This window comes from Tympanuchus pallidicinctus, unplaced genomic scaffold (assembly GCF_026119805.1).
Source record: "Tympanuchus pallidicinctus isolate F22 unplaced genomic scaffold, pur_lepc_1.0 scaffold16, whole genome shotgun sequence".
NCBI classification, from domain to species: domain Eukaryota; kingdom Metazoa; phylum Chordata; class Aves; order Galliformes; family Phasianidae; genus Tympanuchus; species Tympanuchus pallidicinctus.
This window is the reverse complement of record NW_026294679.1, coordinates 819935-959523: the sequence shown is the minus strand read 5'-3', so window position 1 is coordinate 959523 and position 139589 is coordinate 819935. Positions and strand designations below refer to the sequence as shown.

At 46.2% G+C, this 139589-nt stretch overlaps 1 protein-coding gene and 3 long non-coding RNA genes across 4 annotated transcripts; 2 read left to right on the top strand and 2 right to left on the bottom strand.

Annotated features, from left to right (window-relative positions):
- The first annotated feature begins 5468 nt into the window (after nt 1–5468).
- LOC128077609 (uncharacterized) lies at nt 5469–12144 on the top strand. Its single transcript, XR_008205090.1, has 5 exons — nt 5469–7598; nt 7903–8088; nt 10845–10968; nt 11058–11128; nt 11850–12144. It is a non-coding gene; the product is annotated as an uncharacterized LOC128077609 (long non-coding RNA).
- Nucleotides 12145–12360: 216 nt separating this feature from the next.
- LOC128077607 (uncharacterized) lies at nt 12361–30477 on the top strand. The gene is made up of 4 exons (XR_008205088.1): nt 12361–13019; nt 15482–15546; nt 19925–20103; nt 26891–30477. It is a non-coding gene; the product is annotated as an uncharacterized LOC128077607 (long non-coding RNA).
- Nucleotides 30478–37658: 7181 nt separating this feature from the next.
- LOC128077616 (uncharacterized) lies at nt 37659–39404 on the bottom strand. The gene is made up of 3 exons (XR_008205099.1): nt 39362–39404; nt 38264–38481; nt 37659–38174 (listed from the first exon to the last, which is right to left on the bottom strand). It is a non-coding gene; the product is annotated as an uncharacterized LOC128077616 (long non-coding RNA).
- Nucleotides 39405–70463: 31059 nt separating this feature from the next.
- TCERG1L (transcription elongation regulator 1 like) lies at nt 70464–134164 on the bottom strand. The gene is made up of 13 exons (XM_052677032.1): nt 133556–134164; nt 132510–132656; nt 131803–131983; nt 121732–121896; nt 101535–101660; nt 93421–93515; nt 92390–92478; nt 88257–88411; nt 83594–83663; nt 79990–80125; nt 75670–75759; nt 72334–72452; nt 70464–71412 (listed from the first exon to the last, which is right to left on the bottom strand). The coding sequence occupies exons 1-13, from the start codon at nt 134045–134047 to the stop codon at nt 71256–71258; spliced, it is 2022 nt and encodes a 673-aa protein (XP_052532992.1). The 5' UTR covers nt 134048–134164; the 3' UTR covers nt 70464–71255.
- Between the last annotated feature and the right edge of the window lie 5425 nt (nt 134165–139589).

The window sequence follows — 139589 nt, the reverse complement described above, 5'->3', positions numbered from 1 at the left end:
TCTACTCACCAAACAAGGCAGTCACTGTTGGCATCCCAACGTAGAGGAGCGTAATGGCTGAATGAAGACACGTTTATGAACTCTAATGCAACTTTTGTGTTACATTTTATGTAATTGAAAAATTATCAACCTGACATTAAAGCAAGCCTTGCTTTAAGGAAGTGTAATTTTTGCTAATGGATTGCTACATTTCATTTCCATATCCTTTTTCCAGCAATTTTATGTTTAAATATCATTGCCCCTTTGAATTATGTAAGGCTTTTTTCACTGTGATGTTCCAGCAGTTTGCCAGCCTCATGTGTGTAATTAGTTTGATTAGCATTACAGCTTTAATGGGAGCATTGGCACTTGCTACATACGCACTCTGTTCTTCACTGGACAAAGTCAAAAGTTGTGTTTCTCAATCAGCTACAGCTGAAGAGCTGAGTCCTTTCCAGGCTCCATTTCCTCACATTTTGCCCTTTCAGGGAGCATCACCTTCTTAATTTTGGCTGTAATCCCTGCCTGTGTCCTCTCTCCACTCCGAACACAGGTCTGCACACTGGGCATGCTCACTGAAGTGGTTTGCACAGCTGTCAAATTATGTTCCCTTGGCCTTTCCAATAATCACTAATTATTAATAGCACACAAAATGAATAGTATTCTTACTGTCTTGGGCCATGCCTGCATAATGGATGGGGAGAAACAGAAGCGATGCATCTTCTTAACACAGAACATTTCACCAAGCCCAGCAAAAGTTTGACATTGAAAACAACTCCTGGGGAACTGTCAAGATGACAATGGGAAAAGCATTAACGATTCATCCATGTGCCATTAGCCCTGTGTGTTAGACCTGACACGAAGTCAATAGATCATTTTTATGTTCTACAATAGAAAAACATCGAGTGGGAATGGAAGCGTATGACCTCTAGGCTACATTAAACCACTATTAAGAAAAAGATCATTATCTAAAAAGTGCAAAACCATATTAATTCGGTCCGCTTGTCTGTCAAACTCTGAGCATTTCCAATCTGTTTCCTCTGGTGTCACCTGGCAATCGATGCATTAACGCTCGGCAGAAGCTCAGCAGCTCAAACGCAGTGTTAAGAGAGCGCATTCACCAGTATGATCATTATCATTTGTTAAGAAAATGGGGCTTGTTTTGTATCTCAACTGTCTATTTCAAAGGTGGTTGTGGCCAACCAGCAGTTCAGGTCTCTCTTTATAAAAAAGAAACAATATACTTCTTTATGTCCTCTGTATGTTTCAAGAGAAACAGCTTTTAGCCAAGCACAAAAGAATCAACTATTTTCTCCAGAAAACCACAGTGCTTTTCAAAGGAGACTTTTGGAAAGAGAGCTCAGTTCAGAGCAGCTGGGTTTTGTTCATCATGTCAGTGCTGTGAGCACATCCATCTCCATGTTGGGATGGCACACGTCAACCTGGCCCAGGCTGAGGTCAGCAGCTCCGAAAGCAAAAGTCCATGGTGGGCTCTTCTATTCTCAGAAAGAAACCGTCACCACCAAAGCACCACGGTGACTCTTCTCCATTTTGGTACCCGAAGGCCAAACCATTTCAGAAGATTACATTCTATCTGCAGGTATTTGTAGTGAGCAGTATGTGAGTTCTTTTCTTGGTTGTGTGTTGGTCGCAGTGAAACTCATAGCTTGCTTAATGTTGTGCTCCTGCTCGCTGCAGAGATGGTGCCATCAATTTTGGAGCATCACGAAGGAGAGATTTCATTTCCAGGCTCGCTGCTGCCCCGCACAAAGGCTGTGCTGGCAGCACTGGTGGCTCTGTGATAAAATTGGACAGGACTTTGCTCAAGGAAGGACCTGCTCCCCACCCTGTACCATTTTTAATGCTCACGCTTGGCAGCGATCTCAATTAGTTTTATTTTAATTTCAGCTGACTATATTACTCCATTCCACATTGATTTCTAAACAACCGTTTTTATTGATTTAAGACACTAAAGCTGCCATAACAATACAGTAATAATGCAATAAATGCAATAAAACAACAATAGATTTTTATTTTGCTTTTTTTTTTTCTTTAATTAGGCTGCAAAGCAACCTCATGTGGGAACATGCAGCAAATCCATGACCAAAATGCTGCTGCGGTGCTGAAGTTCAGCACATCTGGCCAGCTGCCTCATGCCTGGATCATTGCAGGAATGGGAGAGATTCTACGTGAGTGCCAGTGGAAAGCATTCCCCCAAACACAACAGGAAGGGCTGGAAGGGCAGTCTGAAGGTCAGTGCACACCGGGTAACATGATATCTAGGGTTGTTCTCCAATGCAATACTTGGAAGCTTGGAAAGCTTTGTGGATGCTATGGGATCCAGCTGGTATAAAGCTGGTGTGAACTCCAGCCCCCAGCAGTGCTGATGGAGTGATGATGAGCAGAGCCAACAGCAGTGGCACTGTCTGCCACCTGGCCCCTTCCCATCCAACTGCTGCTTACACCACCACAGTTACAGGGAGCTGGCCACATATCTATCATATGCTGTGGAAAAGCAGAAGTGGGGAGAAGGCCCTCCAAACTGGCTTAACAAAAGAAATCCTCACTTGGGAGTGGATGGATGAAGATCAGAGCCAGACCAAAGACATTTGTAACAACTTTTAATTGGCATGCAGCAAACAAAATCCAAAGGCTGGGGAACTTACTTACACACAACTCGTGTGCTGTTAGTGCTTGGTGCTTTCTGTCAATGAATCCTGCTATGACTCATGAAATGGAGCACTGTGGGCACAGCAACCATTTTCCCCTGCCCCTCCAAGGAGCATATTCAGGAGGTGTCTTTATCATTTTACTTAGTGATGCATAATAGAGGTCAGGAAGACAGCACTATTTTTTATCTGGTGCAGTAATTAGGTGAAAACTTAGTACTAGAAATGGGCAAACAGAATTAACCAGCTTATTTAATGGAAAACGAGTGACTTACATAGCAGGGTAAATATAGTTCAGCGTGTATTTGAAAGTTAAATGAGATGTGCATTAGAACACGTTTTAGTTTTAAAATAGTTCCACACTTAAAATCACTTGTACAGTCACTGTGGTTAAATGCATTCAGCAGGATGGGGAAAATGGGCAGCTTTGGGGCTTTGGTGGTTGCACTTTTTGATTGATGCCTGCCAGTGGGTTCACAGCCTGAATGTGGCTGCAGGAGCAGGGCAGGGACAGGAGGATGCTCAGGTTTTGGACGTTGATACCACTCTTTGGCACTGCAAGGGTAAATGTGCCACAGTGCTGGAACCACAAGACAAGCTGGGGGGTGGAGTGTTCTCTGGGGCCTCACAAGCAGATGCATTAATCTGATTTCTTACCTACAAGTCCCTGCTTGTTTCTCTAAAATAAGCATTTAATTATTATGCAAGAAATCAGTCATTCATGAACATCCTTATGGAATAAAACCAAAGGATTTCCCCCTCTCCTCCCCTCTCTTTACAGGATTAGTTTATTTGTTGGACCAGAATTAACTTAATCCGGTAGATGTCCTTCAACAAGTTATAAACAAGAGCAACATCTTTCTGCCAATGGATTTCATTTAACTGGCTCTGATAATTTACGAGATGTTTGCAGTTCTGAGTCCCTTACAGTAATGACTTGTCCAAATAAATTAACATGAAAAAATCCCTTGTTAGCACCCAAATAATCAAATTCTTTTGTCAACAACATCCCCAAATAACTTGCATTGACTTTAGTCAAAGTTTGTTAGAATGAGAGACTTACTGTGAAGCACAGCTACTCCACCATGAACCCAAGACTGCTAATTTCCAAGTTAAGTAACTGTTCTCATTTTCAAAGACCTGTCACCGAGTTCTTTCTCAGCAAAAATAGGCCAGAAGGAAGGAGGACGAAGCACAGGAGATGCATCAAATTCAGATTGGGTATCACAGCTTGCTCCAGAGAGCGGCGCTGGCACAGCTGCCCAGGGGTGGGCAGTCCCCATCCATGGAGGCGTTCAGAGCTGCAGGGATGTGGCACTGAGGGACGTGGGCTGTGGGACTGTAGGCTGGGTGGTTTTGGGGCTTTCAGGGTCTTTTCCAGCCTGAATGGTTCTGTGATTCTACGATCCTGTGAAGAGAAGTGCATCCTGCTGAGCCCCGCAGCCTCCTGTCTTCAGGGACTCGTGCCAGTTGCAAATCTCACAGCAATGCTGACTGACAGTAGGTGCTGGGAATCCTGCGAAGCCCAGAGGTGCTGTGTAAGTGTTCCTCAGCCCAAGGATGCAGCAGCTTGGAGCTGTGCAGGACCCATCACCAAGAGGATGTTTCCAGGTGCTTTTTCACCCTGTCTTCCTCCAGAGCTACTGAGGCAGCTCAGTCCACCCAGCAATACCAGGTACTTCATGCACACGAAAACAGAACAAACCAATTTCAGTAAACTATGTGAAACTCCTGGAGGATCTTTTTGTTAGGAGTTGAGCAGGCTGTAAATAACAGAGGCATTAGCAGTAATTCACACCCCTGGGACAAGCCATAGAGGATTACAGCCGTGTGGAACCATTTGCCTTGAGAAAAATGACAAAATTTCCAAGGACTAGATGGCTTCTTGAGAGAAGATTTGAAGCTCAGACTGCACTTGTCTTGAGCCTATCCGCTATCAATTCCAGTTGGTACAAAGACATTTACTCCTATTATTATTATATCCCTGCCCTTTCTCGCCCTTGAAGTATTGGCATTGTGGCTCTGAAGACAGATTCAATTAACAAACCGGATAGATGCTGACCTTTCCGGGGTTGTTATTCTATCCTTGATTTGCTTTAGGGGAGAAATATTTCTTTCTTGTATAAATATGAAATAACAAATAAATAACCAACAATTGATTTGTAGTTTCAAAAAAAGAGAGAGAGAGAGAGGAAGAGAGAGGAAAGAAATGAACTAGTCAGGCATGGACACTGGCATTAGCTGAAGGGCTTCAGCACCTTGTGCAGGGATTACTCACTGAGCTCGCCGCCATCCATCACGATTACAGAGCTGCTGGGGGATTTCTAGAGCAGCTTTTTTTTCTAGAGAATTGGGTAACTGAGGCAGCATAGTGCTTTGCACCTTTTTGTTACCACCATGATTGATTTTGTGCAGCCCAGGAAGGAAATCAGGAAATTTTCTTTTTTTGCTACTTTTTTTCACGTTACAAACCACTGTCCTGCGGCATCACATGGTTTTGCTGGGGTGGGGATCAGGGACAGGGTCAGGGTCAGCAGCACTGATAGGTATAGGGATAGAAATAGGGATAGAAACAGAGACAGGGATATGGACAGAGATAAGGATAGGGGTAAGGATAGTGATAGTGATAGGGCTACAGATAGGGACAGGGACAGGGACAGGGATAGGGATGGGGACAGGGATAGGGATAGGGATAGGGATGGGGATAGGGATAGGGATAGGGATAGGGATAGGGATAGGGATAGGGATAGGGATAGGGATAGGGATAGGGATAGGGATAGGGATAGGGATGGGGACAGGGACAGGGATGGGGACAGGGACGGGGATAGGGATAGGGATAGGGATAGGGATAGGGATAGAGATAGGGATAGGGATAGGGATAGGGATAGGGATAGGGATAGGGATAGGGATAGGGATAGGGATAGGGATAGGGATAGGGATAGGGATAGGGACATGGACATGACTAGGATGTGGTGCTTTGGGACATCCCACTTCTGATCTCCTCTGGATGTGGCTCTACTCTTCCCAGGGAAAGGTGAGCTTGGTTTTAGGGTGCTTACTGAGCACGGTGATGTTGGAAATCCTCTTTTCTTGCATTCATGCATGGCCAGGTCCAATGTCCTGCTGAAAGGGCTTTGTGCTCACTTGTTTACCTTGGACAAGGCCAATAAACCCACAGTTAGCTTGGCAATGATTGAATGGTGTTCGATATTGACTCAGATTTTCCTGGTGAAGATTAAATGGAGGTGGGCGATGGGAACACAGCCTTCATGGTGGGGAAGGAAGCACATGTTTTCCTGTTTAATGCTTCCATCTATAGCCATGAGCAAATAAAAATTTTGTATCTTACATGAAAATTACCTCCTGCTCAACAAACAGATCAAGGCACAAATTTGCCTCATTTATATTCACATTCCAAAAAAATGATAGTTTTATACTTCAAAACAGCTTTCTTTCCCTCTCTCCTTCTCTCCCCACATGCACACACTTGGGACAAGATCAAACAGCTCTTTATTTTTCTCTAACAATAATGTAATTATTATACAGTGTTAATTGTAGAGAAAACTGAGGACAACTCAGCATGTAAAAATTCTAATTAATATTTTTATAATACTAATTATTTTATAATTATAATTACGTATAATTATCATCCTTATTTTAATAATTCCATGCTCTCATGCTACAAGTATTACACTTAACCTTTTCAATACTGGTCCTAGCTGTTGCTTTTTCTCAGGGTAATCTCCTATTCCATGGGTTGTGCCACTGTGGCACATCCTTGTTGCTGGTTTGTACTATTGCTGCTGAACTCACTTGAATTCTTGAGTTCGGGTTCATTTCCATTTTTGTTGGCCCAGCAGGGTGCTGCCTGCCCTGCCTCACCCACAAGGGGACAGCTGACACCTGCAGGCAGGTTATCTTGATGGGAACTAAGGCCAAAAGTGCACAGCAAACCACAGCAAGGAATTTGTATGGGTAGCCCCATGTATTTTCTGTACTTGTCTATGCAGTGGTACTTGTTCATTTAAGGTCATCTACATTCAGCAGGATGCTGGACAAGAAGTGCTGACATCCTCTGCCACCCCTTAGTGTTCTTACAGTATGGTGCATGGTGAGCAAGACTCATTCATCACCCTTCTTTGCCTTGAATTCTTTCCAATTCTGTCTTTCCTTCCCTGTTCATTTTTCTATCTATCTGATCTATCAAGTAACAAAATCCCACCCCCATTTACACGGAGCCTGGCAGTTCCTCTACTCAGAACCTTATGAACCCACTGCTCTGTTTCTGCTCCTGCCCAGCCCTCCTGGTGCCTGCATCATTGCTTGGAATTAACAGGCAACATTCTTCTGACAGTTGAACACAGAAAAAATTGTTTTCAATTATGAATGCTCAGAATTCTACAAAAAAAGAGAAAGAGATCAAACGTTTTCTTAACTCCTTGACGTCTTTGAATACGTGTTAGACAAGGGAAAAGATCGGTGCTCCTGGTAACTCATAAAAACCTTTCCTTTCTGGTGGCAGAATTTGTAAAATTTGAGTATCTCCTCTAACCTTAACCTTAGGTCATCCACTAAACTCAGAGGAGTCTTTGTTGGAACAATAGAAGGCATTGGGTGTTTCAGGTGCTGTCTTCTGTGTACCACTACATTATTTGCTTGCATAAAGGCACTCCTCTCCAAAGTGAGATAAATTGTTTTGTTGCTTCCATGTGAAGCACGTGAACTGGTCTCGCACCTTCTGACTGACATTGGAAAGGCAATGATCTCCTCTGAACAGCACTATCTTGCCTGCTGGATCCTTCTGCCCCCGTGCAGAGCTGGGCTGGAGCAGACACTGGGGCCAACTGCAGTCCACTGAATGCAACTGAGATGGATCCACCAAAGGAAGAGTTCCTGCAGCACTGATGGACACCCACCTTGCCCACCACCACAAAAAGCCATGAGGCAGAGGTACAGTTATACCACTCCTATAGGTTGTATCAGCTAAGACGATGTCTGTTTGGTGCACTGCTGAAAGCCTGTTGATCACCTAGTTTCTAACTTGATGCAAACAGCCTTACAAATTTGATTTATTTTCTGTTTTGACAGAACTGCAGACTTTTCTGCATAACTTATTAACGTGCAGTTTAAGCGTGACGTGCTGATTTGTTACCGACCTTGAGGATTTCTTTCTATGCTGTTTGCCTCCAGCGATGAGCAGTCCGTGGGACACGAAGCTCATATCCGAATCTGTCTTTTTATTCCTATTTTTCAGTCTTGAGCCTCATTCTAATATCATGCATGCTGCAGTCAACGAACAAAAAGGCAAACAAAGACTGAATTTACGCCAGCAAGTCACAATAAGCCGTGCACTGGCAAAATATTTAATCGTGCTGAAGTTGGAGGCCGGATCCTCCCACGTGGCTTTATTTTGGCATTGCAAACTGCACATCTTCTAAAGGTCAGAGCTTCTAATTTCCATATTCTTCTGTTTCTTTTCTTCTTTCCCTTGATAATTCAGTTCATTTTCATAGTCTTATCTAATGTTTCACTACCAAGACTTCTGACCTTTTCTGCATTTCTTTGCCTCGGTAAACGAGCTGTCTTTACGGTGTGTTGATTCCTCTGCACAGCCCATAATGCAGCCATCTGACTGCAGGAGGGGCAGCTGGGGGCTGCTGGTGGGGCAGGGCACGAAGGGCCCAGCTCAGCTCCTGACCTGAAGAGCTCACACCAAGCTATGCACCTTAATATTATGTAAATTACAAGTCAGTCTGTGTAAGGCGTAATATTAGTGCTCTGCTACGTGACCAGATAGCCACAACCCACCAGGGCAGCAAAAAAATCTGATTTAAAAGCAGCTTCATTATTATTTATTGAGTATTGAAGTTGTAAGCACATTAGGAATATAAATGGATGCACAAATGATCTAATTTGCAATCACTGTACACCGCCTTCTGTAATGGTTCTCGTTGGAGAAAGGCAGACAGTATCATTACTTTTGTTGTTTATCTTTTAGCTTGTCATCTTTTAGTCAGTGCTCATGTGCTCAGTGAGTGTGGTACTAAGCAGAGATTGGCAGAAATGCTTTGCTTTTTGGCTGGAGCTTGCCTTGTCTTTCCTGTTGCCAGAGAACTCCAGCACTGCCTCTCCTGTCTCAGCCCCACTCATCGCTTTCCTTTTGTTCCCATCTTCCCTCAATGCAGGGAACTGCTCACGTCTGTCTCCACAGGTTTTCCTGGGTCTCTAAAGCAGTGAAAGAAGCATTAACAGAAATTAGAGATAGAAACAACCATTGGAACAGGTTGCCCAAGGAGGCTGTGGATGCCCCATCCCTGCAGGCATTCAAGACCAGGCTGGAAGTGGCTCTGGGCAGCCTAGGCTGCTGGTTGGTGACCCTGCACATAGTAGGGGATTGGAACCAGGTGGTCATTGAGGTCCTTTTCAATCCAGGCCATTCTATGAGTCTGTGGTTCCCAGCATTTGGGAAACAGAGAATAAATTGCATGTAGAAGTGTTCCATTTCTCTGATGGGAAAGGAAGGCTGTACCCCACAGATACCATGCTGACCCTTTGCAGACAGAAGGGGCTGACACTGCAGTCCTTTCACAAATGTGTGCTTCCTGATGAATGAATATGAGCAGAAAAGAGAATAAGGAAGTGACAACCTGGCACCAGAAGCATTCATTTGCTACAGTTTTATCATTTACTTGTGAAAAACTTAATATATCTTTATCGCTCCTTCTCCGATCAAAGCTCTATAGCCTCTGATATTCTACTCAGTGAACTGAAATATCTCTCAATATACAAGCATCCTCTTCTAGCAGCACTGGGAACCATTATGGTATATTGTTATGTACACTGGTATTACCTAAGGAAATATTCAGAGGTTGGAAAAACAGGCATTTTAAGAGAGAGTGGAAACACAACTTCTAAATTAAATTAACAGTTTTCCTTGGTTTAATTCAACCTGGTATTTTATCTTCTAACTGAACCCCTGTACATGGATGGAAGAATCATAGAATGATAGAATGGCCTGGGTTGAAAAGGACCACAGTCCAGTGGCTCATCTAGTTTCAACCCCCCTGCTATGTGCAGGGTCACCAAACACCAGACCAGGCTGCCTAGAGTCACATCCAGCCTGGCCTCAGACCCTATATTGAGAAACAAGGGAAAGAAAGCACTGTGGAGTCACCCACATCCCTTCTGCTGCTGATGCTCGGCACTGCATGCAACGCCATCCCCATGGCCAGACCCACCTGGGAGCTGCACGGCCATCGGGGCCACGATGCCATTCATTGGGGTAGAAACAGTGTTTGCAATTTGGATCCTGCTGCCTGTGATAACATGGCATGCACTCCTTTCATCCTTTTGTTCCGGCTCATGCCTTTCCCAGTTTTTTGGGTCATTGAGTTGGTTTGTGAGTTTAACAACTGCCAGTGCTGCGTGTGCTGTAAATAACAGAGCTTCACAGAGCAGAGAGCTGTGGTGTGTGGCTGCTGATACAGTGCATGTATGCTTATTGCTGCTGGAGCCTCAGCCTGGGAAAGCCCAGAAATTACCATTTTGAGCAAAGCTTCTTTCCCCCCATCTTATTTACAGTGCACGGTTCACTGGTTAAAACTGTTAGAGCTGAAATTGCTAGAGGAACTCAACCTCAAATATGTTCCAAGTCATTCCCTGAATGAAGAGGAGAACGCTCGCAGTAACCACGAGCAGTTCATCTCAAGGCATCTTCTGGAAAGCACGTTGTTATCTGGCAGTACTGCAAAGTGTGTGCAGAAAATGCCATCATTCACGCTCCTAGCTGATTTAGTATCAGCATTTTCTGTTTTCTGCCCTATTCCCGTGAGGGACAGAAAGTCATAGAATGGCCTGGGTTGAAAAGGACCATGATGATCATCTAGTTTCACACAAGTGTGTGTGTATCTGTCTGCCCAGCATGGCCATGGGGGAATCCCTGCTGGTGAGTGCTGCCATGGGGCCACAGCCATTGCCCAGAGGACAAACTGAGCACTGCTGCCACTTCTCCCATCTGTTAGACAGACATAATTGCACCCCTAGGTCACAGCCAGCATGGGGGATGTGCTGAGAATCACCTGGGAAGTGTTCTGCTTGGGAAGCTCTGCAAATACTCATTGGATTGTAGAGCTGCAATTATTCTAGATCTATGGTCTTTTAAAGATAAAATTTAATTTAATATTTAATGTTCTGCAGATTAATATTATTATATATGATGCTGTAGCAATATATATGATTGCTTGCAGCAACACATTATGGAGCATTAAAGCAGAAGAAGATTTAAGCAGACATTTAAATGGAGGTGACTCTAACTGCTCGGGTGGGTGACCTGAACTTTTCGGTTTTAACATATCTTAAACCACTGCAGTACACTTGAAATGAGCAATTTAACACATTTGCTCTTTCCAGCTTCTCCAGGAGCACTGGCAAAACCTCACACTGAGGACTAGTTCTAATTTGTGGAGGATGTGGAAGAGAAGGTAAGCATGTCCAAGCCTGTCCTTTTTTTTAACCAACATCACCGTAGAGTCATGCAATCACAGAGCCACAGTCTCACCTAAGTCAGCCTGTTTCTCCAATATGAGCAGCCTATTCTGTATGAGAAGCTGCTGGAGTCACCAGTGCACAGGAAGCAGCAGCAGCCCTCATACGAAGCTGCTGCTGGGGTTTGGGTTTTGTGTTTTGGACAGGGCTGCCAGCTGTTCTCTTTGTCATTGGAAATAAAGGTAAATAATCCAAGGTGCAAGACATTAAACTCCCTAAAGCCCATCTGCATATGTGCACCCATGTGGAGAACTCAAGAATGAGCAGACAGGATAGACGTCTCCAGACCCATCTTCCAGACCTTTGCTAGGACAGCAGTGCTGCTATGCACCCCCATGGGAGCCTCTAGATGTGTGGCACTGAGCATCTACATGTGTGGCATTGTGACCACCGTGTCCCAGCACTGGGATGTAAATGCTCTGCCTGCTGCAGGCACGGCACATGCAGTGGGGACAAAGGAACAGCTACGTCCTGCCCTGCTGCCAAGGCACACAGCCCTGTGTTGTACTGAGCTGCAAGGACCTGCTTCCACCGGTGCTGCTTGATCTCTATTGAATGCACACTATGGAATTTAATCAGTGAATTTGCTAACGAACTTGTTAATGAGCTTGCCATATCTCATATTGTTCGTTTCTTCTGTTCTTTTTCTTTTTTTAGTGGGAAGAAAGAAAGCTGTTGCTGCTGTTTGGCAGCTTGATGTTTTGGGTTTTTTTTCGTGATGTTTTCTTCTTTGCTTTAGGCAAATGAAAGGAATAAGTTCACTTATAATTGCTTTCATGTAAAGAAAAGTTAATAGAAATTTTAATAACGGTAGCAGCTTAAAAGAGTTTGAGGCCATGGCACATGCAATGCAATGGAGGCAGCTCTTGCAACAGGCTGCAGCTGCCCATTGCTATGGCTCTGCTTGTGGCACGGGGTGGGGGGAGCTTTGGGAGAATTCAGAAGGGTTCATTCTGCCCTGGTTTTGTGCAGCCCTGTGTACCCATCACTTGCACAGACCACCAGGTAGCAGCGGTGTGACCATTAGTCACAATATCAGTGTACATAAAAAGGAACAGGCTCAATAATATATATATGTTGAGCTATTAGTGGCTGTTGTATTCACCCTTCTGAGCTCTTCCCCTCTGGGATCCACAGCCTCAGCACCTCCTTCCCTTTCTCCTGGGCAGTAGCAGCATTTCTGTCCTACTGGTACCACGGGCAGCATGGCTGTTTGCTTCTCCATGGACGGGGACTGCCCACCCCTGGGCAGCTGTGCCAGTGCCTGGCTGCTCAATGGAGCAGACATTGCTCTGATGTCCAACCTGACCCTCCCTGGCACAAGGCGAGGCCAGCACCTCCTATGAAGATGAAGGGGAAGAAGAGTGGGGTGCAGAACCACCTGGGGGTCTTCATGGACCAGCACTGTGAAGGATGCAGTTATTGTGCACTGTCCTTGTGGACTCACCTCAGCAGTAACCTCGCACCGCTGTGCATTTTCCTGGCACACTGACAGTCCCAGCGAGCAGCTGCAGTTCCATGGTGGCTACATTAGGAATGTGGCTTCTGCAGCCATCACTGTGGCCATCAGCAGCGGATGTCTGCTGTGCAGAGGGACATGGGTGCCAACAGCAAGCACCTGGGCATGGAAAGCTGGTTTCTGTTACTGTAAATGAGCACCTTTAGTTCATAAATGCAAGAAAACTGATAGCCAACCTGACCCAACCCTGGAGAAGTTTATGAAAGAAGATAAAGGATGGGGTACCGGGAGACAAAAGACTCATCGCCTTGCAGGAAAGAGATGAATGCAGAAAAAGAAGAAGAGATGGATTGAAGCTCGTTTTGAAGGTTAGGATGCTTTTCCCTTTTCTTTTGTTTCTCCCCTATTCATTTCAAAGAGAACTACATGGAATAATAATCTACTTGTTTTGTCTGTGTGATAATTGCACTGATAATTTACTGTGATTTAAATAATCAAATTCGGAGCTCTGCATGTCATAGTCTGAAAAAGGCTTTCTTTAATCTCCAAAGATGCATATTCATGATGCCACTATATATAGCGAAAGAAATTACGCTGCCATTGTCTACTTCAAACAAGTCATTCATTTCCTGCTGTTGGAGAAAAGATGAAGGAGTTGAAACACATGATGATTGATTTGTACTTTCAAGGCTCACCTCCTCTCCCTTTGGTAATGGATTTCTTTATCTATCAACAGCTATCGTTGGCATTTAGCGTCTGCCCCGTGCAGCCTGTGCTCAGCCTTAAGTGCTATGTCAAGCACATCCCTGCCTTGGCATTTTGCTGCCAGCCCAAATCGTTTTTTGCTCTTGCAGCAAACAGGTTTCTCATTTTCCAGCATCAGATACCCCATGCCTTTACTTTCTACATCACAATGTGCCTTGCCATGGCTGGGAGTGGATGAAGGGTCTCATGAGGTCCCCCCTGTGGTGCACATGGTATTGAAACCATGAGGAGCACATCCATTTTTTTACTGGATTTGAACATTTATAGCATCAAATTTAACCAATTTACTGTGCCAGGTAACGAAAATCCCATCAGAAGCCTCTCTATGGAACTCAATTTGCATTTGAAGGCTAAAAGAAATCCATTCTAGAAATAAAAACACCAATGTAACACAGGTCAAACTTCTGCACTTTTGTTGACTTTAAAATTTAATCTGTTCTATATGACTGTGCATTAATATCAAAATACATTTGTTAGGAGTAACAGCCAGAGGATGGCAAAGGGGATTGATGGGAGGGATGGAGAATTTCCGTCCTGGGCTGTGTGGTTTTGCTGGGGCAGAACCGTCCTGAAAGCCACAGCGTAATGTGGGGAGAGTTTCAAGGTGGAGAAATACAAATCTAACATTGAAAGATGTTGGGCCAGCTACAGCTTGAGGTGTCATGTTTAAGGAGGGATTAAATAATCCAGCTGAGAAAATAAGGTGGTATGAGTCGTTCAATGTCAGTTCGATAGCTGGTTATTTTTCATTCCTCTGTTCTCAACATACCTTGAAAGAATGCAGTTTTCCTCCATTCTGTGTGCCACTTCCACCTGTGTGGGTGCAGCATGGCATGGAGTGGCTGTAATTCTTCTCTCCAGTCATTGGAAGGGCATGAAATTTAGGATTTCTGCATGAGCAGTTTTGCATACGCTTCCAAAATGTGGTCACTGTTATTTAATGTTTTCATATAGAAATGGTAGATGAGAATTGGATTAAAATCCAAATGAAATAAACAGAATTAAAAGATACTTTCGCCAGAATTGATGTATTGATAGAAACCTTTGCAGAATAACTGAAATAACAGCAGGAGGGGAGCGGATAAATAATTTATTCTCTGTGCACGTATCAATATTTTCTAAATATGTATTATTGAGCTGAGCATGGAAAAGCTCTGCAAGGTTCTTTCTTTTGTACATCGTTCCTCTTGAAGCAAGAACCAAAGCTTTTCCACTTTGGTGAGCTCAGTGCAGCCTCACTTGAGCCTTTCCTCCTCTTTTAGCCTGAGTAGAAGAGGAGGACATGAGATTTATTGCATAGAGCAAAGCCTCTTTTGTACCTCTGGCCAAGGAGCCTGTTGTCGTCATGCTGGATTTATAGTTAAGCTGATGTTTAATCCCTGAAGAATTCAGTCTGTTTGCTGTGAAGTCTGAGCTAATAGAGAGCAAGTCCTGTGTGTAATGCATTTTTTAAACTTACTTTTTTTATTCTTTATGGAGAAATATTTCTGGAAAATGTTGGTGGTAGAAATGAAAAGAATTAGATTTTTTTCTTCTCCTTTATCAGAGGCAATTAGCTACTTAATTACTGAACATGGTTTTTAGCAGTGGCTGTGATGAGCTACAAGTTTTCATCTTCTCGGACTCAGCCATCAAAGACTCACAAGATGCTTTTTATTGGGAAAAGATTCCTCCAGTGGGCAAATACTTTGCAGTCTGCAGATTCAAGGGTCATGTATATCTGAAAGTATTGAGGGCACGCTAAAAACCTGAGTGTTTAAAAGGCACAGTGAGGCAAGCTCTGGCATCCACTCGCACCTAGAACTGCACAGATGAGCTCACCCTGGTTCATTAACAGACCCTTTAAGTGCTGTTGGACCTGGTTTGGAAGTTGGTCCCATCTGCCCTCCAGCTCAGCTGAGCCCTCCCTTCCCTGAAGGACCCCTAATGAGGTAAAATACCTGAGCACCACAAGGCAACTGAGGGAACAGCAATAATGCACAAGCAATTTGTATCTCACACTTTGACTATTTACCCTTGGAAGCAAGCTATGGCTGTTTCTCATTTATTCATTCTCTCCCTACAGGCAGAAGGAGCCATCCCCAGGTCAGCTTCCAGTACTTCCTATGACATTTATTGAAGTCAACAGAGGTATGTGCTGCCCAGGAACCTCGCTTATGAGCACCAGTCTGCTTAGCCCAGGGAGAAAGGGGAGCACTGGGGGGGCTTGGCACTGAGCAAAGGGGAGACTTGTCCAACAGGGCAGGCAATGCCCTAGTAGGAGGGATGAGTACTTTTGAAAAAAGGAGCATCAGCATTAGATTCACATATGTATTTTGCATTCCGTTCTTGTATATACAGTCATGTGAGAAATAGTGTTTGCTTTGAAAAGATAAATATTGAGTGTGAGTTCTGAGCACTCGTACTGTGTTTTTTAAGGTTATGGCATTGGCTAGAAACATAGAATCACAAAATGGTTGGGTTGGAAGTGTCCTTAAAGTGAGACAGAAAGATCCGTGGCATCAGCCAAAAGCAGATGCTCAGCCTTGCCCTCATGTTCCAGACACAAACTTCTGAGTGGCAGGGAATGAAGTCCCTCTGGTGGGAGCTGGGCAGCACCATGCAGGGCTAAGCACACATTGCCTGCAGAGCAGAGTCCCAGAAGTGCAGGAGATCAGAACACAGGCCACCCACTGCAGCCTGGTATCCTAAGGGGGTTCACTCCAAATCTCCGTGCAGAGTGGGTTAATCATAGAGTTGTAGAACCATGGAATGGCCTGGATTGAAAAGGAGCACAGTGCTCATCCAGTTCCAAGCCCTGCTGTGTGCAGGTCACCAACCAGCAGCCCAGGCTGCCCAGAGCCACATCCAGCCTGGCCTTGAATGCCTGCAGGGATGGGGCATCCACAGCCTCTTTGGGCAACCCGTGCCAGTGCCTCACCACCCTCTGGGGAAAAAACTTCCTCTTAATATCCAACCTCAACCTCCCCTGTGTTAGTTAGCTGCAAGTTGGGATTTCGGTTCCTTAAGTACCAAAATTAATGATTCCTTTGTTTAGCTGATGAGAGTTCCAAGCCTAATTAATTTCCTGTCACACTGGGCTGTGCTTGTAGAGGAGGAAATAGTGGGGAAAAGTAGATGAAGCTCAGGTAAAAAATGCATTAATTAAAAGCCCGATTTGCAGTGGCCACATTTCTCTCCTCTCTTCAGATTTCCTGTTTACCTCATTTATAAGAAGTAAAGCCTCAGCCTGCCAGAGTATTAGCTTAGAATAGAAAACTCCATAAAATCAGATGGCTTTGGTTATATAGCTGTTTTTGAGGTAGCACTGGGACAGCACACATTTTTATCCCATTAGAACTGCTTGTCTGAGTGGCCGGGTTGGATGGGGCCCTGGGCAAAGTGACCTGCTGGGGTCAGCCAGCCCATGGCAGGGGGTGCAACTGGGGGATGTTTGAGACCACTTTCAACACCAGTCATTCTAGGAGCCTATGATTCTAATCAACCAGTTACACAAAGCAAGTTAATGCCTTAAGGAACTGAAAACGGGTTCTATTATTCTGTGATTTGAAGGGAAATGGTGGTGATGCTTGGCTGAGATTCAGAATTGCATGTGGAGGTCACCTGCATTTGCACAATGTGAAAAACTCCAGTGATGGCCAAATTTCTCATGTTGAAATGTGTGCTGTTCCCTGGAAGAGCACCTTGCCCCAAATAGCCTGGAAGGTTCAAAACCTGATACATCTTCTTAACTTATTGCAGGAGGAAATCTCTCCCTGGGAATATTAGGGACTTTACAAGTGGACAGAATAAATTCTGCTCTCCCTAACTAACGCTGCTTGTAGTGGGAGTCTAATTTTAGATTCCCTCTGCTGCCTGTAAATCTGGGCTTTGTGTCTTTCCCAGCTTGATGGAAGGGCATATTTAGTTATCAGGAGTTGCAGTAGTATGGACAGAGCTTTCATCAACATAGCATATGTCTTTTAGTTTTGTAATTGTAGGAATCCCATTATTTCTAATCTCTGAGTAACCAAACACATAAACTATACCTGCAGGATGCACTTGAAGCTTCTGATCTAAAGCAGTGCATGAAAGGATCTGCCATGCAAAGAGGTGTGTGTGCAGCCAGCCATTCTAACTTTTGTTTTCAGCTCCTAAAACATGAGATAAAACTTCATCCCAGACAGGCTGCTGAGCTTTGCTTCTGTCTTCTCTGGGGAAACACTTTCTTGAAACTCTCTTTCCCCCCAGAAAACGCAGCTGCCTGATGCCCTGGGCCCTGCCAGCCTCCAGATGTGGGCACCATCAGAATGATGCCCAGGACCACCCCAGGGCTGCAGCACACCCAGCGCATGGCTCAGTGCAGCTCCTGTTGGGTTCTGATTGGGTCTGTGCAAGGCAAATGAGAGGGGGAATTGGAACAACTTTTTTCAGCAATCAGACTTTGGATGGGAACAGCTCCCTTTCTTTCCATTTGTAATCCATGAGAGGAAACACTGAGGAAATCCATGTGTTCTGTTCTAGCCTTGAAGTGAGACAACTCACAAGTACCAGGAGGATGGTGAGGAACTGAATAGCTCTGGGCAGCAGGTGTGGTGCTTTATCTGTGTGTACAAAGCTGACACAGAGCAAGCAGCAGCCTGGCAGCTCAGCAGAGCCTGCTAGGGTGCGAGCCCAGATCTGTGATGCTTAATGAATTCTTCATGCTTAACGAATCACAGCGTGCCCATGGTGTGCTACTCGGGTGGTTGGAGTGAGGGGAAGGCTGAAGGAAACTTCCCATAGGGGTGGGAGGAATGGCAGCAGTGCAGCAGATGGAGTGCTCTGCTGACATGCAAAGCGGTGCACATTAAAAGGAGTAATGTGAAGTGTAACTCACTGGTGAGCTCTAAATTAGCTTTACTCATGACAAAGACATGGGCATCACTGTGGAGAGTTAATAAAAGTATCTGCTGAGTAGGCAGCGGCTTGCAAAGAAAGACAAGCTGAATGTCCTGGTGTTTAAAGGCTTGGAACAGAAATTGTAACTGAAATACGATGGTGCTGCCATGTACATGAAGGATATTGCCTTGCTGCAAACACTGTGGGTGTTTGTGGTCCTGCTCTGGTACACAAAGCAGTGGGGCAGGGAAAATTACTGATAGCAGCTGAAGCCACACCAAGAAATTTGCATGGCCCCTTGGAGTTGAAGATGGAGTCACTCCTGATGGCACCAAACCACCCAGCCATCAGATGTAATGCTTACACAGCAGGCTTTTACACCTCGGTTCCTATTATATGCTGCTGAAGTTTGCTTTGAAAATTCTTTAAATGCTGCTATAAAAACCAACAAAAAGAGCTGTGAGGTCACCAGGAGCTGGCTGGCTTCTGGGACCAGCGTCCTGCTGGCAATGTGACCAATGCAGGGTCAGGTTGCTGGGTGAGGTTTTGCCTATAGTGCCCATATGCAGGACAGTCATTTCTATCTCAGGCTCATTATTGTTCTCATAAGAGCCAATTGACTTTCCTTAACTTTATTTGACTCAATCTGTGCATAAAAACCCACAGAGAAATTTATGGCCTTTACAATGCTCCTTTTACTGCCTCTGACACCAGAACTGCCTTTGCCCACATCCTGTCATGCTACGTGTTGGATCTGGTCCTGGGCAACACATCACCAGATGACGTTTCTGCCATCTGCTCAGGGCCAGCACAGTGCCCATGTCAGGGTGAGCTCCTGCAGTGTTCTGGCTCCCTTCTAATGACGGCTGCCTCGTTAGGAGCTGCCATCTCTGGGCAGTGAGGGCACAACTCAGCATCTCGTTCCATGCCACAAACTGACGTCTTGTTCAACACCTGATAAAGCACTGCGTGCTTCTGGAGGAGCAGAAGGCAAACAAGGGCCTGGATACAGAACTCCTGATTATAGCACCCTTCTGATCTCTGCCCTGGGTCACCGTCCCATCCTGCTTTCCCCCTCCCTGACCTTCTCTCCTCCATGAGCACCCTCCCTCCAGCATGCTGACTAATTTCAGCCCCTGCCCATTGCAGGGCTTTGCCCTCAGGTCATTAAGATTTCATTCTGTTTCTGCTCTTTTGGCCCTTCCCAGCCTCTCCGTGCAGAGATTCTCAGAAAGCTCAGGCAGGGTCACCACCCCTGAGCTCTGTATGGTAATTCCAATGACCTGCTCAGTAGTAGTGTAGAGGTCTGGGCAGTGCTCAGTGCTTCCCATCACACCTGAGGTCCTCTTCTGCATATCTTTGCTTCATTTCCGTTGTCAAACTAAATAAGATTTCAAATGACAAGCAAGAAAAACTGAGAAACAGATTTTTGGAGACCATTTACCAATTGAAGACAAAGAGGAATTTGAAAACTGCTCAGCAAATGGCAAATCTTCAGTGTTCCCATGGGTCCCACAGCTGCCCGGGTGCTGCCACAGGGTCCTGACCGTGGCCTCTGGGTTCTGGACTCATGGGAGAGGAGCCTGTAAGTCTTAACAGTCCTGATTTGTGTGCACAGCTCAGCTAAGGAGCGCTTCTGTCTTCACAGATGTCACTTTTGACCATCAGCCTGAATGTGTCCTCCCAACTGGAAGGGCTTTTTTCACCTTGATGATCCTTGAGGTTCCTTCCAACCCAAGCCAGTCCATGATTCTATGATTCACCGACTGCATCACATCCCACAAAGTATCTCAATGCAGAGCTGAAGCAACTCCCCTTCATCTTAATGTAAGTAAAAGAAGGTGTTACACTATTTGGACATCAATTTCTTATCATTGTTGCTGTGAAAACTGGTGAAAAATGGGTGTAACTAGCATAACTCACGCTGTAATTTTCTGCCTACGGTGTTTATCTCCTGCTGCTCGTTGCATCTACCTAATTCCTCTTTATTGCCACCAGCAAAGCAAAGCTTTGAGATTCTTAGCAGCGAATTCGGGAGGCAAAATATAAACGCTTTCTTGTGACTCATAAATCGGCCTTTTTATGGTCAGAGCAACAAAGAGCTGGGCACTCTTATCGGGAACATGCACATTGTACGCTGCCAGCAGCGCTGCCAACTATCAGTAACGACACTGCGGCGCACGGACCTGAGAAATATGCTGAAAAAATCCCACAAATGATTTGCTGTAAATTGCTCACAACCCACGGTTCAGTGCTGCAGGGCACAGGAGTGCTCTGTGCAGTTACATCACATCCCATCCTGGGGAGTAACAGTGGGGTTTGGGAGGTGCTTCAGCACTTGGTTCTCTGTGATTTCAGCTTCAGCTCAAGCTTCTTCACCTCTAAGCCTACTTTTCTATCTATTATTATTATCAAACTTGATAATTTGTGAAAAAAACATGAAATACCATCAACTTCTAGTGGCTTTTGGAGGACTGTTTCTTCTTCAGAGCACATTTTCTGAGAATCACTGTAAATTTTACTGTTGTGTATGGAACACTTTGTGGCACATAACTTCTGTTCCTGTGCTTTACACTGATCATAGAATCATAGAATGGCCTGGGTTGGAAGGGACCTCAAGGATCATGAAGTTCCAACCCCCTGCCGCATGCAGGGCCACCAGCCTCCACATTTCATAGCAGCCCAGGCTGCCCAGGGCCCCATCCAACCTGGCCTTGAACACCTCCAGGGATGGATGGGGCATCACAGCCTCTCTGGGCAGCTGTTCCAGCACCTCACCACTCTCATAGGAAAGAGCTTCCCCCTGACATCCAACCTCAATCTTCCCTCCTTTGACAGATTTTGCTTCAGGAGCCCAAATCACTGCTGGGTCACCAGACTAGATGGCTCTCTGCAAACATTGATGCAACAGAGCAAGGCCACGTGCAGAGCTAGATCCTGCACCTGGGATGCAGTGCCTATGGGCTCTCTCCTAGCATTAAGGTCTGCAACTTGTGAGATGTGACAGCTCTAGAACAGCAAGCTGAGTGTGGTGGGGGTACAAAAAGAAATGTCCTCACAGGTCCTGTTCTGCTCATCCAGAGTCTGCAAAGGATCAGAGCAGTGCTGCTCCACACTGCTTCCAACTTTATTTCTCCCACAGCATAGCACCAAGACAGCAAAACGCACTACTCCTCTGCTGCTCAGGCTAATCATGGCATGTCACCAGAGGAAGGTATTTTCATAGAATCGCAGAATGGCCTGGGTTGCAAAGGACCACAATGCTCATCCAGTTCCAACCCCCTGCTGTGTGCAGGGTTGCCAGCCACCAGACCAGGCTGCCCAGAGCCACATCCAGCCTGGCCTTGGATGCCTGCAGGGATGGGGCATCCACAGCCTCTGTTTTAAGGACGGAGGATGTTGTCTGACTTCACCATACTCAGCACCTGCTCCTGCCCCCTGGAAGCCCATAGGCTGTGCTCCTGCCTGGGACAGGAGTTTGCCCATGTCATTGCATGCTGTGTGTCACACTCGGACAGCAGTACATGCTCACTGCAACAAATGCTTTCCTCCTGGTGAGATGTCTAAAAGGAAGAAGTCTATTTGCACTATATACAAAATCTCTAAAACTGACAGTTTATTCATTTCCCTTTCACTTTTCTGTTATTACACCTTAAAGGAGACATCTGTTGCACAGTTTCTGTATTTTAATCATCCATAAAAAATTCGATTAATTTACAGTTAACGTCTTGTCACTTTCACTAATACTAGGCAATGGGATTGAAGGGATGTAAAGCATGCACAGCTCACAGAGATAGTTTGTAGGTTTATAAAGTATACGCTTGAAATTTGTTCTTGAAAGTATGCTTTGGGGTGGCCAGGTCCTGTGGTGGGCTCAGTCCACAGCAATGCCCCCATTCCCACTGCTGTACCTTCTGCTGCAGAAGCACACGAGCTAAAAGGCGGTGGATTGTCACTCTCTTAATTCTTTCTATATTCTTTACATAAACTATTTTAAGCTCCATTTAAAGCCTATGTTGTTAATGGACTCTGATGGAATGAAAGTGCTTCAGCTGCACCAGTTTGGTTACTCTGTCTGATTAAACCATTCTTCATACTTCGGATCAAATACCTTCCGTTGCACAGTGGTAGTGTTAAGAAAGGGCTTCTTGAGCTCTACTGGGGAGCTGTGATTCTGCCCCTATGTCTCCCTAACTGTAGTTAGGGAGGAACTGTAGTGTGTTCTTTATACCTTACTTCTGTGCGGGTCGCACTGCTTGAGGAACATCTGAAACATCAAATATGCCATTCCTTTTCTTCCCAGATTGAAAGTTACACTGGGCCCAAAAGAGCAGCTCCTTCCACCCAACGGCCACTCTCCATCAGACAGCACCAGGAACCAGTCTGTGTCTGGCTGCTCCAGCAGGACTGATGCTGGGCTCAGGAGCAATCTCCTGCTCGCTCTGCAAGGAGCTGTACATAAATCTTAAGAGAGAGCTGTCAGGCAAACCTTGCAATCCACTTTGCCCCTTCACCTCCTTTGTAAAATGGGAACGATGAGTGTACCACCACCACACATGGAGTGGGTTTATGAGAGCTAAAAGTGGGGATGCTCGCTGTCTATTTAGAAGGAGGGCTCTGATTTGAGGCAGGTTAAGTTTTTATTATTATTGAATTCTTATGTTTCAGAAAGCTCAGCTCGGAGAGTTTTTTATTAAACTCATCTGTCAGAATAGAAATACTTCCTGGAGAAGGCTGGATTGTAAGGGACGTATTCGATGAATGCGCACATATTATGTCCATAAATGTTTGTTAGAAAAATTATTCTCAACAGATCTGACAGAGATATGAAAAATTAGATCACAAATCTCATTAACGACAGAAACACTGAAAGAGGGATGAAACCAATTACTGTCGATATTACTTGTCAGAAGAATGTCATGGCTCTCGTCTCGATGCTGGTCACATATCCCTCAGTTGAAATAACTCCACAAATGACTCCTTTTCTCCCATCAGCAATGAATGAAAGAAGTTTCTGCTTTTCTTATGCACATCCTGTTACCTCAGTTATCCGAGAGATGGACTGATAATGCTGTGAAAGGTCGTGTGACTGCAGGACTGCACCCATTGACCCCATGTGCCCCTCTGCTCCCACCTCCTGCTGGCACTTCCCTGTAGTGAGGTATCAGGCTGCTCTGTCACCATGACAACTTTGCTTTTCATGACAAAAGTAGTCTGTGGGTAGGGATTTGAGCACTCTGTAAATGTGGCTATTGAGCTTCACTCACTTTGTCACCAGGAAAAGCAAAAATCCTAAACAAGTACTTTTAACTGGGAAGTAAAAGGAATGTTCCATATGGGGGCCTGTAGTGGCAATGCTAAGTCATGGCACAAAGCAGTGATTGAGCACCTGGTGGGAAGGCAGGACCAGCCCAGGGGATCTCAGGTGCATGCAATGCAATGCAATGCAATGCAATGCAGCTGAGTGATCAGAAGGGTGGAGCCATGATCCTTCCCTTCCCAGACCTCATTTAAGGGCTGGCAGTAGAGGTGATGGTACCTTGTTTGAGATCTCTGCTTTCTGGAGGCCTTCTAAAGGTAAGCAGTTGTTCTTTCTTTCTTTGTTTCAGCATCTCTGGCTGGTGTATTTGGGCTTGTTCTCATTTGCTGCAGCCTAGGATTGTGCTGCTCTCCATTACTGTACTTTCTGTCGCATTATAGTATTACAGCATTGCACTTGATGAGCCAGACAGATACTTACTTACATGGATTACCTTAAAAAAAATCATGCTGTGGGACCTCAAAGTGGAAGTTTCAAAATATCCCCCAAAAAGCAGGGGTGAGACTTACTGAGAAAAACAAACAAACAAGAACGTGGAACCTGGGAAACTTCCTAGTTCCTAGTAAGAGTAAGAAGCTTCCTTAAGTGACCCAGGCCACTGTGCCAGAGTCACCAGAGGAAAAGGAATTGGCAATTCTCAGCTATTTGCTTGGCAGGGGACGCCAGCCCCCTGTACATAGGGCCTCCAGTCCTGTCTGGGGGCCCTTGTGTTAGAACTGATTATTTTTTGGTCCCAAGAGAATATACAGTGAGTTATGGTAGTGGTTGATGCAGGCAAAGAAATGTCAGTTATTTATTGTGATCCAACCAAATTCCAGGGAGGTAAGGTGGTGACTGGTGGGTTTGGGGGACAGACCATCCTTGTAACCTATGGTGATGTTGTACATGGTTAATTCTGAGGGTTGTATGTCTCCCACCCTGGGAGTGTAAGGTGTCTATTGCCCCAGTCCTGGAGTGTATAATGGGCACAGACATATTATGGAGTCTGACTCTCCAGATGACCATAGGAGAGTTCAGACTGAGAGAGAGATGTATTAGTATGCAGGTGGTGCAGGCAATATTAAGAGGCCATGTGAAACATGAGCCTATTCACTTGCCCAGTCTGTGCTGGATTACTAATACTAAACACTGTAGATTCCCAGGGGGGCAAGAGGAAATATTTAGAATGGTTCAGGAACTGGAAAAGACTTGCACATAGCCCCTCTAATTCCCCCATGTGGCCAGTACCAAAGTGAGACAGCATGTGGAGGAGGACAGTGGATTGCATAGAACTGAATAAGATCACACTGCCCATTCATGCAGCTGTACCCAATATTGCCTCCTTTGTGGATACATTGAGTAGGGGGCTAGAAACCTAACAATGTGTCCTAGACTTGGCAAATGCGTTCTTCAATACTCTCATCCATGGAGAGTTACAAGATCAATTTGCACTTATGTGGGGAGGCAGGCAGTGGACCTTTAGGATCCTGCCACAAGAGTATGCACTTGCCTACATATTGTCCTAACTCAATGGCACGTGACCTAGCAGAATAAAATAATCCTAAAAACATCAAACACTACCACTATATTGATGATCTCATGCTGACAGCAGACTTACTGAAGGCATGAGGAAAGGCAGCAGATTGATTGACTATCTACCTACAAAAGAAAGGGTGGCCTATAAACCCACTGAAGGTGCAAGGACCAGGCTTACAGGAGATCTCTGAAGATGCCTCATATATGGATGGGTCCAGCAAGGGTAACTCAAGCAAGTGGAGAGCAGTGGTGTACCATCTCTCCCCTGAAATAATCTGGTTTGAAGAAGGAGGTGGTCAGAATAGCCAATGGGCAGAGCTACGAGCTGTGTGGATGTTTATAATGAGGAACCTGGTGACAGTATGCTGAATATCTGTACAGATAGCTGGGCTGTGTATCAGGAGCTTACTAGTACAGTGGGCCACCCAGAAATGAACTATTTGTGTCTGAGCAGAGATGCAGGGGTTGGTGCTGGGTCCGGTCTTGTTCAACATCTTCATCAATGACCTTGATGAGGGGATAGTGGCCACCCTCAGCAAGTTTGCTGATGGTACGAAGTTGGGAGGATTGGCTGACACGCCTGAAGGCTGTGCTGCCATTCAGCAAGACCTGGATAGGCTGGAGAGCTGGGCAGAAAAAAACCAGATGAGGTTTAACAAAAGCAAGTGTAGAGTCTTGCATCTGGGGAGGAATAATTGCATGCACCAGTACAGGGTGGGGATGAGCTGCTGGAGGGGAGCTCTGGGGAGAGGGACCTGGGTGTCCTGGTGGATGACAGGTTGCCATGAGCCAGCAGTGTGCCCTTGTGGCCAAGAGGGCCAATGGCATCCTGGGGTGCATTAAAAAGAGCGTGGCCAGCAGGTCGAGGGAGGTGATCCTTCCCCTCTGCTCTGCCGTGGTGAGGCCTCATCTGGAGCACTGCATCCAGTTCTGGGCTCCCCAGTACAAAAAAGACAAGGATCTCTTGGAAAGAGTCCAGCGGAGGGCCACCAAGATGGTGAGGGGCCTGGAGCATCTCTGCTATGAGGAAAGACTGAGTGAACTGGGTCTGTTCAGCCTTGAGAAAAGAAGGCTGAGAGGGGACCTGACCCAAGTCTATAAATATCTGAGGTGTGGGGGGCAGAATGGCGAGGCCGGACTGTTTTCAGCAGTAGGTGGAGACAGGACAAGGGGAAACGGCTGGAAACTGCAGCATAGGAAGTTCCACACAAATGTGCACAAGAACTTCTTTACAGTGAGGTGACGGAGCACTGGAACAGGCTGCCCAGGGAGGTGGTGGAGTCTCCTCTGGAGATGTTCAAGACCTGCCTGGATGCAGACCTGTGCGACCTGCTGTTGGGAACCTGCTTTGGCAGGGGGTTGGACTCGATGATCTCTGGAGGTCCCTTCCAGCCCCTACAATTCTGTGATTCTGTGATCTCCATATAAAGAGATTCCACCACCTCTCTGGGCAGCGTGTTCCAGCACTGTCACCCTCACCATAAAGCACAGAGGTAGCTGTGCATGATTATTTTGTAAGTGATGAGCACATCCTTCTATCAGATGAATTCAAGACCACTTCCAAGGGTGGAGAGCAAGCATGGCATGGGGCAATTCAGGCTTCATGATGGTTTTAGCAAACCGTGGTTGCAAGGCACTGAAGAAACATCTCCCCTGTACACACAACCCAAGTTTACAAAGCCAGACTCACAGACTCAAATCCATCTACAAAGCTTTGTTGGCTCTGACCACTGAGAACTTTACATGTCAGTAACTGCCTCTGGTTTATCCACTGAACAGGGCACAGCAGAAGATATTCACAAGGATGCCAGGACATATTCTTCTGGTTTAAGTGGAGAAACATTGGCACTGGATGTCACTGGAGCAAGATCCTGAAGCCTGGGGAGACTTCTGGAAAGGAGGTTGTGAGCATCACTGTCATGGCAAGGGGTTGGTATAAATAAAATAGAGGATGCAGGGAGAACATTGAATGCATGTGTTCTTTAACTAGCAGTGCATCATCAGTGCATCAACTTCATCCATTTTTGAATGGGATGTCTGCCTCGTACAATGAAGTGAATGTATCTTATGTTCTTATTGTGACTCTCAATTCTTGGGATCCAGAGGCCTGTGGCTACTGAACTCTCATTTGTATATCACCTCACTGTTACTGTCTGGGTTTTAGCTGTTACCCTCAGTCTTTTATTCCCATGATCCCAGAAGCTCTCTCTCTTCAAACAGATCTTTATTTTCTGAAGTGTATTTATTATTCAGCTTAACTTCTAGGAGCAGATCACAGTGAGAAAGAGAACTGCACGAGGCTGTTTCTGCTGCTTGCTGCTTTGAGACTCAACTTGCACTGAAATGGTTAAATTCAGCACTTCATTTTTGCAAATGCTCTCTTGAGTTACTTTGGCTTTTGTGAAATTTTCTTCCCCCTGGTTTCAGTTGCTGGAATATCTAAAAAACACTTAAACAAGCATAAAAGAAATCCAACACATCCATGGGTATTAACCTGTTGGATGTTACCTAATGAGCCCATATGCTGTACTGTCATTCATTCACTGTGACAGAAGGATGACATGGAAATGCTGACATATATCTGTGTTGTTTAATGCAGGCACAGTGTAACTCATTATTTTATGCAGCAAACCAAAGTCTCTAATGCCTACAAGGATGCTATAGAAGCTGCTTTTCAGAAACAGAACAAAATCTACCTTTCCTGTGTGCCTATGAAAAAAGGGAGGACTGCATGAGGAGCCCAAATTGTATGAAGCTGAGTGACAGAATTCTCTGCGGCTGCTAACAGCAATCCCACCATGTCTGTGAGAGCTGAAAGAACTGCATATTTTTCCAACTGTGACCCCAAGAATAGGTATTAATGCAGCTGCTACATTCTAAATACTTCTGTAACAGTTTTTTCAGATTGTTCTTCCCATTCATTTACAACAGGCTGAATGGAAATGGAGAGGAAAACAAGTGCTAACCTCATAGAGCAGTTGTGGATGGGTGGGTAGCAGCCCAAGGGCTGCATTTGCTTTAGGTCCTCCTCATGGAATTAGGGTTATTATTGTGATTTACTAAGAAACATATGTGCAAGTATACACCAAAACTGCAGAAAATAGAATTTTAGAAGCTTATTCAGCAGTGGATTTCAGGATACAGATGTTGGATATAATATACTCGCACTAAATCGGATTCTGGGTGAATAAAGGAGCTGATGTTAAATTCAGCTTGGAGCCCTGCTCAGCACTCAGTTTGAAATACACAGCCTTTTTGTTTCGCTTTTGCAACTTATTCAATAAATATTTTGGCATGCCTGTCTGTTACGCTGCCTTAATCTTCTCTTCAACTGAGCAGAAATTAGCATTTGTAATTTATTCACCAAGGGAAACTCAAAAGGCTCTGCACCAGGGTGAAATGTAATGCCCAACAGATAGCTGGAGAGCTGAGTCAGCACAATGGGCGTTTGACAAATTTGCTCATTGCCTGCACCTCATTGAATGGGAGACGTGGCAGAAAGGGGGGGCAAGCTTTTATCTGTGTCTCAGTGGAGCCATGCAGGGCTGTGAAGGCTGGCTGCGCTGTGCCATCATCCCCTCTTCAAGTCCCATAACACAAATGGCTGTGCCATTCAACTCAGGTCATTACAAGAAAATCACAAGATGCCCATTCTGTATTGTAAACAGCAGATAGACAGTTGTCAGTTATCTTACTGAGAAACAAAGTCTCTCATCAGCTTGATTCTTTTCCCCTCGATCCAACCCCATGCAGGTTTAAATAAATTAACTCTAAACAAGTAAAGCAACCAAAATACCCACTCACCAGATTTCAATGACTAAACAGCAGGTTCACACTCAGGATGACTCATTTATCTCATTATTAGAATTCTTGTCTATCTTGTTATTAGAATTCAGGTGGGAAAAGGCTCCTGAGAGACGACCCACCCCACTGTGCCCACGTCCCTCAGTGCCACATCCCTGCAGCTCTGAACACCTCCATGGATGGGGACTGCCCACCCCAGGGCAGCTGTGCCAGCACCTGGCTGCTCTCTGGAGCAGCCATTGCTGTGATACCATCCTGACCCACTCATCTCATTGCCAGGGCAGAGGCTGACCCCCACCTCACTACATGCTTCTTTCAGGGAGTTGGAGAACTCACATCCTGCAGTGAAAAAGGAGCAGTTTCAGCCATGACCTTCACCCCTCTCTCGCCTTCTGTAAGAGATGAGTTTTTGGCACTGGGTACTGTTTTGGTGGGGGCCTTTTGCACCTATTTCTTCCTTTGAATCTCCTTGAATCATTTTGGACATTGCTATGATGCAAGCCAAGTTGACAGACATAGTATGACAATTAGGGCTGTGCTGAGAAGCAGGCACAAGGAATGTGGTTTATGAGTGGTAACGTCATTGATTTTTGCTTTCTCAATGAGCTAGCCACCACTCCACATAGAGAATTTATAATCAGAAGCATCCCTCTGTATTGGCAGGTGGACAGAGCCTGACTTTCAGTGCAGCAGCATTTGATCGATATGGCGATATGCCGTACGCGTTGGTGAGCAATGGGTCTCATGCTGCCATCCCTGGAACAGGAAGCATTCCCACCACAAAAGCAGATATCAGAGTTCTTCACTGCACCGTTACCTGCTTGCTGGAGAAAGGAGGCATGAAGCTGTTCTCCCTCCTGTTCCACCTGCACTCATGTTTGCAGCACAATGCTTGCTGAGAAACAAAGTAAGAAAAAAAAAGACTCCAGAATGTGCAACTATTACTCTGTATAAGAAAATTAAGGAAAGAAAAACTACCATAAGTTGACAGTGAGCCAGGGGACGGGGGGCAGACAAGTACTTACTCTTTCCAGCGTGAATTGCTTCGTTTTTTCTTCCTTTTCAGTTCATTATAGCCATAACTTTATTTAAATGTAGCTTTTCTTTCCAGTGTGGCTGTGGTAATTTCTTAGAGAACATATTTTAATGGCCTGGCTGTACGCTCAGGATTTCTGTTTGCTTCTGTAATTGCTTCTTAATTATTTTCCAATTGCTGAAACAACAGTTTCCACAGTTTATTAAAAAGCGTTTTTGAAAGCTTTACCCTAAGGCATTGTCAACATTTTATTACTATCACTAACAGTCAGCACAAATGAATAATCACCAGCGCTGGTAGCTCATGTCAAGCAGACAAGAATGGCAGAGTCCTATGTAGAAATAAGATGACATAGGAATTAGGATGAGCTTACTGTGTTTCCAGGTTGGAGTGGAGCAGCCACTTTAAACCCAATGGCATCTCTTTCAGGTATAAGGTCACCAATGGAGATAACATCACTGCATTTGGAAGGAGAAATAGTCTCAGAAATTAAAAACAAAAAAAATACAGCTACTGTTTAAGCCACTTTTTTTATTGTAAGGAAAAACTGACCTGATCCACGTGGTTATAACAACCTGGAATACCAACTCCTGCATCAATAAAAACCAGGAATGTACACGATGTACAAATTTAGTATTTCCACACCTCATCCCAATTGTATTCAGTGAAAGAGCAATCAGGGGCTGGAATGGGCTGCCGTGGGAGCAGTGGAGTCCCCATCTATGGGAAGAGTTTAATGTGGTACTACAGGATGTGGCTTAGGGGAGAATATTGGCGGTACGTGGATGGTTGGACTGGATGATGTTGGAGGTATTTTCCAGCCTTGATGATTCTTTCAAGAACAAAGGTTTAGAGACAGTAGTAGAGCTAGCATGACCTTACTCTCAGCTACATGATGTTTCAGTCAAGCCTTGCATAATTCAGGCTCCCCCATCAGCACTGTAACAACAGCCTAGCAGCCTGCTTCCATCACCATGTGCAGGTGTTTTCCTGCCAGGAATGGAACCAAGATTTGCTGCCAGAGCAGTGAGCTGCTGCCCAACACAGTGCAGCATCTCCCCACCCTCATCACTGCCCCTGTGCCACCCCTTCCTACCACTAATTCACGCCATCTCCTTGAAGGACAGAAATCCTCAGTTCTCACTCCTTCTCAAACCTAAATATACAAAATAGCTAGGAATTAGGAGGAAATTTTAGGACAGAGGATTCAGGATGGAAACTTGCAGGATAAAGGATAAGTTAACCCGATCTCCCACAAAAATAGAAAGTGGAAAATTTCAAGATTTGTGTCTACCACAAAATATTACTTATATATCCAAACAAAAATAAAGAGAGTGAGGTATCAGAGTTGATAATTCGCATCCTTTTCATTTCGGTTTGCTGGTATTTTCAAGCCCCTAATTTCTCCTCTGCTGTTGAATTTGGCTTTCCACCCCCCTACCCCCAGCAACACCAATCACAGCACAGCCCTCCTTCTGCCTTCAGGCTGCTGCAGCTACATCTCACTTCGGAGCATCCTTCCCATTTCAGCCAGAACCCACAGTTTCTGCCTGCTGATTCAAGGGTTGGAGGAGGGAAATCCCACCTGAGCTACCATGGGCTGGAGCAGCAGGAAGATAAAGCCCTGGGAATCTATCCCTCATCTTTCATAACAGTGCCAGTTTTTTAAAGTAAGATTTATTAGAAACAGCAGCTGCATATTTATACAGGTGGGAAATAATATAAGGAAAGCATTTCTCTTCCTATACTCCTCTCATAACCTAAATCATATAAATGATCCCTCATTTGCCTTTATCAGCTTGAGAAGAGTACTGGCTGGATATAAAACTCTCATTTTAGTACTTTGATTGGGAAATGCTACCAGAGGAATCCAATGCCTCAAAGGCATTATGAGCTTTGGTGAAGCAGAAGTTTTTCCTATTTGTGCAGCAGCAGAGGGGTGCTCTCTGAGCAGGATGCGATCACAGAAACACCAAGGTTGGAAAAGACCTACAAGATCATCCAGTCCAACCACCTACCTATCACCAATAGCTCTCACTAAACAACATCTCTCAACACAACATCCAAACATTCCTTGAACGCCTCCAGGGTCAGTGATTCCACTGATAGTTCAGTATAAATACCAATGTATGGAATTTGGACGCATGGAATACAGCACTGTGATAACAGGGAGACGTGATGAAGTTGGCACTTAGTTTACTGAAGAACACACACACACACACCAGCTGACCTGCAGATACAAGAAGGATGAACGAGTGGTTCACCACAGCCATGCCTAGAGATGATGCTTTGCTGCCCTCCTGTATCCCATGTGCTGAGAAAGGAAACCCATTTGAACACGTCCTCGTACAGCCAGGCAGTGTTGATAGCCCCATCACAATACAGAGATGTGTTGTTGCTTTCTCCTGTGCAATTTGAATCAGCATATCACTCTTCAAAGAAACAAATCAGAAAGCGTGCCAGGCTGCCCAGCACTGAGCAGGTGCTGAAGCCAGGTCCTGGAAGGGATATGGGCTCAGTCCTGGGCTTCCGGGGGGAGATGGAGCCTTCCACCCACGTTAGGAGTGCAGGGACTATGCAAGAGAAAGTTTTAAACTGTTAAAACAGTTCCCAAGAAAACTGTTTTCATAAAAACCTACTTTATCTATTTTTGCACATTATACAGATGTAGACATGCATTTCTATCACAGAATCACTGGAGGTACAAAATTTACTATCTGAATGCTTGTCACACATTTGCGATTTTAACTTGAACACAGCTTGCTCCACGAAGAGCATAATCCTCCTATTTATGCAAAGCACTCCTAAACCCTCTGCATTCTTCGTCCAGGTCATTTTGCAGCACTTGGCACCTGCCTGATCTTTTCCTATGATGAATTTATTAGAATGCATGCAAGCTACATGATTATAGTCAATGCAACTGTAGAGTAATAATATTTTATATGCATCTATGATATATGTTTATACAGAATCACAGAATGGCCTGCATTGAAAAGGACTACAATGATCATCCAGTTCCAACCCCCTGCTGTGTGCAGGTCACCAACCAGCAGCCCAGGCTGCCCAGAGCCACATCCAGCCTGGCCTTGAATGCCTGCAGGGATGGGGCATCCACAGCCTCCTTGGGCAACCTGTTCCAGTGCATATATGTAATATATGCATAAGTTACATATATTGTCTGAATCTGAAATTGCATATATGCACATTTTCTAGTTTCTGTGCAAAGTGTACAGAATTCCAAGTTCACAGTTTCAGTCTAAGACTCTTCTTGCCCTGAACTTCATTGCTCTGCCATACTTCACCACCAGCCAGGTATTCCTTGACAGCATTATTTATGGGAATAGTCCCACCAAACTGCCCCGCAGAACTGCAATTCATTATTGATTTAAGAGAAGCATGTGTATAATTAAAGCATTCTTTTCTGAGGTCAATTGGTAGTCCAAAGATTACTCGCAAGTGTTGGGATGCTCAGAGCAGCCCAATATTTCTGAAATTAAAACAAACAAACAACAACTGGGTGGTGATGTATGTGCTGCCCAAACCATAGCAGCCCCAGGCACAACTCCAGGCACCTCCATCCCAAGCCAGGGACAAGCAGACCATTGTACCACACTCCAACACCCCAGAGGAAGTTCTGGGCTGTGAATTGTCGATGGAGATGTGCCCACCATTATCCTGATATGTTCATGGAGACACTGTCTGAGCTTATACCATAACCTTTCACACGCTGAAAGGCTCTCTACTGAGAAAGCAGAGAGTACCTGTTTCTGCTCTGAGCACTACTAACAGCTTACAGGTATACCTGCAAGAAGCAGACGTGTTTTGGCTTCAGTTGATCACGTAGAAGTGTTGGAAACAGGTGAATGATACCTCCTAGATAAACCCAAGGTGTTCACAACTGAGCAGAAGCATTATTATTTAGCATTGAACCCCCTGTGAAGAACCACGCTTTACAAGGTCACTCTAAAACATGAGCAATGATCCCAATGTAAAGACATCCTTCTCTTTTTGTAATGGGATAATCACAACCTTTCCTTCCACTGTCCTGTAGTGCAGCTTCCTGCGTGGATGAGATCTTGGCTTGTTTGTGCACCAGCAGATCTGCAAACAGCTGATGTACCATATCAGAACTGAAGGCATCCTCAGCGCATCATAGTCTGCACTAAAGCAACAAATACCTTCCTTACCCAGACAGCTCACTGTGGAAAGGCAGGGAGTGCACATCACAACTCACTTTTGACACCAGCATGAGGTAAAGGTTACCTCATGGAGCACTGCACTACCTGCTAAGGCTGTGGGACTGCAGCAAGATAACAGAGAATTCTGAATAATAATTGAAAACTCCGTGCTGAAATCAATGCTATTAGACTGTATCGATGTAGATGTTTCTTTTATCTATAAGGCACAATTAAAAAACTGACCTTTACACAGATCTCAAGTGTCATTCTCATTGCGAAGTTCACAGCCATCCATGCCTGAACTGAAAATTGCAAACATGCAAGAAAAGCACCCCCCCTAAGGTGCTCAGGAGCTCATTTGCAAAGCGTGTTTTCTATCAGACAAAACAACACACAGTCTCCAAAAAGGTTCTCAATGAATTGCCAGCTCAGGGTGGGCTCACAGAGCACAGTGATGCCAGCTTCCTACCAGCTGTCCCTCCACAACATGTCAGCCTTCACCATTGACTCTACCATCTCCCCCCCATGTCACAAACCTCAGCCACCACCTCTGTGCTCTGCAGAAACAGAGCTGAGCAGATGGATACGTGAGGCAGAAAGCAGGGTAGCAAAGCAACAAACTTGTGCTGGTATCTATTCTGGCCCCCTGTATGGATGTCTCAGCATGACCTGGTGCCCAGAGTGGCAGAGAAGGGCTCTTTGCTTGACTTATCCACCCGTTACATGCATATAAATGACCTTGAGAGTACTCTGAAATGAAGTTTCACAGCACACTTTTGATACCAAATAACACACACACAGCTTACATTAGTCTCAAAGCAATATTCATCCATGAAAACAAAGCTGCAAATGTGACACTGCCTGCTTTTAAGGAGCTTCCCTATTCCACCCCAAAATACGGTGACTCAAAATGACAGCATGCCCCATCCATGGCTGTGTGGGCCTCTGTGTTCTCCAGGAAAAACATGCTTGAAGAACATAAACAGAAACCACTGCTGTAGAGGTGTGCCAACCCTCAGATCATTCCCAAGCTCAGCGCTTCATTAAAGCCCCTGTACCTCGTTCAGCTGCCAGTTCTGCTTACCCACGACTGATAATCACAGAAACACGGGTTGGAAGGGACCTCCAAAGGTCACTACAGCCAGTCCCCAAATTATAACTCATTTTTCAGATATGATGCAAGCTGCTTGACAAAGTAATTGAGATACTGAAGCATTACCTGGTTATTTAAAGTACAGTCAGGCTGTGGTCTTTCTTGTTTCCTCAGCAAGAGTGTGGCAGTCCTGGTGTTAAAACCACCATGGAGAAGGAGTGAGCAGAGCCATGAGGGGTTCTGCCAATGAGGCAGGGCAGAAGCAGCATCTGCAGCTGGAATGGGGAAATAGAGGAAAATGGTGAAAAATAAGGGAATAATTCCCCAAAATGCCAGCACTGACCTGTGTGTGCCGATGGGAGCACTGCAGTGCATGCTGTTAACATGAAAGAAATGCCTCCTCCCAATCAGTAGATCCAAAGGCTGAGGACCTCCCCAGCCCATCAAACTGCTGGAAGCATTGGTGTTAATTAAATAACGAGGAATAGAGGGAAGCAGTTGCTTGTCAGAAGCTCAGCACCAGGAGGGCAGATGCAGTGTCCTTGGATTCAGTTCCCTCACCCACTGCAGGGCTGCCTCCAACCTGGGATTAATTCTCATGCTCTGAACTGCAGATAATGAATTGACTTCAGGCCCAGGTGCAAAATGCAGCCCAGAGAAACACAATTTCTGCTCAGATTCAGACCTAACGGAGACCAGAAAACAGTACATAAATGAATACCTGTTACTTTGAAAGAGCATTATTTGATTTGCCTAAAGGTGACAGAAAAGGAGGGTGATGGGGTATGGCAACGTGCCACAAGATGCATGATAGATTATAGCCCTACACTGTGTTCATTTGAACGAATGTTGTGACAACCCCCAGAAATTTGATTAGATCTGTATTTTCTGCTTGTTGTGCAACACAGTATCATTTCATGTCATCTTGGAGGACACAGACAATCATTTATCAGAATTAAGCGTGCACACTAATAAAATCATTTTCTATTACTCCGCATTATGAAAACATTTGTTTTAATTTGATGAACTGACTGCTGTATTATCTCCACAAAGCAGAAAGAGCTGGTGCATTCTGCTCTCAGCTCTCCCATCTTTGGGTGCTCAGTTGTATGTTCAATATATACATACATATATTCCCATTTTGTGGATGCTGGCGCACTGTGCTGAGCTGTACCAGCTGATCAACCCTTGTAGCAGTTCTGTAAGAGGACATAGCCCACATAACTACTACTTTGAATGATTTTTCACCCCTCTACGAGAGGGATTTAAGCCAGAAAGAACCTGCGCAGCCCCACATGTAGATGCACAAACCTACATGTGGCTAAAGGCAATTAAATCAAAGAGGAATCTCCCAACTGCTCAGTTCTTTACGTCTGATGTTTTAACTAAAACATCACTGGGCAAAACTGCAAAGGTTTGCAGAAGTGAAAGGTCAGCTGCATTTTAAGAATAATTACATTGCTAAAGAAAAGGCTGTCTCAAAGAAAAGAGTGAAAGCATATTAAAAAACATTCCCCTCCTCTCTAGTTCACTTTTTTCTTTTTTAAGTAATGGACACATCCAGAATTTTCTTTTGATGCCTTCTTTGGAGAAGCACCACAAGCACCCAGCATCACGGGCGTAGCAAATCACATCACCAGCTGATGAGCCACAGCCACCCCCATCTGCTGCTGTCACTGCATCCTCCCCACTCTCAACCTTCCTGCAGGAGAACATAAACACATGCCACCACATCTCAGCCTTCCCAGGCAGCTCTGGGTGACTCCACCAGCCCTTAGGAAGGACCTAAGGAAGGCTAGTAGAGTTGTTCCATGCAACAAGATGGCAAGGAAGGACTGCACCCAATAGCTGCAGCAAGATCTCACAGTGGATATGTGACAGCCGGCATTATGGGCTGGCTCATTAAAAGGCATAATTAAAGACAGCCACCTCCCCTGTTAATTACTGCCAGCAATGAAGCCTAGGTACTGAATGCAATACACCTCAAAAAATACTGAGCCAAGAAGGACCCTCACCTGGGTAATGATTCCTGCCTCATCAGACTGGGTGTTCATCCCAAGCCCTTTGGAGGTCTCCTTCCTCCTCCAGGACATCTCATCTTCACATCCATCTTCCCAGGCTGGATGTGGCTCTGGGCAGCCTGCTCTGGTGGTTGGTGACCCTGCACGTAGCAAAGAAGGGGAAACTAGAAGCACATTGTGGTCCTTTTCAACCCAGTCCATTCTATGATCCCATGATCCATCTTGTGCAGGAAAAGCATTGAGAGCATCCCATGCCTGGACTCAGTGCCTGCAGTCCCAGGGCCACCTGCCCACATCCCATACCTCAGACCCCAGGCAGGGGATCCAACCACCCCCAGCAAACAGCCTGCAGGGATGAGGGAAATCAGGCAGCTGCAAAGAAACCTTTGTGCAGATGGCGGCAAGACAGAAGATCACAGAGCTGGGAGATGAAATACATCAATCACACAGCTGAAGTGTTTGAATTTACATGTGTTTTCCTCTGTGCATGAAGAGAAGTGAGGAAACAAAACAATTCTAGTACTTCCAGTACTAATTTTAATTGTTGCCCATAATAGTTTGCAAAATAGAGAGATCTCAGCTGGGCTTGAGTGAACTGACTTATGAATCTGCACGTGGAGTGTAGTTTATGGAAAGTTAAAGTTACATTGCTACAATTTTCCTATTAAAAACCCAGAATTTAATGACTATCAGCATCCGACCAATGTTCCCAGATGACTTTTTATTTTTAAGCAGTTTTGGATCAGATTTTCTCAAGTCACTTCACCACCCACGAGGTTCCATTGAGAAAGTCAGAACAGCAGCACATGTCAAGGCAGCTCCAGGTCAGGGGAAGAACTCCAGCATACATCCCAGCTCCTAAAGCAGAGCCCAGCTCAACTTCTTGTAACAATTCCCCCACCTATGCCTACAGGCCAGACTCCATCAGCCTCTGTAAGTGAAATATTGAATTAACAAACAGTGTTTGCAGTAGTTTGCCTAATTTAATATTTCCATTAAAAATTACAAGCCCATACTTACTTGCACCCATCAAATTAAGGCAAAAAGAGGTGAAATGCATGCACAGCACCTAGCAGAAGCTGCATGCTCAGTCTTCAGGCTCTCCCCCAGGTACAAGGTACCACTCAGCACAAGCCAGCTCACCATCCATCCAGCACAGGTACTAACTGTATCTGCACAGCTGATGAGGCAAGGGCAGCAAACTGCTTTTCAGCACTTGCAGAAGACTTGTGGTTAACCTAGGATATAAAAAAATTTTAAAAAAAGAAAGCCTTCATATTATTGCTCTGGAATTTATAGTCCTTCTGGCACTGCATGTTGGCATCTACTAACGGCTCTTGATGGCACAAGGAAATAGTCTGAATTTTTTCCAGCACTCTTAATATACACAAAAATTTGTACCTATTTGCTACAACTGAGTTCAAACGGTTCCAGTTTTCAGGTCATTACTCCTCGCTCAATAAATCCAATGGAACACATCACATCATAACAGCCTACCTGCTTGTTTGCCAGCTGCTACCCATGGAAAGGGGATGTGAGGGTGCCATTAAGCGAGGGCTTCTCACCTTAACATCCACAGTGGTTTGGCACACATCAGCCAGGCTCAGAAGCAAAGCCTTTAAGGTTTAAATGTGAGGCTATTTCTAATTAAATACTTCAGTGAGATTTAGATTTAGCTCCTCAAAAAAACCTTTGCCATAAGGTAATGCAGCAGAACAAGTGGAAATTGAGAAAAAGAACATTGAAACCAAAACGTAACATAATTTGTGTAAGAGTACTGTACAAAATGCCTTGCAGGACTGTGAACAGGAGCCTCCGTGCTTGTTGGCCCTGCAGCATACTCTCAGAACTCCTAGGATCTGCCTGAATGTGCTCCCCTGGGTTTGTCCTTCAGGATTATGAAGCAGGAACCACTGCAAATGAAAGTCACGATCTGGTCTGCTCTTCAAATCTTTATCAGAGTATCTTGTCCCACATCAGCATCCCTGAGCTGGAAGAATAGCAGGAAGCACCTCCCTGCAGGAGGTTCTACTGAGGATGGTTGTAGGGAAAGGTGATGCCAGAGAAGCATCACAACAGTCACAATCTGGTTAAAAGAAGAAAGAAAGATCTCCTTACCCATCCCGATGAACAGAGCTCACCAAAAACTCCAAAAGGAGGGATCTCCAGGTAGGCATCCTTTCCTCGTGGCTGCCAGCCCTTAAATGTGGTCAGGGAGGGGTGGAGACAGGGTCCATCCCTTCCAGTCACAAGGTTGAATTGCTTCCACCTGTGCTCCCAGGGAGGTTCATCCCTTCGCCAGGTGCTCAATCACTGCTTCAGGCTGTGGCTAAGCAACTCCCATACAGTGGTCTTTAATCTCAGAGATATGGCCAACACTTGTTCTGCTCTCTTCCTTGGTCTGCTACACAGACATTGGGAGCAGAAGGCTGCAAATGCTGTGTCTCTCAAGAATTTAAAAAAAAAATCTACTACCAGCAATCCTTAATTTCCCTATAGAAAATAAAGGATGTAAATGGGATTTTATTTGAAGGAATCTTCATGAGTTTATTATGAATTATTATTTTATATGCATTTCCTGATACTGTGTTATCATCCCCAAACTACTCTCACAGTCATATTCATCAGAATAGACCCTGCTGTTCATTCAGAAGCCCACTGAGACCCCAGAAGGCCAGCTGCATGGATTTGAGCACGTGCAGCCTGTGTGCTTGCTTTAGAGCATGCTTTCAAATGGAGGATTTCCATTTTGTGGTAGAGCTTCGATTATTTTTTTAGTTTTGTGTATGTTTTTAGTTTGGATTCTACCTTAATGAAAACAAGCATTTTTCAGTTTAAAAAATACCAAAAAAAAAAAAAAAAAAGAGGAGAGAAGGGTAAAAAGTTGCAACAATGTGAATTTCAAATGCATATAAGGAAAAATCACTCCTGGCAATGACAGCAGTTAATTTCTGGAGGTGGTCACCCATAAAGAGTGAGCAAAGTCAGCATTTAGGAGGATTATTGTAGAGTGGTTGGACAGGGGCCCAAAAAGCCTGATCCCAACAAGTCAACCCTGTGCTGAGCAGAGGATTACAACGGATGATCACAGCACCAGAGGCTGCCCCAGGCGGGCCAGGCTGCCAAACTGGGCTGGGATGGTTGAGGGGGACCAGCGGATTTCACGGCTTGTTGTAGGGGAACCCAGCCAAACGGGAAGAGCTGCCCCAAAACATGTTGGTTTTGTCACGCTGTCAGGACGCGATAAAAAGGTGCTGCTTCAGAAAACTTGGTTTTGCTCATTGGTTAGAATTAGGTTTTATTAACGTGGTGGCTGGATGAGTTTCCAGGTTATTCAGGGAGTTGGATACGGGAGCTAAAAAAATTATTTTACTTGTTTAGAGATTGCACAAGACAGACTTATAAGAAGAGGTGATATATTGCTGTGGCGCTGAGAAGTCCCACAACGGCAGTGACTGCAGATACTGGAGCCCCAAATCCCTCATCTCCTCCATTGCTCTGGAAACAAGACTTAGCCCAGCACGCTGCTCACGCCATCAGCCTCATGCTGAAGATGGAGCTTTTAAAATGTCAAAAACCAATAAGAAACAATTACTTACCCGGATTCTCACTGTGTTATATCTGGATTTAACACAGTAGTAATCCATGTTTTGGGTGCAATGAATATTATTTGACAAGTTGAAGTTGTTCCATTTCTGGGTGTTTTTATGGAAATACTTCTCCCCACTAGAGCTGGGATTGAAGTATTCTACTATTAAATGTTAATTTAATTAAATATCTACGTATTAAAGTATTCTAGTATTAAGTGTGGAGGTTGGTGGCCCTGCCTGTGGTGGGGGGGTTGGAGATTGATGATCCTCGAGGTCCCTTCCAACCCAAGCCAATCTATGGTTCTGTGATGCTATAGAAGAGCATCTTTTGGTCTGGTGTGTACTTCTGGGTCCTCCAGGAAGCTGCTTCCTTCTTAACTCCGGAGATTGACTTTTATTAGAGAGGCACTGAAACACAGAATATTTCCTCTCAATATCTTGCCATTGTCCTTAATATGCAACAACAGAATGGCACCTGAAGACAAATAAAAATATATTGCTTCAGATCAGTAACTTTTGCCTGGAGAAGAGAAGGCTGCAGGGTGACCTCATTGCAGCTTTCCAGTACCTAAAGTGCCTACCAACAGGAGAGGAGTCAACTCTTTTCCAGGGTAGATAACAGCAGAACGAGGGGAAATGGTTTTAAGATGAAGGAGGGAAGATTGATGTTGGATGTCAAGGGGAAGTTCTTTGCTATGAGAGTGGTGAGGTGCTGGAACAGCTGCCCAGAGAGGCTGTGATGCCCCCATGATGCCCCTGGAGGTGTTCAAGGCCAGGTTGGATGGGGCTCTGGCCAGCCTGGGCTGCTGTGAAATGTGGAGGTTGGTGGCCCTGCATGCAGCAGAGGGTTGGAACTTCATGATCCTTGAGGTCCCTTCCAACCCGAGCCATTCTATGATCCTATGGTCCTTTAGGAATCTCACCCTGCTGCACTCTGGCTCTTGTGAGTGATGGCACTGTTGTTTCCATTAATCCTTCAGAGGATTAACAGCCAAGGAGGTGCTCACATTCACACACCATTGCCATGTCAAGTAAATTATCATATTTATCACGTGTGATATTATTGTCTTTAGGAGATTGCCTCATCTGTCTAAAAAACACTTTAAGCATATGACACCAACAGAGAGCGAGCTTTGGTTCCCTTCAAGCTGTGTTATTGATAATTGCAGTGTTTATATTCCAGCTCGGACCTTTCTGACCGAGGATGAATTTGTTATGAAAGAAGCAATAGCAATAACTTCCCATTGCACAGTGCTGGCAGAACAGTACCCAAAATGCCATCTCTTGGGTGGAATGTGTTTGGAATTACAACAGCAAGAGTGAGGCACACAACCCTGTGTAAGGAGCAGCTGCAGTTAAACGAATTATCTTGCAGACTGAAAGACGAGAGTACCAGCTAGGATGAGGTTGCAGTTATAATAAGAGAAAATGAAAATAATGTAATTTGCTGAGAGGAGAATCAAATGGGTGATATGCAGACTGTACTGCAGCCTCCTCCACCCTGTCTGCAGGCATTTCGCTTACACCTCCCGCAACTTAATTTCCTCTGTGCTCTTTATGGACAAAGAGGCAACATCAGAGCCACTTAGGGAAATTGGAAAGCTGAAAACCTAAACAATGCTGCTGCAGATAGAATCACGGAATTGCTCAGGTTGGAAAAGACCTTAAAGACCATCAAGTTCAACCACAACCTAACCATCCTACCCTAACTCTAACAGCCCTCCACTAAATCACGTCCCTGAGCACCACATCCGAATGGTTTTTAATGCATCCAGGGATGGTGACTCAACCACCTCCCTGGGAAACCTACTCCAGTGCTGAACAACCCTTTCCCTGGTACTGGGAACTTCAGCACAGCAGCTGCTCAGGTCCTGAAGTGCATCACCTCAGTGATGTCAAAAACTATTGCGAGTTCTCCATCACTGCCTCAGATCTTACGTCCTCCCATCGTGAAAGGCTCAAGGAAATGCTCACCCAAATGGACAAGAGTTTGTCTGGCTCTCAGTTCAGACATGGGCACACAGGTTGGAAGTGCATTTTATTGCTTTCCCGTTGGTAAACTTCTCTTTGCACACGCACTCCTGGAAGAGAACCACAGAATCATAGAATCATTAAGACCCTCTGAGACCCACCAGCCACCCCTACTGTGCCCACTGCCCACCTCCCTCAGTGCTACATCCCCATGGATGTGAACACCTCTAGGGATGGAGACTCCCCCTCTCTCCAGGGAAGCCCCCCAGGGTGCATGCAGGCACCATGGATCACCACCAGCTGCCCTAACGGCACAGCCAGCCCTCCAACCTGTCAGATCACTTAGAAATCAATAACAAATGGAGATGAATCTAGTTACAGAACAGGATGCTTTTCCCTGACTAATATGCTCTGCCTTCAAAGCAAACAGTTTTTATTGCACCTCTAACTATAAACAAATTTTCAGTCCATAAACAAATTTGCTGTGCTGAGCACAGTCAACAGAGACAAACTGAAGCACAAGCAAACAGTTTATATTTGCCTTTTTCTTAAGCAGAGCCCTTCCCTCTGCCCACCAGTTGCACTGACAGCAAGCTTTCTACCCATCACCATGCAGCCCTACACATAACACCTCCTGAGCACAACCCCCCCCTCAGCACAAATTGACCATTAACCCAACCAAATGCCCACCTTCCTTTCTTTTCTTACTCTATTTATATAAATGAGACTAATTAAAACACCTTCAGCGTTAGCACTCACTTGTGACAAGGTTGGTTCAGCTGGTGGGGAAATGATGGTACCACCATCAATGCTAATTAGATGATGAACTGGTGATGGCAGAATGCAGAACATTGCTCTGCTCCCTCCTCACCACACACCCAGCACAGTCAAGCAGAGAGGCCCTGGGGGGCAGAGACCAGAGACACAGGGCTGATGTCAGATGGATGGCTGGAGATACAGCATCTATCAGGAACAAAAGGGATTCATTAGGCTAAATGGCATCACTCATGCCAAGGAATTTAAATTGCACAGCTAATTGAGGTAATTGCTTGAACAACTTTAGTAATTTATGTTCTACAGCAAACCTGCTAAGCCTCCACCCCTGTGAATTTACTATTATCCTTTGTTAAATGATAGCAAACATTCTCATAAAAAATGCTGCAAAACACTTTCTTTATGAATTTTACTAATCTTCACATGAAAAACTGAGCAGGCATTGTAAGCAATGGGCTGGTATTCTACTGCACTGTCATTTTTGGAGATGGGATTTATGGGACCAGCCACAGCAGACTCTGGCTTCTAGATACAAGTGCATCCACTGTGGGACAAATCCTTCTTTTCTGCAATGCACTCAGCTTCCTGATGACATCCTTTCTGCTAAGGCTGGCTGCTCAGAAGCATGGAGCTTGGCCAAGGGTGCAGTGCCAGGCTGCTGTGCTGACTAGCAATAGGTACCTCTCCCCATCCCCACTACCTCTTCTTCTCCCTCTCCCCATCCCCACTACCTCTTCTTCTCCCTCTCTCCATCCCCATAACCTCTTCTTCTACCTCTTCCCATCCTCACAACCTCTTCTGAGTGACTCTAGCACAATGCAGTGGGTGAGATAACTGATGTTTTCCTCCAGGTGCTCCTGTTGATGTGGTGATAGGAGATCTTCGGGGTCTGGGAACTGAGAAATCATCCCCTAAAAGCTGCTGGCAACAGAGTGCTACCACACAGGTAGAGCCCATCAACAGCAGTCAAAAGTGTTGCATTTCCTTGAATGGTGCTTGTGTGCAGACTTCATGAAATGGAAGGCCTCTGGCTACCATGCTATCTCCATCTCATAGCTCTGTGAACAACCATTGGGAATGCAGGCACCATCCCCCAGCTGTGAGACTTCCCCTGTGTCACTGGCAGAGCTGCAGCACTGTGCTCATCCCTGCACCCAGCCGCCATCGCTCACCGCACTGCTCAGAGATGGAGCACTGCTGGAGGAAGCATGCAGGGCCACTGCTAGGGGTGTAACCATGGAATCATAGGATTGAAAGGGACATCCAAGATCCCCCAGTTCCAGCCTGCTGTGGGCACAGTTGCAAACCCAGGCTGTGTAGAGCCCCATCCAGCCTGGCCTCGGTGCAGAACAACACGAAAACACCGTTACTTGGCTGACAGCAGCACACAGACCTTAGCAGGTACGTTTGGCAGCCCAGCCCTGCACAGAAGCCCAAGAACAGCAAGGAGGGCATGCACGGAGCCCTCTGCCAGCAGCAAGCACTGTCTGTAGGCACATCCAGCAATGAGCACTGATGGGTTGTTTGTTGGCATTTGCAGCTTTGCTGAAGGAGATCTGTCATAACTATTTCCCCATTAACGCTTCTGATTTCTGCAGCAGTTGAAATGTTTGGGTGCCTCTCAAACCGTCCCCGCCTGACAAAATAAAAGCCAAAAAAAGCCTCCCTGGCCCTGCTCAACAGGTTCGAAAAGATCCCCAAAACAGATGGGAAGGAGCTAAAGCCAACATGTAAATAGATTCTGCTCGCTCTGAAGCCATTCCTTCCCAGCCTCTGAGTGCAGGGCATTTAGTGCAACATGCCATTCTACCCCCAGACAAGGAACAGTGTACAAACACTATTGCTGTCCATCAGCCCCGCTGCTGCTGAGGAGGTATGGCTGCAGCTAAATCTGCAAGTTCTATACCCAAAAAATGAAGTAAAAAAGAAATCTGTAAGTTCCAACACATCGCCAGCTTGTGTTTGTGATGGATGCTGAAGAATTGAGCCGTATGCCTGACAGCTTCCAAATTAAACTTCAGGCTGCTTAGGAGGCTGTCAGTCAATAAATCCAAGTGTTTAAAAGGTCTGGGGCTGTCTCTTCTGCCTGTGACACAGGATATATGGTTTGGATGCTGGGAATCCGGAAGCGACAACCTTTCCCTTTCACCACCTCCTGGATCACATTTGTACTGTGATTAAGGGAGATTTTGTCCCTTCGAAAGGACACAAAAATTAGTATTCCATCGGGTTGAAGCAATTTGATTTTCTCCCCACATCCATTGCCCAGAGGGCGAGCTCCCTGGTTGCATAAATGTGAGAAGTACTACAAAGACTGAAACAGAACAACCGCAGAAGTGCCTGAATGCCCTGTACAGCAGGACTCACTTAATATTTTTAGGAGAAAACGCTCTAGCAATTTTGAAGATAAATGCCTTATTTTTAACCTATCACTCTATTGAAAAATCACTCTCTCCTCAGAAAACTGCATTTTATACTGAAACGCCCCAGAATCCCACTGGGAGTCAGTGGTTGATCAGCATGGAGGAGCTCTGTGCCCCCAGCCCATGAGCACAGGGCTCCTGCCAAGACCCTGCCTCACAGCAGCATGTCATAAAATCATAGAATAGAATCATAGAATGGTTTGGGTTGGAACGGATCCCAAGGATCATGAAGCTCCAACCCCCCGCCACATGCAAGTCTGCCATCCTCCATGTTTAATACCAGCCCAGGCTGCCCAGGGCTCCATCCAACCTGGCCTTGAACACCTCCAAGGATGGAGCATCCACAGCCTCTCTGGGCAGCTGTTCCAGCACCTCACCACTCTCATAGTAAAGAATTTAAGCCCCTAAACATTGGTGCTTTGGGGGCATCCTGGGTGGAGAGGTGGTCTCATTGCAGACCTCCGTCCTTCTTAGGAAGAGCTTCTGTCACCATCGATAACACTCCTCCAAAAGAACCATGGAGTTGAACATTGAGGTCAGGAGGGCTCTATACCCCTTCCAGCCCCATACTCACAGAGGGCTGGGTGTCCCCCCACCTCAGGCTCTCAGGGCCCAGCCGTGTCCATGGGCACCTCCAGGATGGGGCAGCACAGCTCTGGGTGATGCCAGGGCTGCACTGCCTCTGGGTGAATGATTTCCTCCTGACACCCAACCTGCATCTCCCTTCTGTTACTTCAAAGCCATTCCCACGGGTCCTATCACCATCTGCCCATGGGAAAAAGAATGAAGAAAGCATTCTGCACAGCTAACCTCCAAGACAGCCCCACTTGGCAACTCAGGCAGCAGCACACAGCACAGTGGGTGTACAAGGAGCTCCTCAGCACGGACGCTGGCACTGCTCATCTGTCTGCTGCACACCCACATGCCAGGGCAGTATCCTGAAACCAGAACTGCTTCCACAGATGCAGAACTCCTTCAGTCACTGGGCAGGAAATCCTCTCAGATAAAACTAAGCATCCTAAATGATGTTTGAAAATAATGTATGCTCCAAAATCAACACTGGCTTCAGTGCAAGATGGATGGAGACACTGAGATTTAGACAAAAGTTAAGCACTCCTGCAGAGTACTTCCTAGATATCATTGGCAATGCCAGCCTTAAGTGCTTTTGAAAGTCTAGGTTTTTGTTTCCATCCGATTTAAAAGCACAGAATTATCTGTGTTTGGTTCTGCCACCTGGGATAGATGTAACTCCAGCACACAGCACTGAGCTCACAGTGTGCTGAGCAGCAGCACTCAGTGCTGGGTCCTCCTACTATTGGGAAATTTGGGAAAAATCCCATAAGGCAAAGAGGAACATCTTCCTGTAGGTACGTAGAACAGCAGCTGGTCTGCCTTGTGCATGGCTGAATATCACTGTTCTCTATCCTATTAGTAACACACATGCTTTAGTGGATTTATTCCATCTGAAGCTATGCTTGTTGTCCAGAAACGAAGATCCCAGTCTCAGCAATGCTCTTTCATGACACAGGAGCAAAAGGTTAGTGAAGTCAGCATACAAAAAAGTCTTGGGACACACAGCTGATAAGAAAGTCACAATCAACATATTTAGGGATTTGGGGATTACGTGAACCAATCTTACTGCTGTTTAAAAAAAAAAATCCCAAAAAACAAAAACAAAAAGACCAAAAGCATTTTATCACTTCCATTGAGTAGCTGAGGCTCCTTCTCACACAAGCTAACACACTCTTAATTGGAAATGACATGCGGTCACAATCTGAATAAGGCAGTTTAATGAAGAGTCTTTAGCACAGCCTCAGTCAAATTTGGAGCAATAAATTGGAAATTCTTTGTAAGCACAAAGTGGCAACAGAAAGTGACATCAAGGAGCACAGAAGTTCCATACGAAGTAATAGAAGTCTGACCAAGAGCATTCTTGGCAGTTCTGATGACGTTACCAAAACACCCATATATATATATATACACACACCCAGAATGCCTATAACTGTGTATGTATTCATCTCAGCACTGCAGCCAACTTCTGAAGCTCTGAAATAAAGTAACGATGTGATATTTTTATGGAAAACAGTGAAAAACTCAAGGCAATAAAATAATGGCATATTTAACAGGACTAATTGAAGTTTAAAACGCGTGCCTAATTAACGCCAGGGTTAAAGCTCTAGGAAATTTTAGTAAATATTAGAAAGCAGCTTAAATATTAAGAAAAGAGCTTAAATATTAAGGAAGGAGCTTATAAAGATCAGAATATGCATATCAAGACATTAATTTGAAAAGAACCTGGTCATAAACTAGTGAGGATATCAGTTCTACTCCACCAGCTTCCCAGCGCAGAGCGTTGGTTGGAGCTGCTGTTACTCATGGTGCACACAGGAATTTCTCCAACAGTAAGAAACAACAAGAGCTTTTTCTCACCAACAACAATCTGTGTGTTGCTATGTTTTCCCTCTGCACACTGTTCTCCCAAGCTTCTGCCTGCTGAGCAGCCCAGTCCTACCCTCCTCCTCCCAACCCAAAGTCTGCTGGGTCAACCAACACCACTGCATGAATGCTGAGGTGCAGAAAAGCAGATCTGGGATTTGCATGGCAATTCCCAGCCTGAAACATATTTCAGAATATACTGTATCACCTCTTCCTGGTGACAAAATATTTTTCAGAAGTTTTCATTCAACATAAATCAGATCAACAATAAGGAAAGTCCAAGTGCAAAGTCAACAAACAGCCCCAGCAGCTCTTTCTCGTCTGCAAATAAACAGTGTTTTTTAAAGAGCCTTACAAGAGAGGAAAGAGACACTTGAGTTTTTAAATACTTTGGTTACCAGTGCCTTTTGCAAACAAAGCATGTCTTCCAGAAAGCAAAATTTCTTTCTCTTTCAAGAGCCTGATGTCTGCAGAAGACTTGTGGAGCACCACATCAAAAGGAAACCCAGAGAGATGGGGATGAGCAGAAAAGCACAGCTGAATGGGAGCTCTGTCATCAGGCAACATGAAAATAGAGGAGGAGGTCTGAAACAAGAAAGGAGTTCATTAAGGTTTTATTCTCGGACTTGAGGCATGTAATATTTCATCAGTTTCTCCTTATGCTGAATGATTTCTTCAGCAACAGAAGTGCATGTCGGATAAACAGAGAATTGTTTTCCTTTTGTTTTGTTCAGACCTCATTATTACTCCATGGCTTCAGAATCTTTGCATAAAATATTTTATATAAATTTGAATATCAGCTGTAGTTTTCATGCACTAAGACATGCCTAGACTTCGTTCAATACATTTGGTTTCTGAGTTGGTGGTGAAACAACCTTTGACTTGGCCAATTTTGAAGCAGTGACCTGCTGGATCTGCCACTCAGCATCGCAGCGCTTTGCATCAAACACCCCACACCATGTGTCTCAGTGTCACAGTGATCAGTGCTTAAGAAGTGAAGCTTTCACTCCAGCACTACGCACCCCATTCCCACCAGTTCTTCACCTCTGCTTCCTGTTGCCACTGCTAACACCTTCATTTTTAAGGGTTTTATTCATAAAAGCAGAATCACATTATGGGTTGCTACAACCATCACTGCCTTTTTTGTAGTAGTAGTAGTGGTAGTAGTAGTAGAAATTTTCTAGTCCTCCTCCAAATGACTGTTGAATAACTGCTGTGCAGATGAGCCAGACATAGAAACAGTGCATTATAAGTGCTGTAGCAGAATATCAAAATGTTAACTTGTGTCAGCTGAAGAATATAATGCAGTTCTAATAGTGTTTGGCATAATGCAAGTTGCATACAGAGCTGTTTAGGGGTAGAAATGGTATAGGAAAGCCAACTTTCCAGGGGATCAGCCCTGCTTTGCCCAGTGATGTGACCAGCTCTGCAGTGAAACTCAGGACCCACCGTTAGCCTTCACAGCTGCCCCATTGCAGCTGAGCATCTGGCACACTTCTCGTTGAAGTTTATCATCCAAATGAAAACCAATGGCAGTTCCCAGACTGCCAGACAAAGCTGTGCTGGGAACTGCTCTGATGTTGGGGCCAAGCCACAGGTAGCACGCTGTCCTCTGAGGGACTCCAGATGTCACTGCCAGCAAGCCAAGCTGATATTTCACATCAAGCACATTTCTGGGTTTCTGTCCCTGACCATTTTTCAAATAACTATTCCATACTTGAGATGTTTGAGCATTTTGAAAGAACTGAGAATATCAGAATCTTTTATCTCTGCACACAGACATTTTATGGCTTACCTGTTTTAAACAAAGCACAGGCAACTTAGAAATGGTAATAAAGTTTTGTTGGGAAAGGTTTAGTGTTTTGGACATCTCTATTAAAGATGTCTGCAGCTGTTTCCTGCTGTTCTTATTCTGCAGTTTGTTACACCAGAACGTGTGCCATACTAAAAGCACTGCTGTCATGCATGGGAAATAACCCATGCAGAATCTAATTGCAGCACTCCTCCATTTTCACTTGCCCCTGGGGACTCTTTAAAACAGTGTGCCAAGAGAGCTCAGTGGTCTTGGATCAGCTGCAAGCTCTCAACTGTTTGTTTGGCTCAGGAAATAAAAATAGGACATGGTAGCTCTGTTTTGTACTAAGCCTGATTTCAAAGGCAGTATGGAATTCTATAGGTTAAAAAAGACCCTTAAGATCACCAAGTCCCACCACCAACCTAAAGCTGCCAAGCCCACTTGTAGCCACGTCCCTAAGCACCACATCCACACGTCCCTTAAACACTCCCAAGCCACACACCATGCCTCCCTGGGCAGCCTGTTCCAGTGCCCAAATTCTTTCCCCAGGAAGAAATTATCCCTGCCCACTGCTGTGGGACCAAAGCCCCACTTCAAAGCTCAGTCAGCCAGGGCAAAGCAAAACATGGGTTATTTGCAATTTCTGCACAGTGGGATAGCCATTATTGCCTCTACTGCTACAAATGGAGGAGCAGCACATACCCATCCTTGGTTCCCCTCCAAGTGCAGCGCACCAGGAACAAGCTGTGTTGTATCCAGTTAATAAGGGACAGTTTAGCAGGGGGTTCGCCTCCTAAGGGCAGCAAAACAGCATCAGAAAGCCTTTTTCTGGTGAAAACAAACATGAATTGAAAGTCCTCTTGTAAAGTTTGGATTGAGTTCTCCTGAATAGCAAGGAAAAGGCAAATTGTCTTCAGTTGCCTAGTAACCAGCCAGAGCCCATTTCTCTTCACAGGAAACCAATTAGGCCTTTTAATCCATGTTAATGGGAGTGGACAATCTATAAACTTTCAACTTTCCAGAGGGCCCTCTGGTCTCCAGGTGCCCCTTTCCACGGGAGCCCTGCAGACCATTCCAGGTACTGCTGAAAGGAAGGGGCTCCACGGCTCTTCCCAAGCTGACCTCTCCAAAATACTTAGGAGATGGAGATCCAGACATGGCAGTTAAGAAGCCACATTTTGAGTTGTGGGCAATAAAACAGAGATGGGACGAGAGGGGATGGCCTCACATTGTGCCAGGGGAGGTTCTCATGGAGTATTAGGAGGTATTTCTTCTCTAAAAGAGCAGCCAGGTGCTGGCACAGCTGCCCAGGGTGGGCAGTCCCCATCTGTGGAGGTGTTCAGACCCACAGGGATGTGGCACTGAGGGATGTGGTGGTGGGCTGCCTTCCTATGCCAGCAGTGCCAGCACCGAACACAGGGAGGAAAAATTACTCCCCATGTAATTAATTGCATTCGTGAGCAGAGCAACGCGTACCGCTCCCCTTGTCTGAAGGCAAAGCCACAGGCTTGTGGCAATTAGTAGCTCTTATTATTCAACCCACTGTTACAAGTCTGATCGGTATTGCTGAGAGGTGGCTGAGAGATGATTTATGATTCACATCTCTGACAATTCTTGGTTTGGCTGGGCTTCAGGACCAGCTCCAGGATGATAACAGGTGATGGCACAGCCAGCTGAAGCCCAACAAAAGAATTATTCGAACTTGTGTCCTTAATGAACACTGGCCCTGATTTCGAACTGAAACCCCAACCCTGGGAGCCTGTTGAAACACGCAGGAGATGTCTGGGAAGAGCAGATGATTCCTGTGGGCAAGAAGAAGCAGCCAAAGGAGAGTCCTCCCCCACAGGCATCTCCCCTCCCCAGGGCCAGCTGACCTCAGCAGTAACTGAACTGATTGCAGTGCTCAGGATCCACTATCACTGTCAATGGACACAGAAGAGTATTTTTCAGGAACAAGCTGTAAATCAAGAGTGAATACCTTCCTAACAGGCAACTAAAAGCATTAAGTACAAAATGCACTAACCAGAAATCATTCACACAATGCAAGAATGAAACTTTGCTGCTATTTTTTCAGTATGACACTAGCCTGGATTATTACTGGGACCCATTCTTACCTTAAATACATACCAGTAAATTGGACGGAGGCAAAAACTGTTCTAAATAATTTTCAATCCTTTCTCCCTCCTCTGTCACATGCAGAGTCCATTTCCACACTTGTTTTACATACTTACATTCTCTATACTGCTGTTTCAAATCAGTACCACTCATCCGAATTTCGGACCACACTCTGAACACACTCCATGACATTTATCTTTCAGCTCATGGTCTGCACTGATGCTCTTTTTATTTATTCTATCTGATATTCTCAAATAAAGTGGTGCATCTTCAAAAGAAATCTTCAATCAAAGTGCATTTCCAACCGAGCCGTGGTTCTGGCCAGGTTAAACCCATGACTTTCCATCTCTAATGGAAAAAGAACGGTGGAATATCTCACTATTGGCCTCGAAAGGAAATGCGAGTGATTGATAATTTTCTGCTTCATCTCTGCTCTACTCCCTCTCATCGTCTCAGACTAAAATGTAACACTCACGTTAAAAGAGCGTGCTTTGATGTTGCTGGGCACCTGGGGTTCAGCTAATTCCCAAGGATTTTATGTTTATTTGCCCTGTTACTATCACTGGCTTGGAGAGACCTCTCTTCTCATCAGCTCTGGAATAATTAGGTACAAATTCTGTGTACGGGAAGCAACAAGGATGGACTATCTGGGGGGCTGGAAAGAAAGGAAGAGCAGTGTGCCTTGCCCCAAAAGACAATGGGGCAGAGCAGCCGGGTCGTTTCCACTGAGCTGTTCTCAGGTCAGCTTGGGAACCAGGGCCAGGCAGCAGCCACAGCAAGGGACAGATGCTGCACTTCATGCTATATGCTGAACAGCTGAGTGGGAGGTGATGCTGCAAGAGCTGCTGAGTGACGGGCACTGCTTGAGAGCACAAAGCTGATGAGGAGAGGCTGTGAAAAGGATCATCTCTGTAGGAAGCTCCTGCCTGAGTTCTTCCTTCTGCCGTTAGCAGAAAGAAGAGTCTATCTGTCACTGCCACCTGAGAGATGAGCGCTACCACGGCTGCACTATCCCAGGAGGTGCTGATAAGATAATCCTGTGAAGCTTCTGATTTGCTAAAATACCATGGTCATGAGTCTCCTTGTCAAAATAGCCACTGATAACAAGAAGAAAGTTGGAATAAGCTGATATACCTGTTTTTGCTACACAGACCCTCACTAGCACTCCATATTTCTATCTGCAAACAGTGACGAATACATTTCCTTCGTTTCCAGTGCATTAAGAATTATTATTGAGTTTTCATTTCTGAGCCTTTTATAGGGTGTAGCAACACCTAGTCAGACTGGTGTAAGTGGGATTACATCAACCACTCCTCCTCCACGTTCAGAAAGAGCCCAGAGTCTGCTTCAGGGCAGATCTCTGCAGGGTGGATGCCAGAGGGAGGCACACTGTGGGGACACCACATCCTGCTGTCCCGGTGATGGTGCACAGACAGACCGCAGGCAGACCTCCAGCAGGGGGCTGTGCTTAGGTAGGAGCCTCGCTCACTGGATACAAACGAAGGGATCTTTTCAATATGCTTTTCTTACACGTTTACCCTGAAGTGCTGACCCAGCCTGACCTCCCTGAGCTACATGACCAATTTACCTCCTTAGCTCCAATGGATTCTCTCTTCCACTATTCATTGGATGGCTTAAGTTAGCAGGGTCCTTCAACCTGAATACAAAGTATTCAAAGGATTGATGCCAGTTATCCTTCTCTCCTTGCAGCAATGATCACATTTGGGTGGGTTCAGGATATACATCTTCCTCAGCCACTCGTCTCCTGTGCTTCTGAAGCTGCCAGCAGAAAACACACGGCAGTGATATGCAGACAAGAGAACAATGTGAGAGTATAACAGACAGAGAAAGCTGAAGGAAAGCAAAGAGCTGATACCTGCATCCAGCTGTTTGTTTTGCCTGGCATCCTTGCAGCCTTTTGACCCTCCCTGTACAAACTGCCATTTCCATTGCTGGGGTTTGCTCACTCGAGGGCTCCGGCTGAGCTGCTTCCCGACTGTTTGATGCATTCACACTTGCAGTGCTACGAAGTTGCAGCGAGAGAAGAGTCTCAAAAACAATGTATTTTTAACTTAGGAGGTGTAACAACTCAGAACATGCCCTGCTGTGCGTGTTCGAAGCAAATACGACACCAGAAAGGGGTGCCTGGTATGCTGTGAAAGATGTCTCCATTTACAGAAATGGATTAGGCAGAGCCAGCAAAGCATCTTTGTGAAGAATCAAAATATTTCATCTGGATTTGTATCAACTTCAGGGAAAGTCACTTCTTAGACACGGAATTGGACAAGAAAGCATCAGAGAGAGATGTGAAAACAAGTGCAATTCAGAGGGCAGTGTTTACAGGTTAGTTTAAAAGAAGGCTACAAGAGAATTAAATATATATGTGCATATATATCTTTTCCTTAATTAAGGAGCCATTTAGTCTCCTTAGGTCTGTATCCACCATAACTCCACGGGCAGCACTGCAGCTGCAGCAAGAGAAGAAGGGTACACCAACACTGCTGGAGCGGATGGCCACTGGCACTTCTAAGTATCTTCCAAAAACAGGTTTGGCTTCAGTCACACATCTTGAAAAATGGCTGCCAAGGCTGCCGACTGGAAGCCTATCAGAGCATGACAGCTGCACACGCAGAACTAGGACAAATTCCCCACATTTTGCTGGAAGCCAACTGTATCCTCTTTTGCTGCGCTATTCTGTAGCATGTAGCTCACTTCCTTGTAAGGCTGTCAGCAAGATTACTATATGATTTTCTTCATCTCTTTTTTAGGCAACTAAATTGCTCTACTGGAAGATAGCCTGAGTCCAAAGATCATCTCATACATATACCTCCTGACATGTCTTAAATAACCATTAGGAACATAAGACTTCAGTGGCACCACTCCCAGAACACACTCTGCTGCAGAACCAAGCCCACCTCTCCCAGCCATCCAGCAGCACACTCATTCTACAAAGGGCAGCACCAAAGAGACACCTGAACCGTTGGTGCCAATGCTCACGCCCTATTTTCAGTCCAAGGGCTTGTATGGGTTGGTCAGCAGAGATCCACCTTTCATGAGCAAGCCCTTCCATATGTATGACTTGATAGAATTCACCCACGGGGTTCAGCACAGTCAGGCTGAGCTTTGAGCTGCTTGTTGTTGTCGGAGGGAGGCTTTCTGCACAGACAGACTGTTTGTACCCACACATATGAAATACAAGAATCGCTTTTCAACATGGAGTAGAAGGATTTCTCCAAAATCCTCATCAAATAGACAGCTTGGGGAAAGAAACAGCTTATGTACTGTATGTATGTGCTTAGAGCCCTTAATTAAGCATTTGGAGAGCAGCTGATGACTGTCAAAGGCAGCCTGACAACGCGATGGTTTCTGCAGAGAACAATCACACGCTCTCCCTCCAATGATGTGCAGTGAGATGATGACAGGTGATGGGAATTTCACACATCACCCACAGAAGACAGAAGTATTTGTCTTCTGAATTTAAAAAACAACAAAAAAAAAACAGAATGAAAAACTCGAGGAGTTATTTTTCAATAGCTCTGACTTCCAACAAACTCTCCGGAGTAACTTTGCCAGCACACGTACAGGCCAATTAATTCTGGACACGCTGAAAAAAGAAATACCAGCCAACAACCTCTTCTCGGGTGACAGACTTCTGCCAGTTCAGTGGTATATAACAAGGACAGCAATGCACATCTCTGTTCCCCCAGAGCGATGGAAGGGGCCAACTCATTACACATCTCCATCTTCACCAAAGAGCAGATGCTCACGCTGCCTGCCCTGCGCTCAGCAGTGCATCTCCATCAGTGGGAGCCAGCATGGAAGGAACTGCTGTGCAGTGCCCCAGGGGCACACTAGGCCTTGGGCTGCTCTTGCCACAAAGGTTCTGCTGCAGAGGGGAGGAAGGGAGAGAGAAAAGCAGTGTTTATTGCTTTTGCCTGCTGTACAGGGAGATTCTGAGCACTCCTGAGCAACGTGGATTAGTCTCAGAAACCTTAAAGTTCATGTCATTACTCATGTGCTTTCATACATTTCGTTGTGGTTCGTACCGTTTTCTGAAAAGCAGATGAATCTCTGTTCAAGGTTTACCCAGAGGCACAATGATCTCTGCCAGCCAGATACAGGTGAGCACGCCGAGCATCAATAACACTTACCGTGCCAGCCATGACTGCAGAAGACAAAGCACTTATTCTAATGTGGATCACAATAAAAAAAGTATAGATCATAAAACCTGGTCAAGAAATTTGATCACTGAATAAGGCAATAGCTTTGAAATATACATGCTCCATACAGAATCTTACGATGACTCCCAGGATGGGTCAGGTCACTGAACTGAAAATCTCTGGTGAGCTCATAAAGATTAACACGGTGGGTTGTGTTACAGACATTACATGCTGCTGTGATTGAGTTAAGCAGCACAGCTAAAATTTGCTTGTGATGGTGAAGGAAAACCGTGCTGCAATACAGATGTACGACAATTTGGATTTCAATTATTGAAAAATAAATTTAAACCAATTTTCTAAGGCCCGTTTAATAACACAGGAAATTAGTTTCCCCAAATTAATTTATTCTTGAATCCCTCTGTTTATGAGTACAGGAACCCAACCAGCACTGCAACCCCATTACCTGCGCTTTCTGCTGCTTTTGTGCTGCGAGTTGGGCATTATTATTTCAGCCAGAGGCTTTACAAAAGCAATGTAAAAAGTTCAGCTTTGTACCCTTCTGTCACCAGATCTGCTCAAAATTGTGACATGGGCACCATGGGCTGAAGGGAAGCTGGTAGCAATGCACCTGTAGGCAATGGCACAAGGCTGCTCACCTTCTGTTTGGTATTTCCCTGTAAAGATGGGGATTTCCAGCCATCCTTCCACCAGTTGCATGGCAGTCAGAGTCAGCATCCCGTCCCAAATGGTTTCCACCTCACTAGAGCGCAAACTCAGAATGGAAATAAACTCAACTATAAGACCAAGGGCAGAGCCACGACGTATTTACACATCAGTAAAATCCCAACACACGACCACTAGCAGCTGCTATATGGCAGGGATCAGAAAAAGCAGCAGCAGAACCCATATGTAACATCTGCCTCCTCAATGTCCTGACCATGGGGACACACAAAACACACTGCTGGCGAAGGATGAGCTCTTGGCGAGAGACATAGGAACAGCAAAGCAGAGAAGCAGCAAGGAGATGCCAGCCAAGTGGCAGCAGGGGTAGCATCATCTGTAGCACAGAAACATGGAGGGAAAAAAGGCAAAAAATGTGGTGGATAAAGAGAGTTTGGAGCTAGGAGAGAAGAAAGCCCAACAGCAAAGCCTCCCTGCATGGAGGGAGTCTGCCTGCACAGCCTGTGCAAACAGTCCTACGCCACCAAGTCTGACTCTGTCTCCAAATTTCTCTTCCTCAGAAACCTAATTTCAGCTAAATGCTGGAGTGACAAGTGTAATAAAAAATCACACTACAAAATGCATGAAGAATTTCCTTCCCTAAATATCAGATTTTAAAAGCAAGATAAACATTAATTCTCTGCTGTCCTGCCGGTGACACTGATGTGATTCATGACCATTCAGCAGCACAAGGCTGTGTTCTTTTCTTTGAGAAAAAGAAAATAAATCTTCAGATGAGCTATCAAATGATTTCATGATAAATTCCACGTGATCCTTGAGTTTAGTGACAGTGGGTAGGAAGAAAAGAGGAATATCCCAGAGAAGAGAAATGGAGCATCAGACAAACCAGAAACTCCCCAAGGTTAAACGGAATGAGTTTCCTTCTCATCCCTCCCATGAAACATGATGCTTTGGGGCTGCCACTGCAATTCCTCCCAGATTTCCCCTTGGAAAGCCAATGCCTGCTGCTGTGTCCTACTGCAGCTCTGCCAAGACTGTGCAAGTGCAGCCAGCACCTGCCTGGCTCTGGGGAGCTCTTACCAGGCTCTCATGATACAACCTCCTCTTTCACCAGCTCTGCAAACCTAGACTCTCCTAATTCCATTTTCAGCAGGTGTGGAGAATCCTTTTAATTTGATATGAGTTTCAGTTGGAAAGGAAAAACATGAGGATGTGCCTTCGTGTTTGATGTAAGCATGGAATTTAACTTGGAGTGGTGAAAGATTTCATATGAGCTCTTATGGGCATTGATCACAGACTGGCCATGGTCTGCTCCAGTTCACCTCATGCTGATGAATGGGATGGTTGGCATCAAGTAAAACAGATCAACAGCACAGATGATATTACAGGATCACGGAATTGTAGGGGTTGGAAGGGACCTCCAGTCCAACCCCCCTGCCAAAGCAGGTTTCCTATGTAACTCCTTGGTAAAATTTGCTGGGAATTTTATGTTTAAGAAGGCACTGAGAGGTGTGGAAAGCTGTGTCTACAGGAGCAGTGGGCAAAGGATGGTCGTATCCCCACCCCATGCCACTGTGGGGTGCAGGAGCTGCCCCTCCTGCCATGAGAATTAGAACATTTCTCCACTGTGTCGCCAGTGTACCAGCAGCTGCCTGGGGGCTCCAGCCCTTCCACCCAGCCAAGCTGCTGTCAGGACATATTAAGGAGCATCAGATACCATGGGAGGAGCTCCAGACAGGTGTTGCAGAGCTAAAAAGAAGCTAAAAGAAGTGCTTCCCCCTTTCTGGACCTAGAAAGAAGAGGAGCAGTGCTCAGGGTCACACCGCTAGGCCACACTGCAGGAGGAGCAGCCATGGTCCTCCCACCTCTGACCTCAATGAACTCTTAAGAAACTTCCAAGAATTTTCTCCAAAAATTCAACTTCTTTTATCATGGATCAGGAACCAAGAGAAATCGAGGTCAAAGCATCAGTGGCCAAAGCTTTCTGCAGTTTAAATTGACATCAACCACCTGGCTCTGGAAGTGACCGAGCAACAGAGTGGGAAAATGGCCGATGCCACAAATTACTTGAAACCTATCAAAGGTCAGGAAAAAAATAGAGGACCTTAAGTGGATACAGGCAACTCAAGGCAATCAGCAGGGTGGTGGTGCTGGAGTCTTGCCAACAACACACAAGTATAAATTATGGAAGACCTCTCCTGGACACATGGGAATTAGGCATGGGATAATTTGCGAGGACAAGCTCACTGCATGGCTTCACTCAGTTCAAGAACAGTGCTGGGCAGCACTAAACCAGCACAGGAACTAAACCAGCACAGGAACTAAACAACGTGAAGCGTTACAGAGCCTTTGTACAAACCCACATCTGCTTTTCCCTAAAGTAGAGCGGCCTTACTTGGAAAATGAAGTCAGTAATTCTCACTGTCTCAGAAGTGCTGGGCAGAAATGGAAAGTTGTCTGAGTCAAAAATCAGTTAACACATGAAAAATCAAGAAGATAGGATGGTTGCATTCAGGAGGAAGTAAATAAGAGAGTACCCCATAGAGACATATGGAATTACCAGGAGAAGAGCAAGAAAGATTAAATCTGACACTTGATCTGTCTTGGTATATATAAAACACATATTATACTCAGCTGGGATTTGACTTGTTTTGTTTTTCTAAAGAATGCCTTTCATGGAGCAAAGTATGTCATCTTACAGCAGCACAAGGCATCTCTGGAGTACACCTGACTGCAGCCATCCCTCAGCCCACGGGTGACATGCTTGTGACCCACTGCCACCACTGACAGCACGCTGTCCATCTCCTAGGCCAGGACCAGAGCAAGAGCTTCAGGAAGGAGTACCACTGATGTCTGTACTTGGCACCACCATTTTTACTCTCTTCCATGTACTGCACTGCACAGTGTGAAGTGAATGGGGCTGTCACTGCAAGTCTGAGAGCAAAGAGTTTGCTGTTTCTCAGGAGCAAGTCCATGCACTTGATCAGTTCTACCATGCAATGAAATTTTGATTCAAATTTAGACTAATTTTCTTTCTTACAGGAGGGATTTCAGCAGCTCTGTAAATAACAGCTGTACATATCCATGGAGGTGGTCAAGCACCAAAAGTTAAAACATCTCTGTGCTTGCTTTGACCCGACAGCATGATAGGGAATCATGACATGAGGTGAAGCCCTGGGGAGGGGCACAGTGGGATGGCTGCCGTCCTTCCATAGGAGGAAGTTTTTCAGCCAGAGGGTGGTGAGGCACTGGAACAGGTTGCCCAAGGAGGCTGTGGATGCCCCATCCCTGCAGGCATTCAAGGCCAGGCTGGATGTGGCTCTGGGCGGCCTGGGCTGCTGGTTGGCGACCTGCACACAGCAGGGGGTTGGAACTGGATGAGCATCGTGCTCCTTTCAACCCTGGCCATTCTGTGATTCTTTGGGGCCCAGGCACATGGCCACCCCTCACCCCTCCATACACTCACTTGGCATTAGGCTGTTTTAGACAGAGGAACAAGAGCCAGAAGCGAGTGGCCGTGCTACAATCCAATAACACGTGGATTGGAATTACTTAAAGCATCATTAAATTATGCTGAATTGTTGATTCCACTTTATTTATGGTGTAATTTTTATATCTGTTACCGTCACAGAAATAAATGATGTAATTTGCACAGCCTGCGCTCTCGATACTTGAAAGTCAGGCGGTACATACATGCTAATCAGCACCGCTCCTGCCCCGCCGTTACGTGTCACAATCATTTGTTTCCTGTCGTCACTCTTGATTACACATTTGCAGAACAGATCACTGCAGATTACACCCCCCCACCTGTGCCCTCGGATCACTCCTCTGATCAGAAGTGAAACGCGCTTTGTCAACGCACTGCATTCTACTTTGTGTTTTCTGTCACTTCATGATTTCGGAAATCAATTAATACCCCCGCCTCCAAGGAGATAGTTAGAGCTTTGCAAACAACATAAAGAAGCAGTACTGAGAGACCAAATGAGATTCAACATGGGTAACATTCGAGGCAGCAAACTGAGGAACGGGATGACTGTTCTGCACCTCCTCATCTTGCATTCTTTGCAAATACAATTCTGCTCAGCTTCAGCAACAGAAATCTCAAGTTCTACGCTCACACCGCCAGTCCCCCGGTCTCTTTGTTCCAGGACTGCTGCTTGTTTGGTGATGCAGTTGGATATTGATTTCTTCACATTTTCAAACCATCCTGAGTTGGTCTCTAATAGGGAGCTGTGCAGATGCAGAAAACCAACAGTGCTGCTGAAATACCTGCTTTTGTCCAAATCTCTTTCCAGTAGTATTAAAAGAAGACAATCAGTATTTAATGAATTAAAAACAGTCATGTATCATCTCCAGGGTGGCATATGCAGCTGCTTTACTTGAAATAGTAATTTGGGGCTTCTGATCATGAACACCCCCCATCAGAAGTAACATCCAACTTTGTACCTCACAAGAATAGTCACATAGCAGCCCTTCCCTTCATGTTCCTTAAGTCTGACACTTGTGAACGAGTAGGAGCTCCTGTAAATGTTACATTTTATCAGAACCCTGCTAAGTCGTAACAAAAATTAGGATTAAGGCACCATTAACTGACAGGCAGCTTTACACCTTTTTTGCTGTTGCTCTCCACCTTCGATGCCACCTCTCCAACTCTGCCATTTGTTCCCCCTGCCTGGGGGCTTCACGTCCTGTGCTGTGAGCCCAGTGTGCACAGAGCCCACCCACTGCACTGTGCCCACAGCCCACGTCCCTCAGTGCCACATCCCTGCAGCTCTGAACGCCTCCATGGATGGGGACTGCCCACCCTGGGCAGCTGTGCCAGCGCCTGGCTGCTCTCTGGAGCAGACATTGCTGTGATACCAACCTGACCCTCCCTGGTGCAATGTGAGAGCATCACCTTCCATCCTACTGCTGTTACCAGGAGCCTCTGCCAATCCCCACTTTGCCACAACCTCCTGTCAGGAGCTGTAGGGAACCCTGAGTGTCCTCCAGACTGAACAACCCCAGTTCCCCCAGCTGCTCCCCATAGGTCTGTACTCCAGAACCCACACATCTCTGCTGCCCTTCTCTGGACATGCTCCATCACACCAACATCCTTCTTGCAGTGAGGGGCCTCAGCAGGGCCAGTGCTGAGGGATGATCAGTTCCCAGCTCCTGCTGGCCACACTATTGCTGATACAAGCCAGGATGCCACTGAGCTCCTTGGCCACCTGGGCACACTGCTGTCTCATGTTCAGCCAAGAGGCAACAAAATGGTCACAGGAATGAATCAGTGCTTTCCATTAGCTGAACCAAGCGGGATGGGAGCCAGTCAGGGCTGATAATTAAAGGATAAACTCAGACACAGTAAGAAAGTACAAAGCCCTCAATAGGTAAAGCTGGAATAAGAGAACGGATAGTTTCACCTTCTCATTTCATTTATCCACAAGACAGAGAAGTGGAGCGCTTCTCAGAGGCTCAGGACCAAAGCAGGGTGTGAAGGCTGCCAGCCCTGGCTGCTGCTAGGGAGCTGGGAGCACAGACATGGATGAGGAGCTGTGACCACCCTCATCACAACTGCAGTTCAGCACCTCCTGGTGAGCCCTCCAGGGCACAGCACCTCCCTTCTCTATTTCACCTCTCAGAACATCAGGGTATCTTTACGGCCTCTGCAACAAGCCTTACAAGAAGCCTTACAGCTAGCAGAAGAATGCTAAAGTATATAAAAAAAAATTCTACTGAAAGAAACACAGCCCACTCTCAGTTGCATGTGGTAGGAGCAAGGCAGGGCCACCAGCAGCTCCAGTCCTTACCCGGCTCCATCCAGTGACCCTGCTCTGTAACAGCAGTGATTTGCTTTGTTCCGAAGCCAATGCAATAAACCCCCAAGTGTCTGCAAGAATGACTCAGTAGCATATTCAATAAAGAGCTTTACTCCAATTAATGACTTTCTTTCAATAATTACTTCAGTTGCTTTGAATTAGGAACTGCGAATCCACTGATAAATTGGCTGATTGGAAAGATTTATTCTCTCTCTGGCATCTGCAATTCCTCTTGTGCTCCTGGTGCCTTTTGTGGCCCAGGCGCATGCCTTGCAGGATGTGGTGCTGCAGCTGCCCTCACCTTCTTGCATGGCATCCCACTGCCCCAGTACCATCACCCTACTCCCCTGTAGGGCATAGGGCGACAACATGGGGAATAAACACTCCATCCCAGTGGGATGTGGGGAGCTCAGCCCCTTAAGGCAACAATAAACACCTTAGGAACACAGGACTGCCCTCCCCCAGAGGCATTTGTCGTCCTCAAAGCAGGTGCTGCCATGTATGTGGCACGCACAGCCAGATGCATGCAAAAGTGCCTTTTCAAAGCCTCTTTCTTAAACCTTCCCCAAATTCTTTGCTTATTCCAACCCCTCCCTTCTGCCTCTTTGCATTTTCCTTTTTCTTCTTTTTTTTTTTCCTGCTGTGGTTGCAGGCAGTGTCATTGCACACCCTCCTCCATGACAGGAGGAATAAGACCCAGACACTGAGCATTATCACGGCACTATTTTAGGTTAAGCATAAGCAGATTAGGTGTGGAGAAGCTAATCCTTTCAAGGCACATTTAGGCATCTCCTCATGGAGCAGCGCATTTCTCAGAGCCCACCCCCCCATTCCAAATAAATGAACTCCACCATGGCTCTCCCCTGGCCCACCATTCTTGCTCCCTCCATCACTAATCAACTTCCCTTCTCTTATTTGCAGTTTTCTTACAATGCTGTCAGTTCAGAAATACAAATATCTGAACAGAAGTTGTCCAGCATGAAACTGATCTGGGGGGACACATAGGAACAGCCAATGTATCAGCTCTCTGTATGGCTACAAGCATAATAGCTAAACATTTTTCTTAACTTACATATTTAGTATTGATTTGCAATAGGAGATGCATACAGGATTATTACAGTTACAGGAGTTTCTCTGTAGGTTTTGCAGAGATTTTCATGCAGCACCACATCAGAGCAGTCCAAAGCAGTGCTGCCTCCAACACAGCAGCACCCAAGGCTGCCAGCACCACTCCTCGCTCCATGCAAAGTGCTCTGGGCTGCACTAGGGTGGCCTTTTCCTATCACAAAGCAAACAGAATGCACCAGCACTGAGTTCCTAACACCCAGCCCCACCTTCACTCAACTTGCAGAGCTGAAGCTGGTTCAGAACTGGGTGCCCAGGAAGAAGCAGCCAGGCAGTGCTGGGTTCTGCTGCTGCCCTGCGTGGAGGTAGAAGTTGAGCTCAAGGGTCCTTATGGGTCCCTTCCAACTTGGGATGTCCTGTCATCCCATGTTCTCTTCCCTCACTGAACTCTGGTAAAAGGTTAATAACGAAGTTTGGATCTGCAGGAAAAACCTGCTGGGAAGCAATAACCCTGATCAGCAGCAGCACCAGAAATGGGAAATGGTTTGAAGTTGAGGGAGGGAAGATGTGGGTTGGATATTAGGGAGAAATTCTTTACAGAGAGAGTGGTGAGGTGCTGGAACAGCTGCCCAGAGAGGCTGTGATGCCCCGTCCATCCCTGGAGGTGTGCAAGGCCAGGTTGGATGGGGCCCTGGGCAGCCTGGGCTGCTATGAAATGTGGAGGTTGGTGGCCTGCTTGTGGCAGGGGAGGTTGGAGCTTTGTGATCCTTGGTGTCCCTTCCAACCCAAAGTGTTCTGTGATTCTACAACCAACACTGCTGCTCCCCAACGCATCACACTTTTCTCTCTTGTTCTAGATCAAAACACAACAAACTGCCCCAAAATCTTGGCTGTTGCCCAGGAGAAGTAGCAATGCCTGCATCCTCCCCTCCAGCATGGCACCAGTGGCATCAACTGGGTTATAAGCAACTGTATTTCACCCCCCTTGCAGCCCCATTCCAACCCAAATTACACAATTTCTGAATTCCCGATCAGGTTCTAATTATTATTAAATTATTACTTTGGAACTGACCAAAAAAATCCACACAGAATAGGAAAAGCCCATTGAGAGATGTGCACAGCTGCATGCCAACCGAGGGGCAACCGCAACACATGGAGCTGGGCGCAGGTCTGGCTGGAGCACAACTGCTCTCAAAGGATGAAAGCAGCTTAAGTGGGGGTGGGAAGGATGTAGAAAGACCTCGCTAGTTAAATGGGATTGTTATTTCCCCAGCTCTGCTTAATTACCCTTTGAAAGCCTCTGCTAACTGAATGCTTCCCCTTTAATCACGACATAAGGCAGAAAGAAGAGCAATGAGGAAAGTTGACCCAATGGGGAATTACACCAGGCTGCTTTAGCAGCTCTGGTCAGGCTGAACCCTGTAGTCCCATCATAGGAGCTGCTTTGCTGCCCCATCCCTTCCTCCAGGCCAGCTGCTTCTCTCGGCTCTGAGCCTGGGGCTCCAGCAGCCTCACGGCACACAAACTATGGGGTACAGCAGCAGCAGGGATTTGCTCAGTGAAACCACGCACGGTTGGCAGCCAGCAGCTTCAGAACTAAGTACACACTTCTTCCTTTTTTCATTTTAATATTTCCCCAGGCCAAAATGATCAGTTAAAGGAGCTGAACGGCACAGCCCCAGCCTGCAGAACCAATAGGGCACATGAGCTTTGTGGTGCTGAGGGCAGCATGGGGACAGAGAAGGGCTCTGGCTGGGCACTGGAGTGGTGTCACTGCACTGACATGACTGCACGGACATCATTTTGGAGCAGTGTCACCATATTTATGTGTAGGTGCATGCATTGATTACTCAATTGCTATAAAGCAGATGTCAGGCTCCACCTATTAACCCAACACATGGGTTTGGTAATTACCATTACTTGCTAGCAGCTGAGGCTATTTCAGAATGTACATAGATGTAGGAAAGCAGTCAGAATAAGTGTTTGCTTATGGAAATAGGAATAAAAACCATGTGAAAACCACATGCTTCTGCCACTGCTGCCAAAGGGAGCTGAGTGGCCACCAAGCCATGGCTTTGAGGGCACCGTGGGCATCGGCCAGCACAGTTTCTACAGGTTGTTTTGCTTTGCCTGCTTATTCATTTTGTTGGAAATCTGATGACTGTTGCCAAACGTATGCATCATCAAAACAACACTAACATCTGGGTGGGTCAGTCTGGACCAGAGGGGGCTCAGGGAAGACCATATCACCCCCACAGCTCCTGACAGGAGGTTTTGGGGGGTGGAGGAGGGGGTCAGCCTCTGCCCTGGGTAGCATCAATAGGACAAGAGAGAACGGCCTCACACTGTGCTGGGAAGGATCAGGTTGGGCATCAGGAACAATGTTTCCTCCAAAGAGCAGCGCTGCAGGCGTTCATTGCCAGGGAGCTGTGCTGCTTCCCAGGGCAGAGCAGGATGACGACTCAAACAGGAAGGCATTAAATGAGGAAATGGAACAGACGAGAGAACCCTCCAGTGATCAGTAAATAACACGTTTTAATTAAGGCCTCCATTTCACCTTAGGCCACTTACAAAAACCTTATGAATGACTTACATTTCCCTATTCTCCTGTAGGATTATAAAACAGCATCAGAGCAGAAAGAAGCGGCAGCCAAAGCCAGCCAGTAGCAGTGCCACCTCCTTCTCACTTTGGTGTTTTCTCCATTTTGCAGTTTCCCACCACACAGCACTCATCCTGCAAAGCAAAGGGAAACGTTTCCCATATTTTGTAACCCTGCAGCCAGCCTGATGGTTCTGGAGCAAACATTCTGGTTTTAACACAAAAGCTGCTCATGGTTTGTAAGAAGATCTATGCAGGTTGGGAGGATCAACATCCAGTTGACTACATTGTTTGCGTTAAGTCAACATTTTATTCTCTTTGGAGGAAAACCACCACAGATTAATGTAACATTATTTCTCACACAAACAAATACAGCCTCAAAAGCTCATCCTGCTGCGCACACAACTGCAGCCTCTTCAGATGTGAAAGGGCTTCATTAGGAATGCTCTTTTAAGCTAAACACATCCTTGTTTCTCATGCAGCGCTCATTCCGCTCATTCTGAGCAGGAGCACCGCTTTCTTGTGATGCCAGGAAACACATTTTCTCTTCAAAGTAGGAAAAGGAGGAAAGCAAACAAACAAACAAAAGCATTTGGCTTCAGCCAATGCAAGCCAAACTTGGCAGCAATCGGCAGGGCCTTGCAGCAATGCTGATGGCACTCAGCCTGGGGGTGCCCTGTAGGTAGAGGCTGTGACCTGCAGGTAGAGGGGACAGGACATAGGGGGTCACTTGGGGACTAATTCATGCCTGCAGTTCCTGTAGCCCATCTATTGGCACTCAGACCACAAATATTATGCAGGTTAATATATAGCTAACATGGAAGGGCTAAGGTGTGGACATTCCACAGCAAGCAGGCTGCAAGGAAGCAGGCTGCTCTCCTGGAGGGAGCTGAGGGATCACAGCGATGCTTTCTGTGCTATTTCCCAGTAGTTTAAGCAGTTGTGACCAAAGGGAGAAGACTGATTCTGCTGAAGCCAGTAGGAACTTCAAGAAAACATTTTTATTTGTGTGTTAATTTTAAATGGTCTGTTATTAGGAGATTTATTAGATTTTTTTTATTATTATTATTTTTAATTAAACATGGTGCTCTAGATGTCATGTGCATTCGGCCAAGTCGGTGACTGTTGTGCCCCGAGTGCTGGAGGTGGGTTCCTGCATTATCAGACATCCCTCTCCTTCATCTCCACATCCACACACACAGAATCACAGAACCATTAATGCTGGAAAAGACCTCTAAGACCCCCACCCAGCCCACAGCCCACGTCCCTCAGTGCCACATCCCCGCAGCTCTGAATGCCTCCATGGACAGGGACTGCCCACCCTGGGCAGCTGTGCCAGCGCCTGGCTGCTCTCTGGAGCAGACATTGCTGTGATACCATCCTGATCCTCCCTGGTGCAATGTGAGGCCATGACATCTCATCCTACACCCCACTCTGTGCCCCAAAGTGCAGCATAACATCCCCATGGGCAGGGACAGCCCGCTGCAGAGTTCTGCCTGAGCACCTCGCCGTATTCCCAGCCATCAGCAGTTACCACTTATTCTGCAAACACTTTTTTCGTTTCTGGCATTAACGCACATCTATATTGAATCTCAGCAGGTATAAAAGGGCCTTCAGTGGGCACATGGCAACACTGCACATTTTGGATGCTGTAACTCCCAGAGCCAAGTTCTACCCGCTACCAACACGGAGAACAGTGCAGCTGATGGCAGTAAAGCATTCGGCCAGGATCACCCTGAGGATCCTGGTTTCCATCCCCAGTTAATTTTCCACAAAAGTCTTCAGAGTTAAATGCTCCAAATTTTTCTCAGACCTGTCTATGAAGACCCAGGGAAAAGAAAAACTCAGCCCTGTTTGTGAAAAACAACTGTTTTTCTGCCATATTTCTAGCAGCTGCTCTGCTTTTCTTTCCTCCCCAAAGCAAAGGCATTATTAAATACAACCACCTGAAGTAAATGGAAGGGAATCATGACAAACTGTCAGAGTACACAACCACTCAGACAAATAATGCCAGAACTGCATTCATTATGAAAAGCACATGGAGAGGCAACAACTCCGGGTGCCACGGCCACTACTGGAGAAATACAATATAGAGGTATTTCATTGGTGGCTGGAGAGATAAATCAAGTTAAATTGCTCACAGAGGCAAACCCAGAGCATCTTGCTATGAACCCAGACAAGTAAACCTACTGTCTCTAGGGAATGATGCCATCATTTGTTTTCATTTCTTTGACTTCTCCTCGCTTATGTTAGAGATTAACTCTCTGAACAGTGATCACAGCAATACAGAAATGTGGTCCCAGAGGGATGGGAGGAAAGTAATATTCACCAAAGTAAACCAAGTGAAGGTATCACAATAGGAAGAACTAAGTTTTTAAAAAATAAGTGAGCTACAGACTACTTAGGAAGGGAAAACAAAATGATTTCTACCATCACTCAGCCACTCAGCCTGCACCCAGGCATGCTCATCCTTGCTGGGAAGCCAAAAAGCAGAAAAAAAAATAAAAATAAATAGACAAGAAACAAAAGTAAAACCCACCCAAACCTCTCTACACTCCTGGTTGATCCAAAAACCATTCAGTGCTTCACAACTTTCTTGTCTTTGAAGTCTGAAGAATGAGATCACATATCCAGGAAAAGAATATATATATCTCTATATAAAGAGACTTACCTGAGAAAAAGGAGCCTGAACCATCACGGAGAACACCAAGGGTGATGCAGAGCAAGGGGAGATGCCTGGAAGGCAGCAGAGCCACTGCCAGGTGTAGCACTGCCTGCAGGCTGTCCTGCACCAACAGCAGGCAGCACTCACCAAATGTGTGGAGTATTTCAATATATAAAGTTTTAAGCTGAGAAGAGAAACCATAGCTTTCCACACTCACATGGGCTCTGACATCGCAGACTCAAAGCAGGGCTCTCACTGAAAGCCTTTCCTGCTGCAAAACATGGACAAGGGACATGCAGTGTCCAGGCTCTGAGCCCTCAGGGCTGCAGCACAGACCCAGAACCACTCAGTGGTTATGGCTGAGGCTGCTGCAGAACGAGGAGGAATGGGTTGATGGGCTGGAGGAACAAATTCCTGCTTTTTTTTTTTTTTGCTTTTCTTTTTTTCCCTACCCAAAGAACTCAAGTTTATTTTCTGAGACTCTTTCAACAAAGCAGACCAGGATCTGCTTCCTGAAATACAGAGGTTCTGAATGTATGCAATACCATAGGAATCTTTTCATTTTGATAAGGGCTCTTCTGGTCCAAGAAACCCAGCCTTTAAGCAGTTCTATCAACACTAGCATCTTCCTCCTGCAAGCAGCTGAGCCTGTTTCTGCTGACATGTTTTCAAACCCATTTTTAGCCCAGCCCCTTGTTGCTGCCACAGGTTTGCTCTCTGACACCGATCAGGGCCCTTCTGCCTCCCCATCCACAGCAACCTGGGCCCCCAGCAGCAGCTGCAGGCAGTTGTCTCCTGCTGCCACAGCTGCTCTCCTTTTGCAGTTACCAATGATGAGGCTTGCCACAGAGATCAATACCACACTCCCAGCAAGCCATTCTGCCATTTGAAACCTCAAGCAGTTTTGTTTGTTGCTGGTATCCTCAGTGTCACACGCCATGTGCTCTCAATCTGTTCACGAGTGCAGCTGGCTTCAGTGGAAATGTGCATGTGAAGCAGCAGCCCCAGGAGCAATCAGTGTTGTACCTCTCGAGTCAGAACTGTGAGACCAGCGCTGCTTCATCGGGCATTTCCAAAAATGTAGAAACTTAAAAAAAAAAACAAAAACAAAAAACGAAAAAAAAAAAACCCAAAATCGGCTTAAAATATTTATTAATTAAAAAAGTAAAATATTTAATTTATACAAAGATGATGAGAAAAATCTCATGCAGACTTTCCACATACAGGAACGCAACTCAGACCGCGATGGTTGTACAAAAGAACGCCTTTACGGAGCTCCGACAGAGCAGTGCTGCTATCAGCCCGAAGCACCACCCATGGGATCAGGAAAGCTATTTCTGGAAAGGAGAGTTTCCTATGGAACACTGGCCAGGGTTTTCACACTCTTCACTAAGATTAACGATTAATATTTAATAGTACTACTCAGAGAACTGGACACAGACATGTGAACGCGGCAATGGATCCCTGCATCCCGCTGCACCTCCGAACAGTTTGTGCTAATGCAGAAAGTTGCCAAAAGATTGCGAAATGATCAAAATATCTTGAGATTGTTATGGATGGCATCTGTTTCTGCTTAATTACAAATCTGCACCGGATTCATAATTTGTGTGTATTACAAGTAATTTGCATAATTAAAACAATTAAGGGATTGACATATCACGGCAATTAGAAATGCATCAAACTCTGGATGTTGTACAAAAGAGAGCTTCAATATGAAACATTAATTCCTTGGGAACAAATATCCTTCAGATTCCTGCAGAACAACCTTCACAAATGCTCCGTGTGTTCAACAAACACCATTCAGAGAAAGTTTTTCTCAGGGATATGCACTCCGTCCTTCCGCTGCTGCGAGGTCAGCCTTTGCTTTCACCTTCACTTGGGGTCCTTCCTGCAGTCCCTGCTTTAGCTTCTGCGCTCACTGCCAGCTCCAAGCAGTTTTATCTCATTTTCCGTAGCCTTATCCTGTTTTCTTTGTCTCTCTTTTTAAGGATAAGTATGAACTGATTGAAAAAATGCTCTTGGTCCTTCCTCTTCTGAACCAGGCGGAACCTCTGATCCCTGCCATATTTCTCTGCAAACTCTTTGAATGTCGTTCTGCAGAAAAGACAGAGATTTGAGAGCTGCAGCCTTGCAGATGTGGCTTGTAGAAGAGGCATGGCCACGCGGCAGCTGGAGGCAGCAGGATGCCATGGCCAAACCCAGGTGCTGAGCACAGACCCTGCACCGAGAGCACAAGTGCTGCTGGCAGCCCAGCCTACAACCCACCAGCCCCCTGCTTACGCTTCAACCCCTGGGCTTTAAAATCTCACAGGTGCACTGTTCTAGCAATGGTTTCCATCTCAATTTTGTGTTCACAGCGCTATGGTTAATGACGGATGTATCGTATGAATGCTGCAGTATTTCTTGTTGGCTTTAAGCACTGTGCAGACTCATAACAGCCTTGTGGGAACAGACCTGCCTGCTTGTCTTTACCGCACATCAAAATCAAGCTAGGGGTTACGGCCAAGGTGAGTTTCCATGGAGCGCTTGGTGCGGGTCCAGAGGAGGACCAGTAAGATGATCAGAGGGCTGGAGCACCTCTCCTATGAAGAACGGTTGAGAGAAATGGGATTGTTTAGCTTGGAGAAGAGAAGGCTCCAGGGAGACCTCATTGTGGCATTCCAATATTTGAAAGGAGCGTATCATCAGGAGGGAGAACACCTGTGCCACATAATTCTACCATATATATGCACATAAAATACGCATGTTATGCAAAATATTGCACATTCAAAGTGAAAGAGAGAAAAAAGAAAAGGAACAGAGAGGAAAAGTATGTTCTCATTCTCAGTAATATTCGCAGTGAAATAGACTAAGTGCTACAAAATGTTAGTAAAGATATGTCAGCACAGCACTGTAACAATAGATGTAAAACCTTGCCATGAAGAGTGCATTCTGTTCTACAGCGTTCCAGGACTGATAAGCACAGACTAAATTAGAAATTTTATCTTAACAAATCTTCATACAGCAATGCCATACCTTGGTGATAGCTTGGATTCTTCGAGGAGCTTTTTAAATTCTTCTTTGGCTAACAACAATTTGTTCTTCTTTTCTTTGTACTCTTCTCTTATCCTGGTCTTGACAAACTGTTCAAATATCTTTCAAAATAAGGAAAAATGATGTAGTATTTACTAATAAAGGCTTTGTGGCATTCATGCTTCACTGAAGGGCTGTCGATGCCAAGAACCACAGCTCCTATCTGCCCCCAGTATCTGCTGACTGAAATGCAGCTGAATCTGTTTCAAGGAACGCTGAGCACATGTGGTCAGGAAACACACAACTGGAGAAAGGCAATCATTGCACAGATAATACTTCTCTCAATCGTTCAGTAAAACACAAATCTATGCTACCTTACTTGTGTCATGCTCACATTTTTCTTCCTATAGCATTATTTTTTGTTTCCACCTTGTATCTGTACTTTGCACGTACTTAGTTTAGACCTCACATCTTTCCCAGCTTGCTCTCATTCCTGAAAATGTCTATCTGCTAACCATCGATATTTTGCAGGTTACCCCAAAAAAAGCCCAAAGACCTTTCAGTTCAGCTGCCAAAAGCCATGAGTTTACCCATGGCTCTCTGCACACATGGACCCAAAAGTTTGAACACTATTGAAACACTATTGAAAGATCTAACAATCTTCCTCCAACAGCATCTGGCAGCTAAACACGCATCGCGGTGCTCAGCAGTGGATTATGGGCAACTTGGAAAGGCTCTATGTCTAAAATCTCAGCCACCTCCTTTAATCACATCTTTAAGTACCAAAACTCCAATCCTGCTGGCCTTGTGTTCTACAGAATGTTGCACACTGAGCTGCTCTGCAGAATGCTATTGGCTTTCCGTAGTCACCATCCATCTCTTTCCACCACAGATCATACACATCACAGATGATTACTGTGGTTACTACCAGGTTGCTTTCTCATCAGCCAGGGGGGATGCACAGGTGCAAATCTACATTTCAGGCCAGCCTAAGCATCTGAACTGCAAAACACATTTGGTATGGTATGTTGCAAGGGGAAGAAATGGCACTGGAAAATAAACATCAACAATGGCCATGCAAGAAGTGACAACACAGGAAATCTAAACATATAATATTGTATCCAACTGCATTATCTGAATATGAGAGAAGGCAGGAAAAGGAAATAAAGAAAACATGAGAACTGTTACTGCTTGCCTTTCCATTATCAGCAAAGATATTACAATGGTAATAAATCAAAGCTAAGTGCTAGCTCATTACCTAATAGAGTTGCCTCTTTACCCTTCACTGTCCCTATACTTAAACACAGCAGCATCCTTCAATGCTTGTAACCCTTCAGAGAGTATCAGTCAGCGAGTGGATCAATCTATTGTAAATCACAGAATCATAGAATTGCTCAGGTTGGAAAAGACCTTAAAGCCCATCAAGTCCAACCACAACCTAACCATCCTACCCTAACTCTGAACAACCTTCCTCTAAATCATGGCCCTGAGCACCACATCCGAATGATTTTTAAACACATCCAGGGATGGTGACTCAGCCACCTCCCTGGGGAGCCTATTCCAGTGCTTAACAAATACTCAATAGCAGATCATTATGCTCCTCAGGCTGTGCAAGGGCACGGCAGCCCATGGCAGGAGGGAAACCCCCCCAAGCCCTGCTCTGCCATGCATCTTGCTGCCCCTGCCCTGCTGATGGCAGGCAGCAGAGGGCTGGGCTGGGCCAGCTGTGCTCTGGCACACGCTCACTACTCACTCCTCACCCTTCTCTGAGCCAGCTTTCATCCCTAAGCACCTCTGGTATTAATTCATTGCTGTAACTTACAAAGCACTCAAGACGCTCGCTATGTGGGCCACAGGCAGCATCTGCACTATAAACGTTTCCATGTATCTAAATGATGTCTTCTACTGATTTAGGCTGTACTTCAGTAAGTATTTCATTAAATCAGGCATCTAGCCTTGCCCAAGCCTACCTTTCCTCTTCAACCACTTCCCAGAGGAAAAAGAGGTCTAATTAAAGGGAAGCACTCACGGGGAACGTCTAGAACTCTTAACTTCAAGTTTAGTAGCGAAAATAGATTAAATACATGGCACATCCTCCTGAGCTGAATTCTCCTGGGCCATGGCTAGTCGAAGCACACTCAATGCTTATCCTCTTCCTCCACAGCTGGCAGCCCAGCTTGCTCACAGCCAGCACCAGGACTCGGCCCCTCTGCCAGCACTGACTGCATCTTGCAGACGAGTCCATGGTGCTTCAAGCAAAGCTCCATATCACATAATGTGCATTCATCATGTGTTTTTATTACATCATCCCTGTGGCTGATAAAGTAGAAGAAGAATGTATCTCGATCGACTGATCGAGGTCTAGGTTTTGTCCTTGCTGATTCCCTGAAATAAGATGAAGGCTCTTTGCTTAGCCTCTTCTTTAGCAGTATTTTCCACTCTAGCGGTTTTGCTCACATTTTCATTCCCGTATTTTATTATTATTTTATTTCACTTTTTTTTGTTTTTAGGAAAGAAAATATCGGAAAGGCAGTAAATGAAGATGTATGTGCCCAGGCCCTCAGCAAATAACTGCAGCAGGCTCTCTGGAGAAACCACAAGACAATAGGAGTCCCAGTGCAATGGAAAAGACATAAGAAGAACATTATTCATCATGTTATTTCAAAAACAGATCATTCCACATTTAAAATTCTTTCTTTTCCAGGATGACAAAGAACTGGTGAGGAAAATGACCATAGCATAAAAGAGTTCCCCTTCCCTGCCACATCCCTGCATCTCTCCTAATTTTTTTAGTCTAATCTACAGCCCTGGAGTCCTTTTAGTTCCTTTCTGATAGCTAATGCCCAAGTAAACAGGGCAGAATAATCTCTGCTTCCCCCTGTTGCTTGCCCATTCAAATAGGTACAAGCACAGCCAGTGTGCCCCATCTACTTAGTTACTGCAAAATATAGCCATAAATAGTGCCAAATTCATAGAAGATTTTCCTAAGTAATAAAAAGAAAGCGCCCTCCCCACAATATGCAGCAGGAATCAGAGAGCAAACATTAGCTTGTGGCCATCAGCCTTCCTAGAGCAGAGCCCCAGACACCAGTGGAACTCGTTCCTACAACCTAAGAGGCTGCAGCTCTTCTCTACGGGCTGACTTACTTGTTGCCATTTGCTTTCCAAAGGGTGGCAACACCTCTCTGGGAGCACAGCCTGTGTCAAAAGCCACAACTCCAAGAAGAAATGTCAATTGTATGCAGCTCCTTTTATCCTACCAAGACAATTACTTGTTTCTTACAGTTAATTTGGGAAATGTTTGCCACCAGCCAGAAGCTACACCAGGATAATGCTCACCTGCTTACGTTCCTCCGAATTTAGCAGAAGGTATCGTGGGTCAAACACTATTTTGTGTAACTCTTTTTCCCATGTGGAAAACGCTGAAACCTGTGAAGTATACAAACACAGTGGCAATAAAGAATTTTAGTAAGGATTGAAAACAAGGAAATGTTCCAAGGTGAGACGAAAGTGTAGTTCAGAAAGTTAATGAACCCTCTCAAAATGCCTCAGAGCAGTTAGAAGTCGCATTTCAATCTGTTTCTGGCAATGATCTGGTTGCACCCATGCCATTAGTATTGATTTGCCCTAGGACATCTCAGTGAGTATCTGGAAGACACTAATTCTACTTTTTTTGATGGAAAGAATCTGCAGCAGAAAGGGAAATGCCCATTTCATTACCAGCTTTTTAAGACACAAGTATCAATTTCCATTTAATTAGGTACATCAGCTTTAGCTCCCCTCTCTTGCAAAATTTAACTACTCACCCAAATGAAGCTGTCAATGCACACACGTACTGAAGAGCTAACAGTGATATACATCAAAATATCACGTTATCTTATCAAATTTACCACTTTCATCCAAGGGGGTAGGTGTCACCATCTGCATTCTGAGGCTTCCACCTCTTTCTACTGAATTCAGCCCTCAGCAGTGGTACCCTGGATGTGCACCCAAGATCACTGCATCATTTATAGACCCTCTGCAATGCAAAATGATAACGCCACACTCACAGAGGTTCTTCCATGTTCTGAGGAAGCCCATCAAGGTGGTGAGCTGTAAGGACCACCCCAAACTGAGCAGGGCCATGGCACTCATCAGCCCTGAGAGTTTTATGGAATGATGTTCCATAAAAAGTGTGAGGCAGAGATCCCCAGCCTGATCCTGGTATCTCAGACAAAATCACTGTTAATTAGTTTGCTACAGAAAACTCCTTCATAAGATAAAATACTCCAATCACTCCATCTAATTGCGAAGAAGAGTAAATTTACGAAGAAAAAAGAATTAAGTATGTGGAGTATAATTAAAGTAGTCTAATTAACAATCAGACACAAAGGCTTTCGTGATGCCAAGTAGGTTGAAGTGGAGCAGCAAGCGCTGGTGCTGGGGTGGGAGATGGGCTGGGGCTGGGGTTGGGGCTGGCTGCTGAGGCAAGGGGCACAGCACTGCTTGGAGAAGGTCCACTGGAAGCTGCCATGGGAACAAGTGCCTGGGGCCAGAGAGGGGGAGCTACAGACCTTAGCCAGGAAGATTTGTGCAGGTGGTGCATCACTGCAGCTGGTATCTGCAGGGCAAATAAAGGAGAGTAGGAATGTGCACCCCACATTCCATTTTAATTAGGGCGAGGACATTACGCAGCTACCATGTGCTGGAAAACCACCAGTGGCACAGATGTTCTTCCTTAAGTCATGAGGTTGAGTTAGGCTGAAACCAGACCCTACCCGCGCACTGCAGGGCTGGCAAAGCCTGCTCCAAATGTCATCTTCTTGTGATGCAGCCCCCATGCCCACAGCTGCAGCTTGAGGCAAGCATTTTCTGCTGCTTTAGAGAGGTCAGAGGGAGCAATTCCTTTCAGGAATGTTGCTCCTGGACATTCCCCTCTGCTCCCAGTACAAAGGCCAAAAGCACTCCACAAGTGCTGCACTGTCCTCCCTCATCCAGGAACACATCATGACGTGGGGGGGGTTCTTCCCATAGTACAGAAGGACCTCTGCAGCCCAATACCAGCCCAGAAAGAGAGCAATGGAGAACTGAGCTTCCCTCTGTTTCCCAGTTCAGATCTCCTGCTTTTTAATCTGAGTTCAGAGCGCAGTGAAAAATCTCATGAAAATGCCATGTACTGAGTTGGAGAAGTATATTTAGAAGTGAAAGGATACCTATCTGAATAGCTGGCTTTATTTTTTCCTTCTCTTTGGAAGCCCAGCTACGGTAGCACATTGAGAGTTTGGCTTTGATGAAAAGATTGATAAGAAAAGTGAAGTGCTTGCTATTTCCAGCAGGTGCATTTATTTTCATCAACAAAGGCTTCCCAGCCTGAGGCAGATGCTGACCCAAGCAGAGTGATGCCCACAGCAGACACACACCAAGTGGCACAGCCCTGCCTGCCAGCCCCCACCCCAACTCACATTGGAAGGGGTTAATGGTCCTTCCAGTTGCAGTCTGGGTTCTGTCTGAAAAATGGGAAGAAAAATAGGCTGCAGAGAAACAACAATAAAAACAATCCAGTCTGTTTTCCTTGTTGTTCTGTGCCATGTGCTGAGATTGAGAATTACTTTGATGCAGGATGGCAGAGGTTAAAGGCCCTCACTTTTATGCTTACTCATATTAAGGAAGCAAAATCTGGGTGGCAATAGCGTTTTGAATTCATATCCTTTCACAGTTTTATTGCACGGACGTCCTAGAAAACAGAAGTCTTTCCCAGAAAGGGGAAGATCATAGAATGGCCCGAGTTGAAAAGGATGACCAGGCTGCCCAGAGCCACATCCAACCCAGCAAGGTTATTTAACTTGGACAAGTGAACCCCATGGCTGTCTGCAGAGGCTGCAATTTGTCCTCAGGACTTCGTGGAAACTGCAGAACTTCCACAAGGACTGCATCAGAGATTGCATTTTTACATGGGAAAACTTGCCATAGACTTGGGAATAGCGCTGCCATCTCGCATCAGCGCTGCGCCAAAATCACATCTTATTTTTAATTTTACAAGCAATATTCTTTTACTGAAACATTTTAAGTGTGAGGATTCATAACAGTGCTGAAAAACTCCATCTAGTTCAAGCTCTTTGTAATGCTGCCAAGAGCCTTCTCGAGAAAAACCAACATGACAAGGAAATGGCAGCAGGCAGCCATTCCAGCAACCAGGCTCAAAGAAGAGTGGCCTCAGTCACTGTGGGAGATGCCAGCTGATCCCATCCAGCGCCTTGTCAGACCACCTCGAAAGACTCTGGGTAAAAGCAAAGAATCCTATTACGTACATATTTGTAAATAATAGCAAAAATAAACAGCAAATTCACTGCAGTTCTTATTTTGATGAGCGAGGCAGAGTCTTAAACTGGAAACGATTGAATCCTGTTACCGAATAATCCCAATACCTCTAAATTTTGACTTATGGTCTCCTGACTTCAAGTATGTCAGCGGGAGCCTTCAAGCTGTATTCCCTTATGGCATTTCTGTGGTTTTTAAGCATAAATAACAAAATGCATGAATAAAAGTGTGAATGATGTGGAGGTAATTTACTGCTGAACTTCTGAACCTGTGAAGTCTGCTGACTAACAGTGATAACTTCTACAGCTTTACTGGCTAACAGCACACACTTGTGATTCTTTTTTCTTCACAGAAGTTACATAAGCTTCTATGCAATGTGCATTTGAAGAGCGTTGGAGGAAGTTATAGAATCTGCACGCACAATTGCACTACACACACATTTCCATTTGCAGGCATAGGGCTGAAGCCTACTACCTTTATTAAATCCGTTCCTGCTTCCTTGAAAATGAAGGGGCACTGGGAGACAAAAATTTTGCACTGGTGATTTTATATTTAAAAGCAGCTGTATTGTTGATGGTAACCTTTAGAGGGGCAGTTGGACGCAGGTTTATGAGTGCTATGGCAGAAAATAAAAGTCAGGGTGAAGCTCTTTACAAAACCGGTAACAGGATGTTGTTACTGTGATCTGTGACTCGTATTTCTCTTTTGGTCATGAGGCTTACAGTGCTGATGGACTCTATCTGTAAATTGAGTTTATGCTCCATCTAGCTGCTCATAACCTTGCTCAGACCCTGGGAAAATAGTAAGAGAAATGGCCAAGGGAAATGGTCCTGGGACCACACGGTCTTCCCAGCAGGTCCAAGGACAGCCATGGAAGGCCAGAGACACAAACAGGTTTTCTCTTCTGAGCCTCCAAAATGCCCATTAATGTCCTAGCAGGCTGGACACGACCCTTGTGCTGCCTGCCAGGTGACACTCAACCCATCTTCCATCCTTTGTCCATCACACAACACAGCCCTGGGGTTGTGCAGGGCTGCCGGGGCTCCCAGCACATTGCTCAGCACAGTGCTGAGCCACGGGTCCCAGCGGAAGGAGCAGTCACCTTTGGGTGCACACATAAGGATTTACTTGCAGCTGCACCAGCAAAGGGCTTTCAGTTCTGAATGGCCACACTTCACTGGATGGCGCTGGGGAAAAGCCAAAGTAAAGAAACGCAGAAGCTACCCAGTGAATAGAAAGCACCCTCTCAATAATTCCCCCTTGGAATGCCAAGCCATAATCTCACCATGATTCCTGCACTGGCCAAACGTAATGCTCTCCCCTCACCAAGGAGGTATGCTGACCCAAGGATGTACTCCTTACCCCTCTCTCCAGAAGCATATCTCGGAAATGAGTGATGCGCTCCTCGAGGGGCGGTGTGACCTCCGCTGCTGCTGGTTTCCCATTCCTCTCCTCTGTGCCTGCCTTCCCCTGGTCAACGACCTGGCAATCTTCTGTTCTTTAACAAGGCAAGACAGAGAACAGTTCAGCAGTTGTAGCCTTGGGAGGGCACTTTTAACCATCTTCACAGCCTGGCAATCCATCCCATGTACAAACGTGCTAGAGCACCACTGGCCCTGCTGCTGCAGTGTGAGGGTGATGCTCTCCTCAGCTGTAATCCTACATCATTGGTGCAGTCACTGGAACCAAAGTTTCTTTCCACCAGATCACTGCTTACATAATTTTATCAGAGCTAGAGACCATTAACACTGCATTCTCACCCTACTCTGTCAAATGTTGTTTTTGGAGGTCCCTCATGTGTCATGGCATGCCTTGAGCATCCTCAGTGAAGAGCTCATAGAATCACAGAGTCATGGAGTGCATGCTTGGGTTGGCAGGGACACCAAAACCCCCGAAGTCCCACCCCTGCCACCAGCTGGGTGCTCTCCAGCTCAGGCTCCCAGGGCCCGGCCACGGCCTGGGGCATCTCCAGGGCTGGGGCAGCACAGCTCCAGGCAGTGCCAGCACTTCAGTTCCTCTAGGGAAAGAAATCCTCCCTGCCATCTAAGCTAAATCTTCCCTCTTTTAGTTTCAAGCCAGAACTCAGACTCCTGCTCTGGGTCCTTCCTACTTCTTCTCAATGTCTTCAGCAGAGTGGACACAATAAAACATGAAGGTGCTTTCTGGGAAGACCAAGAATCTGGGAACGATCACAATGTACATGCATGGCTGATGGTAGTGAGCTGCTTTGATTTTTAGCATCCTATTAGGCATGACTGCATTTGCTAATGATGCAATTTACTATACAGTTTTGTTCAATACTTAGGTTTGGAATTTCTATGTGAAAACTCTTCCTTATTTCCAAGCAAATGGATTACATCGGTATGTAACACGAGTTCTAGTACACTATCTTCCCTCTACAAATAATCACATTACACTTACATTTACCCTAAAATGATGCTATATTACTAGCGATTTCAAAGATATCAGACTGTTTTCCTTTGCAGAATGACAGTGAATTTTGTATTGCAACAGCAAATGTTTTCCTGTAACATGATCCATGAAAGGCCCAATCCAATTTCTACGATGAGCAGAGAGCTTCTTCCAGCTGAAACTGCAGAAATGCAGCACCCTGCTCAATCAGCTCAGATCACAAGAGCCTTTCTCTCCTTCAATCTTTCTCAGGAAATTGAAAATGATGCTGAACATTACCCTGACTTGCTTTTGTCTCACGCCAGAGATTACAATAAACAATATAATTTTCTTCAGCAGATAACTGCAGAATCATAGAGCGGTTCAGGTTGGAAAGGTCCTCTAAAGGCTACCTGGTGCAGTGAGCAGGGACACCCACAGCTCATCAGGTGCTCAGAGCCAGCACCAGGCTTGTGCAAAATCCATGAGAGCAGAAGGATCTCGCTCTGATCCGCAGCCACCTTTGGGCCAGATCCCCCACTGGCTGTGGAAGCAGTTCTGTTCTTACTGATGTGTGTGTAATACATCAACGTGAAGACAGACATCAGTGTGAACACCAGAAATGACAACTGACAGAAGTAATAGAGTCAGAAGGCTCTACCACATAGCTGTGTGATGACCCCTCTGGCTGAATTACGATGCACTGCGCTGGAACTTTGATGCAATCGCTTCTTATCATCAGCACGGGGCTCTCTCTAGAGCAGATGATTTATTGTGTGTCAGAGCATCCTATCATATACCAAGGCAACAACTTCCAGAGAGGGAGCATAATTAAAACAGCATAGGAACTGCTGCGTGTTCTAAAACAAAACATGAAAGCACATAACCCCATTTTAGTCGTATTTAATCAAAAAAATCAAACCACTAATATTGCAAAGAGAAGTGAATAACGTGCCTGTACATAAACATTTTTCAGGCTGTTCAGCATCAACATGGAAATGCACATGGAAGCAGGGAGGCAGCGTGGGAGCACAGAACTACAGCTGCAATGGGAATACTTCAGGCATGGGTTACTGGTGCTATCCCACCCTCTGCTGTGGGATGTCTCAGTCTCACTATTGAAAAAGATAACAGGATAACTACATTCTAGTCTGAAATGAAAATCCTCAAGTATTTTACATGTCAAGGACTATTAGCTGCAGCTTAATATTCATACATTTAAACGAGCATTGAGGCCGTGCTTCTTTAGCAAAAGGTCAGTATCTAAAGCTCCATCCACAAACCTCTGCATTCTGCCATTGTTTCAGGGCACAAAGCAAGATGTCAGGAAATCTTTACATGTTATAAAAGGGAATTTAAAATTCAAAGCAGCTGCAGAAATCATGGAGCGGTTGGGGGATATACGCTCTGCTGACAGAAAAATAAACACTCCAGGGCTCTTCGGTGACAGGTCAAACTTCTGAGGAATGGGGATCATCACAACGAAGTCTTAGAGTCTGCTGTGCTGTCAAGCCAAATCCTGCTTGTTTGTTTTATGACTAATGCCCTTGACTTTCATGGGACTAATTGCCCAAGTACAACAAATGTGAACTTGTTCCTCCTAGTCTAGGGATTTATTCTAAAAGTTAAATGAAGACAGGACTAATGACAGAGTTCCCAGCATCCAACACTTGCTAAATGATGATCATGCCATACATCAGACAGTGTGCAGGATCACAGTGTTGGTCCGCAGGCTGTGCCCTTTTGGGCACTGTGCTGGACTGACATTGCCCAGCTGGACCCATGTGACATAATTTTCTGGAGGGGGATATCCTGATGGAAATGAAAAATAAGAAAACAAATTCTGGCAACATAGAACAGAATGGAAAAAGCCCTACAAAGACAGGCTGTGGGAGGAAGCTGGGCTTGTTCAGCTTGGAGAAGAGAAGGCTGCGGGGTGACCTCATTGCAGCCTTTCAGTACCTAAAGGGAGCCTAAAAACAGGAGCGGAGTCAACTCTTTGAAAGGGGACATAACTGCAGGACAAGGGGAAATGGTTTTAAGTTGAGGGAGGAAAGATTGAGGTTGGATGTCAGGGGGAAGTTCTTTACAGAGAGAGTGGTGAGGTGCTGGAGCAGCTGCCCAGAGAGGCTGTGATGCCCCGTCCATCCCTGGAGGTGTTCAAGGCCAGGTTGGATGGGGCCTTGGGCAGCCTGGGCTGCTGTGAAATGTGGAGGTTGGTGGCCCTGCCTGTAGCAGGGGGTTGGAGCTTAAGTATACTTTTATACTGAACATCAGTTTTACATTAAGCTTACAAATACAAAATAGATACTAAGAGTACATATTTACTACATACTAAGTATTAAGTATTAATATATACTTTCAATATTACGTGTTAAGTCCTTAGATACTTTTAGTGTTGAACGCAAAGGATCTGATTTTTTCTACATAATAATATAAATCCATAGAAACTCTACTGAGGATCAACCATTCAACATAAAAGAGAATACTGTTATCTTCTATTTTCTTTGCACTAATCAGTACCATAGTTTAGATTCCCAACATTAAATATAGGTAAATAAACACTAGGACTTACTTATTTCTCTTAATTTTGATGCTAAGATCATCGTTTTCATCTCCTGAACAAGAGCTCACATTTTTATCTGCTAAAAAGAAACAAATAGAGCAGTTAGGTTTGAATTAGATAAATGGGCAGACAATTCCACAAAGAAACTTTTCATTCCTCTCTCTTTGCTCCAACTCAGCTACTTACTGCTCTCCTCTCTGCACAGAGTACTTGAAACTTATCAGCTAATTACAAGTTCCTCTTTTTGTCCAAGTCCAATCTTTATATCACTGAAGCTAATAGAAATAGGGACATTTCAAGCTTCAGTGTAAGAATCTTGTTCTTCACTCTCTTTCCCTGCTGGAGGGAAATTAGTGGTATATTAGTGTATTAGGGCTTTCAGCAAACGTTACTATTTATCTCAATTGCACACAGCACCCGTTACATCACTGCAGAAGGAAGAATGAGACAGATACTGTAACGCTGCAGCCTACAAGGACTGGAGGCAGAACATCAGGAGCAGACACACAGCAAGCAACAAATGCTTTTGATATTTAGTAGCTATGAGAATAACACAAAGTGAATGGTTTTCTAAAATGAGATCTTGATCTCAGCACTCCTCACTAGATGGAAGCATTAAGAATATGTATATCAATTTAATCATATTTTGAATATATTCAAATTCCATGAAACTGTTACCTTTTCTTGCTGAATTCTTCAAGACATCCAATTCAAAGTAAAAAGGAACAAGAAAAGCAATCCACAGACTTGGATGGAGGAATGTAGTTCAATAGCAATACCATAAAGCTATAGAAGCTGAAGAGATCTCAGCTTTAATGAATTCAGAAGGCAGTGACACAAAAGAAGAGAGCACTTGGTGTTGCTCCCAAAGATGATGGAAGGTGCAGAAGGCGCTCGGTTCCGCACCAACCACAGCTCTTATCCTACCCAGCCATGGTTTCCACAGCACAAGAGAAAAACTGATGATGAAAAATGATCCCATGAAGCCCACAAGACTACTGATGCTGAACTCCATGTGTAGCCATCTTCAGAAAAGATCTACCATAGCTCTCTGAAAAGCAGGCTGTATCTTTCCTTTTTGTGAAACAGCTGAGCTGCTCTTACATCTATAAAACCCAACTTTCAACGACCACCTAACTTTCAGATAAAAGGGACTTGGTACAATCTGTCCACATTCCTATCTGCCTATTCCTGACCTACCTCAAGTTCTCCCAGCAAACAGTGAGAGCCCACATACAGCGGGGACACCAAACCCTCCCTGCTCCTCTTGCACCACTGACTGCCTCCAATAAATGGAACAAGAACAGAGTCAGCAGCATCACTGAACACCTCAGTGCAATGGAAAGCAGTGAAAGATGACAAATGGTGTCTGTACCCTCACTCACAGCGTGCTGCTAAGGCCAGCTGCAACCTCAGAGAGGGAGAGAGGCAACCGAGCACAACCTCAAGTAATTAACTTAAAGCACTGAGGAAGAATATTACTTGACAGTAATCTCTCCATGAAATCACGAAGCACCGCCACAGTCTGATGGCCTACCAGGCTTAGTGCCGATTAATTAAATCATTCGACTAATCCCAGCCATGTAATGAATTTTGGTTCACTTTCCAGAACGAAAAGAAAACATCACTATTTGGCAGGTGTGTCAAAGCGCTGCCAATCCATTGGCAACACACAGAAACCTGATCTGTGGTTCAGCAGAGACCCAGCATGTACAGATCACATGTAAGAGGGAGCTGAGCAATGCTGATAGCTATTAAGAGGAAGTTTTTCAGACAGAGGGTGGTGAGGCACTGGCACAGGTTGCCCAAGGAGGCTGTGGATGCCCCATCCCTGCAGGCATTCAAGGCCAGGCTGGATGTGGCTCTGGGCAGCCTGGGCTGCTGGTTGGTGACCTGCACACAGCAGGGGTTGGAGCTGGATGAGCATTGTGCTCCTTTGCAACCCAGGCCATTCTATGGTTCTATATAAGGAGCAGGCTGCCTAGTTTTGTCTGAACGCTACAATGAATTGTTAAACAGCTTCTGTGGGAAAAGAGTAGACCAACTCATCCCTAATTGTGAATAGCTATCAGAATGAGTATGAATCAACATGCAAATTTCTGTAATTAAAATGCCAATTTTCTTTTCCCCATCTGAAATAAGCAAGACCTCCTGACCGGCATACCCAGGCAATCAATTTGCAAAAAATTGCCAAGAAAATGCCCTTTTTCAACATCAGACTTTTTTCTGCTTTCCTATCTACTCCCACCGCCTTGCATTGCCCACACCCGCCTTCAGGATTGATGATGAATACCGCACTCATGGGCCCATGTTCCAAATCTCACCCCTGGGTTTGGAGAACTGGATCTTCCTTTAAGGAACTGGCACCGACTGCTCCCTGCCACTCTCTCTTCTGGGCTTCCTCTGCATTTGGTCATTTGCAAGACATGGGTGGAAATGTTGGTAATTGTGATGGAGTGGATGGCTGGAGGGCTCAGACCGTACTGAGCCGCTGGGATGGGCTGGGGGATGCTGGGACCAAGGGTGGATCTGCCTCACAGCTCTGCCAAAATCAGCACTGCGTGGAGGCAGCACCATGAGCAAGTGAGCAATGTTTCATTTATGCCTGAATTACAAATGCACTTGATCTTTCAGTGGAATGATGTGCAGATAACCTATAATGCCCCGTGAATAATTATGTCTGTTAACTTATTCGTGACTTTGATTTCAAAACTCCAATTAAAACACAGCAGCGGCAACTGAGCTAAATCCATTTGGCAGCCATTGTTGCAAACACACAGCTTATTTGTGCTATTTATTTAATCAGATTACTAGCTAAGAGAAATGGTAACAAATAATTTCTTCCACCTTGGCAGCTAATATGTACTAATTATAACCTGATTGCCTCAAATACTGAGCAACCACGAGTCCCAGTGATATTAAGGAAGACGAAGACTATTAGCAGCAATGAAAACCATGGTCATAAAGAAACTGGTGCATGAATCAAATCCTGGTGGAATATATAGATGATAAAGGATGGGAGTGAAGCAGCACCTATCAGCAGTGCCTTTAGATTCTTCTCAGTAATTCATTAGAGACTATGAACAATGACCTTTGCTTTTGTCTTTGGCTACTGCACTCTCTCATCAGCACTTAATCACTCCTTCAATATATCCAGTAATGAAAAGCATATGTTCTACTTTTCTCTTGAAGAATGAAGTTCAGCAGATACGTATTGGAATTACTAGACACGGAGCTGAAGTTATTGAAATCATACAGAAAAAAAAAATGATGCAAATTTCAAGCCTCTGACAATTTAAATTAGTATTGAGAAAAACGTAATGATGTTATATTTTAAGGAGTACAGGAATAGAAAACCACTCTCTGTGGTATTTCTTCAGTAACCTTCTGCTAGTAATGATGACATAAATAGTTGTTATCACTCACACACTCACAACTCGTGCCACAGTATTTAACTGGAAACCCTGCCTCTGGATCAATGCCTATGCTATTGCTCCCAGCAGTGTGACTGCACAAGACGGGTCATTTCTTAAGACACATAGTGCTATTTGATTTTTAGTTACAGTAACTATGTTCTAAAGGAATGATGGAAGTCTCATTTTCCCCCCTCTCTATTTCTAGACCTCACCACCAGTCAGCTGAAGGAGGTTCTCCAGTGAACCTGCTATAAAGCACAAGGTTTACAGGTCCACCAGCACTGACCAGGACCAGCAGTACTTCCAATGGTTGGATGTACTACCACAACAGCAGACCTTACTGGCACAGTCCAGGTATGAAAGCCAACATGAAGCTTCAGGGAATAGAGGAAGCACTAAAACTGAATGGAACTGCCCCAGTAACAGTGCAAAGGGAGCCAACAACTGGAGAACTACGTGGTGGAAAAATGTGGGGCCACCAGAACATGGCAAGTACAGGTATTGGGTATTGCTGGATTGCTCATCGGTGGGAACAACATCTGGACTGGGCAACAAGGCAACAGAGAGTGGAGTAAATAGATGGAAAAACAAAGGGGCATGGGGATGAAGGAACTTCCTCTGCAAACTGGCCATGTTATGGAGGAACAACTCTTAGCTTGCAAATAGCCCAGGCTGTTCCTTTAGGCTGTAGTTTGAACCACTTAGAATGTTTTACTGCAGACCAGCATGGTGTATGTTAGCACCACAAATTTCCCCTTCAACAGTACAGTACTTAAAAGGGGACTGGTAGATCTATGTTGAGACTGAAGCACCTATGTTTCCATCAAACCTTTTAGTAGCCATTAGAGATTTACTATTGGGAGTTTTTCCCCCTCTACAACTTGGTTGAATAATCATTAACTTTGGAGTATCTGCTCCTGTGCAATAGCTAAATAATGCACTGGTAATGCGTTCATAATGCACATCTTGGAAATAACAGTAATAAAACATACTGTCTTCCAAGATGTATTTTATACATCACGGATTCCTCCAGTACAAGAAGCCACCTGGTTCTTTACTGCCAGTAATGAGCGCTCTCCATCCCCTAGCTCATCCCTCCAGAGAAAATAAATACTGTCTAATGAACGCCAATTTTAACAGGGTACTTGACACCGAGTCTCAAAGAAAGCCACTGAATCATGGTTATCCCATTTCCACTGAACACAGAGACCCAACACGGTGTGGGCACAGAGGCACAGTCGCGGCGCGTTAGTTACTTGCTGCAGCATCCAGCTTGCGCTTGTGCGGAGGGTCCTCGAGGATCCTGTTAATGTCACCGCGGTGCCTCAGGTCCACCGGCTTCTCCCACACCGACAGCTGCATTGTAGGGTTGAAGAAGAAGACCCGGTCATCTCCAGTCCAGACTACACACCTAGTCCAAGTGATAAACTATGCTTAGATCATGCCAGATACACTTGTGACCAAGCAATCAACTCCAAGCTTAATTCTTGTATCTCGCTGTTAACCGTGCTTGAGACAGAGTGGCACCTGCACAAGGTTCCTCTACACCATGCAGGTCACCTTGGGCAGAGCGATCCTCCACGTGACATGAAAGGTCTAAAGGCCCCACAGAAGCACAAGAAAAGCTACTCTATCATGGTAGGGATGAGAGCAAGGGGAGGAGAACACAGCAATGTCCACATTGAAAGAAACCACAGGAAAACACGTTTCATATTTTAAAGTGCCTCTTCATCACAGGCACCCTGGGGAGTGCACATGGCTGCAGCAGGAACACACACAGCAAAATTGGGGGCTCTGGATCCTGTCCAAAAACATGATCAAGTCACTACTGTGCAAGTCATTTTATCGACCTGTTCAGTTCAAATAGTTGTCTCTGCATGACAGCACTATTTGCACTGAGGTTCATTATGAAACAGCTACAGTAATAAGGAAAATAAGTCCGGTACCACCATGATGTACACTCACAAGAGCTCACTGAATATATAAGTAAGTAAAGTAGCAGAATATTGACCCAGAGCCTGCACTTTCTGAATGGCAAAGAAAACTAATAAGCGGCATATGTTCACTGTGACTTGCTCAGACACGTGCACACACTGGTAGATGTGGCACTGAGGGACATGGGCAGTGGTGGGGGTGTGCTGGGGTTGGGCTTGGAGATCTCAAAGGCTTTTCCAATCTTACTGATATGAGGGGAAAATGCTGTCTCTGATACACGAACATTTGGAAAGGCTGAATCTTGTTAGCAGGAGCTTTGATGTTCGATTGTTACACAGAGAAGGGAGCAGAAGTGGTTTAAAAAAAAATCTGCTCTGAATAGAAGACTACAAATATGAAAAACAGTCCATCACTGCAAAGCACTAAAAGTGGGTGACCCAACGTTTCCCATTTACCACAAGTAAGACGTGACCACTCACCTTGGCAATACACGAAATCAAACCCAAAGAACTCATGTAAGACAGCCCGCAGGGGATGGCAGCTGTGCACAACTCATGAGCAGCTCGGTGCCATGCGTGCCCCCAGCTCTGCACGCAGCACTGTGAAAAACCCACGCCACACCTGAGTGCAGAACCAGCTGTACCAGCTCAGCTGAGGATTTCACTTGTATTTACAGCACATGTGAGCTTAGGCTTGAATTCAGCAACACGGATGACAAATATTTTATTAACTTTCAGTTTATTTTAATACACAAACATGCTGGATCAAAAAGCAGCCTCTCAAAGCTCTCATATTTATAGGGCAATAATGAGGTATTTATACACTACTTTGTGTCTCAGAGCTACAGAAACCTCTGCTCTACCAGAAACACTGACAGTCAGGTCAAGAATTGTAACTGTACCACTGGCCCCAAGTCTCTTCTGCATGAAATAGCAAGAGGGAGTTGTAAAGGAACATTTCCAAATCAACGCTCTGCACTCCCATAAATACCACAGTCATCCCAGAGGGAAGGGAAAAAGCCCTTGGCATTTAGGTGCAGAGGACAGATTTGGCTGATTAATGTAAGCAGGCTGTTGTTGCCCTTTTATTAAATATCAGAAGTATGGTCAGGGCACAGGCCCAATCCCATACAGGAGCAAATGCCTGCTTTGAAATGCCCCTCACTGTAATTTGCATTACAAACAAGCAGACACACTGCAGAATTAGTACTGCGAGGAGAAGCGGCCATACGTGAACCCTGGGAAGCTCGAATCCAGCGCCCCGTTGGGGAGCAGCAGTGCTACTCCACATACATGGGATGGCCCAGGCTATTACCTGACTTGAGACTGGAAGCAGTGCTGTTGGAAATTTGTGTTTTGCCTCTGCTGATAGGCTGCTGTGCTCAGTGCTGCTCTGACCACTGGCACGGATACCAACGGTGCCCATTAACTGCAGTGTAGTTAAGTGCCAGGTCTTTGTGCAGCCTCCCCCAGTGAGAAACTCCCTTGTGGCCCCTTTTTTTGCCTCTTCTGTGACTAATATCACTTGACATCCAATTTAAAATTAATGTCCCTTTTCCCACGTAACATATCACCTATTCCTCCATGGTACAATGACAGTTTCAATTATCCATAGGGGACGCATGATATTTTGTTTCAGTCACAGACCATAAACTGGAAATGCAGAGATTGCTGTGCTCATTTTTCCCTTATAGAAACTGTGGTTTAAGCGTGAGAAAGGGAACAAGATGATTATACAAACATTTATTTTCTTTCATAAGGTAGAAAGGCTTGGTAATGTTCTTGAACTGTTTCTGCCATTAAATATATGATCTAACTGCTCCTGAATGGCTCTTTTTCTCCTATTTTGCTTTTCTGGTAAGAATAGAAGGATCAAATGTTCAGTTCTGTGAATTCTTGAACCAAATGCTGAATGCCCTACAAGGCTCAGAGGGGCTGGCAGCACCTAACAGCTGAAAAATCACCTTTTGGTTTGTTTTAAGTGGCACAATCTCCCTCCCCACTCCGATCTCTTGCTCCTGTTTCAGCATGACAGCCCAGCATACACTTGGAGATGTCACAACAACCATGGGGCTCACAGAAGCATGGAGCCAACCTACGGGCAGGGAGTGGTTGAAGTAAATGCAGGATTTGTTGAAGCTGTGTTGCATATCTTCTTCTAAACTACAAAACAACCAATAGAAGAAATAAATTCTGATACAACACCCAGCAGGCATGCTCCATGTTTCGTCGTGCCACTGATAGATGAAAGTCTCACCACAGAATAGGGGATAACTTTTGGCGTGAGGACTATGCCATTTCCTTCTGGTCCCAAGGATGAGGTTTCAGTGCCTTGTCTTTCACATGAATATTCACTGAATCATTAAATAATCCTCTGGAAGCTCAGAAACTTAAGATTTCTCCTCGGAGATTTCAGCATCACAGGTTTGGTTCTGAGAGTGGTGCCCATGAGCCACCCAGCAGCCACTGCTGAAGGAGAGGTGGAACTGCCACCCAGTCTCAAATGGTTCCCCTGCACTATTTCCTGTATTAGCAACTACCAGGAAGAGAAATCATTAACGTAAATCCCATTTTTGATGCCAAGATTAGATACGACATCACACTGTATTCATAGCATCAAGCTGTAAAATGGCATGGAATAGTAACAAGAAATAATGGCTGGTATCTATGTGGAGTGCTTTGGCCAAAGATCCCACAGACATCAGTCAATGAGAATAAACTGATTACTGCGCAGCATATGGGTACAGTAGATGAAAAATCCTTCTTGTCAGCCATCCAGGACCAAAAATGAAAAGCGATTTCTAACTATTTAAAAGCCACGAGAGCTTCAGCTACCAACGTAAGTCAGTGAATTGGAATGTGATCAGGAAACCTATGGCAGGAGACACAACCTTCTACAGATTTTCAGATACAAAGCAACACCGATCCTGCAAGACTAAGAGAACTACTATTGCAACCAAATAAGCAAGGGATGAAGAAGGTCTGGTCCTAAAAAGCAAGAACATTTCTTACAGGTCTTGCACTTCTCCTTTGATATATCCAAGAGTTGTCCACGCCGGATCCTCAATACATGAGAGCTCCAGCAGGACCTGAGCCCTAAAGAGCCTGGCTGAGCACAGCACCGTGCTGCAGAACACCAGCACTGAAGAACCAAGGCAATCAGAAAGAAAAAACATCAGGCACGTTCTGCTAGAAGCTGCTCCTGGCTGAACTGTGCTCCTGGCAGCACACACTGCTCTTACCTCGTGGATCCCAGGGAGGCAGTCACACAACGTGCTCTCATTTTTGCTAAGTACATGATAAATGAGGGAAAGCTACAGTGGAAAAGGAATACAGTGCTGCTGCTTAACATCCAGGGTAGTGTATTTTCCCCACGTAGAGACCACTAATGCATGTTTGGCGAGAGAAAGAGCAATGATGAATGACTTTTATTAGCTCTAATTGTATTTGCTTACCATGGAGATCCTGGCACTGGAGTGGATGCCACAGGCTTGTTGCCATTTGAAGTACTGTCATCCTCATTTACTAGTTTAAAAGAATGATCCTTGAAAGAGAGACAGAGATTAGTCAACAAATAAAGCCGATGCACAAGACTGTTATTGTCTTACAAATCATTTCCTTATCTTGAAGTGGATTACCTACATGGCCATTATATCACTAGCAGCTTTATGAACAGCCAAGTGCTCTGGAAACAGTTGGGACAAACCAGATATAATCAACTTGTTGCCCCATTTTCAGGAGCACAAATGAAAATACAGCTTTTGCCCATGCCAATGGCTCCCATGGGGCAGTGAGCATCACTCACTGCTTGTCTGCATGTACTTTTAAAAGAAAAGCAAAAGAATGCTAACTAACCCCTGTGCAGAGGTGAGTCCCATTTGTGGATGCAACACCACTCCTGTCCTGTGACACAGGCACCAAGCAAGGTTCTGGAGTGGCACAGCTGACATGTACAGCCTGCAAATGTTTTAATGGCTCCAGCACAGCTATTTACTGGTGCAACTTATGAGAACAAACCGTGAGGAGGAGGCATGGGAGGAAGGCAGCCATCCAGCTCAGTACATTATCAAGAAGTGACAACAATGTACTTAATTAAAAAATAATAAAGAGCACATCCAGAGGTCTTCCTTTGGAAAATACTTTGCTGCTTGAAGCGCTGAGGATGTGCCCCAGTGTCAACACAGCTGCAGACGTGGGGAACACCTGCAGAACCTACGGACAGCAGCATGGCAGGAATGTGAAAAGCAAAGGAGGACTTAGTCAGTCCTCCATCCTCACCTCCTCCTTGGAACAGGGCTCCTGAGGCAGCTGGGTGCCCACTGCAGGCAGCCCTGTAGTGCTCCTGGCTGACAGAGCTCCACAGCACAATTAAACCAAGCTCCTGATCACAGAGCAGTCCCTTGTACCGGCTCTGATCTGTGTTGTTCCATATCATGTAATGATTTTTAAGGGAAGAATTAAGGGAAGAAGGGAACGCACAGCAGACCTTGTCGCCATCCCTCTCCACAGAGGTGCTCCTCCTGTCGGTGTGAAGGATCAGGGCAGGGGGGCAGGAGGCTCTGCTGCGTGCTCTGCCTTTATCTGCAAGGGGAAGCATTGCCCATTAGTTACACTCAGGAAGGCTGGGGCTGCTCCCACCTGAAGGTCCAGGCCCCAGCTCCCAAACCCAGCACCTCACATCTGGTGAGGAGCATGGTGCTCACACCTTGTTTCAGTGGCACTTGTCCTTCAAAGAGAGCTCTGCCCACACCGAGCATGGGTTTTTTCCCCAGCACAAAACCTGCTTTTTTAAGGCCGTGTTTGACAGAACCACCAGCCGCCTTGCAGGCCCCAGCTGCATTCTTCAAAAGCTTTGGAAATGGATTTTCCTTTCTCTTTGCTAAGTTATCGCCTGGTTGCTGGACAGAGCAAGAAGAAGTGGTGGGGACAGCAGCACATGAGGTTAAAAGTCCAAACCGGGCTCAACAATTTCTTTAAAAAGGATCATAATGAGGCACTCTCATAATACACTCTTTGCACGACTTGCACCTCCCATACACTAACTGCACTTGCACTATCAGTGCTGCAGAGATAGGCTTTTGTGCAGACAAACCCCAAGAGAAGGTCAGGTTATGCTTGCGACTGGGAAAATGGAGCAATGTGGGAGGAGAAGAGGAAGTCATGGAGAGGGGAATGGGGACAGAGTGTCATTCAGCTGCACCCCTGACACAGGACAGATGCAGGATGGGTGGATGCAGGATGGACACAGAATGGATGCAGGATGGATGGATGCACAATGGACATAGGATGGATGCAGGATGGATGCAACACAGACACAAGGGACCAGTACAACATCTTTCCCAAGGGCCAGCCCCACCACCTCCAGGAAGGCTAACACAGTGCAGGGACACATCCAGCAAAGTCTGCAAGCCGGAGGCGCTTCCATGTGCTGGCTTCGATTCCGTAGCAATTGCCACAGAAGCTCTTAATTGCACATGAGCTCTTAATTGCTTTTTAATTGAAAGCAGTTGTAAGAACAAGTTCTTCCCCTTTACGAAGCAGTTGTCCGCATCTGAAATGCTAAATGCTAAAAGTGCTTCCACTATGAAATGACTGCGTCTGGAGAACAGAGGGGCCATAATGAACAGAAGGAAAGGCAAAAGGCAGCAGGTATCAGACAGCCCAAACGATCAGGAAAAAGTGGCTTTTACAGTAAGAAACCATTCAAAAGATTATCTCTCTTCTATTTGCTTATTTTCTTTCCTTGTCCTTCCGCTTCTCCACCTGGGCATCTTAGCCAAGTTTTCTCCAGTCACCCAACTAAAACTTGGGTTCAGAGAAACTATTTGCACACAGTGTTTTTCCAGGACTGCACCTTACACAGTCAATTCCCACCTAAAATGCTATTCCATTAATTTGAATATTATTCAGACAACAGAACAGACGCAGCCTCAGCACCAAGGAAAAGGATGAACCTGTCAAGGGTCTGACTCTGATTCACCACTGAATATATCACAATAATAAAAATGTAAATCGATATCATTTTTCTCAAGAGACAAATTACTCAATTTTTATAGGTGGTGGAGGAGAGGATTTACAAATCACATCAACTCACTGCCACATTAAAGGAGAGAGGAGAAGGGAGCAGCTAATAAGTATCAAGAGGATCTCTGAATGTATCCCTCTTCACCAGACATCTGTTGCAGGGACTCTGCTCTACAGGCCAAGCTCAGCCTGTGCTGCAGCCAAGCAGCACCCAGTGTCAGCCCCATGCAAGCTGTGTGTCTTCCTCCCAAGCTCCCCATGGTGACAGCATCCAGCCTGGACAGCCACAAAGCCAGGCACATCCCAGGAGCACTGCATCTTCAGCCAAGAGAACACCCAGGGTCCTGCTGGCAAAGACAACCAGGGGCAATGTGTTTGCCAACAGTGGCACAAGCCATGACAAAACTCCCATCAGAAAAGCTGTGAGAGGGAAGAAATGGTGCAGAAGGACACCTGAGAAGCAAGGATATTTCTCTCATTCCTCACTCTGTGAAGGAGAGGCACATCTACACACCTGGTTCAAATTCCACTCTGCTGATTCATTCCTGTGCTCCAAAACACAGCAGAGGACAGATGTGCTGTTTCCTCACATCCACCAAAGTACTTCACTCCCTTACCTTGAGCTGTGTTTTTCCACTGCTGATGTGGGCTGTGCAGCCACTGGGGCAGCTCTGCTGGAGGCCATCTGCAGAAATAACCCCCAAGAAGGAGCCCTGGAGGGCTCAGCACCTCCTGGTGACACAGCAGCAAAGCACTGCCCTGACAGTGCAAAGCCCCAGTGCTGTCATGCAAAGAAGAAGTAGCTAAACATGCAGCAACACACTCGGATGATGCTTAAGAGACTTTGGGCTTATCTTTCTTTCAGCAGGGAAATCACATTAACCCCATTTGCAGCTCTGCCTCTTCCTATCTACTTCTCTAATCCTAGAAAGAAAGGCTGTTTCAATGCCTTTACGTTCTTCATTACCATTCTGATTAAGAGGAAGCCAAGAACTTTCATTCACCCACACACAGTGTATGCACACACGAGGAACAAGAGAACACATTTACCAAGCTGGCATCATTTGTTAACTTACATACAATAATAAAAACATATTAATGCCAGCTGATAGATTTAAGGAAACTACATGCAGGCTGGATGTGGCTCTGGGCAGCCTGGTCTGCTGGTTGGCGACCCTGCACATAGCAGGGTGGTTGAAACCATTTGATCATTGTGGTCCTTTTCAACCCAAGCCATTCTATGATTCTATTGCACACATGACATTTGGCAGAACCTGAAACACTGACAACTCAGTGCTGGCTTGGTGCAAAGGCAGGTAGCATAGGGGTAGCCCTACTGCTTCTGCTGCTGCTCTCACCCCGCTGGCTGCAGCTGCAGGTTATTTGCTGCACGGAGCCCAAGGGCAGCTGAGCTGACTGAACTGAAGTTGTGCAGCTGCTCTCACTCCCTGGGCCTTACACGGCTTCCCTGCAGAGATGCTCTGTGCTGGCAGTGCCCGAGGCAACCTCTCATTTCTTCTCCTTTGAAAAGCTCTCACATCATCTGGGCAGCGACCTCACAGAGGGATGTGGGTGCAGCATCTCTGCTTGAAACAGCATGGTCAGCACAGCACACCACTGTTCTACAGCACTGTTCATTAAGCATTCACACATGACATAGACTTTCCCAACACTGTGAATTTACATGAAATAAAATGGAAATTTAGAAAAATCTAAAAAAAAGAAAAATGGGGGAGAAGTGCTCTAAGTCACTGCGCACATCGGGAGTCAATTCCTTTTATATCCACAGCAAATACTGAGGTGGTTTTCCAAAATTACTGTATCGAGAGACTGAAGTTGTAAGGCTGTGCCTCCCCAGCCAGCTCTGAGCCTCCAGGCACACTCCAGGCTCTGGGAGCATTCCCTGGGATGGGGCTGGGCAGAAAGATGAGGGGCTGCTTCTCCAGACACACTGGAAAGGCAACCGCAGCATCACCCCCCATTGGCAGCTGGTGCACATCGTTGCTCAGGGTTACTCTTCTCCCATTAATCAACCTTTTTGTTTCTTTTAAACTTACATGCATGAAATGCAGTGCAGGCAGGCAGTTAAGCCCTGTGATGTCCTTCCAACATAATCACACAGCGGTTTTGCCCCTAAACTTAGCAGTATAATTACCAGCGATGCGCTCGTGCCGGGCCTGCGTCAGGAAACCTGATGAAAGGGATTTCTCTGAGACTCCACGGCAGCCAGAGGACATGAATAATTCACAGAATGAAAAGTAGAGGTGAAGTAGGAAAATTATCCTACGTATATTGCCGCAGATGGAGGTGTATGATGATAAACATGCTATTAAATGCAGAATTAGAGCAGGCTGATTTGCTCCGTGAAAAGATATGGACAAAGACAGAATCAAGCTTTGCTCTGCTAAGGGTTTTAGAGGCCAGACCTCTGTTACTCTCAATGGCAGTTTAAATAGGTTTAAAACGTTGACTCTAAATATTGCAAAGAATTGGGTTTACTTCAAGTGCACACTTCTAGGCATTCAGTGTTTCATTACTGCACTGAATACTTCCTTAAAGTGTCCATGCTGTAGGTTAGCCCCCAGGCTACCCCGGGCTGTCCCTGCTGCAGACATGCACACTTCTGTGCCCCACTCCCACAGATGTGGGTCCCATCTTCAACCCATCACCATCATTCAATGCAATGGGCATCTCCTGGTCTGCTCCTGCACATCTTATTTCACCCTCTGAGAAGTGTGTGCATCTGCTTTGACACGTTCCACCGTGATCTGTCAAACTCCACTGTGCTTCCCTCCCTCCTTAAATGTCCCTCCTTGAGCAGTTTGTTGCCTCTACAGCAATCTTTTCCCATTCACTCTGTTATTTTCCTGAAGATTTTGAACAGAAGCAGTAGGATGATGGCAGCACGTTCTTTGTCTGCTGTCCCAAAGTGGGCTCTGTGCCTGGTGCAGAGGTCCCAGACAAGCATCTCTCCTGGCTCCTCAGATACACAGCCTACACGCTCCCAGAGGTGACGTTTGCCACTACTTTAACAACAGATATTCTATTTTAAAGGAGACCTACTGCCATATCCAGCACTTCCCCAGCAAACAAGCAAAGCACACATCACGCCACCCAACCCCCCCAGCATAGACTGCTCTGTGCTCCTGTCCCACAGCGTCCATGCAGCAGCACCAGACACCACATGCATGGATACCCCTCAGCACTGGGAGCTGCGTGTGTGTGCTTCTGTGCAGCCTGCTTCTACCTGGGCTTGCTTGCTTGGGATGGAATTGTTCTCTTCAGAGTGCCTGCTACGATGCTCAGCTCTGGTTCTAAGAGAAAAATGATGCTGCTAGCAGCCTGATTGGGATAGCTGCAGCTGAGCAGAGCTGTACAGCCCAGGCCATCCCAGCCAATGGCCCAGGAAGCAAACAGAACAAGGGCAGATGACTGAAACTGGTCAAAGGGACACTTCATATCACAAGATGTGGAGCAGAAGGAGTTCTGAAGGGCTGGGAGTTCATCTCATACTATTCTGGGAGCTCACTGGGCATCAGTTGAGGGTGGTGAGCAATTGCTTGTGCATCACTTGTTATATACATTCATATATATATCATAGATTCATAGAATGGCCCGGCTTGGAAGGGACCTCAAGAATCATGAAGATCCAAACCCCCCCACCACATGCAGGGCCACCAATCTCCACATTTAATACCAGCCCAGGCTGCCCAGGGCCCCATCCAACCTGGCCTTGAACACCTCCAGGGATGGACGGGGCATCACAGCCTCTCTGGGCAGCTGTTCCAGCACCTCACCACTCTCATAGGAAAGAGCTTCCCCCTGACATCCAACCTCAATCTGCCCTCCTTCATCTTAAAGCCATTTCCCCTTGTCCTGCTGTTATCTACCCTTTCAGTGAGTTGACTTTGCTTATCCTCCTCCTATATATAAACATAGTCATAACAATCATCCTTTTCTTTATCTTACTAAACAGTTTTATTTCAACCCATGAGCTCTACTTTGATTTTTTCAGTTCTTCTCCCCATCACATTGGATGGAGTGAATGACTGTGCAGTGCTGAGCCCCTCCGGGTTAAACCACAACAGGAAACAAATATGATTTGTACTTGGCATTAGATTTTTCCAGCTTCCATCACAAAATAAATGGTTACTGGAAGCCAGGACTGTTGTAGACTCTGTTTATTACCTCTGCCCCAGACATCCCAAAAAAATTTAATTTTGTCTTGAGGAAGGAAGAATTTTTTGTGGTATCATGAGCAGAACACAACTGCACTAAGTGTCCCTGAACACACAGCTTTTGTCTTTAGAAGCAAAGTCAGAAAAAGACTTATCTATACTGCAGAATGGAAGCACGGCTGGAATGTCCTGCAAAAGACATTTGTTGGCTTATTGTTCCTGCCATGGGCACTGCAAGCACAGCATGGTGGCTCAGGATGCCACGTACACAATGAAATGCTCAACTCAGGAGTTTACACATTGACTGCATGGAGCTGATGCTCACCAGGCTGCCCAAACCCAGCTCTCATACCCCACCAGCTTCCCTTCCTGGGCTACCTGGTGGCTGACACCTGAAATCACCTGCATTACTGCCAATTCCTCTTAATTGTCATTCTTTCTTTGATTGTTTTTCCACTGGAAATAACGACAGCTGATAGCATCCTGCAGAAGGGAGTGCCATCTCCTGAGAAATGTTACAGAAAAAACTCGAGTGAAATTGCTGTTCTTCTCTCAGTGCAGTCAGCAGGAAATCAAAGATGAATATCAGAGGAAGATGAATGTGTTTTCAGTTTTCAAGGGAAAGCCAAAAACAAACATAAAATTTTCATCCTATTTACATTACTTGTACACAAGGAAAAATACAGTGATTGCTCTTCCAAACCACTGGATGGGCTGTGAGCAACCTGGTCTGTAGGAGGTGTCGCTGCCTGCCAGAGGGGTTTAGAACTTGATCATCTTAGAGGTCCCTTCCAACCCAAAGCATTCTATGATTCTATGATTCATTCTATGAAAGCTCTCAGCAGTGTCACCCCTAGATTTTCTATTGGCTCACTCACCAAAGTCATTAAATATCAAAGGCTTCATACAATGTAGTCCTCATCCAGTGGACGGACAGATCAGAAGGGCTTGTGCAAGGCCACCAAAGGAGGGACAGCAGACACATTTGACATGAAATACATTACAAACCATGATTTCTGCTTCCCACAAGCAACAAAGGGCAGAACAGCGTGATTCTAGCACAGATCTTTTCTGGGCAGCCTGGTCTGGTGGTTGGCAACCCTGCACATAGCAAGAGGTTGAAACTAGATGATCATTGTGGTCCTCTTCAACCCAGGCCTTTCTATGATTCTCCGGTCTTTGTCTTTCCATCTGTGCATTTTTTATACAGTTCTAATATTTCTTCTGTTGCTCATTCCCAACAAGAAAGCAAGTCAACAGCACCTCAGTGGCTCTGGGGAGAACAAACAGGTCTTTGTAAATACTGTGGTGAAAAAAGCAGGTGGTGTTTTGCAAAAGCAAACTGCGCCAAAGAGAAACTTTAAAACAAAGCATGTCAAAAGAACCATTTACGAACTTTCCTTCAGATTTATGTCTGTGTAATAATATTTTTGGAAAGTCTCAGAGCTGGAATGCTCAGCAAGGCAAATTCCACCGGCAGACCTGGCAGTGGGCAGCCCTGCCCTGGGAGCATGCTACATGCTTGCTTGGCACAGCTAACCCCAAAGTGTTTTTTTCTGACACATCTACCTGAGCAGTGGGGAAGACCTGTATGGGCACAGAGGGCCAGAGAAGTGACAGCAGAACTGACAGCCCATAATTGCCTATGATGCCCAGCATGCGCCATGAGATGTGGCTCACAATGCACTCACCTTGCAAGCACACCTGCAGGGATCTTGCTGCCACCTCTCACCTCTGCCAACAGCTGCAGCTCCCCCATGCAGAGGACAATCTGTCCAATCCAAATGCAGTCTCACCTCCACTCTCCAGCCCCCCACCAGAGCTTCTGTCTTCACCATAACAGCAGTACTGCAGAATTTCATCTTGCTAGGAAAGATGCTCCTAATTTTCTACCAAAATCTGAATTCTTTGATCCTGACTTGCAAGGAGTATACACAAATCCAAGCAAGGCCACGAGACTTCTCCCAGCTTTTAGGAACAGTGCTTGCTCCCTTTTGCAACACACACACACTGACGTGAGAATGAACAACACGGTTTTACCACACAGCACAGCATGCAGCATCGTTGGAGACATGAGCCAAGGAGCTTCACGGAGCACCTATCCAAAAGAAACTGCTTTATCACCACAGACTTGTGAATGCCACTGGCATGGGAAACAGAAAGCCCAAGGACAGTGCAGAAATTGCCTTTTGTGTCACCAGATGCCAAACTGCTGCCAAGTGCCAGACTGAGCCAACAATGAAAGCTCTCACAGCTAGCTGCTGCAAATGCCGAAATCAGAGCCCATTTTGTAAGAGTTCCCTGTTACTGTGCAGAGTGGAAAGCAGGGTTTGATCACAACACAGACACACAGCATATGTCTCAGTGATAGAATCAGTCTACAGAAGCACATACACACCTGTTAGTGTCTGCTCCATCAAGTTGGTTGCCATGATTGTCACAGCTGGTGCAGCCACAGCAGTCACCCTGGTGACTTGTGCTGGCATCAAAGGACCCAGGTGAGCATCCACTCTTGAGGCTGAACCTGCATTCAAACCACAGTGAAATCATGTTTTCTTTCCAGATGACACAAACACTATCAAACAATGCACTTTTGTCAGCCTTATTTCTCAAAAGGGTTGTCCAACCTCCTGTGAACTCTCTGCCCCACACCCTTGGCAAGGCTAGAGGGACCAGGTCTGTGTTTGTACAAGTGAGTGGTCCAGCCTGACCGCCCCATCCATTGACTTTCAACAAATAAGCAGATATTGTGCATTAACACAGATGTGATCCTCAAAACAAGATGTACAAGGACATCTTAGTGCCTTCAGAAAAGACACACACAGCAGGATCAGTTTTCTTAATTAAGACTAAATAGCACACATCCATTTCCCATTATTGCTCACCACAATCCACCTGTGTCCCATCCCATCCATGGGAAATATTTTGCCAATAATTTCAAATACCAGCTTGATCCCAGTGAATCACAGCCTTCTCAAAGATGATTCACAAAACAGAAAATCACTGAACTGCTCAAATGCCTTATTCATGATAAATTAGCAACCCAGATTGCTGCTAAATTGATGCTAATTAAACTGCACAACTTAAACCTTGAGAATTTGTGGCTAGTGCCAGATTTGAGGTCAAATCTGGAGCATTGATTTCCCATTAACAGTGCATTCAGGCAGCACGTATTTTTCCAGAATTAAAGGACAACTTCCCACCATCTCAACTCAGACACGAATTCAGGTGCTCCATTAGCAGTCTCCATCTCCTGCTCACAAGCACCATTTCAAGGCTGAGTTGGCAGAATCATAGAATTGCTCACGTTGGAAAAGACCTTGAAGATCATCAAGTCCAACCAACAGACGAGACACATCCCTAGTTTAAGGCAGTCTGACAGTAACACCGTATTTCCCAGGTGTGATGCAGGCTGCAGAATGTACTGCCCTTCCATTTTACTGCATACTCTGATACCATCAAAGAGTTCTCATCCAAACTTCTCTGCATTCTGCAGGATTTGGGATCATTTCTGGAACGTCCATTCTTTTACTTCTTGTACTCTGCCCATTTCTTCACTGATCTTTGTTTCCCAGGTCCCAGCTGTCAAAGCAGATTGAGCCCAGTTTTTACTAACATGAAAAACACCGATTGCTTCCCTGAATATAACATTTGGTTCTATTATAGCAATGGATACTTTGATACACTTTTTATTCATATCCATGGTTTAGTAGGAGCTATTGGGAATAGGTGAACGGTTGGACTGGGTGACCTTTTAGGTCTTTTCCAACCTTGGTGATTCTATGATTCTATGATTCTATTCCTCAAAGCTGTACTCTTGGTTGTCACTTCAGTGAGAGCACAATAGGTAATCCCATGTGGCCTTCGGGCTTTGGGGATGCAGGATTCAGCTTCTGGGAGAGGGGAGTTTCCCCTTCAAAGTGAGCATTCTGCAGACAGTGTTGGTGCTGCACGTCTCCATCCACACACAGCCAGGAGGACGTGCACCCGGAGCAGCGCTGCAGCACATCCACCCCCATGTTGCATTCTGTTGCCCTCCTCCTGAGGCATGAAAATCATACAGATGTAAGCAGACGCTGAACGTTTGTATGGGCTTCTTACAGCCCTGCTAGAGCCAGGATGGCCAGTGTGCCACCCGCACCCCGTAGGCAGCAGTTGCTGGGCTGACAGGAGCAGGCTGGCAGCTCCACCAGCTGTTGGCACGGCTGCAGCCAGAGGGACAGATGGCAAGGAGCCAGCGGGACTCCAGACAGAGGTAAGAATGTTGGACAAATAAATCCCTTCCAGGAGAGAAGCAGGACGGCGTGACGCCCGCTGTGCTCCCTGTAGCACAATGGCCATGGGAGCACTTCGAAGTCGGCAGCTCCTAAGGAGCCCATGAGCAGAAGCATCCCTTCATGTATGCAAACCTATGGCCGTCTGCAATTCCACAAATGAATCTGGAATAAGGTCACGATGTGCTGAGCTGTCTCCCTATGGATGGACATACAGCACTGCGTATTAGCTCAGCTTTTATCCATCAAACACACACTGCACGTTGAAGCATGGCTCTGCTCTGTACAGCTTTAACTGTCTCTTTGCAGTGATTTATGATCACCTGGAGGAAAAATAAAATGATCAGTGCGTCTTTCAATGTGATGGAAGCAATTAGCTCAGAGCTTCCACCCGTATTTGACTCAAGTATATACATAGATACATATACACATACATATAGATATTTTTAATACATGCAGATCAGGCTCAATGGCTTACTTCAATTATAACTTATGCTTGCTAAATAAGCTCGAATGATTTAAGGCAATCATAAATTTTAAGAAATAAATATTTATGCTTTCTAGTACTTTGTGCTCACGAAAAAGCAGTCTTTGCAATAGATGGATTTGGAATACAAATAAACTCGGTGGATTTCACTGAATGCCATAATGCAATATAAGCTTTCAATATGAACTCCACATAACCTGGGCTGGAATAATACCCAAATACCAGCCACAAAGAACCTGACACATTTCTGGATACCCTTAAATCCAAGGAGCACCCACTCATAAGTGTTGTGTTTGGAAACACCTCTCCATTTTAAAAATTATTTCAGTGCAAATGCACTTTACTGTCATTTAAAAAGCTAAGCAGCCTGTATCTCAGTGTAACCATGATGACATTGCAAGGACAGAGGAGGACTAAGGCAGGTGAGAGCAGCCGAGCACCCAGAGAGAGTGGCCCCAGGGCAGCTACTGCTGCAGAGGGGTGGAGAAGGAAGAGATAAAGTGAATGAAGGAGGAAGATCTTAAAGAAACAATCACTGGAAGTTTCCCACTGGGAGATCCAAAACACGACAGCAGAGACAGAGCAAGCAGAACGAGGCATCACCCTGTGGCGGCTAAGGAGGAAAAGTGGCTCATCCGCAAACAAAAACTGCTTTCCTCCCCTAATTTCTGCAGAATGCAGGCAGTGATGCTGATGGGATCCCTGCAGTGGACAGATAGGTGGTTAATCCTTCCACTACTTGCAGGCACAGCAGCTTTGGTGTCAGTTGCATCTCCTGCTCCTTGGTCAGCTCACAACATGGGAAGCTGGCCTGGCTGGGGCTGCTTATAGCTGTGCTGGTCCTACTGGGAATGGTTATAGCTGTGCTGGCCCAATCTGGGACAGCCATAGTGGACAGCCCAGCACACCTGACCTGTCATTGTCCATCACTGCTGGCACAGCCCAAGAACTGAATGGGAAATTCCCAGCTGTGCTTGTTCTGCAGCAGAGAATGCTGTCCCCATATATGCACCAGGGGACACATCAAGTTGGGCAGCACCAGGCAAACAGGAGAAGCAACTTTCAATTACACAAATACCATTCCTCTAACTTCACAGGTTCCTCTTCTGTTAAACTTCCTAAACGCAATGATACTTTACAAAACCTGTGTACCTTGAAGCACCCACAGGAATGGTGTTACCAGAATTCATGCGCTGTACGTCTGCTTCACGAATGGAGTCAGCCTCAAAGCACCACAGTGGTGGCACAGGAACCAGCATGCAGTCACCCGCACATCCCAGTGCATTTCCCAGCCTACGGGATGGCAAAGCCAGGTGACATGGACAGGAGTTCCTAAAACTCAGCTCCATTATTGGGGCATGCTTGTTTCAGGAGCAGGGTACCTCAGAGCTGGGAGCAGCAGGATCCTCCCACCAGCTGTACCCTGTGTGTCACAGGGTGCTGCTTGGGGACGCTGCATGCTCCCAGGCAGGGCTCCTCTGGGATGTCTCCTCACCAGAACACAAAGAAAGGATCATCCCTTGTGTTCTTCTTCATTTAGAAACATCTGCCTGTATTCACTGCATTCTGCTGCTAAGAGAAAACAAAGATAATAAGGGCATTTATTTTGACTAGGATGAAATGACAGCAGGCATGTCCTCAATAAATCATGCCAATAAGAGAGAGGCAAAGCAATTACTCAAAGAAGACTGGAGCTGCCTGAGACAGGAGGAGCCTCCTGTGCAGAACTAAGGGAGGAAAGTGACTGTTGCTGCCCAGGCCCTGCACCACAGCCGGAGCATCCCAAGGCATGCAGGCAGCATCCTGCTTCCAGAGCTCAGAGGATGGAGCTAACCTTCACACCACTCAGCAGCAGCAAATAGAACTGACTGAGAAATAAAGAACAGGGTTCCACTGCTCAGCCACTTTGCAGCCAGCCTGGTATCTCCAGGGCACAAAGAAATGCAACTGATTACAACCATCCATTGGCTCATTCCCTAAACAAAACCAGTAATCCATGGTGGAAGCCAGAGCGCTGCCACTGCAGCTCTTCCTTGCTACAGTCTGAGCTGCTAAGAGTCAGTGCCTGCCAGCCAACAGCCAGACACACATATTGCTGCCCTGCCAAGAGACTTCCTCATCCTCCTCAACCTCCTCCTCCTCAGGCATTGAGGGCTGCACCCCACAGCCACGCTGTGCAGGATAAGCCCTGTGCCTCCTGCACTGCAGGACCAGGAACTCGTGAGAAGTGAAAATCTCCATGCCCTTGCTGCTAAAACCCATACTAAAAGGTTGGAGTTCTTACTGAAAAGTTTTCATTGTCAGTGGAGGCAATGGAATCACATAGACAGCCTCGGAAAAAGGACAAGATTCTGAACGTTTGCTCCTACTTCAAAAAGAATCATAGAATCATTAAGGTTGGAAAAGCCCTCTGAGATCCCCAGCATCAGCCCACCCGCCATGCCCCCTGCCCACATCCCCCAGTGCCACATCCCCACAGATGGCCCCTCCAGGGACAGGGACTCCCCCACCCCCTGGGCAGCCTAATCTCCTTCTGAGAAGGAATTTTTCCTTTATCCTCATAGCTCAGGAGCAGAAGACAACAACTGGATCACCTTTGGCTTTTTTGAGATGACAAAATATTTCAGTGAGACTGAGCCCAAGAATGTGATTTTCAAAAGTGTTCCCATCACTGAAGAGTAGAAAATCCATTAACAGCACAATTTTGTTGACTTTCAAGTCACCGATGCAACACTGAAAATCCCAGAGTTAATAACAAGCCCGGCAGGTACTCCACAATATGTTTATTTCTAAGTCAAATATGAGCTGCAATGGTTCTTTTTTACATCCAGATTGAAACGTAATGAGAGAATGTATTAACAAAGAGCATTAAATATTCAGTGCTCAGGTTGTGCATGGGGAAGGCTTTGCCTAAGAGCTTCCAAGGGCCCGCGTTGCGGTGCTGATGGCACATGGGCTCTGCCCTTTGGATACCAGTCAGTATAATTCCTCTCCTGCATGAAAGAAACCAGCTACCCAAACCTAGAACTGCCCAAACCAGGACATACACATTAAATACAGAGTTCTAATGTTGAATCTAAAATGCTCAGAAGAGCTTTGCTCATAGAAGCAGACCTAGCTGCCATTTCTCCTTGCAGTAAGTACAGAGAGAAAGCAATTCTTGTGGGATGCAAGCACATCACCCTTAAACCCTCTTGAACTTGTCATTAATTCCTCACTTGTCATTGATAACAACCACAAAGTCTTGTAACATCACAGAGCAGATGAACTCAGCGCAGTGAAACCCAATGGGACCAGAGGAGGAACCCCAGGTTTCCTCTGTGTCCCAGGGGTCAGAATGGGGCTCCAGATTTCCTGGTGCAGACTCTAACCTGTGCACAGCAAACCAGGAAGCACTCATTATTACAGAATGATAGAATGGTTTGGGTTGGAAGGGACCTCATGAAAATCCAACCCCCCCCAGCATAGGCAGCGCCACAAATTTCCACATTTCATAGCAGCCCAGACTGCCCAGGGCCCCATCCAACCTGGCCTTCAACACCTCCAGGGATGGACAGGGCATCACAGCCTCTCTGGGCAGCTGTTCCAGCACCTCACCACTCTCATAGCAAAGAACTTCTCCTTGATATCCAACCTCAATCTTCCCTCCTTCATCTTAAAACCATTTCCCCTTGTCCTGCCAGACAGGACACATCATGGAGTGTAACATCAAATTAAGGGAAAACAAAACCAACAAGCAACTCTTGCACATAAAAAAAGCAGCCAGAAGTGCTGCAGACTGACAGCTGCACAGCTCCCACTGACTGCATGGAGATCCTCACTACAAAACGACTCTTAATTTACAAACCAAAAACATGTGCTGTAGTTCTGTATCCACACAACCTTAGGATGGGCACGCTGCACCCAAGTCTGCACCAGCCAACCTGCTGTGATACAGAACCCATGTTGCTTTGTGGCTGCTTGCAGCAGGGACCTTGGGAACACCAGTACCTGGTAATACAGAGAATTGTTCATTTTTCTGGGATCCATCAACCCATTTGCAACACCTGCAGAAATGTGCTGGCTTCCCAGCTACTGAGCAGCAGTTGCTCTCCTCAGACTGAACTCACCACTACACAAACATGTATTGAAAGACAAGAATGAGCAACAGAACACTTTGTGTGGGCATCTTCTGTGGTAGCAGAAAGAATTTGCTGTCGAAGTGCCTCAGAAGGATTAGGAACAAAAGAGATGCTCCTTGCCCCCAGAGTCACCTATGGCAACAGCTGCCAGAGGGAGTTCCTGACTCCCAGATCTGGCTCCCAGCAAGAGCAAAACAGGTTGGCTCTGGCTGCTGGAAAAACAGGAATCATTTCAGAAGCTTGAAGAGTCCTCTGTCAATCATGGAAAATACTGGTACCCAAAGCCAGAAGGATTTCAACCAGCTTCCATGTTTTCAACTTAAACAAGTACTAGAAGCAAGGATAGATGCTTTTTGGATTTCAGATTTGATCCCAGACAGATGAGGAGCCACAATGGCCAGCATGCCGTGCTTCTAAGATGAGCAGCCACCTTTGTACGGTGGTAGCTCCAGTGGAAAGCACTACTACGTGGAAACAAGTAAACAAAGTAAGTGTTGTAATTCTTCAGTAGTTTTAATTGCACTCAATGCTTATCCCAAAATCACAGAATTCTGTAATTTACAGTCATTAGGATCAGTTAAGATGCTCTCCATGAACTACCCAGGGAGCTATCTGAATCTCAACCCACTCCATTAGCTCGCTTCCTTCCACAGGCAGCCACTGCAGCTGGCTCCCAGGGCTGGGTTCCTGCAGGAGTTCTGCAGCACAGACCTCACTTTGCCCATAGCTACTGGAAGAGGAGCAGCTTCAGGATGCAAGAGTGACTTCCAACAGGCTCTGGGATGCCTCTGCTGAAGTGGAACTGCATGGGAAGCACTCCTATGAATTGTGTGAATGTCCAGCAAAACATACCCAGATAATTAATTTCTTTCCTGGATCCATTTGGTGATGCAAAACAATGTGGGAAAGGCAACCAGATGCGACCTCATAGGACTAAGAGAAAACTTATGTGAAGGAGTGATTCCAGCTGTTTGTTTCCCACCATTAATATCCACTCCAATCTCCCTTACACTGCACGTGGCAGAAGGCAAAAAGGGCACAAGAACACATCTATGACATACACACTCAAGCTGTAGCAGGAAGGCAGCTCCTGGTGCACCACTGAATTCAGAGGAATGGAGCACAACATCCCTGCCTCCCCCCATCAGCCTGGGAGCTGCTTGGCCACCCTGGGCTGGAAGAAGAATGAACACTTCTTTGTGTCTGAGCATCAGAATTATTCACAGATGCTATGGAAGCACTTGGGGAATCCTAAGATGTGAATCACAAGTCAGGATTCTCTTTTTTCTATTTTTTTTTTTTTTTTCTCCTAAAGATTAAGTTGTAACTGAGATAAAATAAGTGATCTGAAGGCCTCAGGTAGGCAGGGATCGCCAGTAGAATACCCTCACCTCCACTGCCAGCCCTTAAATGAGGTCTGGAAGGGGTGAATCCTGGTTCCATCCATCCAGTCACTCAGCTGCACTGCATGTACCTGAGCTCCCCTGGGCTGGCCCTGCCTTCCCGCCAGGTGCTCCATCAGTGCTTCAAGCCACGTCTTTGTATCTCTGCTTCACTCACAAAGAACACCCCAAAATGCTATGCCAACCCAAGCTGCCACAGGGTCTGCCAGCAGAAAGCATGCCCAGATTCAGGCCAGCAGGGCTGCTATGTGCCCTAGGCACCACTGAGCTGCAGCAGGGCGAGCCGTGCCATTCAGGGCTGAATGCTTACAGTGACTCATGGGGCGGCCAAAACTGTGCTGCTGCTGTGGTTGCTTGGAGGAAAATCCTCAGAGATCCTTTATACTTCCAGTTGTGTTTTCGTTGTCAGAGAAACACCGCCTTAAATTGAATCTCAACAGCACTTTGTTTTCATAAAAGGGTGATGCACAAAACAGAAAAATGAAGTGCTAAGAGAAACTTAAGAAATTAAATGTAAAGAAAAGTGCCTTCATGATTTTCATTTTTGGGGCAATCATCGCTTGTTCTCTTAAAGATAAAATCAAAAATAAATTATCATGTCAGAACGCTGGCGAGCTGCGTGTCACTATCAATTTCAGATAATTAAGTGTGATGTATTTTGGAGCAGAGCCAAATGCTGATAACGTGGCAATTACTTCCACAGAGCCCAGTCAAAATCACATAACGCTCTCCTCCTGCATCTTCATTACTGTCTTGCTTTAAACTTGGGGTTTAAATTATCTCAAGAGCTTCCAAAAAAGCAAAGGCATGACTTCACAGAGCTGAGGAGCTACGGCTGTGCTGCAGGCTCGGGGCCGTACCATGGCCATCCAAACCAACCCACACTCATCTTTTCTTCTGAAACACAGCAGCTGTCTTCATACCCACAGAACAAGCTCAGGCTGCACTGCACGACTGCAGATTACAGAGCTACTCTATAATGTATAATTTTCATTCTCTGTGATTTGAAGAGGACAATTGATTTCTAGGGAAGAAGAGAAAATACGATTTCATCTCGTTTCATGCAAGCAGATATTTACAAGATACAAATCATCAAGACAGCATGGCTGCAAGGATTAGATTACAATTTGCATTAGACTGGCATTGTTTTACATTACTTCTCTTCTACTAAAGGCTATCCCAAAAACTGTTTCCTTCAAAAGGATCTGTTTTGGTATCAGATCTATGTCACACATGTAAGATACCAATTTGGGGAAAAGGAGAGGAAAATCAGCCATTTTACTTTTGGGACGAGACCTTCAGCTGCTGTCCTCCAGCTGGGATTCCCACCAGCCTGAGCCTTACAGGATGACAACACTGCAGCCCATAACATGCTGCCATGACTTCTCCCTTCAGAAAAAAATCTCTTAGTATAAACTCTATGAAAACAACACTGAAGGAGGACGCAGGAATCACAGAGTTATTAAGGCTGGAAAAGCTCTCTGCGACCCCGCCATGCCCACTGCTCACATCCCTCAGTGCCACATCCCTGTGGTTCTGAACTCCTCCACGGACAGGGACTGCCCACCCTTGGGCACCGTGTTCTCTCTGGTTATACCCAGCCCACCACACAGCAAGTCCAAAGGCCTTTCTCTAAATTTTCCATTCTCCTTTACCCAAACTCCAAACTTACATTTCCCTACTAGGAAGGCACCCTGGCTGTGCCCCAGCTCCCACTGCAGGCAGAGCTCCTGCCCCAGAGCCGTGCTGGGGATGGGCTGACAGTCAAACCTGATGATCTTAGAGGTCTTTTCCAGCCTTAAAGATCCTATAATTCTACGGACAGACAGAAGCTCAGCAAACACTTCAGTAAATCTGCAGCAAAAGCACGAAATGTCAGCTCACATCTTCAGCCAATGAACAGAGATAGGGAAAGACCCCTTCTATCCTTTTGGCTGTTTTGCCTCCTTTGAGCAATCTACTTTTGTTGTTTTTAATTTCCAGCGGATGGAGAGAGAAAGAAATCAAATCAAAGTGAATTCAAAGAGAAGTCAAAAGGAGTCGTAAAACTTAAATGTTTACAGCTAAATTGCCCCTGTTCAGTCTTTTATATATATACATATATACCCCCACATATAAGATGCGCTGCATTGTCCATGCTTGTAAACAGCATGTAGGTTAAAAAACAACCAGAAACCCAAGGACAGGTCTGCAGGAGGGCTCAGGCATTGGCTGCAGAGCCCAGTGTTTCTGCAGGAGCTCTGCTGCTGCCCACCCACATTCATCATTCAGAAGCCGTTAATTGCAGGCTGTTAAAACGCTAATTGCTTTTCAAAGTCTTGCTGCCACATTCGGGATCACAGAGGTTTCCTGATTTAAGAGTTCTCCCAGGAATTATTGCAGAGGGCTTTTTGCTCCCACCCTCCTTGTTTTGGGGGGGCAGCTCTGCCCCGCTGCCAGCACCCATCTCCAGACGATGGCTGAGCCCACCTGGAACCTCGGCACCCGGCATCAGCAGGGTTGGGCACAGACACCTCCCAGCTCTGGATGAGCTTTGGCTTTTGAAACGAGGAAGAGCTTCTGTACCACCAGCATAACAGAGCACTGGCACAGGCTGCCCACAAAGGGGGTGGATTCTCCTTCTCTGGAGCAATTCAAAACCCACCTGGACACTGTCATGCAACTTACTGTAGGGAACCTGCTTTAACAGGGGCATCTCCAGAGGTCACTTTCAAGTTCTGCAATGCTGGCATTCTTTGATAATGGCATTAAAAGTGACTTATTTAATAATAAAATCTTCAAGAGCTTCAGCCCCACGTTTAGAAAAGGAAGCAACACAGATCCCCAAGCCTCTACTGGAGCTGCTATGCTTCTGCCCAGCCTGACAGACCCTGGGCCATCATGATGCTGCAGATATTCAGCTCAGCATTGGAGCCCTATTTCAGGCAGCTGGAAAATACCAACCTTGCCCAGAGTTTTCTGTACTCTATTCTCAAGACAAACAATGGAATACAGAAAATAGATATCCAACTTCTGAGCTGTTAGGGATCGAGTTCCCACTCACAGTCACAAGGATGGAGCTCCCAAACCTCACTCCACTCCTCTGGCAGCTCCAGTGCTCCATGGGCACGGATGGGCACCACCAAAGACACCCCTAAAATTCCAGCTCAGGGACAAATCTCAGTATGTTTAGCAACAGAGCTTTTGAACAGCATTTCAAGAGGGCTTCTAAACAGCTACATACATCAAGTGTGAAATTAGATTCCCTAGTCCTACTTTCATTAATTAACTCACTGAACCTGTTTCAGTAATCACAGCCAAGCAGCAGTGGGAGTAGGAGATTCGTGGTCAAGCCAGGCACCGACTCACCTACCTGTCCATGCTAAACCATGCTGATGTTCCTCCCTTCACAACCAGCACCACTGGCAGTGGTGGCCTTGCCTGATCATCTCATCTTACCTTGTGTTCAGCACTGTCCTACAACAGCAGCACAGACAGCTTTATCCTTTCCAAAGCGATTCCAGCCTCCTGAAACCAAGCAACCCAAAGAATGAATCCCTCTGGAAAGCAAACAACGTGCTAATGCCAAAAAACATTCCACTGCCATCCACCCTGCAAAATTCTCTTAGCCCACAGTAAACAGCATGCACCTGCCAGAGCAAATCGAGGTGAGGATGCAGTATTTGTGCAACATCACACAAATGTCAGACTGCTCACTTGTTAAAGAGGAATGAAGCCAGGATGCTTGTTTGGAGCCATTCACAAAGCCCACTGGGCTATATCATCCCCTAGATTTACCATGAAAATAAGCTGTGTGTGAAGTGAAACAGGGCTTTTCTGCTCACCTATTGTCCCTTTATGTTCAAAGACTTTTTCCTCTTCTGTACTCAATCAGAACAACCAGCAGAAGCCAGCATGAGTCAACTGCCCCAGCACACAGGGACAGCACTTGATGCCTGTGTCCCCATGTCCCCAGCTGTCACAATACTCCTGGTGCCACCACCCCATGTCAGGCAGCACAGCAAGCATCCATTAGTTCTGCCATTGTTCCTTACAAAGCCAGACCTAAACAGCACGTGGTCAAAATTTTAATTAATTACTGACATATAGAATAACGTATTCAGTAATACTGATGTGTTAGAATCAGTAACAGACACAACTGAGCTCCCTGCTGTAGACTTTTTAGAGATTACTTCCCCTTAATTCCCCCCTGTAAAGGGCATGATCAGGGCACTGCTCCTCACTCTGCAGCAGAGCACGAATTAGGTGTAACCAATAGATCACAGCAGCACAAGGGATGCTGTGGTTTTCCAGCAGTGGTTCCTGTGTGTTCCTGTGATGTGTCAAACTGCACCACAGCCATTCCAGCACCGCTGGTTCCACAACTCTCAGGATGAAAGACAAGTCAGTGTGGGTTGATCAGACTGTTCCTCTGTTTCTCCTTACAAATGTGGACCCTCCCAGCCAAGGGTCTCTGAACCAGGCACTGCAGGGATGGCTCTGTGCCATCTGATGATTCCTCACTGATCCTCTCACTGTGTCACAAATCAGCTGGACGCTGCAAGGATTAAGGAAAAGTCACCTTTATTCCCACATGCTGTTATGTGTGAGACAAGAGCTAGAGCTACATGAAAGGACAGGATCATAGAACCATGCACAATCCCGAGTTGGAAGGGACACATAAGGATCATTGAGTCCAATTCCTGGATGTGAGACAACAATTTGCACATGGGGAGGTTTAGCTTGGAAGCCAGAATGAATTCCTTCACAGAAGAGTGCTCAGGCCCTGGAACAGGCTGCCCTGGGCAGCAGTGCAGCTCCCATCCCTGCAAGAATAGAGGAGAAGTGTGGACACAGCACTCAGGGACATGGCTTAGCTGTGGCCTTGTAGTGCCAGGTGGATGGCTGGGCTTGATGATCTCAGAGATCTTTTCCTATCTGAATGACTCTATGGAACTAGGAACTGGAGGATAAGGATGTGAGAATGCAACCAGCAGCATTCCGTGCCAAACACCACCCTGCTTGCCTGCAGGGCACCCAGCTGAAGGTCCCCATCCCCATGGCCAGCACAGAGCAATAAGGACAGCAGTGTGAGCCACAGGGCAGGGGACACAGCTCAGCCACTCTGAGTGCTCCATTAACACATTCACATGCTCCTTAATACATTCACATTCTGTAAAACTTCCCTGATTTATTTCCATATGGAATATTTCTCCTTACGAAAACCAATTCCAGCATAAAACCTCAATCTTGTAGTTTAATAGGATGTAATTCTGGAAGAATACGATAAATTATGCAGCAACAAATCTTTGGAACTTCAACTTTGTCTCTGTCATATCAGAGCAATTATTTCTGCATGACCCAATCCTTTGTATTTCAGAGAAAAAATCTTCCAACCCTTATTTCTAGGAGGATTCGAGTTATAAATTACCTGTGGAAGTCCAAAGTCAGTAACACAGAAATGTGGTTCCATCTTTGCCCCCCATGTGTTCCCTCAGCCCTGCAGCATCCCAGCAGCCCTCGCCCACACTGTGTGTGCTGGTGTCAGTGGGGCTCAGTGCGTGCCAGCAGCAGCTGTCCCAGGGGGCAGCCAGAACCCCCACCTTGTTTGTAGGAACGCTCCCAGCTCACTCTGAATGCAGTAAACAGAGCAAAATTTGCAATGGAATCAATGAAATTCTATTTAGCTACCCTAGGGAAGCATCCACGGCACATTTTAAATTGTGGAATTTAATTAATTTTCCTGATTTATATGCTGGCCAACGAGTTAAGATTCGTTTTACCTTGTTAAATCTACTTACACTTTAGATAGCAGGGACAGATCAAGGAATACATCCAGCCAGCCAGACAACACTCACCAACACCTGACTTTAGTTACCAAAGCCATTTGTTTCCCACTGTCAATCAGGCTGTCATCAGAGATGATGCCTTGGATATAAGAAAAGCCCAATAACCAAAATCCAGCTTCCTGTTTGCTGCTTCTCTGTGCTCCATTGCTGCATGCTGCTGCTATGGCCCCAAACTCCTGTCTGCACTTTGTTTTCTTTCGGATGAGCTTCCCCACTGGTATAGCAATACCAATTTAACTGCTGATGTTAAATACAATAGCAGTCTTGAATTAAACTGAAATATGCTTTATGGGACTGCTGTTTACCCCGCGAGTTCACTGTTACATCAGACAAACTGCCCAGGCCGCTGATGACATCAACTGCAAAGCAATGTCCCTCCTGCTGCATCTTCCCAACATTCACATGGACTTCAGCAACAGGTGCTCCTTCCCCCTGTTCTGAGCACTGCAGACTCATTTGAGAAGGAAAGGTCCTCTGAAGGTCCCCACTGCCCTGCAGGAACAGGACCTGTAGCCCCAGCAGTACCAAAGCAGCAATTCACAACAGATGCCTTTACACCATCCTACTTTGACTCATTTTGCATGGCAGCACCATCACATCCTGTAGCTTTATTAAGTGCTAGAAGCACACAGAGAAGCACAAAGTTCCATTGAGGGCCACCCAGCCCTGGGCCATCACTCATCCTGCCGGGACTATTTTGTCCTTGCTGCCATTTGGCTTTTCCTCTTCAGACTTCTGCCACCCTTGCACTGAATCAAAATTAGCTAGGGGACTGCTTTAATAAACAGAATCTCAGCTACATTTCAGCCTGCAATAGAAAAAAAGCAGGAAATGAGAGCTGAAAACTCTTCCAGAGGGAAAACAATGCCTCCCAGCTGAAAAGGAACAGCACTGACTTATGTGCACTGCAAGGTGTGGGCAGCACAGCCCAGTGCCCAGAGCTGAGCCGATGCCTGCACCATCCCCCCAGCCTGCCAATCCAGGGGCAAGTGCTCTGCAGGTATCTTGGCAGTGCAGATGTGTTCCTAACCTCTGAAACACAATTCAAGCTCTCTACAGCAGCATCCTGGCATCGTCTGAAGGAAAAATAAAACAAAAAACTACTGCTTGATTTAATAAGTGGTTAAACATATAGTAAATAAATCTGACTTTTATGACATTTACCAAGCAAACAGTCGGGCACGAATGGAAGGATTCGGGTTGTTTGCCTTTGTGGCTACATGGGCCATTTAATTATGCTCTTGCTATTGTCAGTACCTCGATATCTCTTTCCAGGCACTGAAGCAACGTCCCCTCCTGCACCAGCAGAACGATCAGCCAAAGGCCAGGGCCCACCCCAGGGCTGACCACACAGCCCTGCCTGGCAGCTGGGCACTCCACGCACGCTCTGCAGAGATGTACCAACAAGCAGGAGGCAACTGGCACTCATGGGTAGGGGTTAGCTCAAAAACCGCTGCGCGTGCACGGCTTCCCTCACACGCGCCAACACAGATACGAAGCTGAAAAGTAATTTTATGCTGGATATTAGCTCAAGCAGGAAGTTATCACTTTAATAACTATAAACATCCATTTGCTTGCTTCGTTACACAGCATTAAAGCTGGGCAGATCATTTACAAGGAGCTCGTTAGAAATGCTCCATGCGCCAAGATGAGTGGCTGTTACTGCTAGGCACACAAGAGACCAGGAGGGAGGGGGGAAGCTTCCCAGTATGTCAGTGCCACACTTCTGCTTGGAATACCTGGAACTGCTCCTCTGGTGATCTGAAAACATTACTACTTATTCACATAGGACTATGAACTCCCGGGCTGTATCAGTTAGACCACAGATGTGCAACATTTTGGCTCACCTGGGCCACACTGAGTGAGGAGGAATTGTACAGACCTCATATAAAACATATGCTATAGTTAATGTATATACACAACATTTTTTTTTTTTTTTTTTAATGTAAAAAAGAGGACAACAAAAGCATCAAACCATTGAGTTGGACACTTACGATGCTAAAAAGACACACGAGGCAAGTTGCCACCCAGTGCACCACCATCACAGCCCAGCAACCCCAGGCACAGAACAGGACAGGCCTCAGCCCTCCATTCAATTATTTGTTAGGAACAAATTTCCCCATCCCCCCCAGTGTTCCCCCAGACAAAGCAGTGGGGAGGGCAGCACTCCAGCACAGCCAGCAGCCTTCGCTCCTCTACTGCAGAAGAAAAACCCTTTGTTTTCCCCCCCAAAATACTGTCAAAATAACTGAGTAATTGTTGTTATGAAAATGTGTTTTGTATCAGCAGAATTCACTAATGAAGCAAGCTGACAGACACATGAAGGAGCATGTGGAAAACTCTGGCACTGAGAGGTGTTTTGAACACACAGTGTTGCTTGGCCGCTAAGTTACTGATAGGAAAAATACTTAGTCACTTCCCAGCTGTTCCATGGCAGGCTGAACCATTAAATGTAAACCATTAAATAATTCTGAAAGGAAGAGAACAGGTGGCAAATGGCTTATATGGCAGATGGTGTCTTTTTTAATATTTGTACTGGCTGCTAATTTACAGAGTCCATAACTGCACGCTCATACCTTACCTTTTCCATTTGAATAATTAAGAAATGGGATGTGAAAAAAATAAATCCCCTCGCCCCTAATACAGTAGCCATAAAAAAGACATTTGAGATTACCAGCCATCCCATACCTGAAGCACCAAATAACTCTACATGCTAGGATTTTATTGTCTTTTTTTTTTCCTAAGAGAGAGTCCTCTTCGAAGCCTTGGCTTGATAGCACTGGAAAATTAAGTTCTCTTCTTACCAGCAGAGCAAATGAGCACAAGGATGCAGCACAGATCGCTGCATAGCTGCTTTCCACAAGCTTTTATTTGGTCTTTATGTTAACGCTGGCACAAAACCCACGTTAACAGCAAGAATGGCATTAAATATTTAAACAGAACGTACAAGCAGAACCACCAAGAGATAGAAAAGGGAAAGAGGAAGAAAGGAAGAACTAACCTAAAGCTGAGCTCTGGTAGCATTTCTGGGCTGTTCTCCATGTTTGCTCACTGATGTTAAACCACCTGCCCCAACGTGCAGCAGAAACCACAGAAACACTCTGCTCAGGTTTTTCACCATGACGACGACCAGAGCTCTGCAAAGCAGCTCCACACGTGCAGAGTGCAGACAATTTACTCAACGCTACCAGGTTCTCCAAGCAAGGAGAAACAAAAATGCCACTGAACAAAAGAACTGAAGCCCAGAGCTCTCCAGGATGCCAAACGTACCACCTTGTTGGCTTCACCCTGCTGGCTTTATCTGCTCCCAGGTAGCTCTTTACCCAGGGATTAGGAGCTTTCTGGCAGTGAGCATCTGGCACTTTTTATCTGTGCTCCCAAACCCAGAATGGGACACTGGCCACCACTGGCTTTGGCTGGAATTCCCTTTCACCACTCGAAGTAAAGTGGCGCCAAGCAGTCATTCTGTCACAGCAGAAGTCCCTAACAATTACAGCTTTAACTGCTTCCAGAAGATATTCAGGACATCCATCATTAGAAGCTGGCAAAGTCACCCCTTTCCTTTGGTACTGCTTTTAGGTCAGAAGCCTGCACTGTGGCAGACAGCAAACAGAGCAATGCATCCAACACCTCTGAAATACACTTCAGAGCTGTACCACAGGACTTGTCTGGTGTGGTTTGAGGCAGGAAGGAGAACATGGGGAGGCTGCCCTGTACACTGCAGCTGCTGAGAGGCACACAGCAGTGGTGGTGGAGTTGGTGTGACTTGGAGAAGAATGGTCAGTGGCCAAAAGCAGCTCAGCGCTCTGCTTCACTATTGCTGTATAAGTTAATGACTGGGGAAGCCTCAAGAAAGCAGAATTTAATGTACAGAAAATGCCAGGCATACAGCGTGCTTTAAACCCTGCCTCCCCTTCAGCTAAAAGCATCATCGTCACGCTGATGTTATTAAAGACGACTCATGGATCTCGAAGAAAAACAGATCTGTGAGAGAGCATTATCTGCAGACCCTGGGGCGGCTGCATTCCTCTTGCTTCATGTATGATTTATAGACTAACCCAGTAATTAATGAGCTTCCCATGTTCTCCTTGTTGAAAGTTTATGCGAGATAATGTTGTTAGAGTCACAGAACCACAGAACCACTCAGGCTGGAAAAGCCCTCTGAGACCCCCACCGTGCCCACAGCCCACATCCCTCGGTGCTGCATCCCTGCAGCTCTGAACGCCTCTGTGGATGGGGACTGCCCACCCCTGGGCAGCTGTGCCAGCACCTGGCTGCTCTCTGGAGCAAGCTGTGATACCAACCTGACCACCAACCATTCCTTCCCTCCAAGTAACACCAACTCCATCACCCTCTGCTGCGCATCTCCCAGCAGCTTGCACAGCAAGCCTCCCAGCTCCACTCTGTGCTAAGGACTCACCCCACACATCTTTCTTTTTACTCACACCTATCCCAATTCTGATTCGTTCGTTAGACCTCATGAAAACTCCCATTCATTACTTTCCTTTTCTCCCAGTTCCCAGGTCTCGCCGCCATCCTCAGTGCTCCGCCGCAGCTCAGGAAGCTTTCCATCAAGCTCGTGTTGACAAAGATAATTTAAAGTGAACACCTCAGAGTCCTCTTCACCGTGAGCACAATAAAAAGGAGTTTCATAAAAATGTTTTATGTAAGCCTTTGCAAAGGAAATAGCCAGCCCTCCAGAGAGGATGATTAATAGAGAAAAATGGTTAGCTGAATCTTGAGTTTATTTTATATGTGCCGGGCATTTCCAAGCTTTCTTTCCTAAAAAGCTGCTATATATTCCGTAGGAGAACACACCCAGAAGCGTGTGCTGTACTGTGAATGATTGATAATGGGCTGATTGCTTGGGCACTCACAGCATGGTAGTTGATAGCCTATCACACAGTCATTCGAAAGGAAAGCAACAATTATCATGGCCTGACATGTTTATCACAGCAGAACCAAGCCACTTATCTTAACTCTATAGCTCCTTGATATTATAATATTCTATCGTGCCTAATACAATTCATGCAGGGCTCAGTGTTGCAGCTGTAAATCAGAAGTCCTGCAACTGCTTCTCCCAGGAATGCCCGAGCATCTCAATTCAAGGAAGAATACATCTAGCATCTAAATCTGTATTTCAGCACGGATAAAGAACGACTCTCTTACCCTCCAATTCTCCTATAAGATGCTCATTTTCAGAGGGGTGAAGTGATCACTGTGGGTCAGAAAATATCCCATGGGAAGCCCTCAGCTCCCCTCCCCATGGCAGCACCTACAGAGCTCTGTGCTCTGCTGGCAGGATGGTCCTTTGTAACAGCTGGGAGACTGTATCCCTGAGGGGACATGAGCTCTTCACACCCTGTAGCCCTTCCCCGGTAGCCATTTTTATCTGCACCATTATGATGGCTGCTCAACAGGAACGATAATTACAGAGATCCATTTCTCATGTGAAGATTTCATCTGAACACCCAATATCATAACTGCACACTTCCTGCCAATTTCAACCTCGCTGCATTGTGCTGCGTTACACTTCAAGTACCAAAAAGATGGAAAAGGTGCCAAAAATACATTTTTAAACTCAATTGGAACACCGTGTTTCAAAAATATAGCCTTAAGCATCCAAAGCACAAATAGCTCCAAAAATGACCACGAAGACCTCGAAGAGGAGACTCACACAGCAGGGTGATGCTGCAGAGGCCCCCAGGTACCACATGCAGTGCCATGCAGAGGAAACAGCAGGTTTTGCAGTGAGCAACCACAGGCACATCACCCACACCCAAACCTGTAAGGAAGCGTGCAGAACCCAAGGCTACGTTCCTCTAGCAGGTTTTGTAAGGAAGCAATCTGCTTGTGTCCCAAACGTTACCACTGAGCTCTGCTTGCTGGTGACAGTGACAGGATCTGAGCACAGAGCTGTGGCAGGAGAAGGTTGGTTGGGTTAGGAGAGGACTGTGCTACAGAGGCAGTGGGCACAGCTCCAAGCTGCTGGAGCTCAGCAAGCACTGGGACACCGCTCTCAGCCATGGGGTCTGAGGTTTGTTGCTGCTATGTGGGACACGGGCTGGACTCGGTGCAACTTGGGGTTCCTTTCAACTCAGGTTGATCTGCCATTCTGTCCCTTTATGTCAGACAGACATCTTTCAACTGCCAACATTGCAGCCAGCCCATTGGCACACAGTCCCAGCGCCATTAGGACCACATTTCCTTCCCAAAGGTGACAGAGGATGCAGCTCAGTTCACATACTGCCCACAACTGTCCCAGTATACTAAAAGATTACTAACGAGCACAAAATTTTAACACATGCTATCAGAGAACACCTTTAAGCAGTACCAGAGAAAACAATTTAAGCCCAGGTGTGTTTGCTCACACAGCAGCTGTGTGCTTGCAGCTACCAAAGCACAGCAGCAGAACGCACAGAGGCTGTCTGTGCTGCAGAGCACATGGTGCTGCTTCTCCACACCGACCCAAACAACCTTACCTGGGAATGGGGAGCCCAGCACTGGGATCCTGAGGGGTGAGAGGGTGAGCAGGCGGCACTGTGGGATGCTGGATGGGGGTGGTCCTGGGGGGGCTTCAGCCTCCACTGCCAGCAGTGCCAGGCTTGGAGGGCTGCCCACTGGGCTGGGACCACGCCGGCAGCCACCTGCAGAAAGAGATGCAATCACTTCATTGGGGTGGATGTAAGGATGCTTCCAGCATTCTGAATTAAAGGCAGCACAAACACACAGAACATTCTTAACCTTTCCTCCTACATCATGAGATAGGACTGCAGACTGCTGAGGTTGGAAGGGACCTTAATGAACATCTGCTTCTAATAAGATGTTGGACTTTGAAAATGTTTCCAGTGTCTCACAAAGCCATGCTAATTTCTTTAGGAAGCACTCGTAGCAGCACCACTGGTGGTTGGACTTAATGGCCTTGAGGGTATTTTCCAAACTTCAGACTCTATAAAAAGGAAGCTGTGTTTCATGCAGTGCCTTTGGCAAGGCTATAGTGCTGGCACCATGGCCCCAGCCCTTCTTGCTGTTATTCTTCCAGAGCTCTGAGCTTTAAACCCTAGGTGTGAGAACACAGCCTTGCAACCTGAAGGGACAACACAAGGCAATATTGAGTGATGTATAAGCTGCGCAGAGTTGTTAAATTTAAATGATAAAAACCTCAATAATAGAAGAAGCCAAGCAGTTGAACGTATTGATCTGTGTTCACTTCATCTGTCATGGTTCATAACGATGCACAAACACCCATATCTGACTTTTGCTAAATAAAAGCTGTCTGATTTTAGATCTGAATGTTTGTGTTGCCCATTACATTAACCAGACATCAGTGTTACCAGCTGGACTGCTGCCCTGCTCTGTGCATGCAAACAGCTAAGCTGTACAACCTTCATATGCAGGTGCCTTTACCTTGAGCACACAGCATGCAGAAACTTCATACGATCATAGAATGGCTCAGGTTGGAAAGGGCTTCAATGCCCTCTGAGTGAAGAATTTCCTCTGAACAGCCAACCTAAATCTCCCCTCTTTCAGTTTAAATCCTTCCCCCTTTGTCCTGCAATATAAGACTGCCTTGAGCAGGAACTCAGCAGCTGCCCACAAAACGCAGGCTCAAACTCACTTCTGACTACGTAACATTTACCTTGATGTCTGAGAAGCATAAGGGGAAGACCTTTGGAGCTCAATCTTGGCTAAATATCTTAAATAAACAAGAAAATGAGCAGTAGAAAGTCTTAAGGAAAAACCTCATTTGACAAACACCAGCTGTTACTCCCTCTACACTGAGCTATGCATTCAAAAATTAAGCAATCATTAGCTTATTATGTTATTTAGCAAATGTTTTCAGCTCATGTGGAAACCCTTCAGGCACTGAGAGCCAACTGTAGCAGAGCACAAATCCCTGCTTGATCACAGCAGACATTTCCTCAATCTGCTGGGTTTCCCGCACCTCTGCACCACTGCCGAGCCAGTGCCTGGCCCTGGGGGGCTCAGAAGGCACCAATGGGCCTCACTGCCAGCTCAGCAGCAATGACTGTCCCCTAGAGAAGCCCCACCACTGCCCCACTCCGGACAGGGGACGCAACCCAGCCCCACGCATCTCCATGGCCAGGTGCCCTGTGTGGGCCTTCAGACACCTGGATGCTCTTGCTGCCAAACATTCCTGCTCTCAGCTCTGGGGTAGAGGAAAGACGTTCCGTGCTTTAGGAAAGGAAATTGTTCCACTTACAGCTAATTGGGGCTCTTGAGGCTATTCTCCTCAATTTCAGCAGCTCTGCTTCTCAATCTTATAATAAACAATTATTTGCCAACAAAATAAGCCCTCCGTCTTAGCAAAACAGAAGTCAAATATTTCCACTAAGCAGCATAAAAAAGCTCCATTATTACTACTGGATATCACCTCCAAGAGGAATCCATTTCAATACTTGTATGAGCACTAATACATCAGGCATGCAGGCAAAGAAACACCAACAAACGATATCAACATCTTATTTGTTCCACCGTGGATAGGTGAAAAATAGGTTACTCTCCCAAAGTCGCAATGGAAATCTCCAAAGACCTCATGTTCTGATTACTTGGACTGTTTTGATGATTTTTGCATTCATTCACTTGAGAACAACCACAGGTGTTGGTTGGGTTCCATGCTCCAACTGCATGAGATCACTGCCTGCAACCCAGCCACCTTCAGTGGGAGCAACCAATTGAACTCTTTCTGCAACATTTGGAAAACAAACATTGCAAGGAGAATTACTTTCCTGCCAGCCTCCTGTAGGGTACATGAGCAGAAAGGTTGTTCGCTTCTCCACTGATTCTTCTTTTGGAGAACACGCATGTCACCCATAGAGCTGAGCAAAGCAACAAAGCAACAGAATCCTGCATTGCCAAAACTGAGTAGAACTCCTGGAGCTAGCAGGCCATCCTTATTAAAGTTTCATCAGCTCCGTTATTAAAGTTTCATCAGCCAGTTGAAAAAGGAGTTTGGGTGATTTCCCTGCCTTTGATGAGGCTTTCACTTGCTCTCTCCTACTAAATAATTCCACGACATGAGGATACCCCTGTAATTGTTAATACTGGAGCTCATCACTGCCTGGGGCCACCACACCTTTCACTGAGCCCACTGAACACCACCCATCCCAGCAGGAAGGTCCCCCAGCTCAGCCTGCCCCATAGGCTGCCTCGGGATGGTTCTTCTCAGGAGCTGGGCACTTCTTCAGCCATTGGCAGGGGCAGGAAAGCAGCTCTTTGCAGAAACCAATCCCATTTCACTGGGAGAATTTCCAAAAACTTCTGGAAAGGGTTTTTTAGAAACACCCTTATTGGCTGTTTACTCGAGTTTCAAGAAGCAAACGCCTTGCAAATAGGAGTAAAAAACTCTCATCTGGATAATCTTGAGAGGGACAAAATTATGACCAGCGGCTTTTTCTCCAAATCTTTTTTTGCCAAGGCACATCCTGAGCAGCAGCACAGCAGCTGTCTGCCAGAACAACAAAACCCACATTGATGCTCTTTTCCAACCTTCATTCCCAGTGCTCTACAGCAGCAGTAGGGAAAGACACACGAGGTGGGCAGCACATCTTGGTGTGCAGCTACTGGAGAAGCAGCTGAACGAGCTGTGAGGGTTCTCAGATAACATACCAAAGGGGGTGCAGTGCAGAAATGCAGTGAACATGTCTGATCTCCAAACTCTGCCTGCAAACATGAGATCCCAGATGTTGCCATCTGTGTAGAAAAGGCTCTACAGGCACAAATATGGAAGTTTCTGTTGTACCTTTCCTTTATTACAGCACAGAATCCTTTAAGTAAACTTTCTGGTTGCATCCAGAAGATCCATTTTCACATGGCAGATTCATGCTTGTCAGCTTCACAGCAAATCCTGATTGTTATTACATTCTTTCAGTCTGTTTCTTCAGTTCTGCCTACAGAAAAACATTCTTCCCCCCTCCAAAAAAACCACAAGTGTCTCCCAAAAGACCCAAATGAAAGAAAGAAAAGGAAAAAAAATCAAACAGGTTTTACAAAGACCTTCTACAAAGTTAAAGGAACTTTTGGGGTGTCTTGATGAAAAATTAACTTTCTTTAAAGGAAACCTTTCTGACACAAATGGAGTTCCACTTCCAAGTGCTGATCTGCCTCTTCCCATAGAAGTGGACACCAAACACACGACCTCGCAACACCCAACTTATATCAAAGCTTTCCTTTCACCAGCAGTTCCATTTCAACACTACCCAAATGACCTGTGGTCGTTTAGGAAAAGGATTCCAAAACCCAGCTGTCAAAGCGCTGAGGAGCATCCTAAGGGATTTACAATACTTCCCGTGTATGCTTAAGGTAGTAAATATTTGGAAGGCTCTCAGTGCACACACATATTATGAAGGCTGTATGAAAATAAATACCAATTAAACTGAGGTTGATTAAATACTTTCAATGGAGAACCAGTGAAGCTAGTAACACAGAAGCCTTAATCATCACCTACAGAGGGCTGTATACCATTACCAGTTCTTTTCAAAGCAACAGTTTTCTTGCTTGTTTTCAACTTCTATTCATAAAATAAATATCGACCTGTACCAGCATCGTTATCTCTAGATGACCTTTAAGATCTCTTCCAACCCAAGCCATTCTGAGGCTCAAGCTGGTTTCCCCTCATGCCAGCCCTGGCCTCAGGATCCCCGCTGGTTTCTGGGCACCATTACCACTGCACAGCCCATCCACGACTCAACATGCCACATCCAGGCACTGCACAATCCCAGCTGCTACTTAAAATGAAAAATGAAGTCTATCACTTGTGATCACAAAGACACTTTGGAACTGTTTGCTGAATCACAACCGATGCTGTTTAAACCAGCTGAAGGCAGAGGGAGGGTTTATTACCAGACAGTAACACTGACAGTGGATCTCTCAGGTCCAGTCCACCAGCTTGGGACCCATTCTGCAGCATAGGGTTGCCACTTATTGCACCAGCCTGCAATAAATCTTGACATACAGCACAGATGTCACAGGATGCTCCTCTGTCAGCTCCTGCTGCTGGGCCAGGGCAGCAGGTAAGTGCTGGAGCACAGCCCTGGGGTTGCCAAACCTGGCTGCAGGCAGCACAGCACTCCAGCACCAGCCAGCACAGAGCACTCATCACCACCTCTAAAGGTGTACGGAAAGGCAGTCCAGAAGAAGGAAGCATTTGAAGGATGAATTTATTGTTTACTATCCCTTATTCCCTTTCCCTTCCGTCTGTAGAGTCTTTAAGAGGAACAAAACAAAGTCTTTTATGTGGCAGTTCTTTATTAAACTTATTAGGCTGTTATCAGTATTAAAACTGACAACTGTCTCTTGATAGGAAAAGAGAAGAATGTAGTTGAAATGAGCTAAAGTGACTGCTGCTGTCTGATCACCCCTCCCCGAAGATGAGCCATAAAAAGGAGGGAACAGGATAACAACAGCCTGATTTCTGCCTTAGATTCATTCCTCCCAGAGTCCTGGGCTCCTGGATATTACAACACTGCTTTCTCAGCACCTTCCTAGCCCTGGCCAGCTACACAAGGTGTGTGTTAAAGCACAAGGGAAGAATAGAGCAGGGTGAAAGTTGCTACTCGCATGAGCCATTGCAGGGCTGCACACAAGCCGGTTGCAGGCTGCTCCAGCCACAGCCCTGGAAGCTCTGTGCATCATCTGGGAAACCACTGGGTGCACAGAGAAGTACAGGGCTGAAAAGGGGGAGGATGGAAAATCCCCAGGTTTAGTAAGGCTGAGATTTACCAACCAGAAAGACCGGAACATTTTCTTGTGAAGGAAGGCTGAAAACCTGGCAGAAGGAATCATACAGAATCACAGAATGTCTTGGGTTGGAAAGGACCTCAAGGATCATGAAGCTCCAACCCTCCACCATGAGCAGGGCCACCAACCTCCACATTTCATAGCAGCCCAGGGCCCCATCCAACCTGGTCTTGAACACCTCCAGGGATGGACGGGGCATCACAGCCTCTCTGGGCAGCTGTTCCAGCACCTCAACACTCTCTCTGTAAAGAACTTAAGGAAACCAAGCAGAGAATTTGCTCCAGCTGAAAACCTTATGCACTTACAGAGAAGGAAATGGGAAGCATTACCTATACTGAGCCCACTGCTTCATATCAGCATGCTGTTTGGGCATCTAATCAGCCATATCACTCAGTGTGGGCACTGCAGAAGACTTAGCTGGCCACTTCCAACAGAACACCGACTTCCCTCATCAGCAAAGCACATTCTGGAACTAATAGGTTTGAGACCTGAAGATGGAGCCACGGCTGCTTCTTGGCTAATTCTCTACTGTCACTTCTTCACATGCCAGCACTCACTGAACAGCACTTTGTAAGTGCACCAGTCCACCTGCAGGGCAGCACTGCCCCACCGCGTGGTGGCCCTGAGGCCACTCATGATTTTAACATTGGTTTCAGGTGCTTCTTGCAAGGAACTCGGTCGTTTTTTCTGTCAAGCACAAACGCTTGGAAGACCTACAACACATGCATTTATCACACCTGCATTTACACTTGCAGAATTCAGATCCAGGAGAACCTGCTGGCTCTGCTATCTGAACTGCACGTGGTTTGGAATTTCAGGTGCTGAGCAACTAGAAGCAGTACTTATCAATCAATAACACGAGGCAATGGGTTGACTTAAATAGTGCATTTATCCTAATACAAAGAAAAACATATTGATTTTCCCATCTTCCAAAGCCAAAAGGGAGGGGAAAAAAAAAGTGTACAGCCTCTTATGTTTGTAACCTGGTATTGCATGTCTGCCAGTAAAAGAACCACTGACTGCTCATTTCTATGCCCACGTGCAATAAATAACAATACAAAAACCAACCAAAACAGGCACTGGAAATCACTGAGAGGGATGAGTTTCTCTATAATGGTCTCAGGACCAAGCAGGACAATATTACAGAGTAAGATGGAACAACAAGCTTTTTCAATAGGCATATTGTAATGCAACCTCATTTATATTATCGAATTGAAAATTAACTGGTCTTAACTGGAGCTGAAGGGTAGATAAAACAGAAAGCAACTAAAAGCACGGGCTTAACGAACAAAGCCAAAACTTCAGGAAGGCTGCAACTAAAGTCAAGTATTCCCAAAGATTTCACTGCGTGCTCCTCCCTGAAGTGCCTGAACTAAGAGAGTTGTGTGACATCGCAGGGTTGATCGGTTCCCACAGGGCTGCTCTTGTGTTACAGACTGGGAACTGTAGCACACGGCCATTAAATACAAAAGCATCCCATCTGAGGTGCCCCGAAGCTATCTGCTTGTATCCACAGAAGTAGAGCTTGAGCTCAGTGCTTCCCAGCTGTTTGGAGAGGATTTGTGAGTGGAGAGGCAGGAACCACCTCGGCAGCCCATGCAGACCCCACACATCTTCCTTTCTCCAACTCTCATTCATTCTGACATCCACAATTTTGGGTCTTCACTTCCTCCACTGTTACCGTTCTGCCACCAACACCTTCACCTCCAGCTCCTGCCAGCTCCCCCATTCCTTGGTATCCAAGTTAGAGTACCAGGGGGATACAACAGCCCATCGGAGGGCTACGGCTTTTCTCCCCTTGGTACAACCAAGCTCCTTTCTGCAGGCCACCAACCCCACTGGGACGCAAAACAGAATGCCACAAGGCAGGCAGTGTGTGCTTCGCATAACCCAGAGCTGTGCCAGCAGCTGCTTCTCCCCATGGGAAGCTCGGTGTTGAAGCCTGAGCTGCTCGGTGCAAAGCAGTTCCAAAAACACGAACCACTCAGGAGCACCAAGCTGCAGTGCTTTCAGGAAGGCTTCCAGCAGCTCCCCCAGCAGGGCAGTGCCAGACAACACAGCTAACGTGAGCACGTCTGACTTGGGTCCAAATGAGCCACAGCTCCAACCATGTGGCACCGCACAATGCGGCAGACAGAAACCTTGATGCTTCCTCTGCACAAATACTGAAGCACTGCCTTCTTCCAAGAGACATAAAACAATTCCCACCATTTCTAGGTGGGAAAACAAACTGCCATTATTCACTTTGAATACCCAAAATTCCAAGTACATAAATTCATGCTCTGTAATATACTGGAAAATAACAGCAGAATCCTTTCCTTATGGAAAACACAGCTCCTAGTAGTTGGTACCTGTACTCACAGCTGCAAAATTATGTGCATTATCATTCACCAAATGTCAGTGCTTCACATTCCTTTATCTTTGTAACACTGCTGATAAATTGAGGAAACAATTATATCATTACCGATAACTGCAGAAGGCAAACCTGCCTGTGAGATGGGCTTTCAGAATGAACACAGCCACGCAGCCTGCTAAAAGCTTATTAACTTCTCAGTTTAAGCCACTTACCTGAGCAATTTGCTCTCTGTATTTTTAATCACTTTTCATATTAACCATAAAAATTATATACTAAATACTTCAAGTACTACTATAATGCTTCCTAGGAACTTTAAGTATGTTTGGAAGCAGCTTCTCCTCCAGGCTGCAGTGCATGGATACTGTAATTTCCCATTCTTGCAGCAGTGTCATAAATGTACAGGTTTTAATTTCACGAGCTCTGGAGCTCACAAACTGCTTAGGATACCACTTGAATAGCATCAGCCGGATGCATTGATTGCATAGATGCAAGTTAACCAGGGGTCCTCATGCTCCTGAGGAGCAGGGCAATAAATGCTGAGCACACTGCTGGAGGAGGAGCAGGAGCCCATGCAATGCTGGGCTGCACACAGCCATCAGCACAGAAGGTGGTGGGAAAACAGCCAAGAGATGAAAGGAGGGAGGAGGCAGAGCCTAAGATGTGTTAACAGGCTGCCCAAGGAGGCTGTGGATGCCCCATCCCTGCAGGCATTCAAGGCCAGGCTGGATGTGGCTCTGGGCAGCCTGGGCTGCTGGTTGGTGACCTGCACACAGCAGGGGGTTGGGACTGGATGATCACTGTGCTCCTTTGCAACCCAGTGTGATTCTATGATAAGACAAACAGTGCAGCAGCTCTGCATGCCAAGTGCTGTCTGAAAGGTAGGCAGAAGCAGACAGGCTTCAGAGCAGGGAAAGTCATCATTCAGTCTAAGTCTACCAGAAACCCTGCTCAGCAAGACATTCCAAAGGAAGAAAATGGATCAGCACCGGTTTGATCCATCTCAAGCTCTCTTGACACAACAGCCCTGACTGCACACATATCGTTCACTGGAAGCAAACCCTCCACCGACAACGTAGCTCCCTCTGGATCACCCATGTGCGACCCGCTGCCTTGCCTGGCCAGCTCTTCTAATCCACCACCAGGTAGACTCGCTCTGTGTGTTTGACATGTCATGTAAGTACTTTAAACTCTCCACAATCACTGCATCATCAGCTGACAGCTCAGGACAGAGCTCTCCCCGTGCTCAGCAGAACGACGCACACAAACCATCATGTAAACCCAAGCCAGCTCAGCAGCTACCAGGCTACCAACCCTCCTGCCATGCATGCAGCTCTGCAGAACTCCTCCTTCACCATTGCATTTGTTATTAAAAACATATTTTGAACGATGCAACTCAACTCAAATATTCCCTGTGCGACAACAGAACAGATTTTCAAGCTGTGGCACTCTTATTTATGACTGTTGTCATTCCCAGCACAGAGACACTGCACTACAGCAGAGCATTGCTCCATGCTGGCAAGAGCAGAGCACAGCTTTCCATAAAGGACTGCTAGAAGCATCCCAGCACAGAGCTGATCTGCGCTGTTCAACATGCTTCCATTCTCAGCATTATCCATTGCTCATTAATCAATCTGGCAAAGCAACCCAAGCACTCATCTCTTCCAGCACCCTCTCTGTCTTACTGCAAAAACACAGAACTGCCTGCATGCTGCGCAGCTTCCAAATACGGCAGTGCCCACAGGAACCCACAGAGGAACATCAACTGGCATCTAAGGAACACAGGAGCAGAGACAGCAAGCCATTAAGAATACCCCAATTCTGAATTTCAGAATCTAAGTCAGTGCCTGAAGTACCAACAGCCTTTTACTCCCCAGCCTCCTCTGTGAGTCAGCTGCTGTCTCAGATTAACACTGTGACACAGAAGCAGAGATTGGGCTCTAAAGCAACAGAATTCCAAGTACAAATCCTAGCTTTTCTATTAGCTGCTGTGTTCTGCAGATTAATGTCATTCATTCAATAAACACCACTGTGCACAACTGAGTTCTAATGAGGTGACCAGTCAGTTACTGTCCTCTGCCGATAGCTGTTTATGGAAACCACATCTCACTCCAAAAATTCACAGCAAATAGGAGAATCCTGCACGAACTGCATTTGTCTTTTTTTGTTGGTTGGTTGAAAACAAACCCAGAACCTTGGGGCTTCCCATCATTCTGGAAGCAGACGGCCAGTTACAGAATTTTCTGTTGCAATCTCCTTGGATTAATACATTCTCGTAGTACTTTAGAAGTAATTTAGGGGATGAAGAGCTCTCTGCCATCAAGGCCCCAGATCAGTCGGGAGAGTTTCAGATGAACGGAATGAAACCCTTACTTCAGGAAATGGCTCATTCCTCTCCTGAGCTGCATGAATGGCGGTAAATACTCAATTATTCACTAACCTGGCAGCAGCGGAGGTGCCAGCACCACTGTGGGAAGAGGCCTGGAGGCAGGAGCTGGCCTGGCAATGGCCATTGCCACTTGATTTGTCATTAGCAGAGGCTTCTCGTTGCCCTGGAAGAGACGCGGTTCCTCAGGATGCATCCACGCCGAATCCAGAGCAAATGCATTATTTAGGTATATCTGTCCAACACAAGCAAAAGAACATTAGGGCTGGAGAGACTTTATTCTCCCTTCCATCTCTGAGCTTTTGTTTTCATCTTTAGCTTGTTATTACTGCATGGGTAGGATCTCAACATGGGGACAAACACCAGAACAGACTGACTGCTGTTCTGGGAGGACAGCACTCAGCTGGTCGCTCCAAACCCAGACTGCCCTGAACACAAGTCAGCTAAAGCAGCATCACCAAAAGAAAACGAGTGCTGGAGCCAACAGTGCCTCCACCACAGCTTCAGCAGCACAACTCCATCAGCAGCTCACGGACTGCAACCTCCTCTGGCATTTTATCCTTTGCAAAACTTCACGGAACCAAAGATATAACACAAATGGAGCAGCCTTCTGCACACATCAACCCCACAATATTTCTTCACCATGCTGTTTCACTGGACAAACTACTGCCCTCCTGCATGCAGCCACGGTTTACAAAACCAGAAATATTTCTCAGCTGCTACAGTTCATGAGCATCAGCATTAAACACAAGCAGACTTACTTTGCAGCTCGGCAGCCTTTTATCTATCCAGTTCTTTCCAGTGTGAGGTGGAACAGCAGATGTGTACACGGGGGGGAAAACAGGCACAAATTCCACACCAGAAGATGGTGAAAATCCAACTACTGGAGAATGAGCTCCAAATATCCACTGCGGGGGCAAAAATAAAAATAAAAAGGCAGGAAGTTAACAGAAGGGTTTTGCCCCGAGCAAGTCAATGCTTCCATCATCTCCCAGCCGCCTCCGGGGTGACTGCATTGAATTTCAAGTCCAACGCACGTTCGTGCTGCCCGGCCGTGGCTCGGGGAAGGATGCGGTGCTGCCCTGCCCCGCGTACAGAACAGCGGAGGCGGCTTTAGCGGTCACCCTCAGGAGAGAAGCACCAAAGGAAAAGCAGGCAGCGTATTTCTTGCGGAGGGGCTCACACGGAGCTCAGCCCCTGCCTGCCGCTGCCGGGACCCCGCCGCACACCGACTGCCGCTTTGCTTCGCACTTTCGTTCCAACGTTACGAAGGGAGCGGTGCAGCTACCGGCACTGCTGTCGCTCCGCCTGCTGTAGCAGGGCAACTATTGCAGCCAAAGCGCGATCAGAAGCGCAGTCCCGATTATTCCCAGTGCGGCAGCGAGAAATAATCGAAACCCCGTCGGGTAGGGCTGGGCTCGGCTGCAAGGCGGGGAACTCGGGAGCGGAACGAGCCCCTGGGTGCGGGGAGCTGCGCTCGTATCGCTGCGCGTCCTCCTCGCTCATCTCTTACGGAACGCACCGCACGCGAACGGCGCCTACGGCCCGACAGCAGAAACCCACAGAGCCCGAAAGGCGAAAAAAAAAAAAAAAAAAAGCACAAAAGCACCATAGCCACAAACCCAAACAAACAAAATAAAAGCATTGCGGGTTTCCCACCCGCCGGAAAATCCCCGTGCCCGGGGCTCGAAGAACCTCTAGCGGCCGCTGCCCGGCACGGCACGGCACCCACACGGGCTTCTGTCGGAGGCACCGCGCAGCCCCGAGCGGCCCCAGCGCCCGGCGAGGATCGGCACGGAGCCGTTACCTGCCCGTGGAGCGGCGGGGGATGCTCGGCGAGCAGCGGCAGCAGCGGCTCGCAAGGGACGGGCCAGCCCACGGCCGGAGCCGAGAGCAGCAGCGGCGGGGGCGCCGCGCCGACCCTCAGGAGCCCCGGCACGGCCCACGCCCAGGGGGGCTCGGCGGGCCACAGCAGGGGCGGCGGCCGCTTGGCTGCGGGAGCCGGCAGCATCCTACATGGCACGGGGCTGCGCCGTGCCCGCCGCCCAGTGAAACTCCGCTCCGCGCCGGCAGCCGACGGCGGCTCAGGCACCGCCCCGCCGAGAGGCACCGCCCGAGCAGGGAGGAGCGGGGCGGAACCGGGACGCGGAGCTTCGAGGCTGTGAGGGGGGAGCCGCGATGTGGCGGTTCGGGGCAGCTTCGAGGTGGGGAGGGCAGTCCTCGCACCGAGCCTGAAGCGAGATTTCCGCTGCGTGAGTCCGCGGAAGGGATTTTTGACACGCAACCGTGCAAAACGCATCGCAGGTTTTGGCTTTAAAGGCGATGTTACGCGAAGGTGTGCTCGCTGTGGGTCTCTATTGCTACGCTGCCACTGCTGCCTCCCCGCCGGCAGGGCTCCTGCTGTGGGCTGCGGAGGAATAACGCTCTCCTGCCTTCATTAGCAACAAAACCCTCACCTGCAGCCTGCAGGAACACAATCCGTTACAGTCATTGCTGGTGGCAAAAGACATTTGGGAAGGCCAGGCGTGCTGCAGGCTGACCTCTGTGGCACTGCCCAGAGGGTCGGGGTGACCACACCACACCACATCCCACCTGCTATGCTCTCCACTTCTGCCCCAACGTGGAAGAACACAAACTAGGCAGACTTTAGGAAAGCCTGTGGCAGTGCCTCCCTTGGGACCCCCCCCGCAGAAGCTGCAGCCCACACCTGAGGCAGCCGTGCCCATGATGAGCAAGGCTCCATCCAGCTGGCCACAATGGGACAATGCCAGCATTATGCAGATGTCCATAGGCAAATTGGAGGCTTCTTCAAACAATATGGAATAAAGTTAAAGGCCTTAAAAACCAATTTTTCATAGGATGATAGAATGGCTTGGGTCAGAAGGGAGCTTAAACATCATTCACTTCAACCCCCCTGCCTCTAATCTGGTTCGGTGCACTGGGGGATCGTGTCTCTCATGGCTGTGAATGACCTCAGTAAAGTTAATTCCAAAGTTCTGAAGCCAAATTATTGGGATGTGTGGTTAAACACAACGTTTGGGAAAATGCATTGCTCACAGTCCCCCTCAGAGAAATCTGGGAAGTGCTGATTTGAGTATAAAGTGACAGAAATCAGATAAGAGAAACGCATTTCCAAATGTTTTAGTGCTGGGTTATTTTATTTTATTTTTTAAAAAGACAAAAATCTTGTCGTGGTAATTGAAACTGAACAGAAAAACAGAAATGTAATGACAGAGAAAACAGTTGTTTCCTATGAAACGCAATAATCTTAGAGTAGAATCTGTCTTAAATGGAGCAGTTCATCTACAAAATACCCAACATAACAGCAAGCTGTGCCATATTTGTCATAGCTGCCAAGGATTGGAAATCTGGAGGAGAAATTGCAGGCTCTGAGTGGCTCTTTGTACCCATTGCCCTCTTTGCATTCAGAGCAGCTCCCTCCATTTGTGGGTACAGCCCTATCCAACAAGGCTGCAGCAGGGTTCCCAATCAAGCAGGAGCACCCACTGCATGTTCTTCTCATAGTAAAGATCTTTGCTATGAGAGTGGTGAGGTGCTGGAGCAGCTGCCCAGAGAGGCTGTGATGCCCCGTCCATCCCTGGAGGTGTTCAAGGCCAGGTTGGATGGGGCCCTGGGCAGCCTGGGCTGCTGTGAAACGTGGAGGTTGGTGGCCCTGCATGCGGCAGGGGGTTGGAGCTTCGTGATCCTTGAGGTCCCTTCCAACCTGGGCCATTCTATGATTATGTGCCTGGGCAGAGCCAGCTGGGTGCAGCTGCTGCTCGTGTTCTTTCAAATGCACACACAGGTGCCCTTTTCCACGTGGAAAATTGAGCAAATTTGCTTACTGGTAATGGGAGGGAAGGCAGTCTTCCTAAGGGCTTCACTAACAAGAATTGGGAAAGGTTGTACAGGTAATGTGATTTCAGAAAGCCCGAGCACACTCATGTCAGTCAAAGCTGGAGAGATCCTGATGAGAGACGTTCCATCACCTGGCTAAATGCACACTCACACTAACAGCTGCTTTTTCTCTTCGACTTCCTTATCTTACAGGTTAAAAAATGATTAAAGCGTTGTTCTGGTGCTGCCTGGAGCTCGGGAAACCTTTGAGCATCTCCCCATCCGCACAAACGGCAGTGCTGTGATGGGACCCCGCACCAGGAGCTCAGCCTCCCCCGTTAGGCTGTGGACGTAGCCGTGCTGTGCTCTGCTTTTCCTGGCCAGACCAGCGAGCGGCAGTGATGCTGAGTTGGGTTTAAGCAGCGAGGGATGCAGCGAAGCGCCCAGAAGCAGCGCTGGGGCGGTGAAGCACAGCAGAGCTCCGGCACAGCAACCACGGCTTATTTAACGCTGTGTGACAAATGGGAGAATTAGAAGGAAAAAAAGCCAGAAGGGAAAGAAGCGTCTGGAGCGTAACTTTTTTTTGACTCGTAATTTCAGTTTAGAAGTGCTCTGGGGGGCTGTGGGAGCGCTCCGGGCAGTCAATCACCCACACCTGGTGCACATATTACTCCCTGAATACCCTCAAGTGTACTTCGAATAGCCCCAGAGTCAATTTAGCCCTAAAACAAAAGGTTGAGGTCCATCATCTTCATTTGTAAGTCCAGAAAAATGGGTCTGTAACATCCTAAAAGGAATTCCCTTCATTAACATCTAAACTACAGACGTTTCCTACCGAGGATGTTATTAACTGCCCTTTCTGCTGGGTTCTCTCGATGGGAAATGGACAATACTGGGTAACGACCGACCATTCTTACGGTAATGCATCCTGCTCCTCTACAGGACAGGGGACCTGAATCTCCTCGCCGGCACAGCGGCCATCAGAGGCTCAAACGTCGGTGGCTGTAATGAACAGAAGCAGAGTTCTGCCTGCAGGTGTTCTGTGCAGCTCCCAGCACAGAGCTGCGCAGACACGTAGATGTGAGCCTGCCTGCAGAGGTTCGCGCTGCCCAGTCCCAGCAGAACCGCGTGCTTCCGCAGTTGCCTAACAAACAAACTCCTCCCTGCTTCCCAAATGCTGTCTGAGGCTCCCTGCTGTCTTTGCCAGCGCCTCCCTCCCAGGTTAACCTGCTCGCTTCTCACCGTGAGGAGGGGTTGGAGAGAGCAGAAGGAATCTCAGCTGCCATCTCTGCTACCTGGAGCTGTCTGAAAAGCAAGCACGAACATAAGCAGCTTTTTCTTCTCAGGTACTAAACCACCCGATTCATTGCTCTGCAGCTCTACAGCAATCAGGAGCCCCATCTCAGGAGCTCTTATGTCTTCCAAGCAGAGCTGCCAAAGCATCCAGCCAAACAAATGACCCAGCTGGTGATTACTCTGTTGAGGTTTCTTATAACGACTAGGATTAATCGTCCTTCCCTGGGGTTAATCCCTACCTGCTGCATCAGTCATTTGTTTCAACAGTGATAAACAGCAAACCCATCAGAAATGGATCAAATAAACTCACAATGAACCTAATTGTGTGATAACTTGCTATGATGGAAAATGAGCTCTGACTCCAACTAACCATAGAATCACAGAATGGCCTGGGTTGCAAAGGAGCACAATGCTCATCCAGTTCCAACCCCCTGCTGTGTGCAGGTCACCAACCAGCAGCCCAGGCTGCCCAGAGCCACATCCAGCCTAGCCTTGAATGCCTGCAGGGATGGGGCATCCACAGCCTCCTTGGGCAGCCATCAGCTTTCAACCTGTAGCATGAGGATTGATTGTCCCTACACCTTTCACTCTATGTAGCAGAGCCACAAATGTTATTTTTATCCCTGGATGCAGCTCACCTAAAGCTCTGACCAATCCCTTTTGGAAATGATGACTACCAAACTGTAGTCCCTCTGTACGGGGAGGGATTAACCCCAGATCATAGAATGAATCATAGAAAGGCCTGGGCTGAAAAGGACCACAATGATCATCTAGTTTCAATCGCCTCCTTTGTGCAGGGTCGATGCCTGAAGCAGTCGTGTTTTCATGATTTAGCTGCTGATGCCCACAGGGAGGTAGGGGAAAGTACACAGTACATGAGAGTGGTGAGTGGTAGAACAGCTGCCATGGCTCCTCAGGGCACAGCTCTGTTCTCTGCTGAACATGTTCCTCAAGGCAGACACATCAAATGGAAAATCCTGAAGTGACCTTTTGTTTCTATTCCTGTGATGTGAAATAACCTCCTACTCATTTTTTGCCGAATCCCATTGATTTCCATCTCCAGTGCATCAAGCCCTGTTTCAAACCCATTAAGAAAAATCTCAGAAACTGGAGTCACATGGGAAAAAAAAAAGGACCTTTGGTGCAATAAAAGTCACTGCAGCAAAGCCATTCCTTGTGCCTTGGGGACATGATGGGACTCACCCTGAGATCCCAGATCCACCCAGACCTGCCTTTCCCAGCCCTCCTGCTTACAAGGGTGGACAGTGATAGGAAAGGGGGAATGGTTTTAAACTGAGACAGGGAGGCTTAGGTTGGATATTAGGAGGAAGTTTTTCCACCTAGAGGGTGGTGAGGCACTGGCACAGGTTGCCCAAGGAGGCTGTGGATGCCCCATCCCTGCAGGCATTCAAGGCCAGGCTGGATGTGGCTCTGGGCAGCCTGGGCTGCTGGTTGGTGACCTGCACACAGCAGGGGGTTGGAACTGATGAGCACTGTGCTCCTTTGCAACCCAGGCCATTCTATGGTTCTATGATTCTGCAGGAGACTGAGTGGAGGTGCACAGCAGCAGACCAGCAGCTGGCCATTGGGCTGGCACTGCTGACAGCAACAGGGGGCAGATGGGGAGAACTAAAATGTCAAACCATGAGAAAGCAGATCAAAAACAAACTCAGGGGTGGTGGGGAACTCCTGCACCACAGAGCTGCTGGAAGGGGCACAGCAGCCATCAATAAGCTCCTGCCGGTGTCAACAATTTCCAGCAATGTCACTGCTGATCTCAGGGCTGCTCTTCCATGCACGCCTTGTGTGGTTCCTCGTTAGCTGTTGTTTCCCCTTTCACTGTGTGTCCATGTTGCTGGTTTTTAGGTGCCCCCTGAGGAGATCACGCTGCTCTTAGTCTCGCTGGGTACCGGCTGAAGCAATGGCACTTGGAGCAGCTGTCAGAGCACAGCTGCACAAAGATGATTAATTGGCAAGTTGCAAAATAGGAATTTTCTTTCTATTATACTTCAATTGATCTGTTTTGCTGTTCCTTACACAATATTCTTTAGTTATTTTTATGCAAAGATGTTGTTATTGATATCACTATTTCAGACTGATTACTTGCAAAAGGAAAACAAATGAAAGATCACCACACTTCATTTCCACCATTCCCAGCTCCAAACCACAGCAACAAAAGCAAAAAAATACCTCAGATACATAAAGGACATACATACTGCAGACCATACTTGATCCCAGAGCACTTTTGAGAACAATCTGCCTTCCTCCCTTAATAGACCCCAGAAAGTTTCCATGCTACTTTGACTGGTAGCAACACCAGTCCAGCACTCCTCCACGAGCAGACAGGTCAGGTGAGAAGAGCTACAACTCATCCTCAATGAGAGGAAGCCTCTGATATACGTTACTCATCACCACATGCCATGTACTTGCATTGGGTACCTCACGTACGACACTGAGGTAGCCAGGAAAATGCACTGAGCATCCCAGGTTTCCAGTGAATTCAGATCAACGATGTCTGTCATGATAACATGCTTGGAAATTAACTGCTTCATGGATTTCTGCAAAATATGTTCATGATTAGCTCAAAACATCTTGCTAGCCAAGCAGCAGCAGCAGCAGATTCCAAAGCAACAAAAAACAGATGGTGGCATCTCCCATCCTACCCACTGCTCTGAAGAGAATCCTGATGGGCAGTTGGATGGACTCAC

Bases quoted from the DNA above. Each gene is read 5' to 3' on its own strand.
- TCERG1L (XM_052677032.1), bottom strand. From the start codon at position 134,047: ATGCGTTTTGCACGGTTGCGTGTCAAAAATCCCTTCCGCGGACTCACG. The intron at 80,126-83,593 runs GTAAGTCCTAGT...GCCTTGTTAAAG, and splicing joins ATCAAAATTAAGAGAAATAA to AACAGAAGATTGCCAGGTCG. The intron at 71,413-72,333 runs GTATGGCATTGC...TCTTTTCTGCAG, and splicing joins GAATCCAAGCTATCACCAAG to AACGACATTCAAAGAGTTTG.